At 41.1% G+C, this 104,347-nt stretch overlaps 5 protein-coding genes across 11 annotated transcripts; 1 reads left to right on the top strand and 4 right to left on the bottom strand.

Annotated features, from left to right (window-relative positions):
* Positions 1 to 255: 255 nt before the first annotated feature.
* On the bottom strand, positions 256 to 9,251 carry LOC308133096 (uncharacterized protein). Its single transcript, XM_080500374.1, has 5 exons — positions 9,018 to 9,251; positions 4,604 to 4,733; positions 3,647 to 3,843; positions 3,050 to 3,347; positions 256 to 2,903 (listed from the first exon to the last, which is right to left on the bottom strand). The coding sequence occupies exons 1-5, from the start codon at positions 9,072 to 9,074 to the stop codon at positions 2,740 to 2,742; spliced, it is 846 nt and encodes a 281-aa protein (XP_080356500.1). The 5' UTR covers positions 9,075 to 9,251; the 3' UTR covers positions 256 to 2,739.
* An 894-nt stretch (positions 9,252 to 10,145) lies between these two features.
* On the bottom strand, positions 10,146 to 20,718 carry mrs2 (magnesium transporter MRS2). Of its 3 annotated transcripts, none has more exons than XM_080500419.1 (12): positions 20,016 to 20,718; positions 19,085 to 19,149; positions 18,896 to 18,932; positions 18,706 to 18,818; positions 14,534 to 14,695; positions 14,329 to 14,459; positions 14,063 to 14,179; positions 13,062 to 13,131; positions 11,759 to 11,841; positions 11,431 to 11,548; positions 11,214 to 11,327; positions 10,146 to 11,062 (listed from the first exon to the last, which is right to left on the bottom strand). In XM_080500419.1, exons 1-12 carry the CDS (start codon positions 20,338 to 20,340, stop codon positions 11,021 to 11,023), a joined length of 1,377 nt encoding a protein of 458 aa, XP_080356545.1. In that variant the 5' UTR covers positions 20,341 to 20,718; the 3' UTR covers positions 10,146 to 11,020. The 3 variants fall into 3 exon arrangements, with proteins under 3 accessions (XP_080356545.1, XP_080356546.1, XP_080356547.1); XM_080500420.1 differs by having other exon boundaries at positions 20,127 to 20,718; XM_080500421.1 differs by having other exon boundaries at positions 19,085 to 19,133; positions 20,016 to 20,089.
* A 1,085-nt stretch (positions 20,719 to 21,803) lies between these two features.
* LOC308133579 (lipid scramblase CLPTM1L-like) lies at positions 21,804 to 29,084 on the top strand (the record flags this gene model as incomplete). Its single annotated transcript, XM_080501012.1, has 17 exons — positions 21,804 to 22,016; positions 22,556 to 22,647; positions 23,293 to 23,470; positions 23,554 to 23,681; positions 24,585 to 24,663; positions 24,774 to 24,891; positions 25,033 to 25,127; positions 25,239 to 25,323; positions 25,515 to 25,615; positions 25,687 to 25,746; positions 25,869 to 25,919; positions 26,009 to 26,091; positions 26,514 to 26,548; positions 27,113 to 27,168; positions 27,278 to 27,322; positions 27,415 to 27,548; positions 27,796 to 29,084. 17 exons carry the CDS (start codon positions 21,804 to 21,806, stop codon positions 27,860 to 27,862), a joined length of 1,620 nt encoding a protein of 539 aa, XP_080357138.1. The 3' UTR covers positions 27,863 to 29,084.
* Positions 29,085 to 30,384: 1,300 nt separating this feature from the next.
* LOC308133694 (focal adhesion kinase 1-like) lies at positions 30,385 to 94,108 on the bottom strand. Of its 5 annotated transcripts, none has more exons than XM_080501175.1 (33): positions 93,974 to 94,108; positions 82,800 to 82,826; positions 69,265 to 69,545; positions 68,991 to 69,157; positions 66,158 to 66,245; positions 65,999 to 66,078; positions 65,840 to 65,902; positions 65,692 to 65,746; positions 65,219 to 65,359; positions 64,684 to 64,761; positions 62,894 to 63,001; positions 62,267 to 62,384; positions 61,872 to 61,902; positions 61,548 to 61,618; positions 60,434 to 60,490; positions 55,961 to 56,058; positions 55,209 to 55,293; positions 54,987 to 55,087; positions 54,530 to 54,645; positions 54,190 to 54,290; positions 53,949 to 54,038; positions 53,149 to 53,353; positions 47,668 to 47,779; positions 41,384 to 41,461; positions 40,956 to 41,144; positions 40,302 to 40,427; positions 37,053 to 37,115; positions 35,571 to 35,610; positions 34,947 to 35,050; positions 33,290 to 33,445; positions 32,889 to 32,969; positions 32,668 to 32,753; positions 30,385 to 32,532 (listed from the first exon to the last, which is right to left on the bottom strand). In XM_080501175.1, the coding sequence occupies exons 3-33, from the start codon at positions 69,499 to 69,501 to the stop codon at positions 32,406 to 32,408; spliced, it is 3,252 nt and encodes a 1,083-aa protein (XP_080357301.1). In that variant the 5' UTR covers positions 69,502 to 69,545; positions 82,800 to 82,826; positions 93,974 to 94,108; the 3' UTR covers positions 30,385 to 32,405. The 5 variants fall into 5 exon arrangements, 4 of the variants coding, with proteins under 4 accessions (XP_080357301.1, XP_080357302.1, XP_080357304.1 ...); XM_080501176.1 differs by having other exon boundaries at positions 33,296 to 33,445; XR_013936742.1 differs by lacking the exons at positions 30,385 to 32,532; positions 32,668 to 32,753; positions 32,889 to 32,969; ... (1 more) ...; positions 34,947 to 35,050; positions 35,571 to 35,610 and having other exon boundaries at positions 37,101 to 37,115; positions 37,692 to 40,427.
* Positions 94,109 to 98,011: 3,903 nt separating this feature from the next.
* LOC308133088 (protein NDRG1-like) lies at positions 98,012 to 101,203 on the bottom strand (the record flags this gene model as incomplete). The annotated part of the gene is made up of 12 exons (XM_080500365.1): positions 98,012 to 98,238; positions 98,501 to 98,552; positions 98,643 to 98,678; positions 99,102 to 99,201; positions 99,352 to 99,518; positions 99,624 to 99,680; positions 99,873 to 99,959; positions 100,197 to 100,257; positions 100,371 to 100,433; positions 100,574 to 100,694; positions 100,948 to 101,053; positions 101,153 to 101,203. The coding sequence occupies 12 exons, from the start codon at positions 101,201 to 101,203 to the stop codon at positions 98,012 to 98,014; spliced, it is 1,128 nt and encodes a 375-aa protein (XP_080356491.1).
* Between the last annotated feature and the right edge of the window lie 3,144 nt (positions 101,204 to 104,347).

Here is a 104,347-nt window from a genome sequence, read left to right as displayed (position 1 = left end):
GACACTTCAGTTTCTTTGTAATATTTCAACTGAACCATTAGCATACAAGTATAACGTATGTGCAAGAATAAAATGTCTCAATAAGAGTTTAAAGACAAGTAAGGAGATCAAAGTGACTGAACATTAGCAAACATGCTGACAACCAGCCATTTGTCTTGTTGGTATGTGTGAATGTTGGCAACAAAGGAAAGTATGCATTTACATGAGGACTGATCCCAAAGCAAACAAAAGAAGGAAGAAAAAGAAACAGCCAGCTTGAGGATTGCATTAAAGCCACGTCCTTTTATTCAGTAGTGAACCTCATGAGAAACATTTCAGCAACAGATCTGTGGTGACTGCCTCCATCTGCGATATCGCCTTCCGATTGGTTGATGGCTGGATCCTGTTAGTGGGTAGTTCTTGTTAGGCTTGAGTTCAATTCAGTCACCTTAAATGAAAATGAAGCTGCATAATACGTTTGAGAAAATGATCATCGAAAGCAGTTTGTAAAGCCAGATGATTAAAAATCAATGGAACACTTGCAGTTAGACCTGGAGCAGACCTCACCTTGTATTTTTGTTGGAAGGATGGCATTAGGACATATAAACCTGGATTATAGTACAAGTATAAATTACTACATAAAGATTATAGTGTAATGAACATACTGTATAAACTGTAAGAGCCCAGAACATAAAGGTTCATGTTATCAGCCCTACTACCAACACGCCGCCTTATCATAATGGCTCTGCTTTACGTCAAAAAATATGTTTTTCCTCAACAGAAGCACAAAGAAATCGTGCTGAAAACTTGCAGCTAAAGCATGGCAACCCTCTTACTAAAACAGCACCAACAGATTAATGTACAGTGTAGTAGTAAGGCACTGAGGAGCATTCAAATATGTCAAAAAGCTCATAAACCAGTTTGTGACCTACTATTCCTGTTTAATCTCCAGTTAGATGCAGTTTGTATCCAGACAATGCAAAACTGCATCATTAGAGTAATTTCTGTCGTGGCAAACGCTGAGATAACCGACTTCTTCCTCACCAGGGGACGCAGCCATAACTAGTTTGGCAACATGAAGTGGCAATGACTTTAGACTCAATGCTTAAAAAAAAAAAAAGTCATCACAATCCTATGAAAAATAATGCATATACAAAATCAAAACATATTTTGTGTAGCATTCTCTAAAAGATAGAAATTAAATGATTGAAAATCAAATGCATTTAGGGGAGAATTACTGAATAAATCATCGACTACTTGAATAACCACATAGTCCTCACGTGGGTGTTTATCAACCACTGAACTTTTCTGTAGACGCAAGAAAAATATCCAAAAGTGTTTCATAAAACAATATTGCTGGTAAAATGTGAGTGGCTGGTTGCAAATTCTAATTATTTGAACTAAAACGTATATTCAACAGACTGTTTGTGCCGCCTCTCGTATCTCTGGCGTCACTCCCAAAATAAAAAGTCCACGTCCCTTTGGTTTAGTGGCACAAGGTGACAACAATCAGTATCTCATTCATCTAAAACATAAAGTGTTGGACTGTTTTTCCAAACCTGCAGCCCTGCTTTGCGACCAGACTGATGAATGTTGTCACTGTCCCTTTAACTACAAATCCACCGTTGCAGCTGTGTGTAGTGGACAGTAAAGAGAGGAATGCACTTTGGCCATCGTCTGAAAACGTTGGTCACTTCTACAGCTCCTGAATTATAGTCTTTAGCTTTGGCTCTAGCTGTCCCACTTGTCTGCAACACGCATTCCTGGAATTAAATAAAATTCAAAAAAAATTAAAAAGGCCTGATAGATCATTGATGTTTGAAAGAAGCACAGTTGAAGGAGCTTTACCGAGGCTACCATTGCATAAATACAATGAAAAAACAAATCTATTTTAAAAATGGCTTATAGAAATATAAACTCTTAACATTAATTAAAAAAAAAAAAAAAACACATTGAAAAAGCTAAAAAAAATAATTTTACCAAAAGACAAATAATGCACGTTTATATTTGGTCAGTTCTATAAGAATCAAAGATCTGAGAAAAACATTTGTACCTGCAGAGTAACAACATATTTTCATACCAATACTGGGCAGCATTGAAAAGGCATATTCACTCACGAAACAAAAATATTCATTTCTGCAAAGGAAGCGTACAGAAAATTGAAATGTAACAGTTTTTAAACAAGCAGAACAAATATGACCTCGGAAAAGAAAAAGGGTCTCAATGGTTAAAGCCCTCCCTCTCTGACATCTCCCCCGATACAATAAGTGGGATAGTTCAGCCGACAATCCATTCAAAAATAATAATTAATCTCTGTGGTATAGAACAAGAGTAGCCCCGATTGGGCAAGCTTAGATAGCTGGGTCTGAAGGCACAGAGGTATCACCAATTGTTAAGCTGGTAACTAATCCAACATTAGAACAGCTGCCGTACCAAAGGGAAAAAAAAAAAAAAAAAACATGTATGTATAATCCAACTTCTTCTCTAACTCGCAATAATGGGGAAGAATTGATAGTCTTATGTTGTTCCCTTATGGCCCCCTTCTTCACAAATGCTGGAAATTATGCATGAAAAGATGGCAAGGAAATGATGAGGTGGGGGGAAAGAAAAAAACAAAACAAACAAAAAAAAAACAGCCCAAACAGCACAGGTGTTTGGACTTCAAACTTTCAGAAGAGGAATCAATTTTCAGCTGATCCTTTGTCAGTCCTGATGGACAGGAGAGAGATTCCACTTTGGCTCGTTCCTATTTTGGCCTGTTCAGGCATAGAACTCCTTGGTGGGCGCTTTCTGGTAGGCCGTCGAGGAAAGCTTGTTGTCTCCCAGGTCGTAGCTGCCCTCGTCCTTCTTCTTCATGCGGTAGGCGAGGAGGAGGAGGAGGAACACGGCGCAGAGGAAGCCCACCACGCCGCATGCGATCACAGCTGGACACAACGCAAAGGGAGAAGAAAGCACTCAGTTAAAAGGAGGCTTTCTTCACAACATTCACACGTACGCGTGTGTTTGTGTGTGCGTAAGCTTCATTAGCATGAAAACTCAGTAGAATCATTTGATACGAGTCGGTCCTTACCTGCCAGCACCTCTGTCCTCTCCCACAAGTTCTCGGAGGTCACTTGCTCGGGAGAATTTGGGTTGAGCAGTCGGCCACCTCTTCCAGCTTTGGTGTCGATTTCGTTATCCACCATTTTGATCAGGACATCTTCCTTGGTCGTGGCCACGTTAAACCGCTCCAGGCTGTTGTCCAGGTCGGGTTCTTCAGTCACACTGATGTCCACGCTGATTTCACCCCCGGTTGTTTTCTTGGGCGCCATGGTGGTGGAGGATTTGCGTGGTGGCAATGAATCGGCTGTTGGGTCGACATTTGGCACCTGGAAGAGTATTGACGGAGGAAATTTATTCTGCAGCTCAAATGACTTCCTGAGATGTAACGTGATCAGGAATAGGAAATACTTGCTATGAAAATACTAAATTTTCATAGGAAAATAGTGGGGAGGGGAATTGTTGAAGCTCCTTATTAAAATAGCTTGGTTGTTTCAAATATACCACTTCATGCGTTTCATGAAATGTACACTTTTTAATGAGTACTCAAAACACCACTGCTTGTGTCTCCTTGGACCCGAATCAATTGGATTTGCGAGTGTCGGTGACAGAAAGGGGATTATTTTACCTGCTTCTCCCCATCGCCGTTCCTGTCAGCAGATGTGGCCTCATCGCCCTTCACTGTGACCGAGGCCTCCTGGCCGGTGGCTGCTGTGGTCGGTGGGTTCTGAGCAGAACCTGCTGTTGGCTGTGGCTGAAGTGGTGAAGTGTTGGAGATGTTGAGGAACTTCCTGAGCAACTCCTCCTTATCTGGAATGTTGAAACCTGAGATGGAGGAAGCAATCACAGAATAGCACTTCAGAGCAATTTTCTTTTCAGCATAGGGCAATAACTGAATATGCGAGGACTACAAGGCTTATTTCTTTTTACGCTGCCACTATATTTTGGCTACTTCAACACAAACTATGTAGTTTATTTGGATAAACCAAAGGATAAAGCGTTAATTGAGTCGACTGAATTGTTTAAAATGGATAGGTTTATACAACAAAGCCGGGCAACTCTTCTCAGGCCATAAAAAAAACCCGTCATTCTTTGAAGACGTTTGGTTTTTATGAGACACAATGACGCGATGTTAAATTTAGACATTCATTAACCCCGCTGCTACAAATACAGGAACAATACAATCTGGAAGCTTAATGCAGACTGGAATTTACCAAACCACATCTTAGCCGTGTGTTGGGATGGTGCTGAACTTCAGCACGTTACTCAGTGTGGGCACACAGGTGACTCATTCCTCGTGAAGCCCGGTATCACTTAACATCTGCACCGGGCCAATAAAACATCACCTGGCTACCACGAGGACCTATCACCTCAGGACAAACATCTGAATCTTGGGAGTGCTTCTGTGCCTCCGGGATCGACTGCTCATACGTCTACATGCGTGACTGCATCCTGATGTCTAGTGTCTGATACTGGTGGTGACTATTTTCGCTGTGTAGGTTTCTATTTGATCAGAGAAATGAAGTAAACCTGTGAAGAAGTTTTGGGTAGAAATGTGTATTCGTAGAGGCAACCATCTCTTTACCATAGTCTCCTGATCCAGAGCCTGATCCATCGTCTTCACCGTCTTCGTCATCTATAGGAAGGCCCCCAGATGTGTGGCCTTCTATATACAGGTCGTCTGCTGTTGAGACAGACGTCTGTGAGGAGACGAGCTGCAGGGGGAAAAAAGAAAAGGCTTGATTGCTATGGGAAGCCGAGGAGAAATGCTCACAGGGACAAAAAAAAAGGAGCCGGGGGGGGAGGACACATAGATTCACACTTGCAAAAATTCCTTTCACTAATTGAAAACATGTGAATGTCTCCACAGAAACGGAGTAAGACAATACCTCTCGCAAGCACTGATGTATGCAGGCCAAGTATGCCTGAGTGCGTCTGCGAGCATGACCGCAGTGTGTACAGTAGATGGAAGCTGCTTTCTTGCTCATTTCATGTGCTGTGGCAGTAATTTGTGATCGCTCACAGAGGGAGATGGACGAGATCTAAGACTGTCTGAAAGGAGGTGGAGGAGGAGCAACTAGAAGATAGCAGCATCAAAGACAATAGATACAACAGACAAGTGGACACACACATAGAAAGAGACGGTTTTGTAAGACTGAATGCAGCTTGGGAAGAAGAAGAAAAAAGAAAAGAAAAAAAAAAAACTCCCTTCAAACACCAAACCCACACAAAGGAGTGCAACGCCGACCACAGACTCTTTACCCAAGGCCTCATCACACAAAAGGCAATTTAACAAATGACCCAAAATAGAAAACACACAGATCAAAGAGGGAAAAACCGATAATGACTCGGAGGCTCTGGAAAAAGAGGAAGAAAAAGGCTCAAACATGTGTCGCCGTTAAAGATAGACGCACACATACACACAGACGTGGATGAATATGGCCCATTGAGAACTGAAGTATGTCTGGTATGTATACTATGCTTCCACTAACACAGGTGCTGAAAGGGGGAGAAAGGAGGGACACGAGAGAAAAGAAAAAGACGGGGATAGTTTTTATGCTCTTCATACAACAGGTGGTGGAGACAAATTAGATGTGTGACGAAGAAGGTGCGTTGTGTTGGTTTTAAGCAAAGCCTTCGGTATTGAAATATCAAAGCAATAGCTCGAAGATGTAAAGTTTTGTTCAGCATTATATCATAAGCAAAAAATGAAGATCACGACAACTAACATTTCAAAGCTGATGGGAGTGTTTTTATAAACGACACTGATATAAACAGGAGCTGCGTTCCCAGGATGACTTATGTCAATACTCGCCACCGCAATATTCAAAACCGCTGTGGGTGAAGTATCACAGTGATGTGGTGTAACAGACAGAGGGAAACAATCCCATGTATCGTTTACATGTGTGCTGATTGGATTATAAACAGAGTCACACCACCTCTTCTGACCTGATCGGGATTTCACAAAGAGCAAACCTATGTGACTGCATCTGTATTTATTTTTCACACAAAAAACACTGAGACATTCTACCTTCTTCCATTCTGAAGTGAGAATGAAATAGTAAAGTTCTAAAAAGCAACAACAACAAGAATAAAAACAGCCCTAGTGTGACAATTCTAACGTCTTCACACTGAGTGAAAACAGGCCGATTGGAAAAATGATTAAACACAAGCTTTTATAAGACAGCAGAGTCTCATAAGAAGACCCAATAAGAGAGCACACAAGACATTGTTGGCGTCTTCAGACAAGGATTACAAAAGCAGATGCGCTGCCTGTCAAAACAAAGACACACACGCACACACACACACACAACGTGAGTGACCGTCAAGTGACTCTTATGTCTTTAAATTTAGAATTGGAGCAGATGACCACTCAGATTTTTGCTTTGTTGTGTCGGAGGACCGACAGGTCTGACGTCTCACGGGTGACATGTCGTCAGGTGTGGGAGAGCAGTTTCCAACAGTTAAAGAAAGCAGTTGAGGCGGGGTGGACTCTCGTGACCGTATTTCAGTCCATAATGTCATCGCTAGAACGTTTGAAGCCTCATTCCTCAGAGCTAAATCAACACAACTCTCACTTTCCTGGTACCCCTCTCTTGGGAAAGAGATGTTTTGTTGATGCGTTACTGGAAGACGTGACTCAGAGGTTACACACATCTGGAGGACATACCATACGTACACATGTATAACGATCAGGTGTGCTTTTCTCATAGTGAAAGCGTTTTAATGGACACAGATGTATCGCGGCGGTATGGAGATAAACGCTGGAGATGGGGTGCGAGTCTGTGTAGCGTTAAAATCTGCCAGTCAACGAATCCATACGTGTCGTTTCAACGAGGCCGACACCGATGCGTTTCGACTACAAGCTGGAAGTCCACAAGGGAACAGTCAGTTCTGTTTGGGGGGGTTTGTTGTGTAACAACCAAAAGCACACAGCAGTCTTGTCATCGTCAGCTCCAGCTCAGCGCTGCGTTGCACAGGGTACATGTTTGATCAAGGCTCCCTGTCATAAAATGCTTCACCCCCCCCTCAACAGCAAAGCATATGTTTGGCTGTTTGAACGCTGCTGTACTTTAGAAAAGTGAAACTATATGACACTCTGGGTCGGGATGGGGTTCAGTAAGACTGGATGTCTAGAAACATATGGTACAAACTAGTAGAAAGTGACACAATCGGTACTTTTTTTCTCAGATGTGGATGATGTAAGGACGTGATTAAGTGCGGTCGCAGTAACTTGAAACTTCTGGTCCCAAACTAGAAAACAAATCCATCCTATTCAGCGAACGACAGTGTGTTTTGGTACTCGTGTAGATTTCAAAGGAAAGACTAATATACCTCGCTGACTTTTGAGTTTGTAGACTCTTAAGTAAATAAATGTGAGGAACCCTTGCCGGCTGGCATTTAATACTGTGCTCAGCATATTTTCCAGAATAATACTTACTTACAAACTCTCAGCAAGAAAGTACCATTATATCAGGGTTTTTTTTTTACGATATTGTTAAGTCTTGTTTTCATTCGGTCTCCATGTAGATGGAGTAACGTCACTCAGACGCAACAACAAAGTCATTAATAATAGTACTGCGAGGAGTTGTCACCCTCTTCCTCCTACGACTGAATGGAAAACTGTGTGTATCCCACGTAGATGCATGCCTGCCTGGACAAGCCCGATGGGACTCAATGTGAGTCATCCATCCAGAAAATGACAACTACCGGCTCACAAACTGTCACGGGGCAGAGAGCCTGTTTCGACATTTCGTCTCCCAGAGGTGAGCAACATCACTGACTGACTAACCAGTAATTCATCAGGTACATTCGGGGAAAGACGGTTGGAATAAAAGTAGCACGCCCAGCAATTAGGACAATAATCTGTGTATCAGTGGCACTAAAGTAATGATGAATTGAAGCATACAGAAACACAATGACACAAGCAGAACCGTTTTTGTTTTTTTTAATGAGGGATCACACCTGATTAGATGTCGCCTTGGTTAAACATTAAATTACAAATGCTATTTATTTTGGCCATATCCATCCAGTGTTGTGGTTCAACTCTGCCTCACACAATATACAAAGCATAAATCTCAAACATTTTTGGAGAGGTGCTGAGATTCCCTGACTTTCATTTGGGATGTTTTTTTTTTTTTTACAGTCAATAAATCATGCAACCAGATTTTTTTTTCTCTCCTTCAAGCATGTGACAAAGAACAGAGCCTGTCATTTCCAGGTGTTTTCCAGCCCTACAATAAACACACACATTGAAAGAAGAAGGGGGGAGACAACGACCAAAATGATCTGGTTTTGTTTAAGAGGCAGACTTGTCAGGTCTCGCTGGAAGATTTCAGGTTTCCAAACCCTTTCTCTATTTAATGACAAGTTGATAGTTTGTGATGTTCCGTTTGTTTAGACAAACATTGGCATCTTGTGTGTGTGGATCGGACGTTCAACCCACGTTTTGTTTTTTTTTGTTTGTTTTCTTTAAGTTTAACAGCTGTGAACTAGTGGTTGGGCAGGCTTTGGCCCTGTGTGAACTTGACTCCAACTGGGAGCCTCCTAAACTTGGCTTGAATGCAGTTCCGTGTTAGATATCACTTTAATTCCACACGAGCGGCTTTATCCCCTATGTAAATAAATAACTGCTTCACAGAAGATACACTTTCTTTATGCTGAAAACAAAGAGCTTTTTCATGTTAATCACCTTCATCTCAGGTCCAATTCCCTCAAAAAAAAAAAAAAGAGAGAGATAGAGGTACATCAATTATAATGACTACTTTACTTGTGTAAGCCACTATAGAATTAATTAGACGGTATTGTTTTATTGAACCGTCAACTGAAACAAATGAAACGTTTCAGAGGTCAGGCTCCTCCACACGTCTCAATAACGGTTCTAACGCGAGGAAAAAGAGACACAAGAGTCCACGATGTCGACTAAAGTTGTAAATTAGCACAACGAACTGGTTAAAATGCGACACAAACGTGTCAATGAAAGATTTAAAGCCACTTACTTTTTCAGTGAGAAGCCCAGTCGACAGCACGACGAGAAACAACCACAGATTCGTCATCTTAACTTCCAGGGAGAGACAAATAATCTATTTATATATATATATTTCTAATATGCTCGGAAAAACAGGCGTTTCACTGAGTTCTCAAAGTGTACCAGCTGAAGGTATTTTCTCCGGTGTGGCCTGGCTCGGTGTGGGCCGCTCTCTTTGTTAAATCTCAGGTCCTTCTCGCTCGCCGCCAGGTCTCGCAGTGCGGAGGAGCCGGAGTGAAAAGTTGTTTGGACTCTGCGTGCAGCGTGGCTCCGCGGTGACGTCAGCACGGCGTGACGTCCAAGCGCACGGAGGTGGTCAACTCCGTGGGCCGTTTCTCCTCACGTAAGAGGATAAGCGGTACATATATGGACTAAAACAAAACACCACGGAGGGATTTACCTGATGATTGCAAATATTGATGTCTTTTTTTTTTTTTTTTGTGGTGACTATTATAAAAGTTCCAACTGGAAAAAGAGACAACTGCAGATGTTTTCAGAGGGTCAAGAAGACCATTGTTCATCCTGAACAGATTTACCTTCTCTACACTATGAACTGGGTTGAAAAAAAAACCCCATATACTTTAATGCCTGGGATGGGAATTTGTGTCAAAAAATAAATACCGAAAACACTTAAAATCCAATGAAATTCCTGTAATATTTTATTAGTCCGTCAATCAGTTATGCAGATGTCTCCCTCTAGTGTCAAACAGCAGTCATGACACCACAGCGAAGAGCTGTCGTGATTAATCCATGTACTTTGCAATTACGTCAAACCAACTTAAAAGGCCACAGCTACTATTTTCATATATGTACTCATCTAGGAGAACACATTTTCATATTTGTCAGGTCCTTATCAAAAGTATTTATAAGTTCTATATCTGAAACTTTTGAACACCCCCACACACACACAAACATATTTTTCCTATATTAGAATGTTGCACTGTAACTTTAGTAATAATTGACTGCAACTGGTGCCAGACATGAAACGAACCAACATGACAGCACATTTACATTTAATTGAGGTTTTTATTGTCAAGTAACAGGAAATGAGTTTTATGAGCCTGAAATACAATAAGGAAAATATAAAACCATGTACATTAAGGCAGTGGATTGTTGCATCTTATTTTGCTTGTGACCTTTCAAAACGAAGCTCACCATGTATTGGATGCACCTTATTTGAATTGTCCAGCTCATCTGATGAGGCCAAATCCCATAGTAAAATTAAACAAACAGAAACAGCTAAATATTATTAGAAAAATAGTCTTTTGGCAAAGACTTGGAAAAAAAACCATAAATACTGTTTGCATTAGGCTGAGTAAGAAGAAAAGCCTCTTATTGTCTGCTTCAATTTGCAATTCAGTTTTGAAGTTATACTGCAAGCACTGTGTGCAGATGTTGAATATCTGCAGATTTAGTACCAGTAAGTTTCATTGGTACTGCTCAAAAATGCTTCCTGTCATCTTTTAATTGCGTTGACAACTGCAATAGATGTTACTGTCTAACATTTCAATTTTACAAGACCTCATAGACTACCTGATGTTACAGTGCTGAAAGCTTTCCCTTACATTTGCATATTTCTGGTTTAGCAAAAGAGGAATTGCTACACACGTACTGAACATCAGTAAAGAGAAAATCAGTTTTCATAAACTTTAACATTAATAAGCTTCACATTAATTTAAATAATAGCATTTTATCTTTCAAACCTTCTTCAGCCAAAGTACAACCACATGCAGGGTGTGCTATATAATTGGGACTGTTTTCATTCCAGTGCCTCTGCCATAAACCAGCGACGACGGATTCCCTCTCATCCGATCCACATAGGGGAGGATGTGATGCGATGAGATAAGAAGACATCTAATCGAGGCGTGTTTAAAAAATAAAATTCCAAGCCTTCACAGTGAGTTCAATAGGAGCAGCCCGCTCAGACAATGGTCTTCAACGGTCTGTGGCAGTTTCACAAAGCGGAGGTAGTCTTCATCGGGTTCCTTTCATATTCCTCTTCCAGACTGGAGGGATCTGTAATGTAGACAGAAGAAATGATCTGTAAGCCCTTTGAAACTTTTCAAATGACCAAATCAAATGCTATCCATTCATCAGCAGTAGTGTAAAAGGAACAAGTTAAAAAAATAAAAATAAAAAAATAGATGTGGGTGTGTGTTTGTCTTACAAGCGGGGGTACTGAAGGCTCAAGATGACGTCCTAGGAAGGACAACAAGCGCCTCCATATGAGCCCGCTGCCCAAGAACATGAAACCCGTGACCAGCCAGAAAGCCCGGGGATCCTGGTGATACAGGTGGAAGTTACAATCAGTCAAACGTTATACTGTACATGTCAAAAAAAAAAAAATGAAGATTTGATGACGATCAAACAACAAGTTGTCTCACATCCTCAAAAGCTGTTGTCAAATTCATTCCAAAAGCCACTCCGATGAGGCCGAATAAGGAAAGGGAGAAGGTTCCCATGGTCAGCTGCAGGTTCAGTCGCATCATCACGTTACGATGGCTACGACAAAGCAGATGTTGGACAAGTCGTCATTATTCAATTATAATAGTTTAATGTTTTATGAGAATCAAAGAAAAAAAGCCAGATGCATTCTTGAAGAATAAGATGATGCATACTGAAAGCAATCCTACAGAAACATGAACTGCTTTTATTGAGTGTACAAGATAAAAGGTGCATAAAATAAAATAAAGCAAAAAACTATGTACAAACCTGTCCAGGTTGATAAAGATGACATTCTCGGAGTCATCTATCAGTTCTTTCAGTTCTCGGGCCTTGTTTCCCATCTCCTCAGCCTGCAACCCCAGAAATTCAGTCGCCAACATCAACACAGTTTAACACATGGACCGCAGACGGCGCTCAAAGCAGTTCAGTGTTCATAAACAGGGCAGCAGGAATGTAAAGAGTCTCGTACTGTCATAGAGAAGCAACAACGTCTGGGTTCAGTTCTGGGTGGGGGCATTTCGGTTTGCCTTCATGAGGTTTTTCTGGCTAAATTTCCTCTCACAAGCCGCAGACTGTTTGGTTAATCGGGGAACCAAAATGATCCATAGGTGTGTGAGTGCATGTGTGATGGCTTTTCCCTCTAGTTGGGCTCTGCGACAGCCTGGGAGCTGGTCCCAGACCTTCCCTGTGTTTTTATGCAGTGTCAGCTGGAACTAGTCACAACTTCCTGTTTAAATGTAGGAGATGAAGGAAAGACGTTAAATAAACACACCCGGAGTGGAGGGTCATCGTCACCACAACTGAATCACATACACAAAGGTCCCAGCTGCAACTGAGCTTTAGTGAGGACAGTCTTTGTCCACAAATGTACCAATATATCAATTTATTTTTATTTCTCATACCATTGTCTCTCTTTAACTTTATTTTATTTTATTTTTTTAATATTACCTTTTGAATAACCTTTAGTTCAGTGTTTGACATCACTGTTAGTATATACAATTAGTCCTATTTTATGTCAAGCACTATTAAAGTGTTGTATACAGTTGCAAAACAAAGTATGTGAACCCTTTAGGATTACTTGGACTTCTGCATATATTGGTCATGAAATGTGTTTTGATCTTCATCCAAGTTACAATAGACAAAATCTGCTTGAACGAATACAGCATCAAATATTCGCAGTGCAGCACGGATATAGTGTCTGGTGTGAATTGCTCTCTTGAGGTCGCGCCACAATCGAGTTAAGGGTCAAGACTCTGACTGAGCCAGTCTCGAAAGCACATTTTCTTCTGCTGAAGCCATTCTTCTGTTGTTGAGTTACTTCTACGCTTGGGGTCGTTTAACCAGACTGTGTATTTCTATTGTTGTGACTTAGACGTAGAGCAGAACACATTTTGTGACCAATTTATGAAGAAATGTAAGTGATCCCAAATTCTCTTGCAACTGTAAATTAAGATTATCATTACCAGTATTACTGTGCATGCATCTTTTCCCCCATGAGCTTCATGCAATAGTTTCAGTTGTCACTGCTTTCATTTAATATGAAAAACTAGAAATTAGTAGTAAAAACTACCTGCATATAGTAATTCTCCAATAGCAGTTCCATCTCCTCAGCCTGGTCAATTCCCAAACTGCTCTCCTCACTGGGAAAGGAAAAGCACGGTCATTAAAAATGAATCAAAATACAAACAACATTTTAAGTCACTAACACTAACATTATAATGACAATAATACATTTTATTTGTATAGCGCTTAAGAAACTCAAGACACTTTACATTGTAAAATCAACGAGCATAAAAAGGAGATACATCATAAAAACAGTCCTATTAACTGCAAAATTATAAAAGAAGTAGATCTGTGCTCAGTAATAAAAGCAGTTCTGAACAGGTGAGTTTTGATGAGGGATTTGAAGGTGCTCAGTCATGAATGTGTGGGGGCAGATATGGAGAAGGTTCCATCACCCCAGGTCCAGAAGTAATATTATGGTTTATTATTTCTTTTAAATTATTAAATTAATGGGGAGAATTATGTGAAGCCGCCAGGCAGTGAATGTCAAAATGAGAACAATCTGAAAATACTGCAGTTGGCATCCATGAAGTTGCATTACCACCTTCTGCTGGTTCTAGCTAGTCTATACTATTCCCAGCGCTCTTATTGTTGTGAACCGCTCCTCTACAATTATATAACAACAATAGAAGTCACAAAACTGCATAAAAAAAAATATTGTTTGATACCAGGAATAAAAGAAACAAAAAAGCCCCGACTTCATCCAAAGTCCAGTGAAGGTATGTATGAGTCTAAATATGAACATTAATATTTACAGATATGTTTGTGTCTTAAAAAAGAGAAAGAAAATCATTTTAAAGGCTGAGGTTGTGTCTTAGAGATAAATGATTAAGTAAATTACTCCAGTAACCCTGAACACTTAAAATTGAAAACACACTGACTTCATGAGGTTGAGCAAAGTCAGGTTGTTTGTTATCTCATTCTGCAAACACACACTTTACAACACACTGTAAAGGACAGCTGCTATATGTGCGTGTGTGTGTGTATGCATGCGTGTAAAGAACCTACAAAACCCGTGGGTCTGTCCACTTTGTGAGACAAAGCTCTTCAATGATCTCATCTTCATCCAAAATCTTCAACAAAGAGTCCTTAAACACTTTGACGTCAGTTTCCAACTCTGATAAACTGTAAGAGACACGAAAAAGAAGAACACACCAAATTATGGGGTTAAACAAGACAAAATTAAGGCACTGTCTGCAATCCTATGCTTGATTGTGTTCAACCTCATTTGATTTGCGTATCGACAGACTGCATCACATCACAGTGTGCTCTACCTCTTGCTGTTCTGCAGCAGTATATGCAGTTTACTTCTGTCAGCGGAAAGGATTTTGGGATCCACGAGGGACTCCAGAGTGTCCAATATTACTGGCTCAGCGTCATTCAGCCGGACTTGTAGAGTGTTGACCTGTTGGCAATAGAAGCACGGTTCACGATGTGCTGAAACGGAGGCGACCGCGTTTTCTCTCGGTGTTGCCTCACCTTGTGCTGCAGGATGGCCTCCAGTGCTCGGAACTCAAATGGCAGAGAGTTGGACTGCGATGCCAGCTGAGGAGCGAGCTCCAGCACCAACCAGCGCTCTAATCCCAGACCCCTGAAGTCCAGCACCATGAGGGACTGAGGGGTCAAGATGGCTTTTAAAGACTGGAGAGGAATAAAAGGACAACACAGGGTCAAGAGGGGACACGACAAGAAAAACGCTCAAACATGTACTCTGATCCCAAAATGTGTAAATATTTGCAGTGAGTGACACTGATCAATGAACGTTGCTTAATTTCATCCAAATGCACACTTGTCCTTGTTTTTTATAGCAGTTAACGCCAATCAGGTATTAGCGGTCAGATTGCTGATTTGTAGCTGACGGAGCGCTTTCGGATCATCATTGTGCAAAACGGCACTTGAACGAAACAGCTACAGCAAAGACAGTTTTCAGTATTTCGGGTAAGGCGTCAGACTGCAGGATGGCTGTGAATCTGCATCTCTCCCTGCTGCTGCTGCTGCTGCTGCTCCACCTGGGGGTGGCTCAGGAACATCGATGTCAGCAGGCCTACTTCAGCTGTGACAAGTGCATCGAGAGTGGCCCCGAGTGCGCTTGGTGCAACTCCCCGAATGCGAAAGTTCGCTGTCACACACTGGAGGAGCTGCAGAAAGCTGGCTGCACCGACGTGTATAACCCTCAGCCGTCTATAGAGATTCTCAGGAATGAGTCCAGGTAAGCGTCATGGTTTCAGGAGAGGACGGCCTCACAGGTTTGTCTTAAATCTAAATATATAGAATTTCATACATTTGACATAGAACCACAAGTGTGGATTTTGTGTTGCATCGCTTGCAACTAAATCAGTTTCCACACATTAATGAATCCATGACGAGGCTATGCTGCATTCAAAGTCTAGTGTCACACTTCAGTAATGTTTTAAAACTTCTGACTGAAACTGTGACTGCATCCTGTGAAAGTCCTTCACATTTTATCAATAAACTTCCTTCAAATAATCTCAAATGGATCCAGGACCAGGAGAGAAAAATCCAAAGTTGTGTGGCAGGAATGAATCCTCAAATCCAAAAAGATCATTTACACGGCCACGCAGTCCAAACAGCTGAAGCCGAATAATTTTGCTTCAGCACCAGAAAAACTGAGGACAAGCTGATGTTTCACATTGGTAAACTGTTATATTGTTAAATATTTAATTTAATTACTTCTTCAAAGTAACATGCCCAATGCATAAAAATATAAGTGTACGATTGACTAAATATATTTTCACAAAGCCTAAATTATTGATATTAAAATAATTGAAGGAGTTTCAACAATACACTGTTTTATTCCAATAACAATGAAGATAATTAATCAAAATGCATCCAAACCCCAATCCTCTATTTGCAGCTTATAATTGCAGCAAACGAAAGAAGTGACTTTTATATAGAAAATCTGCAGAAAGAGCTGAAATAATATCTACTGCAGTGTTTCTGTTCAGAATAACTTTGGACAGAAGTCTTCAAAGTCTCACCATCACTTCAATTTGCTAATGCTACGTCTCATCGTTTTATCTTCACCACACTTAGTTAAACTGTGCAATCCCCAATGAATGAAGTGAAAAACAGAAGTTTATCATAAGTTTTACGCAACCTGCAAACCAAGCTGGGCCTGATGTTTGACACCCTCAATCTAACTGAATGGCAACTGATCTGTTGGACACATATTCCTTTGGTTTTATTGTAGGAAACAGGCTGACGATCCAGTGACACACTGTGGCTTGAGTATAAACCTTCCGCCTGGTTCCTTCATTACGTTTCCAGACCAGTACAGGACAAAATTGCATTCCTGCAGCCCCAAGAGGTCTCCATCCATCTGAGGCCCGGGAGGAACCAGACCATTCAGCTGAATGTCTTCATGCCAGCAGGCGACCGACCCACATATGTGACTTTCAAATACTACAACATCCCACCAGGACTGAACTTGGCACTCAACAGAAACCTAGTAGAAAACTCCGGGCTCATAGAGGTACAAAAACATGTCTGACATGGTGTTCAGAACACCAGAATGAAGCAGAGATCATCTTTCTCATTTCTGATCGGAACGCTGGTATTAGCATAGTTTGTCTTTTGCTGTAGGTTTCAGTAGACGCTGTCCAGTGTCCCAGCAGGAACCAAAACATGACTGGACCCTGGTTTGTCTATGTTGAATCCACAAACCACCAACACCTTCTAACTCCACCAAGAGTGAAGATAGAAATACACCTGGAGTGTAAGCCCACAATGCCAGGAGAGGAAAGAATTGCCTTCAGTGTGATGCCAGTTGGGTAGAAATAAGATAAAAATGTGCTTCCACAGGTCATTGTGGCTGCTCACTGAACCGTGAGGACAAAAGTGCAGCCTGCAGCAGCAGAGGGGCTCTTGTATGTGGCCACTGTGAGTGCGACCGGCCCTACGCTGGAGAAAGCTGCCAGACGGAGGAACGTCGGGAAGATCCCCCCGTTGTTCGAGGCGACGACTCCTGTCGGCCAAACCCGGACGCGCCGCCGTGCAGTGGCAGGGGGACGTGTGTGCAGGGCGTCTGTGCATGCGTCAGACGAATACACCCACATCACATCAGCGGGCAATACTGCGAGTGCAACAACTTCGATTGTCCGTACTACTACAAGAAGTAAGATGCTCCCTTTTAATTGTACTTGATGCTGGAAAAACACCTGAAATACCGATACGTTTTACAATCCCAACAGAATATGTGGAGGCAAAGGGAGGTGCGAGTGCGGCCGGTGCATCTGTGATGCGGGCTGGACCGACGAAGACTGCCTTTGCTCCACAGATATCACTCCCTGTTTGGCGAGAAACAACCAGGTGTGTAACGGCAAAGGCACCTGTTTGTGTGGCGTCTGTGTTTGTAACGACTCAAATTACTTTGGTCCCACCTGCGAAACTTGCCCGAGGTGTCCAAACATCTGTGTGGAGTACAGCGCGTGTGTGGAGTGTCGTGCATATGGGACGGGAGAGATGGCCAGCAGGTGAGATATTTGTTTCGTTACACGTGCTTTGTAGTGCTCAAAAAGTGCTGCAGACCAGACTTTAATTGTCATATTGGTTCTACAACACAAAGAGAAATGGCAGTCCCTATGAGGACTAGGGAATAGAGAAATAGAGCTTGTTTAAGCTCGGGGTTAGGGTCAGCAGGAAGAGAATGAAAATCAATGTATTGTCCTGATAAAGTGTGTGTGTGTGTGTATATATATATATATATATATATATATATATATATATATATATATGACTCAGTGTATTCATCTAAATTAAATAACATAGTACTGAGTGAAAGAATCGAAAAACAAAAGGCAAATTCAGATTTGAAGTTGTGTTATGTTGAATTTTGTCAGGAAAAACCCGTGAAGAACAAAAATAAATAAATCCTAACCCATGGTAAACAATTCTCTTTATAACACATTGTGGTATCACTTTCTCTAAAGACTAATGTCACAATGTCACATGACTATTGTTGATTTATTTTCTCTCTTTACAAGTTAAACTTTCACCTGCCATCCTCAGCCTGTCTGTGCTTTTGCCTTCCTCTGCAGGTGTGACAAAGAGTGTAGCTACTTCTCCATGACGATGGTGGACACCAAAGATCACCTGCCCAATACGGCTGACGCCACCACATTCTGCAAGCTCCGCATGTCGGACGATTGCTTCTTCTACTTCAGCATCCGATGGACGAGGTTCGAGAAGAGCGTCACTGCGGTCCGGGCTAGAGAATGCCCCACTCCGTGGACCATTTTTTAACACTGGTTCACATCTCAGCCGCGGCCTTTCTGTGTAGAATCTGCATGTTCTCCCCGTGTGTGTCTGTTTCATCCGAGAACTCCAATTTGATCCCGCAAAAAGATGCGCCCTGAGCAAGAAACTTCACCCCTCACCAGCTCCCCCTGAGCACTGCGCCATGTGGCAGCCTACCAATGGGTCAATTCGGGAAAGAAATTTCCCCAAGAGGATTAATAAAGAATTCTTCTTCAAACTGGAGAGATCTTTTTCTGAGTTTCTACACAACTGTTGACTCGGAATAATCCCGAAATAGGAATTAATGTGATTTCATGAATAAATCCACTTGCAAGCACGTTTAAAATGAAATAAAAAGTGAGCGCTGCTCCTGTGAGAGAGGCCGGGGGACGTACCGCCATTCGTATGATGATGCAGTTGTTCCTGGCGGTGAGGCTGTTACTGTGCTGGAAGCGAAGGTCTCTGGCCTGAAGACTGAGCTCCTGACAAAGCTCTGTCTTCTTCTTTTCTATTTCACAAAAGAAACACATTTAGAAAAGAAAAAAAAAAGGAAACGTGTACCACATTTATTTTAATAACACTAACCAAATGTTGTCACGTTGCCGTCTTGGTCGAACTTCATCTGGGAAATGAATACAACATGAAAATGTTCAGTTCCACTGACAAAAAGCAGCTGCGTTAACAAACAATTAGCTAAATATTCAGTGACTGGCAGTGAACTGAAGATTAAGGTTAAACCCATCTCTTGAACATTCAATAAGTAGCGTGTCTTACCACCACGAAAGCTGGAGGCACACTGGAAAGAGACGTGTCTGTCACTCTTCTGCGAACAAAGGACACTGTTCAAAGACAGGATAGAGTGTAAATGCACATGTAGCCGGATTTCAATGACTTGAGTCTTGAGTAAAGCTTCTGTAGTCACTTTACGTCTTTTTTTTTTTTTTTTAAACAAGTGTGCGGTCATTTTTGTCATCATTTTGTTAAATTCCAAAAAGGAGACATGGAAATGTGAAGCGATTCCATTGTAAATATTAGGATACTGGTTTATTTTTGTTTTGTCCTCCTGCTCATATCTGTAGCTATTTTCAGACACTTTATGCACAATTTGAGTCTCTCGTGGGTATCTAGTATCATTTTATTTTCTCCGTCGATCGTTTGTGTCTCTTTGTTATGTTGCTTGTCCCATAAATTGTTGTCCGTGAGCTCATTTTAACTTTCTTTTGTCATAATTCATAACTTTTTGTACTTGTTTGTGTCTTTGTGATTATTTATCATTGGTATAATTTGTATTGGATCAAAGTCGATTGCATTGAAATCCACTTGTTTTTGTTTCTTTGAGCTCTGTGGAATCACTTTCTTATTCAGTGGTTATTCAAGACTTTTATACAATATGCAACAGATTGAACAATGTGTACACATCCCCTAAAAATAGTACTTAAACATGCCTTAGTTGTTTGAACTCTTTGCATGAGACCTAAATTTCAATTCCAATCTTTATTACAAAGCTTTTAAAAACCTAATCAGGCTGATGCTAGTCTTTACTGATGAATGCATGACATGAACCAACATGTTTGGACGTTAGAGAGCTGCAACTAATCTCTGGATGGAGCAGACCAGGGGAAGGTGGAATCAATAGATGTAGAGTCTGACCTCTGCAGTGTGTGTGATGTTAGTTGTGTGTGTGATCTCTGTCTCTTAGTCTTACCAGGCCATGCAGATCCTCCCTGCAGCAGATTCCTCCGAGATCTGCTTCTTAAACAGTCTGAAACAACATCACTATGGCTCCTGCTCAATAGTCCCACTTTAACATTCCCACCTGGGCACTTTGGGGTGCAGAGGGTCGCAGGTGTGCCCCAACGTACAAGGGTTCGAGTCCCGCCAAGTCTGAAGGGAACAGGACGAACAGAACCGACAAGGCGCTTTGGGAAGGAGTCTCTTAGGAAGGGCGCCCTGGTGCAGTTCACGACGCCGGTCAGCAGCAGCCTGATGTCCGCCGCAGCACCGCCCAGAGGCTTCACACACGCTGCCATGACGGTGCGGAGCAGAGAACAGGTCAGCAAACATACAGCGGCAGGAGATGGAGAGGAGGCGCAGCCTCCATGACCGAAGAGAGTTCAGTGTACAAACTCCAACACTTCCCATGATATTCCTCTCTGGCAGCCTCAGAGTTGTCGTGTTTGTCCGTGAGCCCCGCAGACACATCAAGAAGTCACCTTGCTTTGGATAAATAAAACAATGTGCGTCTTGCAGGTGCTGCTTCAGTTTCTCCAAGTTTCCTCCAAGTTACAGAGCACCTCCGCGACGCTAACAGTGTCAGCTCACACAACGTGTTGCTCTAATTGTTAATATTAACAACGACACCACCAGTAAGATCCGGTTACCTGGGACTGACCACACACAGCCCTGTATTAACCCCTATGAACTCTGTCACAACCCCCAGGAACTCTGTAATAGCCCCCCCGGAACACCGGGGTTAGCAGCTAGCAGGCAGACGCAGGAGGACGGAGGCAAGAGCACCGTGCTGGACCACAATGCACCGCGGCCCGCCAGAGACTCAAAGCTCAAGATGATTCAGTCCAACTGCAGATTTGACCTATAATTGTATACTTCCAAAGCAGAGACAATCTACAAACAGGCCAAATTTAACATTAATTAACCACACCAAATAAAGAAAGAAGAAAATATAATGTAAATGGATATTTAAAATACATAGCAATTTCATCATATGAATTAATTAGTCCAAAGTTCGAGCAAATACTCGAAACTCACGAAGTGAGCAATAATTCATTGATTCGACTGACAAAATTATTTCTGCATCTGATTTTTCAAAGGTGCATTCACAATCTAAAGTGTGTTCAATTGACAATTTCTATTGATTGAAAGATGACAGAAAGAAAGATAACCAAAGCTGTGAATAAAAACAAAACAAAGGTTGAGTTATTGAATTGAGAAAACCTATTATTCATACCCCCTTGTAATAAAAAAACACTTTTTAAAATAATCATTTTTATGAAAGAAAGACATCCATTATTATTATTATTATTATTATTATTAATATTTTTGTTGCATTATTAATTATTGTTATTATTAATAATAATAGTAATAATAATAATAATAATAATAATAATAATAATAATAATAATAATAATAATAATAATAATAATAATAATAATTTTAATTTTAATTTTAATTTTAATTTTAATTTTAATTATTAATATTATTCCTCTCAATTATTTCTCTCAAGATGATTCCGGGTTCGTCTGGTTCCGGTCGTCGCTACGTCACGCTGACACGTGAGTGGGAGCAGAGCGGAGGAGGTCGACTCGCTCAGCGTCAGCATCCTCTGGAAGACCACCGGAAGGATGCTGTCTCTGGGAGGAAGCGTGTGGGTTTGATGGGGCATCGGATTAAACAAAGCTCTGATCTGAAACTGCACCACGATCATATATTTGTTTATAATCCCGGTTTCGTTGACAATTAGCGGACCGCTGCCATGTTCCCGTCGTGTTACTCCAAGCCGGCGGACAGCGACGGGAGCGGCGGCGGGAGGAGGAGCTCGCTGGCCAAGCTGCTGCTCGGAGTGTTCGTGGTGTACATGCTGCACACCGCCTGGCTGCTGTACGGCTTCCTCAACACCAGAGCCTGCGATGGAGGCAAAGGAGAGCCGTGCATCACCTCCTACCTGACGGCCAGACCCAGACTGCAGGTCCGTGCAGGCCCGGCTCCTTGACCAGACCCAGAGCCTGGAGGGACTGAGGGTTCTGACGAAACATCTGTCTGAGACTGCAGTCTGTTCACTCACTTCACACATATGTGGTTGGATGTTAATAAGATGGGACCATTAAATACAGACTGATTGATACACCAATTTAAAGTAATCTGCATTAATAAGTATGTTGTCAGTGCAGTCAACTCAACGATGCTCTCGCAAGAAAATAAGCATATTGAGTTTTACACATTAATAACATTATTTTTTTATTTTTTTACTTTTTAACAGTTGAATCATATTTTAAATATGGAAAACAGCTGGAGGTGGTGTAACTGTTCTTATTCCAGGCTTAGAGGCCTTTTGCAGTTTGCACATTCTCCCTGAGCATTGCTTTTTGCCAGTAGGTGTGAACATGAGTGTGCGTGTGTGTGTGTGTGCGCGCGCACGCCAGTGTTTTTGTCTCTTTGTTTGCTCTATGACCTCTGAGTATTAAATACTGACGCAGGATGACTTCCCATCTCTCTTCTTTCATTCAGATGAGCGTCTTTACTTGTCTTGTGCCAGACAACAGCCCACTCAACCTCGAGGTGAAAATCGACCCCTTTGACCCTCACTCTACATTTAAGAGGTTTGTTTAGACCTTCGCTTCATCTGTGATCTATATGTCAGCCAGCTACGGTTTCAACTACATTTTATTACCACAATTGTTTCTGAACAGTGGTAGCAGCAAAATGGCGGATATTTTATGAAAATAATGTCATCATTGACTCCCTTACATAATAATAATGAAATGATAAGGTCCTTTTTTTAAGCCCCAATTCATTAAGTTAGTTAATACAACACAAAAGTAAAAGTACAGCTTATCAGTTACTTTTTAACTGCATTCGATAACACTGTCAGTGCTAGACACTTTACTCATTTTACCTTAATGAGATATCTATAACAAAGTAAAAAACATTTTGTCAACAAATATAGATATAAAGAAAGATTTTTTTTTTTAGTTTGAAAGAATAAATCAGTGACACACACATGCAGATTGAAACTTGGAATTTTGATCGAAGTTGTACAAATACTCTGCAGTAACCTGAAGTTTTAAACATGTGGAAGTGACGTAAGTTGGAACAAAGTTTGAGTAAAATATGATGTTAAAATAGCTAACAGTCTTGTAATTCTTCACCTCCAGCCCAGTTTAAGCATTATGTGAGTGTTTATTCCATTAACAGCTGTGTCTCTCCGTTGTATTTTGAACCTGGAGTGTTTTCTCTGGCTGCAGGCAGGTGAACGTGTCCCTGCCGGGGGAGACCCGGGCGAACGGCTCGCTGTTCGCCGTCGTTTATGTCCACAAAGCCGGCGTTTCTCCGCTGGAGGACAGCAGAGAGGTCCACTATGCGGCTCAGCTCACCACCTACATCCCCGCTCCACCGTCGGAGGGGCAGAAGGACACACACAAGGTGCTGGGGTCGCTCGCTCGCTCGTCTGCACGGGGCTGCACAGACTTCACCCACGTTAAATTGTGTTTGTGTGACTCCTCCAGGGACCCGGTCCACGATCTGAGCAGCCGGTGTCCCACTGGAGACCTCACCTGTCAATCACCATGATGTCGGAGGACTTCACCTTCAGCAAGGCGGGGCTTCCCAGTGACGTGCGCCGCTACATGAGAGTGTAAGTCACATTGCGCTGTGGAGGTCAGAGCCAGGTGAGCGGATGCTGACTCAGGATTTATCACTGCTGCACCTCAGGTCTGAACTCTGCTGCCAGACGAAGAGAAACCCACTCACTTCATGGAAGAATAAGACGAAAGCATTTCAGGCTTCCCATTTATTATTGATTTTCTTAAGTTATTCAAGAATGATTGGTTTGAAGTGTTAATAATGTCTTCATTTAGTGCTTGTTAAAGCGCCTTTTTAAAAACATATAATTATCATTGTATATGTGGTAAAGCTGGCTATCAAAGGCTCAAATCCCTCAGTCCAACCGTTAACACATACGTAAGGAACATGACTGAGCTGGATACAAAGGACCCAAACACATGACTCAGGAAGAAGACGAAGGTTCATTCAGTTTATTTGTATTCAAGCAGGCAGTGGTGGCAGCATGTAAGATTACTCAACGTGAAAACGGATACCCTGAAGGTCAATATTAGACTCGGGTCAAAATCCGACAGGCTCTGAAAGGAGGCTTTAATACAAATTAGGAATGTTACCAGATGAGAGACTCGACGCAGAGAGTCGAGATGGCGAGACTGAGGACGACACATTTAAACCCACAGAGAGGGAGTGGACAATTAACGAGAAACAACTGAGTACAGAGCAGGACATGAATACTGAGTCAGTACTAACACTGAAGTACTAACGCTGAAAACTAAACATCAGGGACTCCTGTCTGTTTTAAACTTCGTGACACTATGTCGGATTTGTTTCTTTGTTCTAATTTCTCCACAAACTGATCGGCCTTGTCTGATGAGGATTATTTTTTTTTTTCTTTGATGCTCCACTCGTTTCTTCAAAATGCAAAACGATATCTTTTCTCTGTCCGCGGTTTGAGGGTGTTGGCTTGTCGTTGCAGCTCTCACGAAGGCAGACAGACGATCTACCTCCCACTGCTTCTGGTTAACGAGCTCAACTTCCGAGTCAGAGACCTCATGGTGGGACACTTTACCCTCACAAAGTATAACACACTCTCTTGCTTTTTTTAATCCGGCACATGAATCGAGGTATGTGTGTGTGTGTGTGTGTGTGTATATGTGTGTGACAGGAGATTAGCAGCAGCACTGCTCAGCTCCCTCTCACTGTGTCCTACGAGGGAATCTCCCTGAGAGGATTCCGGTTTTGGGTCCATCTGCAGGACATGGTTTACTCCCTGCGACAGTTTGGTGAGCCAACAAGACGGCACACGAGTTGTAATCTGAGATTGGGTGTCGGATTGTGCTCGAGGAGTCATCTGTTGTTGTTTTATCGACCTGGATGAAACCTAAAAGCCTCCATTTTGAGCTGAGTCTTCCTTGTGTTGCCAGGCTTCACCGAGAAGAACATTGATGAGATTAAAGAAACTCTGGTGGGATCCAACCTCTACCTTTTAGTGCTGACAGCCATTATCACAGCCATACAAGTGAGAGTATACACTTCAAAAAGCGTCCCATCTTCCTATTGACACGATCATGTATTGTAGGAGAAATTCTCAATTATTTATTTATTTGTTTTGCTTTTTTTTTTTTTGTAGCTCATCTGTGAATTTCTGGCTCTGAAAAATGACATCAGCTCTTGGAGGAAAAAGAAAAGCATGGTTGGAATGTCCAGAAAGTCAGGTAATCGTCAACAAGAGAGCAAAGCCACCGCACATGTGTTCCACTTACGGGGGTCGCTCGTTTCACTTCCCGTCAATGACATTGTATTTAATGGTTGCATTGGCTGTAAACAATCCACTGCTGTGAGACAGCGTCTGGAAGAAAAAAAAATGCTGGGACAGTTTGAGCCGTCTGCGTCTCTCTATTTCCAGTTCTGTGGCGAAGTTTCAGCACTTTACTGATCTTCGTCCACCTGTTGGAGGAGACCAGTCTGCTGGTGCTGCTGCCCGTGGGGCTGGGAGCGTGTGTGGAGGTACTGCGCATGACTTCATGGGAATACTTGTCAGGACGTGCAGGTTTGCCTCACTGGTCTGGTTTGTGCAGGTGTGGAAGGTGTTCAAAGTCTTTAAGATCCAGCTGCACTGCAAAAGCAGCAGGTTTCATGTGAGCATCAATGGATTCACACAATCTAATTTCCCAAACCTGCGCATGCATCAAAGCTCTCACTTACAAAAAAGTTGGTTTTAAACCCGATCCGGATTCTGTCTGTGTCTCCTGCCGCTCAGGTGAATAAGCTGGATGAAGAAGAGAGGAAGACCGTGGAGTACGATGTCCAGGTAGCGCCGTCTCCTCCGTTACAGCTCCGCTTATTAAACTCTTTGTTTAATTTAATTTGAATCTCTCGTCTGTGATTTTTCCACCCCAGGCGTCCAGATACTTGTCCTACTTGGTCTATCCTCTGTGCATCAGCGGGGCCGTCTTCTCGCTGGCCTATTTACGTCAGAAGAGGTGACCTGATCGGCGCTCGGCTTTCTGTCACGTCGCACTGTTGAAATGTCGTCGCCAAATACTTTTAACACTCAAACTCTGAGTCTGATCAGCCATGACATTATGACGACTGGTTGTCAGCCATGCAAACAAATAACAACAAACATTGTGATGTTTCGCCATGACTACAAGTCCCTCTTCGCCTTTTATCAGATCTCTATATCTACCCATTCTGTTTACTTGCTACTTTTGTACATCCAACCAACAGATGCCAAAGAGAAAATCCATGTCATTCATTTGACCTCTCAGTGGTCTTAATGTTATGGCTGTTTTTTAATTTTTCACTGGAGCAAATACTCAACTTGTACAATATTATTGCTTCAATACGAAATGTTCTATATTGATCTATATAAATTATATCATTGTTATATTTATGTCAACAGTTACTATTCCTGGTTGATCAACACGCTTGTGACTGGTGAGTTTTGTTTTTTGACATTAATCCAAATCTCATGAGTTAAAAGAAACTCAAACACAATCTAGTTAAAGTTAGATTTTTGGGTTTTTTGCAAATAGTTGTCATGTGATAAAATACAATGTACATATATTATCCACATATAGAAGGTGCAGTAAGACTTGAAAACGCAATAATGCTGTACAAAGTAATATAACTACAGTTCCAAAAGAGGGATGCAAAATTTTTTTTTAAATTCAAACAGTTCACGTGTCGACTTTAGACCAACTTTGAAAACAATAAAGTCCATCTATGAGAAAACTACATCAAGACCTTTGAAAACAGCAGGATATGAAGGGATGGTGACAGTAAAGTATTGTGTGCAGCACAAGAACACCTGGAATAACTTCACCCTATCATGTCGTCTGCAATGAGGAGTGTTGCAGAGATTTATTTCTGATAGATCATCTCAAAATCCTGCTCACTTATTCTTGTCGTTCAGCACCTCCGTGATTTCTTGTCAGGTCCATCAAAGTGTTTTAACGCCCAGTGTGCTGTACTAACATTCCTCTTCCCTGATCTGCTCAGGGGTTTATGCCTTCGGCTTCCTGTCTATGGCCCCTCAGCTCTACATCAACTATAAGGTCGGCCCCGTCACAGATTTATTATGGAACAGACGCTCTGATTGTTTCCCAGAGTGCAGTTGAGTAACTTAAAAAAAAAATATATATATATTTTCTGTTTGTGGATCAGTTAAAGTCCGTGAGTCACCTGCAGGGGACAGTTTTGATGTACAGAGTGAGTATTCCTGCTTGAGGTGCTTCTGTTTCCAGAGTCGTTTCAGCATTCGCACAGCTATCGTGGCTCAGTCCTCTCTTCTCCTCCTGCAGGGAGTGAACACGCTCATCTCAGATCTCTGCTCCTGTGCGTCCTTCTTCTCCTCTTCGGCGGCCTTCTCCTCCTCTCACCAGCTTTCCTGCTTTCGAGACGAGCTCCTCTTCCTCCTCTACCTTTACCACCGAAGGTGAGACGGCATTCACTGAAACGCGCAGGTCCATTCAATTAGATACAACACCCAAACAAAACTAAGCATTCACACGTTATCAGTGATCAGCCACGACATTAGGACCACAAAGAACACCTCGTCGCCTTTTTATCATCACTTTACATCTTTGGCTGCGGGCTCACATTTTCTCCCTGAGAAGCAATGAAACCATTGTAAGCTTGGAGATGAAAGTGATCATGGATCGCCCATCTCATTACTTCACCAGGTCCTTTGCCACCAAACCCAGGAGAAGAGAATCCGGCAGCCACACCAAGAAAGTGAAAACTCAATGACAGGAAGATGAGCTGATCCCTTTAGAAACACATGCACAAAAACACCGGAGCAGACGGGGACTGACCAGGCTGGAGTGTGTGAGGCAGACGCATGCAGGGCTCGTGTGTTTCAGACGGTTTGGCTTCGAGCAAACTTCCCCTTTACTGCTGCTGCGAGCGAAGTCCCTCATCTACGGGCACGTCTGCCGCGCATTTCACTTTGCGTTACCCATCAAAACCAATATCATCTCACTACTTCTGTCACTGAATGATGCTTCATACCTTAAAAATGATCCTACACAGTATATTCTCGACCTGTGGACTTCAAAGTGTGCGTCAGACCTCTCCTAGAGGAAAATCTGGGGGGCAAGGGAGGGATGCCTTTTCCTTTTATATTTGAGAAATCATGATGAAAATGAAACATTCAGGGTAAAAAATACAACATTTTATTAAAAGAATAGGTTGAAGTGTAATAGAGACATTGAAGTACTAGACTTTTTAATTGCCTGTCACTCTCAACAGTTGAGAAATATTCTGAAATCAGGCCTTCAACAAAAAAAATACTACTTTGTGTGAGTCAAAGAAGCACTTTGAATCTCCCTGATAAGCTCTTGTGTTTTTATACTTAAGCTCTGGAAGGTTTTTAATGAGCAGCACCATTTGATCAGATTTGAATCACGTCGTTTCTCTTTTTGTTTATATGACGTCCTCAAATGCCAAACAGCGACTTTTCTCTCTCAACTCGATTTTTAAAATGTGATCCTGGTAAATGAACCAGGAGGAAATGAATGATCTGCACCGTGTTTGTACAGACGGCGGCTTCAAGCCTTCTAAACTCTGCGACAGGAAGCACTGATTCCAATTTTCTATTCTCGATGAAAACAACAGAACAACTTGTGTGACATTTGTAATGCTTGATGTGTTTGTCCTGAAGTTGCACCGATGTCAAGGTGCTGATGTTGTGTGACCTGTGCGGCGCTGTGAGTGGATTACAGGATGTCACAGTGTGCGCTCACTACGTGCTGGGTGGATTTATTGTTTATCTTGTATTTATAAAATCAAATAAAGTCTTCCTTACTATATATTGCAAGTTACTTTTCACTGTCGGTATCCTTAAAACAAATAGAAATAATCCATTTTATGGTAAGGCTTCATTAGCAATAGAGTTATAGCTATCAAAGATTAAACATGCAGCTGCTTAAATGAAAAAAATAATACAAGTTTGCTTTCTCAACGTGATTGTTTCCGCTACATTTATTGTATTTTCTTTTTTTGTTTGTTTTTTGTATGATTTTTGCAATGCTGTTTGCTTGTTGATTTTTTGTAATAAAATGGAACAAATAAAAATGTGCCTGTCTTTATGTTTAACTTGTTATTTTTATTTTATGATGCGTTTCACAGTTTATCACTCTGTATTTATCAAAGTTGAGATCGTGATGTGATTGCAGTGATAGATTGAGGTTTAAGAACACAACAATAATTTCTAAATGGAAAAACATCACTCTATAATTACATAAGCCTGGCATGTTTTGACACCTCTGTCTGTGGGAGTAACTTTTCTATTTTTTTTTCTATTTTACATCTTTCATTTTCCCATCTGAAATCAGAAAAACCTAAAGACAAAGGTTCATCCCATCCTGATTAGGATTATCCTGACCTTCAGCATGCAGGAGTGTAGCCCAGTGTTATGTATCTCATTTTCTTAAAAAAAAAATATGATTCCCAATTATGTTTAAATGAAATCCTGTCTACAACAGTGTTTCTTACTAAACTAAAGCCTCGGTGGTTCATTCTCTGCACAGCCTTGTGCAATAAGGTCACTACTACATTACTTAATGCACTGCTGCCATCTGCTGCTCTGCAGAGCTGCAACCGGAAATCAGTTATTGGCTTCAAAAGTCCCTGCAAGCTTCAATCACCTCATTTAGACCATGTGCATGTAATTAAAATGGTGGCTGTAAGAGAGAGGACTTGTGTTGTGAAAGTGACAGATAATGAAAACAACCCTAAATACATATAAATGTTGCCTTAGATTAGCTAGTAGCAGCTTCGCAGTATGGATACAGAAGCCCCTACTAATCATTAAAAAGAGTAAAAACAATATATGCATTCAGGTCACTAATAATAACACCAAAAACCTTGCTTAATTTTTTTTTTCCTGAAAAAAAGAAAAAAAAATCACTTGAGAGGTCTGAAAAACGAAGTTGCTGATTTGAAAATCCTGCCGTTCAGTTTTTGGGGTCTGTGTTGTGACATGATAAATGATAAATCTATCTTTCTAAAACTAAGGGAAACAAGCTTTGCAGCATTTTTTAGATTTATGCAAGGAAATAATCTATCTAACACAAATCACCCTAACAGTTTGTATTTCTATTCTGGAAGAAGAATGCGCATTTCTTCAGATATTTACATATATTTAACAAGCAAGAAGCAAGTCCCTCGAGCACCTTAATGTGTCATTTCATAACAACCTGCCAAGGCTGCCAAAGTGATGTTTCGCAATACAGTTTAACCATAAGAAAGTAGAGACACCGATTTCTGTTTTGTCATTTTATTTCATTGTGTATTTTTTCCTCCTATTTGACAAGTAGGCTGATTGAGCCCAGAAGACAAAATAAAAACCAGTGTTTACTAGTACGAGTTCTGTACAATTCACCAGTGGTACACACCAGTATAGCTTACAATATACCAACATGAGCAGATTTACACAACAACAAAGAGATAAAATAGATTGTTTTGTTTTTTTGAGGGCTTTTTTAAAATTAATTATTTTTTTTACATTTTAACCCCAATAACACCCAGATGTTTGATAGTTTCATTGCTGGCTAAACATGGAAATCACATCCAGATAAAATAGGATTAAAAAAAGTTTTTTGTGTCTGTGTGTGTTTTTTTTTGTTAGTTTTTTTTTTTATTTGGTGCTGTGCAAATATGCTTTTCTCCATACCAGTATATCATGCTATACCAGTAACACGTCATATTGTCATACTCCACGTGGGGTCAATATTAACAAAGACACATGTGATCTGATGTATTTTCAGTTCAGTGTTTGACGTCTGCAACACGAGACAAGATTCCCAGTCATGTGGCTCGGCGCGTCACCAGCGTGTGTTTTCCTGTGGAAGCCTGTTCAGGGGGAGTTTCTCATTCAAAGTGTTACACCTGACGGGGAAAAACTGGGACTCGGCACAAACATCTCCCATGGAAATACACGATTTGTTGGCGATTAGACACTTAAAGGCATTACACCAGGCTTATCTATACATTTGAATGTTTACAGGGTTTAAAAACAAAAGGTGGGGGTAGTGAAATCGTCCCCATATAAATAGCTCAGTGACCAGTCTGAGACACAAAAACCTTTGCTTTTTCTTTTTTTTTATAACTCTTGAGAAATCCTGTCACAGAAACCCCAGAATCCATTGAGATTTTTTTTATTTGTCAGTTTTGAACATCAGTCTTTGTTGGGATTGAATATCAACTCGTGTTTACAGAGGAAGAAACGAGTAACTGCTTAAAACAACACAAAAAACATGGAGCCAGCCGACTATAAAGGGTAAAAAAAAAAATTAAAAAAAAGAGCGCGAGAGAGCGGACCAAATTGAGTTGGAGTGGGGAGTTTCCTGCCTGCGGTGTTTACCCAGACGGGGTTGGATTCTTCACATTTGGAGTCTTTTAAAAACCTGCTCGGAGAGGAGCTGAGGAAGACTGTGTGGGGGAGGGGGGGGAGGGGGGGGGGGTGAAGGAGGAGGACAGGGTGTTCCTTCTTCAGGCAGTAGGAGCAATGCGGGACTGTCCCCCAAGTTTGAACCCGCCTTTTCCCGTCCCTCCCTCTGTCTCCTCCTCTGCAATTTGAGTCTATAAATAAAAGCTGGTGAGACGGAGGGAACGCGGGAACGGATGGAGGAGAGAAAAAAGTCGGAGACACGGAGGCTGAGAGTTGTGTTGCTGGAGCGACCGGCGGAAAAGCGAACAGAAGACGTGTGGTTTGATGTGCTTGTCGTGAAGAAGCTCTAACGGAGCAAACGGTTCACAGCGAGGAGTCCCAACCGACGTACGAGTTGTGGCCGCCGGCTGACGTCGTGAGCCCGTCCCCCTTCATGAAGTTAACATGCAGATATGTTGCAGATCGATGGCAGCCCGATCAGATGGTGACGTGTGAAACTAATGCACCGGACACCGCATCTTCCTGTTTATTCCCGTTTCAAGCTCTCCGCTCTGCCGCCCTCCTCTCGTCCTTGAATTCCAGTCCAAAGAGAGCCAAGCTGCCAAGTCCCTGATTCAAGGAAGTGTTTTTGCTCTGTTGTTGTAAATATGAAAGTCACAGTGGTGGAGATTTGAAATCCCAGGTGAACTTGAATACCCTAGCTGGAGTCTTTCACAGACTGTGATCACAGCATCAGAGCCACTGGGTCTCTGCAGCGATGGGAACCTGATGCCTCCTTCAACTCGCGCGCGCCAGGACCGACGTTACAGATCCACACAAGTCTTTAGTGTCCTGCTGAAAAACAGAAGCGGTGAGGACGCCCGTCGCTCCTGGTGATCAGCTCGGGGGCCCGACGTGGGGCTAGTGTGGACGGGAGTGAGCCATCATCTTGAGCCGGGACTGGTCGATGACGTCCAGGAGATTTTTGGCGTCAACGGCGAGAGCGTGAGCTGCTGTCAGCATCTGCTTCTTGTAGTCCTGCTGGAGGCTAAGAAACAAGAGAGAGGGGGATTACTTTTATTAAAGGATGATAAGACAACAATCATGCAATGTAAACAACAACAAAAAAGAAGAAATGATGTATTTAGACTTTGAAAAGTCTGCAATAAATTCTCCTACTGACCTGGTCATCACATATTGTTGGGCTAACTTCATCTTTCCAATCAGCTCCGCCAAATCAGAGTTCAACAGCTTCTGTGCCATCTCGATCTGAGTGACGCATGAAATACAAACATGCCATCAGCCACGTCGTCTCAAATTCTTCAACAACTCCTATTAATATATACAAACGTGGAATATTTCGTGCGGCGAGTGTGTGAGAGCACGGTCAGAGTGCGTTCCCACCTCTCTGTGTGTACTGGCAGGAAGTTGAGGTAGAGTCTCGTCCACTGTGGCCAATAACGTCCTTAATGCCAGACCGACATCCTGAAAACACACACAGTGTTTCTCCATTAGAATCAGTCCTGGTAAGTTTAAAGTTGACATCTGCAGCCGGGTTAGAGGAGGAATCTCTGATTATTCATCAGGAAATGTTGCCAACAATCTGCCCTTTAAAGAGCTAAGCGACGTCGTTGAATTACAAATGTGTCTCAGTGGTTGGAGAGATCGAAGCTGAAGCCGTCTTGACCTTTTAAGTGTATCGAGACGCACAAACTGAGACTCAGTCATCCCCTCCCCCCGAAGACCAGCGATGAATTTAAAGGAGAATGAAGAGTGAGACGGACTCGGAGGCGACCCCTCGTTACCTTCACCATGGGAACGTATTCCTCGGGAGGAGCGGGTTGAATCTTGCTTGACATCTCGATCACAGCTTTGACCAATCCCGTCACGTTCTCGTACACTTTGTCGTTGGAGCGGTCCAGGTTGGCGGTGGGGGGCGGGCTTATCTCCTGGGGCTGTAGCTGCACAATGATGGGGGAGAAGACGGAATGAGAGGAGAGAAACATGGAAGCGACGAGCACGCCATTTGTGAAGCAGAAAACCAGCTGAGACGATGCAGACAATCAGCTGTCAAATGGCATGGATCTTTGATTACAGATAAACATGTGATCAAAAACTTAAGTCACGAATTAATATCATTTTAAGTGACACGACGGTATAAAAAGATTACAAAGTTTGGGAGGAAAGTGATGAAACGAAGCCACTGCAGATCACTGCAAACTTACAAAAAAAACCAAACAAAGTCATCGGAGACAATGAGTTGATTATCCATTAACGGGATGAAAGACTGAGAGAACGACATAAAAGACGCAGCTATTACAAGTAACTCCCTAAAATGACCACTAGATGGAAGCATTGCATAACCACAAGCGGCTGAAACGTCACGACAGAGAAAACCAACAGTGTTTTGTTTTGGTTTGTTCCCTGATCCTCACTGTCGTCTCTGATTGGCATCCGGCCTTCAGCCTCAACCAGTCAACCACAGCTGGCAAACTGCTGACAAACCACCAGTTTCTCTTAATAGACCCTCGCCTACTAAAAGCCAGTCCTGAAGGTGAATGGATGAAACTCATGTATTGATATCAAATCTGTTTGTCATTATTTACGAGTAGTTTCATCCAAATTTTAACTTCGAAAGTATTTGTAAGGGCTGGCTACAAAAGAGATCTTTATTTAAAAGAAAGAAGTAAGAGCTCGTGGACGAAATGATACTAAGGAGGGGCCAAACAAGACCTTTGTATCGATGAATTTAGTGTAGGTTTACTGGATTTATATCAAATGATCAAATAACGCTCTAATGTTAGTTATACCCATTACAGATAAAGACTTACCAGCATTTTCATATTTAAATAATCTAACAAGCACAAAAGGTTTTACAAATGGTATAGCCTATTGATTTTACCAATAACATATTTTTATGGAAAAAAAAATTTTTTAATACTGGCATCCAACCAATAATTTGGTGTAAGATAAAGTGCGGAGTGAGCAGTAATCGAAAGGAGCTCATCTTCCCACATTTTGTAAACGACTGGCCTCAACTGACCAACACTAATCAGATGTGGGTGTTATTGTGAAGAAAACCTTGGATATGTACGTCAGGGTGAAGTGTGGGGATGAGATCAATGTGCTTGAATGTTGGCGTTACGGAGGTCGATTGAGAAATCAGAGAGCGGCTGGAGGAGAAATGAGTGAACGAGGAGACGAGACGCACAGTAAACACACACGGACAGTGTGCTGCTTACCCGCCAGGGCTAGGGGTCAACAGTAAGGCAGAGAGCAGGAGGAGGAGGGGGAGGGTGCAGCCAAAGAAAAGATAAAAAAAAAGGCAATATTAATACTCTAAGCTTTAAAAAAAAAAAAAAACATGCAATGTGTATTAATTGGTAAGATGTGTTCTTGAACGTGTGCGCCGCAGTTTGACGTGTCATCGAGGACGAGTGTTTTGGGTGTACGCGGGTGTACCTTGACTCCGTCATTGTAACTGTCACCGGTATTTAAGCAGGCCAGGCTGCCCACCTGGCTCTGGGCCCCAGGTCGAGGGGGCTTCTTTGGGGGCGCGGCATGTTCTGTAGGAAACGGCAAATAAAAAGGCAAATGAAAAACCGGTATGAGACTGCATTCCTTTTTCCTCCTGTTCTGGTTCATCCTCGGAAACAAACGTCTGTCACAAATGTAAAAAGGCATGAAATCACAGAGCAAGAATCGATGACGAGGGCAACATTGCTTACAAACAAAATACAACTACTACAAGTAAGAATTGTAAACATCTATGCAAAATTAACCGGCAGTTAAACTATTCTGAGCATTCTTCAATTCCCTCTCACTTGCTGCTTTCATGCTGCTCAACAACACTGAGGTTGACATGATATCCGAGTCCGTGTCATATTGTGGCAAAAGATACTGACACTTGATCTGCTGTGCAAAAACACAGAAGGACTAGTTACAGAGTTTGTATTGTAAGATGGAGTAACAGAGGGTCTGAGTTTGAAGGATGTGTTTTGGTTAGATTAGAGGAGAAAGGCGAGAGAAAGACACGAAAGTAGTTAAGTGGATGTAATTAGGGTGGGTTACAAGCTTGTGCATTACCTGGTTTGCCAACGGGCTGGTATATGTGCTGGTTTCCTGTCTGCACAAGCAAAACAAAACAAAAAAACAAACAGAAACAAAGATAACGTTGGGTTAGCAAGTCCACGGACTTAATCAGAAGCTGAGCAGGAAATTAGAAGTTGACAGGCAGAAACCGGCAGCGGTCTGTGAAAAATGCGGAGAATTCAGTTTTGACGTTCCTGTCACACGACGACGGGCCTTGATTTATATGCAGCGAGTTCAACGTGTCTGTGTTCAACGGTGTGTTGTTGAGCATTGCGTCGGGAAAAAATTATTCTGTCCGACTACACAAAATGTTTGTTTTTTTTAAATAAAAGGCAACCGTTTCTCAAATGAAACAAATTCCAGCCGGCTGAACGTCTGAAGGCAATGCCACAAACTCTCTCCCATTGTTGGATTATTATTCATGCAAGTTTTTCTTCTTAGTGTGAGAAAACAGCACAAAGGACTTTCAACAGCATCGGAGTGTTGTGGTCTGGCAACCACCAACACCCTAAAATACTACACTACAGCAATTTACACACACACACACACACACACACACACACACACACACACACACACACACACACACACACACACACACACACACACAAACGAGGGAGATTTTTCCCACCACAAACCACAACCATTCAATGGGAGGAGGAAGAGGACAAGCAGAGAGATGAATTACAGAGACGGAAATATCTGGCCTATGGCAACTTCAGGCTGCAGCAACAACTTCTGCTGGCATCGCGGGGAATAACCGACGGCAACGTACTACTGGGTGTTCGGCTCTGAAGAAGTCTGCAGGGAGGTTACAGATGTAGAAACTGTAGCAGGATTTGGGAGAAGGATTGGTCAAAAGAAGTGATCAGGTTTTTCATGTTTAAGCCGCTTAAATGTCAGAAGTCAAATTTATTGTGGTTAATATTTGGCTGAAAAATGGCTAAAAATGTGCCGATAATTTATGTATAGTTTAAAGTTTCGACTCTAAATAGCAAATCTCTGAACATCTCCATCCATCGTTCACAGACGACCACCATGCTGAAGAACTGAGCAACAAATAAGCGACTTCTTCTTCTTCTATTAATATCTGCTGATGCTGTGTGAATCTATTGACCTCCACATTGTTGACCCTTTCCACTCCCTCCGGGTCACTTCCTGTCCCGGGATCAATTCCCGCAGCTCGTAATCAAAACAAACGCATCCATTAACCAATCGCAGCGAGTTTGCTCGCAACACTGACTTCCGTCAACGCTCATCCTTATCAAACCTCCGTTAAAAACACAAACAGTTCAGAAACATAACTTTCCTAGCGGGAGGGGGGGTGGGGGTGTTATGATTTTGACAGCGCAAATGAGTGAGAGGAGATGTAACATGAAGGCCACTATGTTGTGACCACACACCACCAACGAAAAAAATGGATGTAGAGAGAAATCTATAGAATAAAAAAACAAAAAAAAGGGTAAATGAACCTACCGGTGGTTGGAGTCCACCTTCTTCTCTGTCCAGACTCCCTCTGGAGCTCCTTGTGTCTGGTTTCTAAAGATACGTGAATGAACACAAACATGAGACGTCCACATCTCAAATGTGTCGAAGTTTAGTATTGCTCATATTTCAGATTGTGAGCGATTATAGAATCATAGCACTGACTCCAAAAAATAAATTCCACTTTTTTTTTTTTTTTTTTTAAAGAACATTAACTGCATGTTACTGCTCTTCAAAACCTACAAAATTTCAATCTGATCATACTGATGCTTACATAGTGCAGGCTCGGCCATTTAACAGAGCAAACTTACTGGTTTCTCAAAGATCTTAACTTTCTTTTTTTTCCGGACTGACTCTCATAATGCAAAATACAATGAAGTGTTGAAATGTCTGACTGGATGAGGGGATGAGTGAGTGAACTGCAGCAAAAACAACAGATCAATCCAAACAGGAACATACTGTACACCGCTTGCAGGATCCCAAAGGTCAGGACCTCAGGGATTCCACTCCCAAGTGTTTTTTTGTTTAAACTTTAGAAAAAATCCTCAAATTGCAGACAAAAAAAACCAAAAACAACAAATGAACGCATCGTTCCTCCACCTCCACTCTCACACACTCATCCTTGCATACCAGTTTTCCCAGACAGGACTTGAAGACCAGCATTGCCAGTGAGCTCATCAAAGTTTCCTGATGAATGGTTTGAGTTGTTGTGTCTCTCTGGTTATCTCCGGATCTAACAGTATCTCTCACTGTGCCTCCGCCTGACCGCTGGCTGTCTGCACGCCTGCTGTATCCTCGCCTGTGCTGCTGCTTCCATCAAAAGAATTCCCATTCAACTGCAGCTTCCTGCCTCCAGTGCACTTATATCTGACTCTGACGCACGGGGAGGGGAAAGGAGGAGGAGGGAAATGGGATGGAGCACGGGATGGGTGTCTTCTCTTTTCTCAAACCCTTCTGCCTTTCTCCTCCCTTTCTCTCGTCCGTCCCTGAAGTGATGGTGTTGTAAAAATCAGCCAGCCTACGGTACACACCTTCACAGGAATACGCATGCACACACACATACACCAAAAAAAAAAACAAACAACTACTTTAGCACCTCCTCAGCTTTCAGTAATCATGTGTGTTGTCAGTTTGTGGGTCAAAGACAGACTGTTGAGTGGGCTGTCACATTTTCTAAGCATATCATTAGCCTGGAATTCACGCAGGCCACACCTGCCTACAAACTCTCTCCTTCATAAACACACGCACACACACTTTCCTCGTATTAAAGATGAAAGATTGGTTTCTCCAATACATTTTCCTTAGTCAATGTGTTTCAAGTTAAACTATCATTGATATATGTGCATTTAAATCAGGGGTTAAGCCTCCCCCTTAACAGACCTTAAACTATACTGTGCCTCCCCCATGACTGTAAAGACCCCCAGGCAAATAAAAAGTGAACTGCAGCAGCACACTTTGAAAAGCACTGATGTAAAATCAATATTATGCAGACTATAGAATACTTTGAAGATGATTCCCAGAAAGCAACAACGATAAGAGGCGAATTGAGGGAGTCAGCAGGTTTATTATTTAGAAAAAAGATTGTTCTAAAAGTATCCTGAACATAATAATGATAATAATTTGATGGAGGTTGCTTTATTCGGTTTTCCCATAATAGGTTATGAGATTGTGAGCATAAACATAAAGAGGCTAATGTCACCATCAGCATTTGTAGTGTTATTTAGCCACCTGTTGCCAAGCAAAAAAGTGTGACTCTGACATTTTCAGGGCATTTATCTTCTGTATTATTCAAAGGGTAAAGCCGTCAGTGCAAACAGATACGAGGTGCTTCATCTGTAGTTACAGCTGAATGCTCGCTTGGGAAATTAGTTCAGGAGGAATCTGAAATAAATTAAAGCATCTAAGTCATTAGTTCACAAGATAAAGCTTGGGAGGGCTTTTACATCCCTTTAACGTTCCTCAAAATGAATGCTGCTGAGAAACAAATATCACACTCTATACTGGCATTGCTTTTTCACATCAGTCCAACAAAAGCCAGCTCATGCTGCCCTCTTGTGTTCCAGATGACATGTAGAAGGTTTAGATTAGCAGAGTAAAATGTAACACAACCGTGTCGGTGTTTAGCTGCACCATGCTGGGTCTTAACTTTGTCCAAATGTGGATATAGTTTATATCTGCAGCTCGCTTAAAAAAACAAAAAACAAAAAATGGAATAACAGAACAACACCTCAGCACTGACTGGAATAGCAGAACGATTCACAACTTGAACAAGAAGATTAAAAAAAAAAGTGGTTACTGACTGAGTTCTCATGCTCTTTTCTAGTAATCTGCAGCTGGATAGAAGCTCAAATTCTTTTAAGGTCTATCATCTGACTACAAACAATATGGCAGCATGGCTCAAAGAGACTTAGTGAAAAAATACAGCTGAAGAGTTAAAGTTAACACCTTAATCAACATGAGCGAAGCAGTTCATGCTGTGATTCATGTATGCATCACTATTTAGGAATGTAAGAAAATCCAAAACAAACAAAAACATTTCAGCTCATTTTCCAACATCACTTTCCGACCTCATGAATCACTTTTTTTTTTACACTTGCCTATAAACATGTAATTGCACTGTGTGGTGCTGGTTGCAGCGCTTTTGTGAATACTAGTGTTTTCCCACTCTGCAGCATCTTTCTCAGCGCTGTGCTGGTGAAGACCACTTGTGTGGATGTGTTTTTATACACGGCCATGTGTTACACTCTCACCGTAACAGTACAAATAAGAGATCCTCTCAATCTTTAAACACAAAGTGGTCCTTCCTTCTAATAAAGTCATTTCACCAGTGTGTTCGTCTGGAGTCTGCGAACAAAACACTCAAATATGAAAGTATATGACGACATGCAATCTGGAACTGAAAAAAATAACTAACAAGAAAGCAAAACATAAATACTTCACAGAGAGGACTGAGGTCATGTACCATGCACAACAGCACAGGAAAATAAATAACACGCAAAAAACAATAATACATCAAAGCTGCACTGGTATATTTTTCCATCTTTATGATGCAGATTGTTTTTAAAAGTGGCAAAAATACAATCATTGCTTGTGTGTTTGGAACGATGTGGGCGAGTTGGATTTGCCTTCAGCTGTGTAATTCTGCCTCAGATACCGAGGGGATATCAACAGCCTGCAGAGTATCAAACTAAATCCACGGTCAAATGTACTTTTGTATCATGTGTGTGCCGAGTGTGTTACCAGCAGCCTTTCCTCCTGTTCCAGCCACCTCTGATCCTCCTCCATCTGCTGCTGCTGTATCATCAGCTGTTCCTCCATTAACAGGCACTGCTGGCCTACACACTGCTGCATGTCTACTGCCCTGTCCTACACACAGACAACACACACATACACGTACGCAACGTGCAACAAAAGACAAGCAGAGCACAACAGACATGCACACCAAAACACAGGTACACCCACGTGAAGAGAGACATGCACATACATCCACGCACAGATGAGACACGGAGACAGACAGACACGAACACCAGACTGATGAGAGGCTACACCGGCAGAATGGAGGCACACAGGCTGAAAACAATACAAGTCAATGGGCTGATGCAGATGGCATAAATCATGTGAGATAAAAACTATAATATAGTAAAAAAAACAAAAAAACATTTTCTTTAATTGCAGTATTTGTTCAATCTAGTAATGCTTGCCAGATCAACATTTATTTCCTCTGTTACTGATCTGTTTGTCTGGAGGAATTATGCAGATGTGAGAACATTTATGACAATGATAAGGGCAATTAATCCCAAAGCAGACTGACTAATCCAAGTGTTTTTGGCGCATATGAATGAGTGTGTGCATGTGCATGTGTGTGTATGTTTAAAAAGAAACCTGGCGTCATACCTCCATCACGGAGCCCCACAATGCCATGTCCTGTCCGTGTGGCTGCGGAAGGTGCTGTGCGTGCGAGTGCGTGTGGACGTGGTGGCGCGGGTGTGTGTGCGCGTGGTGCGTGTCCAACATCGCAGCCTGCGGAGGGTACAGGGCACTGGGCACAGAGGGGAGGGTGTGTGGTCCTGGATACCCCGCCATCTGATAGCAGAGAGACAAAAGAGACACGAGAGAGAAAAACGGAGAACTTTATATTAAATGCACACGCTTCCAAAAATGTGAATTAAAAAGTTAATTGTAAGGATATGCTGCAAATCATAACTTAAAATATCATATACATCACATAATAAAATTTTTACCTCGGTAAAGCAAGAAAGAAAATACCACTTGCTAAGAATAATTTAAATATTTGAATTTGAGTAAACTATCTTCTACAGTACCTGGTAGTGTCCGGGATGCTGGGGGCTGGGGTAGAAACCTTCACTTGAGCGAGGACTCGGGTAGCCTGGTCTGCTTGGCTGGACGTAGCAAGAAAACAAGAAAAAAAGGAAGGAAAAGATAAAAAAAAAAAAAGAAGATGGAAAGAAAAGACAAAAGAAAGAAGAGGGGGAAAACAAGAAAACAGTCATCATGTTGGTTGGACTTGTTCCTGAATTGAAAGGTAAGTCACGGGGACGCCGGCTCATTCAGACATTCGACACACAAACCCCCAGGAGCTGTTTGTGTGGCCGGGTTAGCCGTCAGTCAAAACAGGGAACACCCACTGGGCTGCAAGTCCAGCAAGCTGTTAGTTGAAAGTGGCAGAACGTACTGCTCCTAAGTTACAAACAACAACATCCAAAGATTAAAGACTAGACTCGTGGACTATTGATTCACGAGTTCGACATGATGCAGGTGTCTAAACGTGGCATGTTCACCAAAGACCTCCGTTTCGAGCGGGCTGTTATGATGCAATAATGGCAGCACTGCTGCGTGAATGAAGGGAAAGAAAAAGAAACAATATGCTTGTTTCTCCTGAAAAGCATTCATGCGGCACAAATTAGGATTTTCTCTTTTGTTTCAGATAAAAATCTGACAGTCGTTGAACTAAACACAGAAGTGTTTGGTGAACCCACTGTGTTGTTTCTTCTGCTGGCTGGTTGGAAGCTGAAAGTTTCCCCTCTGAGAGAATTCTCTCAAAAACTTTGTATCTCCTCTAACACAGAGCTCATTTCCAGCACGACAGTGTTGCAACCTCTACCTTCCATAGTCTCTCATAGTAGCTTTCTCTGGACCACACCTCCGACAGCGAGACAGACACATGGGGAGCGAACGGCAAAGAAAGGAAGGGAGGGATGGAAGAAGACAGGGGAGGGAAAGAAAAAAAAAAAGAACAAAGAGAAGCAGACAAGACAAAGACACTGAAGACGAGACAAACGCTGGCTTCAAAGACAAACAAGACAGTTCTGCATGTTTGTGCACATGCTCATGTACATTGAAGGACACGGCACGCTGCGAAAAGAAAGTTTAAATCCGCACTAAGCAGATTTACTTCTTGAGAGAGGTTTCCCTGGGAATTCCCCAGTTGAAGAGCGGAGAGGGAAACACAGGGACAACAGACAGGGCTGTCACACCAGGATCACACACACAGACACTACCTAAAAACGCTTGACTGAATACTTCATTACAAGAATGCATGCCATATAATATATAGAGGCGCCATCCCTAAATAAATCCTTGTCTGGATAAAACAGGATTTGATGGATAAATGGATGCATTGACGCTGGAACCTGGAAGAACTCGTCTATTTCATGTCATCAAAGTACTATGTTTCAGTGCCAGGAGCCCGAGGCTCTGCTGCATTACAGAAGCGGTTCAGATCTCCATATACACCAACACATCCAACTGACTGACTGAAAGGATTTTGACTTATGTCCAACCATATTTTTTTTTATAACTACTTTAGTGAAGAATGTGGGGGGGGGAAACATAAAAATGCAATTGGATATGTATGTGAAATGAAGTGTGACTAAAAAATGATGTCCAAAAACAAATAAGGAGCAGACCACCAGCGAGCATTAGTCTGGTGAAAAATGATGTATTAAACTAATTGAATGAGTTTAACAACTTGATTTTTAAATGTCATATTTAATGTTTGCAACCATGCATTTATTTTAATCACTGTGTTGGCTAGCGCGGGCTAATGATCACTACCCCATAAAAAAAAACAACCGTTAGAAATAAAAGTGGAGACCAAGGATACATTTCACCTCAATTGTCATTACCAGCGGAATCATAGAATCACTGACAATAAATCCTCTCCCTCACTTTTGTCTTTCAAGGCTGATTAAAAGTGATTTGTGAACCTGGCTGATGCAGCATGGAAGCACAACCTTATCAAAACCATGTGATGTAATGCTTTTTTATTACAAGATATAATGAGTTTAAACTGAGATGGATGAATGGGTAGGCTCACGAAGACCTAGTCATTAATATGGCCCCTCAGAAAATAAAGTATGCAGCCCTGCTACGGAGGAACATATTTCTGAGGGAGCTTGAGGTGAATGGCGCTACTGTATTCAAAACTAAATTGAGCACATGCACAGTTGCGTTTGGGATGAAGTTTGGAATGAAGTTGTACAAATTAAGAATAAATACAGTGAACTAAACTTCAAAGCAGCACATTGGACACACAGCAAGTGGGCTTCTGTTATGTTTCTATCACTGAGAGACACGCGGCCCTGTTATGAGCATGTAAACTCCTGGCGTGACTTCATAAGAAACATGAAGGAATGCTGAGCGGCGCAGTGTAATTAACTTTTTTTTTTTTTTAACCTCATGGACGACTCTGGGGCACTGCTCAACAACTCCCACACAGACACATCTACCAACACTATGAGCCGCAGTGCAGCTCAAACACACGGGACTGTCTCATGGATACTTATAAAACAACTGACAACCAAACAGGAGACTTAAGTGGAGGCAAAGTATTGTATACTCAGACGGTTTCTCTTTTCGTCATTCATTTCTCAACACTGGAATAACATTGTTCCCCTTTTAACCTTGTCAACTGGTGCATTATTAAGGATTAAAATGCTTTCCTGCGATGAAACTGTTGGTTTTGCATGTCTTGAAGCTTCGGTGTGACGAGACTGACTCTCCACCTCAAAAAGAGGTGCTTAGAAAAGCTATTCTGAAAAATGTATTGTGTTTAAAACAGTGTGAGTATAAACAGGTTTTGGTATTTTAGTTGTTCGCTTATTCCAATATTGCATGTGATCACATATTTGATCAGTCCTAAAGCGCTATTTTTCAGTGACATTGTTTATTTTATAAGCTGAAGCTTTCACCTTATGGACAAGATGAGGACAGAAAGGGAATAAAGTTCTGATAGTAAGAGTAAGCAGAAATCTTAATTTTAGTTTATGTCCACAAAGCATAAATTAGCTTTTTTCTCTCTCTCTCTTTTTAAAGAATATTTTGCCCTGGTCTCAAGTTAAAACTCTTTTTACTATAAGTTTCCTCAGGATACCTGGATTAATTAAAATTTTATGGCTGTAGAATTGACACAAAATGTGTGATGCTGTGTTACCACTTGTCTGTGATTGGTCATAAGGTGGAAGTCCACTATGATAAGTCGTCTCTAACTGTAAAGCTACAATTATTTGCTTTCTGGTCATTTTTGAATTTTAAAGATAGCATAAACAGCCGTATTCAAGACAAATCCAGTCCAGATTAGTTGGTTAAATTCCTGCGTTTTTCTATTACATTCTATGACTATCTACTTTTTTAAGCCAAGTGCTGTTCAGAAGTTTGACAAGGGTTAGAGGAGTCAGACTGTGGCCTTGGCGGATTGAGGGATAATCGCAGGCATCCTGTAGAGGCTAGAAATAGGGTGCAAATGATCCAAGGACATGCCAGAACGACGTCCGACACACATTCAATCACAGAGGTCAAATCAACAGTATATCCTGTTTATGAAAAGCATGCTACCAGGATCAGTCTAAATCATGCTGACTGAACAGTTAGTAGATTTGCCAAGAAAAATAAAATTACAGTAGATTATGTTAAAGATGGAAACCATTAAAATAATATGTTAAAAAATGTTGCAACTCCTATTGAGGTGGATTTTTCTGCTGGGAGAATGAACTATACATTTCCATTAAAATAATAGTGAAACTCAATGAATGAAAACAATGAACTTACTGCGATTTCTTTCTTTTGTTGTGTGATTAGTTGAACAAAACATATCTTGCAGGTTTGCTAAATTGGGAATGGGGTAGGAATGGGGTAAGTAGAAGAAATGTCCAATAACTGCTTATGAAACAGAAATCAAAAGGAAAATCAAAACTGAAACAAATGAAAAGCGTCTATTTCAAAAGAAATCTCCTTATGTTTTTCTCTTTTGCTTTTTTAAAATTGTATTCCTTTTTAAGTGTTGAAGTCCTAATTAGCAGCATATTCATATATACTTGTAATGTGAATAATATATTTCTAACTCGACACTATGTTTCTGTTTCAGGAAGAATAAAAAAGATTTGTTATTATGAAACTCCTTGGAGTTATTTATCAAAGCTTTAACAAACAGGGGTGTTGCAACATTTTTTTTTTTTTTTTTTTTTTTTTTTAATTGTACAGGCACATTTGATATTATTAGGAAAGATTTTTTTGCACACCACCTGCCTTCATGTATCTGGATCTTTCAGAGCAGGGGACGGAACAAGGTGGGTGGGAAGTAGCCGGGAGGCTGAGCATTCGTCTGAGCGGCTGAGGGTTAGTGGGAGATAGACTACAGGCGGAGGGCAGTGGGGGGACTCTCTCTGTGTGTGGGAGAGTGAGCGAGGCAGACGGGACCAGTGGCGGCCTCCCACACGGCTGCACGGCAGGGTGATGCGTCTGGGGATCAGAGTCAGGCTGGAGTGGCGAACTGGGATTAGTCTGACGGTCGGAGCCAGAGCCGGACGACAGCAGGGCTTTAGGCTTTGACTTGGGTTGGGTGTTTTTGAGGGCGAGGGGGCAAATGTTTGACATGTTGCAGGGCAGCGAGTTAAGGTTAGGACTAGACTGGGAAAGAAGCGGAGAAAAACTCCTGGGATGGGAGTGAGAACTGTTCAGCAGGGAAGAACAGAGCATGTGGTTGTTGGCGGGGGGATTTGTTTCGTGGGAGCAGCTGCCGTTGGACAGGCTGTCTGAATCTGCGTAAGGTAGAGAATGAATGTTAGTTTGAGGCTGGAGTGACATGGAGGGATACAGCTTGGATCCCTGGTGCAGCTTAGCCGTATGCAGAGGCAACGAGCTGCTGCAGTAAGCTGTCGTTTGAGAAGAAGAGAAGTGATGGGGAAATTTCAGAGAGGATGAGTGGAGTGGAAGAGTGGAGGTGCAGGGAGATAAGGGGGGAGGAGGGTTTCCAATGCAGAAGGAAAGCTGTGAGGCAAAACGTTGGTTTTGATGGCAGTGATGATGAGGAGAGGGAGCAGAAAGGCAGTCCGGACTGAAGGCGGGCTGCAGGGAGGGGCGACGGCTGGGCTGCAAACAGAAAGACAAAAGTGGAGGAGGGACACCAGGAAATAAAAAAAAAAAAAGAAGTCATAGGAGGTAAAGACATGAAGAAGACAAACAGAAGAGACGCGGGATGAGCCAAAACACAGACAGAAATATCCAACGCTGGAACCAAAGCATTGTGGAGAATGACCCTGGAGACCAGATTTAACCCACTATTGAAATAAAATGCTGCTTCCAGGAATCTCTCCATCTTACAAACAGGACATATGGCTTCAGTTGTAGCCAAATGAAGCAGTTAACAGATGTCAACAGCAGGGGGAACAGGGGCAGTAAGTGAGGGTGAAGCAGCCAGCAGCTGGGGCAACAAGCTGTGAGGTGGGGTTCTAGTGCAAACGGGGGAAGGGTTTAAGGAAGTGCCGAAGGAAAGATTTAGAAAGAATTGTCATTAAAAAAAAAAAGCAGAGGAAGTGCACCTCGTTTACTCATTTGAAGAGATATTATATAATTCTCACTGTTTTAGCCATCTTTGAACACTTTTCTCAAACTGTTCAGTGAGTGGAGACTATGGCGGTCACTATGGTGACATTAATGGGGGAACAAGCTTGCATAATGGCCAACTAGCAGCTTTGTGGATGGGAAACGATTACTTGCAGGTATGAAATTTGACAAAATTATACAGTGATTAGAGCAGGAACGTAATGAAATGTAAAAAAAACCAAACAAACGAAAAACAAAAACAAAAACTGAACTTAGGTTCTAAGTTATTATTTCTAATCTGTACAAATTGAATATTAATGTAGATGTGATGTCAAAAATCCTATTCGTGGCCCCCTAAAATCACTTTTTTAATGAGCAGAGAGCTCAACTTTCCCCCTCCAGAGCATGAATTTAATCACAGCCTGCTACTTATAACGTCTGCACATGCACTACTCAATGTTGTGAAGCTCAAACCTCAACTTTAGAAAGATACCTATTCCTGAAAGTCCATCTGGAGGACTTAGACCTTTTCGTACGTTTGTCTTGGTTTCACCTATTATCTCACAAAGCATGTCACTGGGGTGCTCTGCAGACAGCCGGGAGCCTCACACAGTGGTGGAAATTTAGGAAAAAACTTTACCGCTGATACCGAGGCATCTTATTCAAAGAGGATGAGACTTGCAATGTGTTTTACTGCAAACAACACAAACACAACAGGCTCTGATCCCACACAGACGAGGGCACAGGTGGCGCAGCGATGTCTTACTTTTGGCGGCGCTTCATCTGACCCTCCAGAGTCCCAGGAAACAGTGACCTGTCTCCTCATCTCCATCCTGTTCCTCTCCTTCTGCTGGAGTTTCTCCTCCTCTAATATAGTGCTGCAAACAAAAACAATGAAAAACATTATCGCAAGGCAACACGGTGACTGTGTGACGGGGAGTGAATGTGTGACAACCTCCAGGACAAATACACAAATCAGTGTGTGGTGGTAAACACAGAGCATTCCATTTTATTACACAAAGGTCTGTTTTAAAGCACTCGCAGCTCTGTTGTCGAGTATGAAATAAAACATGCCTGAAATGAAACAACCAAACGAGACTATTGTCTCTATGAAATGTTGTAAAGAGCCAATGTACATGACAACTACTTACGAGACATAACCATGCAAACTTGCTTGTATTTTCACATTTTTGCACCATGTTTTTTTTTTTTACGAGATTTAATCTTGAGAGCTGCACAATAAAAGTGTCAAACGTTGCCACGAAAAAATACGTTTAGCATTTAATGTGCTAAATTTCCCTCGCTAAAGTGCAAATATCTTCTTTATGGGCAAACTGCCACGTTAAGTGGTTTTCTACCCCCTGCTGCAAATAATAAAACTCACTGACAACCTTATTAACAGGCACACATTGTTCTCTGTGTCAGAGTTTCATTACAGTGGGTCGGGCAAACACTAAAACTCCTGCATGCAGAATAATGCTCACATGCCGCACTGGCGAGAAAGCACACGAAATACAACCGTTAGGAGGAAATCCAGTTCAGTTTTGTTATTAAGTCTACCGATTATCACCCAAATAACTCAAAGTAACAATCAGTAAGTTAGACACATCAGTAAAACACAACTGTTTCAGCCTGAGGTGCTGTACAACAAAACTCAACATCTCTACTTTGGCAGGAGTCTTGCGACGTCTCCTGTAGTGGTGTGATGGAACTTGACCCCATGTTTACATCTTATTCCTCGAGTGAGATTCAGGAATGACTATAAGTGAAGCCATGAATCTCTTAAGTAACAAGCTAAAGAACCAAGAGCCTACGAAGCATCCCACAACCCAAAAACCCGCATTGCCCACATTTGATAAAATTGCTGACCTGTTCTTTGTGAAAACGGCTCCAAAACCAAACCGGACCCTGACATTCCCAAAGAAGCAGCTGCCTCTGGTGGCCCCACGAAACAGGACTGTTGAATAATCCTGCTGCGCACATGCACACACCACACACACACTGTCGCCACAGTCACACACCCTTTCTGCTCGCCTCTGCACAACACGGGTGACAGCTATTTCGAGTAACATCATTACCCTGCTGTTCCGTTGTCTCCTGCAGAGTGTTTGTGTGTCCTTGCACCTGTCCGAGTCACTCTGCTGTCAGGTCTGCTTTTCCATCACCACACACGCTCACCTCTGCAACCATATCTTGCTGCCCACTTCTTTTTCATGCTCTCTTTTTCAGCTTCAAGACACGACGTTGATCTGTTATTTGAATTCTTAATGTTTCTTCTTTTGCTATTTTTTTTTTTTTTTATAAATTTGAATTTCCTTTGGGATCAATACTTGATTTATCTATGCCTCCACATTTTTCATTACATTTATGTGACCTGTGTGAAAATGCATCCCACATTTATCCAGACATTCTTGTCAGTTTTTATCAAGCATGTCGGTTCATGATGAATCCCGATCAGTTATTGTCAGTCTTTTCATTTTGCGTCACAGAGTAACAGTAAATTGCATCATGTATGAATGTGTGTGACGAAGATACCGTCAGCACCTGGCAACACGGCCCGTCTCATCTTCCCACCTACACCATGCTTCCACCTGGAATAACAACACCTCCACAGTTTATTTACTCAGGCCTGGCCCGCTGCACAGTCGCAGGCATTTCTGCTTTACTCTCACGCCGCTCTCCCATGACAACTGCTGGTGTGACCACGAGTGATGGAGACTAATGCCTACGCTGTCGACCCTCACCCAATTTTATACTGCAGAAACATAAAGCAAAAAAAAAAAAAAAAATCTTTCAAATACAAAAACAAGATCTGTCTGACAGATTTGGTCATATCCATTGTTGCGTGTGGGTTTTAATAGTGCTGCTCATGCTTGAGTATGTTCAGCAACTCTCAAAAACAGACCATGTTTCTGTTTCAACGTAAACTAAATTTGAATAAACATCTGCAAATTAAAAATGTTGAGTATTTAGAACTCAAAAACAAATGTAAGGTAAATGTGATAAATCCTAATGATAATTTTGCAGGATGCTGCAGGCTGACTCACATAAGGCATTTCACTATAACTTTTTCAATCTTATCCACCAATGGTTCATCTTTTTGACTGTGTTTTTCTAGATTATAAAGATTTCGATATCAGATGTTTCTAAAAGTCCAAATACCCAAATACCAATTCAACTTAAGAGCGTCAAAGAAAAAACAACGTTGGAAGCACACAAAGGCTGACTATTCCAAAAGCTCACAGACATCAGATAAACATCATCACCACACTGTAGCGGATGATATACTAAAAGAAATATATATTTTCTGATGAGAAACAGAGCTCATACTTTACCTTAACAAAAGACCAATCCAATATCACCAGAGTAAATCCACTGAGGCAACTACAGGAGAATAACGAACCCACCAGATCGATGATGGGCTGGTAGAACTGACTCGCTAATGAAGGTCGAGATGAACGACCACGAACGCTCCGAACAATATTAAACAGATGAAGCCAATGTCTCCAGGCACGATTACATACATATGTTCAGTTTTAGCTCAAGCCACAGTACAGTACTGTACTGTACTTGACTGTTGGGATAATATGACGAGGATCAGGAGCCTTAGTGGTTTAGCTTTGACCATGAGGAGTACGGTGCTGTGAAACTTTTTCCCTGCCTTCTTCCATTCTCTCTTTTGTCCTCCCTCTCCCTCTCTCTCTCTCTCTCTCTCTCTCTCTCCCCTTCGTTCTCCCTCCCTCTCTCTGTGAAGCCGTAGCTCCTGGCAGCAGCCCATTGTGTAAACACACACACATTCATGTTGGTCCACCGTCTAGGAAAACTGTAGTAGTAGCTGAGAGTTGCATATTTGGCTCGAGAGACCTATAATTGATATTATGATACAAAAGCCTGCCAGACCAAAAGTAAAGCTAATCGTATAGCCTTATATGGTCGTGATATCTCCTATTAATAGCCTGTGACTGCAGTAAACATGGTCAATATTGACTTGGTATCCAAGACACAGTTTTGAGGCACTTTGAGAGTTTGTTAACTCGCCAACCTCATTCAAAGATAAAATGATAAACACGAATAAATGTTCCACCCCAGCACCCAAATACACACACAAACTTTTCAGCTCATTGAAACATACGACTGCGCACACTACGTCTGTAATGTGTCAAACTAAGTGGGACCTCCACGATGTGAGAGCTCTCAGTTTCACAAAGAAAATATGAAAGACGGCAGGCGAGGGTGAAATATGGGTCTGGAAAAGGAGGGAGAGAGAATGTACAGTACAGAAGAGAATCAGCAGGAGAAACAGAAAGAGCTGACACTGAGGGAACCAGAGGTGGAATTTCAGGTGTGAGTCATGCTGGTTTTAAGCAAACCCGTAAAACCACAGGAGTTGGATATGCACTCTTATTTTCCTGTTTCTGTATAAGAGAGAATGGATAAGGCCGAGAGAATGTGCGCATTGGAGGAAACAGTGATGGCATCTTGCTGCATTACTTGGTAGTTTTACTGAGAAGAGTTTTGTGAGAAGAGTTTAAATAGAAGATGTTTTATGGTGTCAAAGCAATTTAGTAGGCAATCCCAAAAAAGGAATTACATGAAGAAGTAAACCAAACACATTCATATCAAGTTTCTGTCTCATCTAACATTGAGCACAGACTGTATTTAAAGTATTGTGCAAATATCATCCCAGTGTGTTTGCATACTGGTAGTCAGACACCAGAAACCACAAGTTTTTTAGTTTTTTTTTCTCATTTCCCATCAGAGGCAAAACTGAAACACCACTTCCAATAAGCTTCAGGCCCATTCATGTCCGAATGATTATGATTTCTTCAGAATAGTAGCTGGAAAAAGCTCTTCCCTTACTGGACCCCATTTTCCCATCATTGTTCACCAAACAAGAAAAGAAAGAAAGTCAATAGAAGTTGATGTAAATTACATATTGGTAAATCCTATTTCTTTTTCCATTTTCTTCTCCTTTTTAACTGTACCAGCAATTTGTGCCGATAACAGAGTAGCTGTGTCCTAACATGATGCATGATTTCACTCCAGACAGTTGAGCAACAGGTCAAATGACGTCAGGCTTCCACACGCTGTATTACAACAGCTGCTTTGAAACTGTTGGTGTGTGCCAAGGAAAAATTAAGATCGGAGTATGGTGATGTCTCTTTAGTAGCATCCTATCATTACTATTAATTACAAACATAGCACCAGCTGACACAAACTGTGAAGCATGTCAGATTTATACAATTCTATTTTTGATTAAAGCTGAGAATGAGGCTGCCACAATGGCCCTGAAAGCAGATCTTTTTTTGGGGGTAGAATGATGCATTCAGTTCTCTGTTAACAAACTATTCACAAGAGTCTGTTATAAGTATATCAATAGACAGATGAATATGTTCAATCTTTCCTAATATACGTGACAAATGACTGTGGGGTTTACTCAGCAGGAGTGATGGTATCTGACTGTGTCTGATCTGATCACAACACGCCCTGGAGGGTGTGTCCTGAGAGATAAAGTCTCTTTCCAGGCAAAGCCAGTGGTGGTGATGTATCATTGTGGAAGAAAGGCAAGGCATGAGAGAGGCTTGTCCGTATAATCTACCTCTGTCATCGTCACACCTCTGTTACCATGGTAACCATAAAGCCAGCTGCTCAAAACAGGTGAGTAACTACAATCAATCACCTGTTTTGGAGGGCTGCTGTTTAATTAAAGTTAAATTAGTAAAGTCTGAAAACTACAATATATATCTCAAGAGGGAAGGAATGGTGGAGGGAAAAAAATGAAGCACAATGGACGGCGGTTGTTTTAAATGTAGAAATTGAAAAGTGGTGGGTTTCAGACTCTAGTTAATTCTGTCACTAATGAAGCTATCCTGTCTATCATCCTGGTTATTTGAGTTTTTCGCATGTCTCATCTACAGTCTTGGACTGATTATATTTTACTAAGCAAACCAAAATAGCACAGTTAAAAAATATTTGCATGGTCTCCAGGATCAACTCAGTGTGACATTAGTGTGATTAAGGCAGAGAGAGAGTGACACCTGCTGTTAAGAAGGTGCAACAGAAAGCCTGTTCAGAAAAGTTTTTTTTCTGTAGTTGCACAACAGAATGAAAAAAACAACAACAAACAAACAAAAAAACCTGACTCCCTTACCTGAAAAGTTCCCATTGACATTGTTTTTCAAAACTCCCAAAAGACACAGACAAAGACACACACAGACACACACTGAAATCACAGTAACTCAAGTACCTCAGTTGTGTTTTCAGTTCATTGAAGCGCGGCCTCTTGCTGGGATCATACGACCAACACTTGGTCATCAAGCTATAGAGAGTGGGAGGGCACTGTGGGGGCATAGCCAGCCGCTCGCCATTCTCTATCCTGCCAATGACGTCGTTGTTCTTGACACCCTGGAAAGGCTTGATGCCGTACATCAAAATCTCCCACATGCAGACGCCTGGAGAGGGGAAAAGTTGGAACCGAGAGGAAAAACACATAATACATAAATAAGAGCAAAGGTTTCCAAGTGCAAGAGCATTGGCTCCACTGACAAAGCTTAAACCAGATTACATGCACCCCAACCCAATTCTCACTTTGCACATGTTTTCTAGTTGTAATTTTTGTATTAATGCCTGACCTCAGGATGTGTTTTACATGATTCTATTACTAAAAGCTGCTAAGATCCATGGGAATTAGAAAGCAAAACTGGCCATTTGAGCAAAGTATCTGGCAAGTCCTTTCATATAGTATGTGGTTGTTACAAATATGGATTTGCCCTAAAGCTTATTCCTATAATTTGTTTCCAAAACACAAAATCAGTTCAAAAATGAATGTTGACTTTCCACTTATTCCAGTTTAATCATGATTTCTTCTCAAAAATGAAATGACAGGTCTTCAAGGAAAAATACAACCCTAATCCATTGAGTTTTCCAGCCAAGTTACCCAATCTGAAAATCTCTATTGCCCCCCATAGGAGGCTCATCCCACCCACTGTAAAACAACAAATTGGGACAAGACCAGGGAAGAAAACAACTACACGGCATTAAACTTACCAAACATCCAGACGTCACTGGCTGTGGTAAATCGTCTGAAGTTGATGGATTCTGGAGCCATCCATTTAATAGGCAATTTACCTTTGGAGGCTGTGAAACAGAAAAGAAAAGACCTCTGTTACACTTCACTGATCACTTGTGCTCGTACCTTTCCCATGAATAATAATTAAGCTTCCCCCCATGCGACCCAACAAAGGAAATCATACAAAAGCGGTGGCGCGTGTGCTTAATATTTAGTTACCTTTATAATAAGAGCTATCCTCCATGTATCGTGACAAGCCGAAATCACCCAGCTTCACACAGTCAACTGTCGACACCAGCACATTTCGTGCTGCAATGTCCCTGAAGAGAAGAAACGAGTGTCAATCAATGCATCATTTTAAGTAAAATGAAAGTTATTTGTAAAAATCAGTTTCATGAGGTTTGCCAGTCAACAATATTATTTTATTGAACTGCACAAAGTTATATAAAATGTCTGCCAAGCTATGGCTCTCTGGTTTTGTTTTTGCATAAAAGACTTAAAATCCTCCATTAATTACAACTTGACTCAACCGACCCGTGAGCTTTAGGCTTCTTCTTACCTGTGTACAAAGCGTTTGCTCTCCAGATATGCCAATGCTGTACTGAGCTGGTGAGAGTACAGGATGAGAGCAGCCAGGTCTAAACTGTATTTCCTCACCTGGAGAAATGACCGCAACTATAGAAAGAAGAAAACAAAAGCAATGAGGAAAGGGAGTGTGCAACATGTTTTGCAGAGAAAAACAGAAGGCAGGGGGAGAAGGAAAAATAATAATGGTAAAAACAAAACATACAGACTAAAGGTAGTAAAAGATACGTTAAATTAGGGTGAGAGAATGAAATACATTGATGAAATATGGAGACACATTATAATTCCAAATATTGTGTCTGAACAGTAGTAGATTATTACTTAAAATCATTTATATCATCAATATAGTTTGGGATAAATATTAAAAGTCATCTTTGAACTTCTGACAGTGTGACAAATTATATTTATTCAGATTCTTGTTTGTGACGCACCTCTCCAAGTGTGCAGAGCTCCATGATGATCCACACTGGATTCTCAGTGATGACTCCCATCAGCTTCACGATGTGAGCATGGTCAAACTGACGCATGGTCACTGCAGAGGAAATGCAAGGAGTCAAAACAATACAGATGATCTCCTAAACTGAACGTGATGCTATGTGATGGTCAGTGTCAGGTCACTGTGCGACAACCGTGCACATGGCAAAGAAACTCACAGGCTTCTTGGAGAAATTTTTCCCGGACGCTGTCCGACGTGGAGTTCTTACACGTCTTGACTGCCACAGACAGGGCTGGATTCTCCTGCAAGAAATAAATGGACACAAGCAAAAGACAACCTTTAAAATGCTATTACATGTGAGTATAACAAAGCACAGTGGATTGAAAACCCTGCAAATCTCCTTAACCAGTTTGGCTAAACTCTTCATGCAGATTAAAGTGAAAAAAACAAAAAAACATAACACAAATCACTTTGTTAAATACAGTGAGGGAGCCAAGTTCCTGCAACCGTATCAAATGAAAACACTTTGCTTAGGATTAAAATGATCCTTCAAATCTTTTAGGACAAATTTAAATGATTAAGCCTTTTCTGCCAAATGAGTCAAATCATGAATAAAAACTGTGAATACGCAACAAACTGTGAGAATTATGATTCAGTAAAATTTACATCATGAAATGTGTTAGCATATCAAGGTGGCAAGCTCATCCCAGAATTTATTTTCCACTGGTACAAAAGTAATGTGGAAAAATTAGTATGTGGATGTCTAATGTGCACCATTACTGTGACTGGAATATAGACTATTTCCTTGTCGGGTCTAGTCAATCTTCAAAGGGACTTTAGAGGGAGGGGGTGAGAACGAACAAAGAGAAATACTGCATTCACCACACGGGCTGAATAAAAATGATAGTTGCACAATTCAGTGCATGTGTACGTTTAGCTTGCCAAAAAAAAAGGAAAAAGGGTGCGTACCGGGCTGATGTAGACTCCTTGGTGTACGTCTCCAAACTGACCCTCACCTATGCAGCGTCCCAACTCAATGCGATCCCGCTGAATCTCATAGTCTCGTGCTAGATGCAATGAAGACAAAAAAAAAAAAAAAAAAAGACTTTCAGATTATACACACATATATATCATTGCCCAGACACAACCGTACAATAAGCCAAGCTTGTCAGAGCATTTCACAGTGTGCATGTGTGTATTTCCTCCTTTAAATGCGGACAATGTTAAAAGCTGAATCTTTAGATCGAGTCCTTTCAAAATAATTCCTTAAATTCATACGGGAGATACCATTAATTTAGACTGCAGCACACACTGTAAACAAACAGAAAACTGATGTCTGACCTTCTCCGACAAGCTTGGGTTGAGAACAGTCAACATTGCTCAGTGTCAACCACATGCAACAACAGCATGAGCAAACCACAGCCACACATGCCATGTAACACAGACAAACAACAGCCAATAACAGTCAGTGTTTCCACTGGACATGAATTTAGATGTTGGGTAGAATGAATAATTATGAATAAAATCAGGTGGATTGAAAATTAGTACAACGCCAGATACTAAAATTGCATGTCTGTTACAATGGTCAGGGAATATTCTTGTCTGATTTGTTGGATTTTTAAAATTTTTTGTTTGGCAGGAAAGGTTTTTATATCTTCATCAAGTCGAGATCCAATGATGTTTGAAACAGAGGCTGTTAAAAGCTGGTGGTTTGCTCTGCCTGACAGGCATGAAACTAGCTGCACTTAAATGGTCCCCTTTAAGTCAATCTGATTGAATTCCTCCTAAGTTCAGATTGTGTCGTTTAAATGAGCACTGAATAAAGACTCAGACTTGACAAGCAGATTTATGGGAACCCCGAGGAGCATCGGAGATTCAGTCTGTGACTAAATCCCACACTGCTTTGCACTGTGACGTTGGCCGTTTGTGGCATGATCCCCACATTCAGCTTTACACTGAAGCTCACCAGCATTAAAGATGGATTTTTTTTTGACACCAGCCTTGGTTAACTTCTCATGAGCTTGGGTTAAACAAGTCGTCAAAACACGGTGCATGAAGCATCACGTGACGACATTGCATAACATACACGTGCGAAAAGCTCAGACAGTGGAAAGCAATCTGATGTCGTCTTTAAATGGACTGTTGGAGCATAAACGGGGATAAACTGCCTCCTCCACGCTGCTCGGGGCAAATCTAATTAAGTAGAAGTGTTTACATGAGGTGACTACAGTCAAACTTATGTTCCATGAAACCACTGCTACAGTTGACCTGACTTTGTTCATGTGATGAGCACATCGAAAATCATGATTGCATGATTATCGCTTTACAGACGTTTCGCATTTCTTCTGATAAGTGCCGCAGTTCAATTGTGACACTAATGTGCGGCATTCACAGACAAGCGTGGGGGCCACTAAAAGCCTGACACAGTCGAAAGGATGCAGCGTCCAGCCACAGACGCTTGGCCATAATTATTGCCCGGGTAATGTGCAAATGCTGCCCAGGTTGCTCGAGCGTCAAAAAAATATAAAGCTCAATACATGACTAGGGATGATGCAGCACTTCAATGCAACTATTAAACCTTCCCTCCTGCGCTTCCTTCTTTGTAAAGTATACATGAACTTACATGGTTAACCCTTTAGAGGGTGTTCATTGGAGAATATGGAAATGGGAGAATTTCAACACTCAGGCAGTTTAATAATATTTGAAGACCAGATTGGTTTTGACATTTGGAACTTTTCACAGCCAGTCTGAGGAGGAAGCAACTAAACAGTAAGCATTTAAATAAAGTAAATCTGTCAGAAAGTGTAAAACTATTAAAAATGTCAAAACTATTTTACAATTCATCTCTAAATAGGCTAACATTCTCAGCAGATGCCTTTGTCTTTTTCTAATCAGCACATAAAAATTAATTTTAAATAAATAAAAAAAAATTGTTCTTTAATTGTCATGACTTCACAAGAGTTTTTTTTTTAAAGAAACAAAAAGAAGCTGGAACCTGGATGTGATCATGTATGGTTACTTATTCCCCAAAAAAACCTTGAATCATGTTTTGTGTAGGTTTTTACATCTAGAGACTAATTAGATTATTTTAGATATTATTTAATTATTTTTGTTGACAAAGTTACTGAAGACCACTTGTTTTGTTCTCCCCCTTAAATATGTAAAACACACACTAAAGCTTCAACCAGATTGAAAAAAAAAAAGAAGAATGAGAGAGACAGAAATAGAGAGAGAGAGCACACGAAACATCCACAGAAGGGAGGGATCAAATCAACATGGTATAGATACAGAAATATTATTGGACTTTTCTTTGTTTTATGGTTGCAAGCAAACTCAAAAAGGTCACGACAACCATCAAACCAAAGTGTCATCACAATAAAACCAGAGGTATGGTATGTTCCAATCTTTACCTTGATCTAGTCCATAGTATTCTGGGGAAACGGATTCATGATGGAAGACAGAAATAACTAACTGTGAGTACAGAGAGCCACAAATTGTTACTGCAATTAATAGTGTCAGTGTCACTTTGGCAGTAGCAGTGTGAGTGACGGTGACAGTGATGCTGATGAGTGAGTCGTACTGGATGTTCATAACTACCTGGAAACTTTTGAGCTACATGATTAGGGGAAAGCAAAGACGGAGGGGGGGGGGAGGGATAAAGGCAAAAACACTTCATGACTTTCCAGTTCAGACAGATTTTTTAAAAGGTGTGTGTTACACAGCAAAAAGTGGACCACTTCAGAAACCAACAGGACAAACTGTTAGCCAATTAGCAAAACTTCGCTTTTCAGTGGATGGTTGTTGGATTTCTTATATTGAACATTGAGGTTATTACATTTTTATGGTTTCTACTACTTTACAGTGGAATTTCTTTTATTGCAGCCCTTTGTGCTTGCTGTGTGTGTTTCAAATAGATGAAGCTAAGAGTTGTGGTTTAAGAATGACAACGAGGCAAAGCCATGTGGAGATCTGTTTGCATGAAAGTGGCGCTTATTTGGCAACATTTGTGACAGCTTGAATGGGCTCATTTGCTGAAATACACTCCACTAACTTCCACTTCTGATCCTATGGTGTCGCCCATATCCACTGGCTGTCAATGTTGACTTGTTAGCGTCACCACTTAGCAATGCAGTGATCGTAGTAATGAATAACAGCCCTGAACTTGACGATCAGGCAATAATCAACTGCAGCAACAAAGCAGGCCCCTAATCGTATTTAATCTCCTTTCAAGATCATGCCTCGCCAGGAAATAAAATGTAAACACTGGACACTGTGAGAAAATGGATCAGAAGAATAAATCATTTTCATTCTAATCACAAGTGGCAGGAAAGTAAGTGTTTGCATTTTTGTACTGCACTTGTTGACAGTGTACTTGAGTTATTATTTCTCTGGTGACTTTTTGCAATTACGGCCTACATTTAAAGAAACATATCTGTACGCTCTCTTTGTAACGGTGTCAAAACTGGCTTATTGCTTGTTTGAACATCTTTAAAGACAATTCAGTTAGAATGAAAGTATCAAAGCAGCTCAAGGTAATAATAATTCACACTGAAGCTGCAAGAGTTGACAAATTCAGTAATTGTTTAATTGCAAGACTTATTACTTATGTTTTTTTTTTAAAGTCATTGTGTATCAATAAAGTTAAAAATTATGTTTTATTTTTTACCTGTACTTTTGAACTTTTACTGAAACGGTTTGATCGATGCTTTTGCATTTATCAGTCTGTTTTAAATAATTATTATTATTAAGAATCTGTATGTCTACTAAAGTAAAGAATTTTAATACTTCTGCCACCTCTGATTATAATGAATATTATATTTTAGATAATCTGTTTAAAAAAAAAATAAATAAAGCGAGAAAGCTGGATTTTTTCCCCCCCCATTTGAAAAATCTTGTAGCCACTTATGAAGACAAATAAAGAGCGCGACTGTCAGAATATAAACAGTGTGTGGTTTAAGTGACTTCCCCTTCTAAGTTAGGTAACGCATGTGACCATTCATGCAGAGATCAGTCATCCTTGAGTGAACTCGTATGAAAAGTCTGACAAGAGGCTACTTTACATGAATATTATAAATTCTTTTAACTGGGTTATCAAGTTATTGAATGATTATTTTGAATCGATGAAATATTTCTAACCGTCAAAATGGGAACACAGTGAAGTTACACTGTAAGATTCTCCTTTCTTTCTAACCCAGTTTACTGAAACCACACTACATGATTACCAACAGACAAACAGTTGTGGCTCCTAAAGACCTTTAATCCTCCATCCATCACCAACTGAATCCCCCTCCCACACTCGGATAAACCCCTGTGTGCACAAGCGGCGCTCTCTCTAAGTCTGATGAGGTCCACTGATCAGACTCACACAGGCACCTGCCACTTCGTTTCCCTCACTCGTGACATCGTCTGCCGAAACAACCACCTCAATATATGTACACTTACTTGAAGGCATGGTGTAGGTGTCCTCCTCATCTATGATCTCAGCGTAGTCGTCAGTTTCTGCAGAGCAAAGCCGGGAGGAGACAATGAGACTAGCAATAAGTCTCTCTCAGTGGTACAAAAGCAAACATGACAAACAAGAAATAAGCTGACAAGGTCCCATTTTGAGCAAAAGATGCATCGTCACAGCATAATGCTTCAGCTCACGCCAGATCACCAGATACAATCATCTGCCACTCTCACACCTCCCAAATTACACAACTCAAAAAGTGCCTTACACACTCCATCACACACAGAGAGAGTCAGCTGACCAGTGACAAACACACACCATCCTCAGAAGTTAGTACCTTTCCAAAATGCCGTCACCATACCTGACTTCACACACACACACACACACACACACACACATGCGCGATTATTGCAATGCTCATGCACCACGGACAAGCTGTACGCGGGGAATGAGAGCGACCCGCATAACAGAGAGATAGAGAAGAGGAAAGGGGAGGGATGGAAACGTTCCGTCTTTCCAGAAAAACAAAGTGAAGAAAAACAGGTTGAGTCATGGATAACACCAAAACAGCTGCAGGATGACACGCAGAGGCTGAGGGAGATCCAACACACACATGCTGACTGTAGGCATTGCAATAGTTTGTTATGTTACTAAGTTAAAACAAGTTTAGTGGAAAAAAGACAGTTTACCATCGCCACTAACGTGACCTGCAGGCGCCACATGCAGCATGAAACAGAGGGGGAAAGAAGAGCAACGTTAGGTGGACTGTTAATGAGATGAGAGGAAAATGAGGTTCACGACAGTTCAGGCATTTTTCATTTCATGCGAACGCGAATCAGCCGGAGGTCAGTAGACAGTTGGAGCTCAGACAGACTGACAGTGACTAAAGCTCTCCACGAGGACATCTGGCCAGACAAGGACTCTTCACTGCACACACAGATGAGGCTTTATAGGGGAAGCGGGGCACGGACACATATCTATGAAGCCTTTATCCGACACTTAGCAGTCACTGTCATCCATGACATTCAGAGCAGAGGACGGAGAAGCACACTGACAGAGGAGAAACAGACCGAAGGGCCAAAGAGAGAACAGGACAGGAATTTATACCTGAGACACAAACGGCCCGGGTTCGTACACCGTCCATCCGTTTCTCCATCCGCTTCTCATGGTTTGAAACTCTAAGCCACAGAGGAGACAATCACTCTTTTAGAGGGTCTGTGCAGTTCATGTTATAATCAAAGTAAGAGACTGGTTGTTGTTCTTGAAGGCAACAGGTAGAGGCAAAAACAACCATCCAACTGTCGAGCTTAGGCAATTAGTATCACAAATGTTACGCATCTAATCATCACTTACAATCAGTTGATGAGTCAAGTACCTAGCATTTTTACAAGATCCACACAAGACAGGCATAAATGGAAATCATCATCTTACTTTGGTATAGATGGTAGAGCTCGGTCTCCCTCTGCGGATCACAACGAACACATGAATCAGACAGAGCGGAAGCTGAGGTTATTGTACAATGATAATATCAGTGTTGCTTTGCAGCCTTGGCTATTTTTAGCAAACCCAACCAAAACACAAGCCTGTTATTCAAAGTGACAAGCAACAATCTCACCAGCCACGATTGGACATGGGAGATGACTGACAGCGAGTGGAGTCAAGGTTATTTATAGCGTGAGGTAATTTCTTTTCTTTGTTTGAACGTGCTGTTACTACTTCAATCAACACCAGCAACGATCACAATTATCACCCACCGATATAACACATCAAAGTAGACATAAAAGAAGAACATGAATAACAACGTCCGGAGGAGTTGTGTGTCCTACCTTTATGGACTCGGACGATGAAGGAGCGGGAAGATAAAGAGACGAGTCGACAGTAACCGTCAATCAGGTCGGCCATGTTTTCTGCTGTGGTCAGCGATGCCGTGGTGACAGTGAGGGGCTACACACACACACGCGCGCACACACGCACATGCACAGAAGAGTGTAATTGTGGCACAGAGAGCTGCTTCACAGTGACACAATGGGAGCTTTATTAGCAACAACGTCTACTACCAGTGCACGTACCACTCCCTCTCTCCCTCTGACACTCAAGTGCAGACGCCAAAAGCCAACTTGCCACTTTTCAACAACTTTACAATGCGCTTAACAATTTAAAGGAAGTGATGTCAAATGACTCTGAGTCAATAGAAACATAAAAAAAAAAAAGTACTATATATACACATTGATTTTTTTTTTGTGCATTTCACCAGACTGGTGTCCACACCCATCAGGCTCTTCGTGGTTATTTATGTTTATAGTCATAATGAAAACAATATTCTTGATTCTGACATGCAATTAATCATGTTTCACTAAAAAAAGTATCTGAAAATGCACAAGTGGGTCAGTGTGTGTGTGTGTGTGTGTGTGTGTGTGTGTGTGTGTGTGTGTGTGTGTGTGTGTGTGTGTTACCTCTGGAGCTCCAGCCACATTCAGCTGTAGCATGCCTTTCCTGTCCTTCTCCTCCAAAGCAGAGTACTGGATGGACTGAACCTGATTAAAGTTTGCCAAGTGTGTCGGCTGCATGGATACAAACAAAGGCAAGAACATGTTAAATCAAGATGTGAAGTATACAGTGGCCTCTAAAATGGTGGTATATCAGGTTCACGTTTTATCTGTCATTAATACATTTAAAGCAACATTCAGTTGTGGTTTTTTTTCTACTGACACTCTGCTCAGAAGACGCGAGTGCATTTGAAACTAGTTCAAGCAATTCAGCTGCATTGCAGCCATTCCTTCCATTGTTATGAATATAGCTGTGTCTCAGGTTTACAGCAGAACTGGAACACTGCTTACTGAGCAGCATTCTGACAGTGGTACTAGATCCCAGTGAAGCTGCAACAAGCTTTAATGATACTCTATTTTCAGTGTGAAATACACCAAACGTGTACAAATAATGTACAAAGCATATAATAATAATAATAATAATAATAATAATAATAATAATAATAATAAAGACAGATTAGCAACTTAATCAGAAATATACAATTCATGAGAAAGTTAACAAGAAGAAAAACAAACAAAAATACCCCAACACGAAATCAGCAAAAGTCCTATCAAGTGAAAGTCATTTAGCTGTCATCTAAGAAGTTGAATGTCTTTTACCAGTTTTTCGAGAAGGGAAACCAGGACAGAGATAAGGATGCACAGCACCATGTGGATAAGAGAGGAATTCAAGTGCCACGTTCAGAGTCTCTGTCATTAACATACGGCTGAGAGTAAGGAGACCAGCAGAAGAAGGGATTATATCAATATGTCTGAGATGCACAGCTGGAGCACTCAAGGTCATGAAATGTGGAGTTGGACACCTGCAGCAAAAGACGCTTGTCAAGAACAAGTAGCACATTACTGTTCTGCATGAAGCTGTACATTTTGGGGGGGAAAAGAAAGTGACACTGCAGCAGGATAACCAGCTCAAGCACAAAACCCCAAATCAGAACTTTAACACCACGAAAACCACAAAAATACCCATCAAGTATTTTCTTCAAAACAAGGCAGAAGATGATTACTTATGACTGAAGACTAAGAAAGACGACATTTTCTATTTGATAACACTTCTGATCAAGGCACCTTGAATTAATTTAGGATGGAGTCAATTGAAGCACTGCAGTTTAAGCCCGTTGTCTATGTCTTGACTTATCTCCACAGCAGCTGCTCAATACTCCGTACCTCCTAATCATGTTGAGATTCATGATGACACTTTGTTTTTTCTCCTGCTCCTTTCAATGGTTTAGAGGCAGAAACTTTTGCCATAACTGGCAGTAAATCTCTCAAGATAAGCTGACAATTATGAAATAATATGACCAACCAGTAGAGGGCAGTATAACTAATTATTACTACGACTGGCATCCAGTTGGAAGTATGTTGTATACTGTACAGTAGATCTGAAAACCTTTTTCAGATTACACAAAATATAACAATTAAGTGGAGCAATTTGTAGAAAATAGAGGTGGATTGCTCATAAGTTTGCATGATGTTGTAAGTTCAACAAAAGTGGAAATTTAATCAGCTACTCAAGCAAGAGAAGATTTTTTTTTAATTATTTAATGTTTCATACAGCACTAATGAGAAGCAGCCATTACAAATACCTCTACTGGGGTGGCATGAGTCAGTCTCGTTAGTGAGGAATCACTTAGCTCCCTTCAAAGCAAAAAGATTGAAAGGCTTTTCTTTTGAAGGATGACTTGTGTGCGTATACTGACCGTTGAGCCCTTATCTGTGAGGTAGCTGATTCCCTCCTCTGGTCCGATAGCCAGCTCTACCGATATTACCCAACTAGACTAGAGGGAGAAAGACAAATAAACAGCAGGGAAAAATGTAATGAAATAAGTCATATTCTATCCAATCATCGGCTCTGTTTGCGTAATACAATACTAATGGGAACGTTACACAGAAATAAAATGAAATAATTTTAACGTTCTCATCTGTTCTCATCATTTTTGACATTAAATGCCCTCTGGGAGACAGTAATGTTCTGCGTGCTGTGCAAATGACTGTAATAATAACTCCAGCAGAGAACAGTATATTAGGGAAATATATGGACACTGTGAAGGGCTGTGCAGATCAATAAATGCAATTGTTCGCCATTTACGAGGACACGCCATGTTTTCTACCCTGCACATCCTGAACAGGCTCTCACCTCCCATGCACATGACTTCAGGTGATGACAATGCATGAAATAATTTAATCATTGACCTTCACGTGCAACACTTAGCTCTATGAAATGAGTCATCTTACCCCTAAAGCACATTTGAAGCACTCCTTGTCGAAGCGGTAGATGGGAGACAGTATCTCAAAGAACTTGTGGATGCTCTGCTCGTCATTGAGGTTAGCAAACTGCTTAAAGGTCTGCTGGATTTGCTTACGAAGAGCCTTTGCCTGGCAGACAGAGAGAAGGGAGAGGAGGGATTTTCAGGAGATAAGTCTTTCAGGGGGAAAATTGGTTCAGTGCCAAACACCCCCCCACCCCCCACCCCCAACAACACACAGGCAACTGAGCGTGCTGAGTGACAACAGGAGGTTTAACTTAATTCCAATCAGATAATCAGACATTTAGCCAGACATCCAGTCAGTCATCGCATCAGGCGAAGACACACTCTGAAGTAACCCAGCCAGCCCACAGAGCCGGAGCTAAATCATAGCTTGTTTTTCAGGGAGTGAACATAAAAAGCACGACTTGGGCTTTTATGTTGCCAGATGTTTAACCTCACCTTAAGGGAATCCAACAGGCTTTTGGGAAAGAACCTTCTCAAACCAACATCTTTCCTAAAAAAAGAATAACAACATCATGTATGGTATTTTAAAACGGTTTCCAAAAAATTGGTTCAAATAGATTAAATGCAATAGTAGCAATCTTACTCGAGAAGTTCATAGTTGGATTTCTTATCTAGGGCATTACCAGGCATTTCTCTAAAGAACCTCCTACACAAAAGAGAAGAGACATATTTTACGCACAAAATTCAAATGAAGTGCATGATAATAGTGCATATGTAGTTAATGTGTGCATATGCTTCTCACCTTATTTCTAAACAACCCAGCTTCAATGCAACATCTTGGTCCACCTGGTCTGCAATGTGATGCATGTAGTCACTCTTCACCTGGAGAAACACAGTTGCAAGATACATTAATTAAATAGATTTCTTGTTCATTTAGAAGAAGCATGTGCTGTGTCTTTACCTGGTGATAGAGGTAGTTGAGGGAAGGTTTGTCTTCAGAGAAATGACTGAGATAACCTTTGGGAAGGTACCGCATCCGCAACTCATACCTGCGAACGACACGGACAAAGTGAACCAAATAACCACACAGCACACAGCTATACACAGATACACACAGAAAATTCAAAGAAAACATTTGGGCTAAATGTAAAAGTACAATCCTAAAATGCCTAAAGATTTATTTTCTAGTTCTAACTTTATTGGCCTTGTATGAAATCCGTTCTATTCCTTTACTTTTATGTTGGCAAAAGCCTGTCACTTCTCAGGCTGTGAGAATCATGCAGCCCTCAGAGTGCATGTTTTCAATGACTCACCCACACAGTATAGATTTGATGCTAATGCAATTTCTGTTGGGGAAAAAAAGGAGCTCGCTCTTGCTGCAACCACTTGCTACAATCGGCCGTTCAGTTCTATGTGCCAGGTTTGTGATTGGTCAGCTGATCTCACCAATACCAAATCACAGAGCCTAAGACACGAACCTGTCATTCCACAATGAGAACAACATGCATTATATCTTGCGAAAATTTAAAGAAACTATTATTCTAGACATATTATGTAAATATATTTATTGATTTAAAAAAAAAAAGAAAGAACATTTCCTCATCGTGTCATTGATAAAGCATAAACATCCATAGCAGCAGAGCATCTACACGGTAGTCTATTACAAGTCATGGTGAATGGTGACACAGCATGTACCATACAAAAAAAATTGTTCGCTGAGAAATCTCTCTACCTTCACACTGTTAAAATAATGTGCTGGAGACAGAGCAGCACTGATGGATTTGTCTAAATTCTGTGTTGCGCTCTTCCCTTGCTCTGTCGCGACAAGCGGATGGCTGTTTGCCGGGGCAGGGATTTGAAAGATGTAGCCCTTTCAACTCAGTATATTATGTCTGGTGGCACAGCGGGGCGCAATTTCACATTTTGCTGACCGTGAACCAACCTGGAGTGATAAAGTTAAAAAACCATAAAGCATAATGAGACTCCTGCCGTTACACTTGCCAGTAGCTGTGTCACAGATGTGCCCAGATGGACCATCACTGTTTATAGTGACGTATCATTTAATGTGTGACATACTGTGGTGACTACAGCAGAGAGAAATGGGTCAGGAGAGTAGCGAGCTGCAGGCGGCTGTGACGTTAAAGGCCTGCAGTTAGATAACAATGGAAATCGGGGCTGAAGACAAAATGAATAAAACATCCTCATTCTATAATGAATGAAGTGAAAAGGAAAGATAGAAAATAGAAAAATGCGCTGTGTTTGAGAGAACGTGAGAGAGAAGAGCAATGTTGATGGAGAGGAGGATCAAAGTGAAATAGAGTGACTGAGAACACATGAGAAAGAATGGGAGGAGGCACGGCGAGGGAGCGGGGAAGAAGTGAGACGGAGTCAGTCCATCCCCTGGGCTGCTGCTGCCGTTCTAACAATAGCTTGGCAGTGGCAGAAACTCCTGCGGGTTTGTAGCTCTGCTGCCCTCCGAGGCAGAGCCTCAGCAACTGGCGGAGCTCCTGTGTTGCATGTTCGCCACGCGAACAACTCGCCGCTGTCGAATTCATTTCAATTTTAAATGACTCTGGGTGTAACCCATCAAATGCAAAACAAAAGATTGAATTGCGAGGAGAGCCGTTAACAATATCACCGGAGGATGGCTGAGCGCCCGCTCGGGCTGAATGTACAACGGACACATAGCTGCACGCTGGTGAAACGAGCCAGTCGGCGAGTGCGAGGGCCGCAATAAAGTCAACTTCACCAACTGAATTTGAATAAGAGTCGAAGTGAATCTATTTGTTGATTTTCACTATTAACACCCTCTGAGTATGTTTATTCAAACTATTGAATATTTTTGAGTGCATATGTTCTTCCAGCTTGTAAGGTCACCTTGATAAAAAAGGTTGTTTGCAGTTATTCATCATAATAATCAGCCTCCTGCACTGCTCTGCAGCTATATAGAAAAGAAGGGTAAGAGTTTATATTCTGATATGCAGACAACATAAACGACAGAATGAGATATTTGTCTCTGTTATACACGTTTCATACATTATTGAGCATGACGATGTGTGTTGCATTACAAGCTGAAAGCTGAAATAAATAGTACATTGGTAAGAAAAGCTAAGGCAAGACTTTATTTGTACTACATGGGGGAATTTAGTGATCACAAAATCTCCAGTATATACGAAGATATGGAAACAAAAATAGTAAACAATAACAAATCTAAAAATATTAACTACAAAATGCAGACTTTGTGAAGGTAAACTGTATATATTAGCAGCATTCACAATGGATTTAAAAGGGGTCGTGTCTGAATAGGTCGGACCGGCAGTGTTAAACAGTTTTACTGCAGCGGGAATGATTGACCTGTGGTATCACGCCTTCCTGGATGGACGCTGCAGGAGTCAACCACTGAAGGAGCTGGTTAGAGAAGAAAGCGGTCTCCCGTGGTGGATCTCAGCTATGATAAGACCCTCCTCTCACCACCTCCTCAATGGTCACTCCACAGTAGTAATCCTGTTCATGGTCTGGTGCTGCTTACTCCTTGACAAATCTGTTACTACCTCAGATGAGCAAGAGGCCAAATAAACTGCCATTCTTCAGAATGAACAGTGCAGTCATATGCTAGCTCAGTGGACTGAGCCACAGTCGACCACATGAGCACTGACAATCAATCAGCGATTATAAGATCTATACTTCTACACCGATATAAAATATACAAAAGGTGAAACAAATGGAGTGAAAGAGAGCAGAAATGAAGACAGGAAAAAGACATGAGGCTAAGTAATTAAAAGATGGAGTTTTACCTCCACTCCTCCTGGGGGTGCTGCTTTTCATATCTCTCTCTTACATGGGACACTCCTAAATCAGGGTGCAACCAGTGGAGAGAGTCGGAGTGCAAATGGGTCAGACGGAGGCCCAAAGAGGACACGCAGCGCAATTTGTGGATCTCAGCTATTTTCTGGATTACACCCTATAGGAACAAAAAAGAAATGGGAAAAGTGAGAATAATATCATCAGAGCGCACATATACGCACGCACGTGTGTGGGTTTGTGTGCGTGTGTGTGTGTGTGTCTCACCCTGACATCCGTAGCGTCTCCATGTCTGATATTGCTCGCCCAGGTACAAGGTTCACTGTTGGTCTCAAAGTAGTGGAAGATCTTGAGCACTCGGTCCATGGAGCCTGGTGGCCGTTCCAGACCTCCAGCGGACCCGCTGGTACCGGGACCGCCCGGCATTCCAGAGCGGGACTTCACCCCACAACCACCCGCCGCCGAGTGGTTGAGGTTCGGTTCCAGGTAGGAAGACGATGCCATGCCCGACTCTGACGTTCCTGCTGGGGCTAACTGGCCGTCATATTCTACAAACATAATGAGGAAAAACAGTAATTAGGTAAATCCTTAAATTTGCAATCTACTTGTGCACTTTCCAAAGACCCAAAACATTATCATGCATTAAACAACAAGCTCAAACTGAGATTTCTGAGATCTGCGCCAAAGGTTCGTGTAGTTTTGACGTAATCCTTAAAAGCCCATCAAATGAAATCCTGATCCAGAATCAGGATCCGGAACACCTCCAAAATTTTATGGACTCGTCCATGGCCTAATATTTATCTGTGATGAAAATGTCAACAAAATACATGCAGTAGTTTTGACATATTCTTGCTGACAGACAAACAAACAGAGATATTTTATTAGAATTTTATTCTGTCCTTGGTGGACATAAAAACGGTTACTTGTGTCATTTTTTTCAATAAACCCCAGATTTTTTTGTTTTAATCCCCCCCCATTATCACTTAAACATAACCACAAACAAGTTACTGTATATTATTTATCAGATAATAGAAAATTCATAGCACCAAAACCTGCTAACAACCAAAATATAAACCTCAAACTGCATTGAGCTAACAAATGCCAACAATGACAGAAAAATAGAAGTACAGACATACTGATTTATACAGGTGAAGAAAAAAGCGATGCAAAGAAAGAAACATTTCAGTTTGGCCAAAAGCAAATGTTGATTTAACAAATACATTTCTCTGCACATCGAATCGCTTGGCATTCCACACATATAAACGGACTACACATGTAATTTTAAAATTCATTTTACTTTGTTGCATTTTGTTCACATGTGCCGTAAATGTAAACAGTTTTCTTGTGATGAAGCTTATGTGTGAGCATCCATGATGAGAAGAGGTTTAGTCGTCACTCAGTCAGGCTCAAACAAGTCAATATAAACTATGGGGGGAAAAACAAAATGAACATAAGGTCTTTGTAGAATGGACTTATGGACCTCCTGTTCAATATATGCCATTGGTTAGAATAAATAACAAGGGAATACTAAAGATACATCAGACAGCTAATTGATAAATCAACCAGTCTGACAGTTTTGTCAAACATACAAACAGGGCAAAACAGAAACAGATTGTGAGTGAAAGAATCATTCATTCAGTCAAACCTACAAAACCTGGATATAAGAAACACTTCAACCTCTCTGGATGACACCTCCTAACCAGCCCGGGCTGCACAACTCCAATCTGATGCTACGGGAAATCTGGTGTGACCGTGTAACAAGATACAGATGCCTTTTTTCTGTCATTACCATTGCTCATAGCTCCACCTAATTTTCTACAAAAATCAATCCAGACACCAAAGCTTCAGACTTTCCAACAAACCTAAAGATGTAGCGTGCAACACATTTTTTTGCTCCATAGAGGAAAATCCCCAGCCCAGAGCATCTAGGAAAAAACAGCAGATTGAATATTAAAAAGAACAGCTGCAGGAGCTCCAAACAATTAGAAGGTTAAAAAAAAGTTTCCAGAAATCTGACAAGGATTTAAAAGAGCTGGACTGAATAGAAAGCACTGCTGACCTCTCATTTGTACAGCCTGCCGTCACTCAGTTAGCTGGGATTGGCTTCAGAGCCTGTGAGCCCAAGTGAGATAAAGCACTACAGGATATGAATGGATAGATTTAGATGGACTGAGCCCTATAAGTATTCAAGACTTCAATTAAATGTACAAAAATGACATCAAATGTTGTAACTTGTACCGTACCGAGTAGAACTCATTAAAAACATTTTGCTGCAGATATACGATGATAATGAACGTGGATGTATAGCAGATGCCACGACTTTTCTGACTTCCACTTTTTTTTGCAATATATGTCGAGAAATACAAGCTGAAAGGGAAACCGAATTTTAGCCACATCCATAATGATGAGGAGGGGAGCCTAAATATTCATGTTCCCCTTCTCAAGTGATAGAAACCTCTGGAAGCAGGAGTGCATCTGTATTCACATCGACTGTATGACTAATGTATGAGGCAACAACAACAACGCTGCAGAGCTCAATGAATGCAAAGGAGTGAACTCTACACTTTCCCCCATCTCTGACTTCCTTTCACCTGTTTAATGTTTTCAGGAAGCCGACTTCTTCCCCTCTTCCTATTGGAGGCTCATCTTCTCTCACACTTGCACGCACACCCGGCGCTTCCTGTGTCATACTGTCATTTCCTGGACATGCCGGCAGGCTCTGTTGAGTCATCATTGCTGGAGGGACAAATTTCAGCTGAGTGTGAAGTCTGGTCATCAAGTGGTGACAAGAGAGACGCTCACAAATGAAAATCTGATGGACTCATTTTATGGTTGATTTCCAATACGAGGGATGTGACTGTCAAGAAAACCTTTTTTTTTTTTATAAACACCTGCAGTCTCAGCATCACAGTCTAATCTATGGGATTTGTGCCGTCCTGGATGAGCTTTAAGATTGATTACAGGTTTTAACAACAAAATGTGCAGACACCAAATGTGAGTGACAAGTTATGTGCAAAGTCCCTGCATTGGTTGTTGGGTCTTCGGTCCATGCAGTCTATAGGAAACATGAAAACCACAGCTGTTCACATCATGTCAGTACAATCAGCATTTTTCTGCTGTGTTATGGAGTCAAGGCTGCATTACTTCCTACTGAGAAAAAAAAACACAACAAGAAATAGACAGAAATACGCTGACAGATCAAGGGAAATTTGATGCAGCACTTTTCAACAGTTTGACCTCCAGTTCCCTCTCAAAGACACAGAAATACACGCTGGTGTGTGCGTGTTCGGGCATGATGTATGTGATGAGTCAGCACTCAAGTATAAAAACACGTGGAAACTGCGGCCATCATGAAGCTAGGAAGTGATATAGTTACTATTTGGAGAAGCCTTGCTTAATGAACAAACAACATGGCCACCTCCAAGAATGGGGGCTTTACTGCTGCTGTCAAGGGGACAAAGAAAGAGAAAAACAACCTTGTCATAACATATATCAACCCAGAGACCATTTATTTTCACAGTACAATAGGGTACATTTGCTGTACAGCTATTACTTTGTTTTGTGCCGTCAAGACATAATCCTTCTTACTGCCGCTATAAAGCTTTTATATTCAGTGTGTTTCTATGTTGAGTGACATTAGAGCCACTTCTAGGAATGAAACCTCCCACTTTCCTGGAAGAAGCGCATAGTTTGACAGCATCCAGTTGGTATTTTTCCCAGTGGCAAGTTGGACCTTTTCCACCTCCCAGTTTGTCATGAATACACGAAGTGTTACACTGTCGGGGAAGAGGTTTCTTTCAGTTGAAGAAAAAAGCAGCTTCACAGAGCAGGTATAACATATGTTGGAAGTGTGAACGGCCCTCACCTTGGTCAAGAACTTTGAGGCAAGAATATTAAAATAACACATTCAAGCAGCTGTCGTGAGTTTTCTTCATAGGGTGGCATGCTTCAATTTGGTTAGAGTGCTTAATTATCTGAAGACCAAACCTATGCTACTACAAGAGAAGCCAGTTGAGGTGCTTTAGGGATGGGATTAGTTAGAAGTCTACCAGGCATGTCCAAAAAAAAAAACCCTGCAGAGACTATATCGTTTGGTTTATCTGGGTTTCCAGTTCAGAGGAGCTGGATGAAGTTTCTTTGCCCTCCAACACCAGAATCTGGACTAATTGGGAAAAAAATATGGATGAATATGCGGACTAGTTACATTTACACTTATACAAAGACAGCACACTAGTTTTAATTATTGTAGTTGTCATGTTAACTGATGAACACGCAATTTTTTTTTTGCCAATATTGGCCTTTCTGCGAGTGTCGATTTATTGCTATTTGAATCAATTAATCTTTTGTAGCTGGTAGAGAAGCCTATATGCATCTCAAATTGCTGCAATGTTTGTTGAGCCAAGAGCTGCCGTTTGTTTTCTGTCTTTGGAAAATTATTGTTAAAATCATTCTTTTTGTGTTTTTTGGTCACTTGTCACTGGGTAGACACTAAACAATAACAACCAAAAGAAATATTCTGTGGAAATATTTAGGCGTTTTAGGGAAATACACCCAATATCTCAGTGACCAAGTGCCATAAACATTAAAAGAGGAAAACGTTATAGAAATTGTTCGAGATTTGGTAGTTAAGCTTTAATCTTTTTGAGTTTCTGAAAGCAAACTGTAATTGCGAATGCTTTTTTTTTTTTTTTTTTTTTAAACTTGTGGAGATATTAATATTAAAGTCACACATTACTTGTAATGCATATAGGTCATTGTATAAAGGTCACACACTTAAAAGACCCTACAGGCTTTAATACAAAAGATTAGTGTGGCACAGATTAAAAAGGCCCCGGGTACAACATTAGTATCATCATCCAAAGAAATGTATACGACTGTGGAATTGTTAGATGGCTTGGGACATTCTCCATATATACTGTCTTTAACAATAATATAATATTACGGTATATAACAACACCAAATGTATTTTAGTAACTATTTACTATCAAAAGAGACCAATGACTTAATGAATACATTATAGGGAAAATGTAATACATTGACACTCATATATTTGACTGTATTAGCAACATTTTTGCAGTTTTGCACATTGTTAATCCTTCCATTATCATTCAGCTGAACCTCTGAAATGTTAAGGCTCTTAAAATATGACTGAATGTAGACTTATGGTAAAACTTCAAATGTCCAGGATTTCTGAACTCTGTCTTGTAGGCTACATTTAGAGAAAGATTATCGCTCTGCTGATTTTGCTCCTGCAAAACTTGAGCTTCATGTGCTAATTAGGGGTTATGTTTTTTTTTTTTTTAATATGACACCTATAAGCATTGCCTGTAGAATATTCATGATTATCCCTCCATTTCACTCTGCGCACAAAGCTGACTGATTACAGCAGATCTCCCTGCACTCTGACGTGCCACCAGTCAAGCTACTCACAAGGTAAGGTCACCGTTACCATGGCATCTGCCAGCTGATGTCTTATCCTATCATTTGTATTATTTTAGTTGCCTGGGCATGTGCTGCCTTTAGATACAGCATCAAATAAACTGTTGAGCTTGAAAAGATTATATAGCGAGAGAATAGATTAACTATATATAGTGTAACTGAAAAATAGACCACAGTTAGATTTATCTACCAAAATGCAAAACGTTTGTATTTGATCATTCAAAATTTTTGATAATCAACGACTGCTGTTTGTTGTAGTAACTGACTTCTGAACATGAGGTAACCCACTGCCCAGAATACAGACAGAGCTACGATGCAGTTGCTTGGCACATCCTCAGTTGTATTAGCAACACCAGCTACAGCTTTCATGCCCGGTCTCAGAGGGACGTGTTAAAAAATGTATTGGGGGCATTATTTTGACTGCGACTCATTTTTTAAATAGAAGCAACCGCATCAGATGAGCTATGGAGGCACAAACCCCAGCCAGCCATCTGGTGCTTTTCACCCTGTCAGTCAGTAATCAGATTAGATATTAAGCAGTAGAGTGTTATAACACACCGCCGCATGCACGGGAAACACAACAGTGGCTCAGCACTGCATACATTTAACCATAATGTGAATGCTACATACGGATTTACTAAATCCTATTAGAAAAAGAGGCGTGCGTACATTTCAGTGCATGCACACAGCCACTTTATGCTTTAAATCCTGTTGCATGACAAAACTATGCACTAATGGTATGCTTGCCTGTTTTTCGAGCGAGTATATCGAAACTGTCGGTTTTGAAACATCTACTAAATGACAGAGCTATACATTATCAGGTAGCTGAAAAATGACTTAAATACCTGATATAGGAGGAATAGATTGCAGCCAGTAAACGCCAATAAAGGAATTTCATTGTACATAAATTACCGTTTCAACATAGCGACACAGGAGAAATTAAAACATTGCTCATTTGCACCAGTTTCTACTCGGCGCAAGTGCACTAAATTCCCACATGTAAGCACTTGCATACATTTCAAGGACAGGAATCGACTCAACTGGGCCATGCAGGCAGCTCGGAGAGCAGGTTGCTGCCAGACCCACCTCCCCCTCTCTCTGTGGGACTCCACTCACTGACATTCAGCCTGTTAAACTGCAGAGGACCGGAGCCGAGCACCATCCTGTCGTGGCAGCCGCAGCCGGATGGGTTAGCTGCTTGTCTAACTAGTATCTGGGTTAGTAGGGTTTGCTCAATCCCGTGGGAGCAGAGGCCAATTATTGTCACCATCTCCACCTCTGCTGACAAGTCCTCACATTCATCCCTCACCTGAGTCCTTTCTTTCTAATGGCTTGCATCTTTTACTCTCTTTCATTGCGCATATACTAAATCTCCCTCATCTTTTATTTGTACCTCTGTTCATGTCTCCCTCTAAAACTCCTCCTCCTGCTGCCATTCTCTGGTGCTTAAAGGCCTTTTACTTCCCGGCTTCTCGTCTCCATTTGATCCCGCCGTCCTATTGAACCATTTCTCTTCTTTCCTCCCTCTCATCTTTCTCTCATCTTCAGACAATTTCCTCTGCTGCTCATATTTCTCTCACCCCCCCCCCCTGTTTGCTGCCAAGCAAGCACATTATCCATACCAAAGGACGGAGAAGAAAATGTAACGTCGAAACATTAATTACATGTCTCTCCGCTCAGAGTGCAATGCTGAGTGAAACAAAAGAGCCAACAGATCAGCACTAAGAGGGTGTCTGTAGTCCTCCTCGAACAATTATCACCGCCACAAATCTGTTTACACAATCACACTATGGGGAACTTAGTGTCCAGGTCTCACATAAAGTCATTCGTTACAATTTCATCTTGAGGGTATCTCTCCAGCTTTAAATCTGGCAACTTGGACAAAGACTCAAAGCAAATGGGATGTAAATAGAGAAAACATTGATGATGTGATTGCTGTGGTTTCCGGACTTTTATATCATCACAATTGATTATGTTGGTCTTCAACAGCGCTGTAAACCAGGATGACACCCACAGTTTTGATGACAAGTCATTGTACAAGGAGATGCTATGACAATCAAAATAAACCCTCATTTCCAGCAATTAAAAGCCAGTATTGCATCACCAATCTCATTATCTACTGCTAAATATGATTCATTTCTCTGCAAGGTCTTAGTCATTATAGTGTTAGTGTAAAACAAAGTATATCTTGTTGCCATCTAATTGACCAAAAATGAAGCAGAAATGATCAAAACAAATTATAATTCAACACCAATTTGATTTGGTACATCTGTATGGGAAAAACCTTGTGCCAGCAGGAAGTGAATTTTAATTCTGAATATGAATCTGTACAGTAACCTGTGCCAATTACTGTCATACAGTTAAAAAAAAAAAACAACTGAGTAATAATTCTGCTTTTATAAACCTTTATTGGTTGATGTTTTCTATATTAACTATGTGGCAACTTTTGTAGTCAGTAATGATGTTGAAATAGACAACAAAATATAGTGAGGCCTTTCTAATATTATGGCCACTCCATTTAACTTACACAACATGCAGATTATAAGATGAACCTCTCAAAATAATCCAGTCGAGCTCAACGACATGCAGACTACCACCTAAAGGATGAACATATGGTTAAATTGAAATTTCTGTGGTAACGTGAAGTTGATCGTTTACGGCAGAGCTGATAGTCTGGCTCATGTTAGATCAGGTGTGTAGCTGATGAAATGGCAATGAGGGAATCTCGAACCTGGAGATGGAAGTGAACCTAATACCTCCTCCATTTGCATGTGGCATCATATTGCATTACTTTACAGATGCTATTTTGAGTACATACTTGGTAAAGGGTGCTGTGCGTAGATGCAGGCCCCTTTGCTCCAGCACAGTGGGATGCAGCCGCTGTTCTCCATTTGTTCTGCAGGTGGAACGGTTCCAGGTCGGGCCACAGAGTCCAGACAAAACTGCTGGCCCCGACAAACAGCATAGAGCCAAGGGTCGAGGACAAGTCCTTAATCTGGCTTCTTACAAGCACAAAATCATCGCTGTGGGATGACTCTGGTCGAGGTCAACTCAATGAAAGAGATCAGGTGAAGCTAAGTAATTTCAAAATGTGTTTTCGAAAAGAAAAAAGAAAAAAAGAAACAAGAATTGGTGTCGCAATAACAGGGCTCTCACTGATCCTGGGTGGATCGATCGTTTAAAAAAAGAAAAGTTAATGCAGGTCACAATTGCTTCCCAAAAAGCAGCGGGAAACTCAATAAGAGGAAGTACAGGATGTCAAACAGCCCTTGTAGTCAGCAAGCTTAGAAAACACAAGTCCATAACTGTCTATTCTGTAGCAGACTCAATATCAAACACCGGCTCAAAGCACGTCCGGCTAAAAGACAAGCTCCAGATCTTTTCACTTGTAAATAAGACTGACACAAACTCTGCCTTTCGCTGTGGCTGAAAATGTGTCCTGAAAATCAGGACTTTATGCAAAATTATTGAATAACCAACCAAAGTAAATAAACCAAAGTCACTGAAACGTGTACATCCAGTATCAGGTGAACAATTCACTGTCTGATCACAAGACTAAAATGGACCTGGCTATAATTTGCTGCATCACATTGATTCACGACTTGAGGAAGCAACCTGGTGACGGAATTTAGTCCATCCAAGCCAACCAGCTAAACACCTTTTCCATCGTGCATTGTGATGTGCAATGATCCTCTATCCGGAAGGTCTTTTGCCCAATCACCTCAGGGAGTTTCAGCTAACTCCGAGAGTTTGCTCAGTGACACTTCAGCCGTGTGGATGTTTCCAAAACTGACACTCGAACTCAGCTCCTGTGGTGAACAGATGATTTCTGTGCCCATTCGCTCATCCTGCAGACCAATATATCCTAATAATCCTAATAAATATCAGATTTTATAGATCAGTACACAGTTACTGATCCAGTATATCAATCCCTGAAGTGAAATTCACATGAGGTCTCTGCTCCGCAGCCATAAATAAGGGTTTAGTGTGTTGAATTTCCAGGTTAGAAAAACGCAGTCCTTACTGGGTAAGCGGGAATCCACACAATTACATCAAAGACGATCCATTGACAAAAAGTAGTCATTTAGTTCTGTAAACCCTCAATGGTGTCCAAAGCGGATGAGAAAACAGCGTCACAAAGCTGAGAAGAGACAAAATGGGCATCAGTGGGAAAAGAAATTACAAAAATGTAGGGCAGAGAGGGGCGTAGAAAAATGGAGCATAGTGAGGGAGAGGAAGATGAGAGTGACCGCTGCAGGAGGGAAGAAGAAGGGAAAAGATGGGGAAAGAAAGATAAGAAGAGACGAGAGGAGGTCAAGATGAAAGGAAGAGTTGCCAAAGAATAAAATCATCAGAAGATGTAGACAGAAAATGTGGATTACAAAGGGAAAGAAGGAGAAATGAAGCCCGCAGGATGAAGGATGAAAGCAGAGAAACCCCTGGGAGAAGCGGAGCCTCACGTCCTCCGAGCTTTACCTACAATGCACCGAGCCTGCGGGACTTAACCAGGTCAAATCAGGTGTCTGATGTTACGCAGGGTCAGAAAGTGGACGAGACCCGAATGGAGATGTTTAGCGGCCCAAAAAAATGTATCAAAAAAAAAAAAAAAAAAACGGGAAGAAAAAAAGCAACGTTGCATATGCACGCAGGTCGAGGAAAAGAAAAGTTACATCTCAGGAGTGGGTTCGATGCAGTAAATCCGTTTCCAGATCAGTCAGCTGTGTGTCGTTTAGTCTGGCTTCTGAAGTCTTTCGTCTGTAGCAGCGAGATCACAACAACGTTCCCGGCCGCTCTTTTCCTTCCTCACACACAGACACATACACGTACGTGCACGCGCGCGCACACACACAATGCCGCAGCCAAACACAAACACACTGTTTATCCAGCGAAATCCTTGAGCAGTCCAAATGAGTGTACCAAAGAGACAAGAGAGAGCATGTGTGTGTGAGAGAGACAGAGAGCACCAGTAGACGAATGAGTGTGCATGTGTGAGAGCAGGTAGGTAGTTGAAGGAGACAGAGGGAGATAGGAAATGTAAAATAAAGTAAAAGAACGTATCAGACAAAAAAAACTAAGTGTGTGTGAGCCAAGTGATTCTCTTCTGCTGTGTTTCTGCAATAAGCTGCTGTGACCACGCTGCGAAAAAAAAAAAAAAAAAAAAAAGCCGATCTCTAACGGGCAGGAGTGCGAGGGAGGGAGAGGTGTGTGTGTGTGTGTGTGTGTGTGTGTGTGTGTGTGTGTGTGTGTGTGTGTGTGTGTGTGTGTGTGTGTGTGTGTGTGTGTGTGTGTGTGTGTGTGTGTGTGTGTGTGTGTGTGTGTGTGTGTGTGTGTGCGTGTAGGTCAAAGAAGGACAGAAAGATGAGGAGAAAGAAATAGACGGAGACAGAAATATTGTAACGGAGACCTGGTGTGGTGGAAGGTACACAAACTGATTGGACGATGCACTAAAAGGATTAAACTCTTAATCAAGAAATCAACTTGAATACACAAACGGAGAAATCGCAACAAAAACCACCACGCAGGCTTTTATCGGGATCAGCGTTCAGCCACTGAAAACATACATTCCAGCCTGTGACCTCTCGCAAACACTTGTTTCTTTCTCCATTTCTTTTCGTTATCCCCCCCCCTCTTTTTCTCCACCTGTCTCCGCTGCCGGCAGCGGGTCTCTGCTGCCCTCTGTCCTCGCTCCATTCTCTTTTCTCCTCTACAAACATATTCCACCTGCTCCTGCAGCACTTCAGCCCCTTTGCTGGCAGTGAAGCACTCTTGACATTCATTCCCTCTGATTTGACGGAGCACAGGATGACAGTGAATACTTTTCTGCAAAGCTTTCCCCGGCAAAACACCGACGGCAATCACACTGGGGAGATTGTAGAGAGTCAGTTCAATACTTGTCAATTGCACCTTACAGAAGAAACTTGTCCAAAGTGATGCTGAAAGCATTTACTGGATATTTTGTAAATGTAAAAACAAGGTGGTGGTTTCTTGATTCTATACTGATGCATTGCCAAATCGACGTGGAAGATACTGATGATCGTACAAAAACACATCGTGGTCTGTTCTGTTTAAAAAAAAGAGTTGCACAAGTAGACAAAATCCCTTGATTACTATCAATAGAAATAGTAAGAGTGATATATTTTGCTCTTTTTCTATTAACATTTCAGCCAGTGGCTTGCTTGAGTGCAGACTAGACTTCTCCGTGTAAAGCATCTACTGATAGTGTGCATGTGAGGTGTTTGGGTAACACACTTTGATTGTGGCGTCTACAGATGTTACAAGGACATGTGAAACTTTGCAAAAACATTTCTTGTTTTAACATTCCTGTGTGGACCATTTTCCTTCTGTAACGGTGCATTCATACCTGTTGCATTTCTTCTAATTCATACAAGCCCTGGTGTCATAAGTGCATATTCAGCAATGAGGTTGTGGAAATAAAATGTGTGCTCCCTTCAGAGTTTACGTCAAACATGTTGATCAAGTCAGATTAAAAAGCAGATCTCAGTCCAATTCTAACAAACTGCGGTGTGGTTCAACTGTGTATGAATTTACAACTGATCTAATATGTCTAAGCCCCTATATCACTGGGCTGTAACAGCTCGTCACTAGTTGACCAATTAAAGAATGAAGGAAACTACAGATGAGATTAGTAAATATGTTTACTTCGAATCCCACTGAATTGGTGATTTTGCATATGTAGAACAAACACAATAATAGAACACAAACTCCGAAAAGACGAAAACAATCCAGCTGGTGTTTGCATGAACGCTGCGTGAAAGTCAGTCATTTGCATTGACCAGATACAACTTCAAGTAAATGTCACTTGCTGTTGTATTACAACAGACAATACAACTTTAATGTGACAGTCACAAACATAAAAGACTATCAAGACTTCATATCAGTAAAGAAATATAGGATCTGTCAACTGTCCAATCATCAGTTTTCATCCGAGGTTAAGAAAACTGGACCCAATGAAAGAAGTGCAGGAACTACTTGGATTAAGACCACACATACATGTCGGAGCCTCAATTCTTTATTTCTTGCATTTTCGTATTTGTTGATAAAGCAATGAAAAGGACTCGAACATCTACAACAACTATTAGGCTATTTTGCAGAAAAATGTTTGACGTATTTTGAAAACTCCTTCTCAATTCCCGTTGGCAATTTGTCTCACCCCAAAGAATGAGTGGTTGATGGATCAAACATAGGATATTACAAGTGTCAGAACTTTCTTTGTCGTTTGTAATTTATGGGAGGAATGCTTTGTTTTGAGTTATTTATTTATTTATTTTAACAGTTATACAATTAATAGTGTCTTGGTTAGTAAAAACATTCCAAAATCCACTGTATATCCCTTATTGTTCGTGACATTATGGCAGTAAGTGTTAAAATTGAGCGTAAGGCTTACTGCACTGGCTTTTTCTTTAATATTTCTTTAAACACCATCTGAAATGCATCAAAATCCCCAAAACATAATAATAATGACAGGTGAGTCACTTGTAAACAAACCAAAGATTTCCAACTCCAGCACACATGTTTGAACTGTATTAGCCATTTATGAGTGAATGGTTAATTGGCCACCCAAGCATTATAATCATGTGTATTGTTCGTTTAAGCAAACATAAAACAACAACAATTAAACATAATTTCATGAGAAACCAAACATCACAACAGGTACAAGCGAAGCTCAGAGACGGAGATTAGAGTCACAGAGAGGAATTAATGCGTGCCTTTATGATTATTAGAGTGTGGCCACTAAAACTCTGAGCTGAGATGAGCCGCTCTTTACCCTAGCGCTCGTTCTACTGTCATTTTCTATAAATGTTTGGGAGTCCCTCTTATTCTATACTTGACTTATAAATCCTAACTTCAACTCCACAATCAACCCCCCCTCTGCAGGACTGGCAAAGTTAAGTTTAAGAGATGTAAATCGTGATTTCATCCCTGAGAGGGATGACAACTCCTTAGCGCCAAATATATGACATCCCGCTCGAAGACATACTGTAGGATCAACAGTTACCTAGCAACAGCCAAGGAAAAAAGAAGAAGGGACAGGAGATAGGAGCTTTAGCTATACCTCTAAAATCATTCCGCTCCACCTCGGTCCACTTCACCACACAGCAATAGAAACCTTCTATAGGCCATGATGAAGACCAGAAACATGCTAAAAACTGTGATGAAATAATTTTATCAAAGGTGATATTACTTTTGATCTTCCTTCTTTGTAATATAATACAGATTGTATTAAAAAATATATATTTTTTGAATTAGTACTCCATCATAATTCCCACAATACACTGCCAGTTTGTCACAACACTGTTTGCCTGAAAGTAGGACAAGAATATCCTAGTAAAAGTTGTACTCACCAGCGTAGTGTGATATTCTAGAAATATCTGGAAGAGAAACAGGTAAGGGGAGGGGGGGGGGGGGTTGGAAGAAGAAAAAAAGAAGATATTTTAATACATTTCTGAATTCTCATAAGAGTTCAGTAAATTACACAGACAACATGGCACAGACTGATTGCCCCTGTGACGGCTTCAAGTCCAGATGTGAAATAATGCAATGCTCCATGATCCAACCTACCCAGAGAATGGAACATATTTTAAACTTACTCGGCCATACGCGATAAGGAGGTCAAGCTGATTAAGTACTCTCTCCGCACACAACCGAAAAGAAATTCCCGGTTGGAATCTGAGCTTGATTTCATGTCTGTGTGGCCGTTCGCGTGTGCATGCCTAAGTTTTCTCGTGCTACTCCAGTTTCCTCCCAGAGTCCGAAGACACGCATGTGGGAGTTAATTAGTGACACGAGATTCCCTGTCGGTGTGAATGCGAGTGTGAAACTGTCGACTTCTCAGTGCTCAAGTGGTGAGCGGTCCAGCTAAGATCAGCTCCAGCCCCCCCAACAACCCCAGTTTAGAAAAATATAAATGAATTGATTAAGCTACATAATTCAATAGCCTATTCCAGGGCTGTTAAACTGAAAGCACTTGGGCCAAGACCAGCTGCCCAGAGCATTTAATCTGACCTTTAGGATGATATTACAGTGTAAAATGCATAATACAGCAATTAAAACTTATTTTAACTCACTTGTCCATTGGGGGCAGGGACAGAACTCATCATTAAGTCAAAACTAATAATAAATGGTAGCTACTTTATTGCTAACATTGCTAGTATGAGAGCCACACTGTGAAGGTGCATACATAAAAACAGACGGAATTTGTAGGGCTGTAGAAGGTTTTGGGGATTGTTGTTTTTTGGGTTTTTTTTTGCTTTGCATTGAAAACCAATTTTAAAAACTAACAATTTTCGTGATTTTTACACAATTGTTTTGCTGTTCATGTCCCACGAGGATAAAACTGCCCTGTGTGGGACCCCTGAACTAAAATGAGTATGACACTTCTGGTCTATTCTTACACATCTACAACACAAGGATGGATGAAAACCCAAGATAATTAATAAAAGGTCAAAGTAAACAAGGAAATGATCACATGACGTGAAACAACAGTAAGCAGCCTTAAGACAGTGGGACAGAGGGAAGAAAATGACTGAGAATAACATCCTCTTTCGCCAATATTTGTGTTTTTCCTTTTTTTTGCAGGCACCTAAATAACGACTTAAAAAGTCCACTGTCCTCTGCAGCGGCTCCAATCCCTTGTTCGTAGGCAGACACGAGTCAATCTCCAAGCACGCGAAGCTCATCGGCAGGTTTACATGTTTGTGAGTCCTGACCAGCCAGTGACCGCGCAGCAGCTTCAATGAATCAGGAGGATTTGATATTATGCGCTGCGTTCCAGACAGCTGGAACGATTCGAGAATCATGACTTGGCAGAATCTGTCTGCTCCTCCGTGCCGCGATGACTTTACCCAGCCTGCTTTCGCCGCGGCTCTCAAAATCTGTCTCATGACCCCAGTCGCCTTCTGCCCGCCGCTTTTTCACCGTGTCTTTTTTTTGCTCACGCCGCGACACATTCTCGGTGTGGAAATGCCGCTGAAATGAGCAACGTGATGAAATCTCAAACACTCGCAGGCTTAAGCTGACATCCGTTACTAAGCAACAGCCACAAAGCAGGACTGTGGCGACAACGCCAAAGCTTTGTCTTAATCTCGGGAAACAGAAACTGTGTCCTGATTTGATACCAACCCATTCCTATTGTACATTATGTGGTTTATAGCAATATGCAACGCATTCTGTTACTACAGACACAAAATTAAGAAATGCAAGTTTGTTTTTTTTCCAATGACATGTTTGCAATAATTATGCTGCATATCAAATTTCTCATTACAATATCAGAATTATTGTTACGTGCTGTGATATACATTGTGTGCTCAAGTATGACAAGCAGCAACAGGGTTTTATACTCAATCCATAACAGAAACACACTTAATTCTAATTCTGAAGACCAACCAGAAGTTTTTCTGACATACAAAACCCTGACATACATTCATAACAGTTACACATACTTAGAACTCTATTTTATAACATGTTTTTGTTAAAATTGTGTGTAATCTGGTATTTACATCGGTTTTACCATCACTTTCCCATTTTGAAATTTTTTTTTTGTGTCTTCTTGAACGTAGTTTCAATCAATTTTCAGTAAATTCTATGATTAACATTACAATATTTTGGAATGATCATTCATTCCTGTCTTTATTAGTGTTTGTTGCCATACAATTCAATATTGAGTGATATATATATATAAATTGAGATATTTCTTTTTCGTATCGTCAAGAGTACCATCATTGCAGAAATACTCTAAAACCAGTGTACCTGGACTGGACTTGTATTTTCTGGGGTCTGGGGTCTGGGACTGCAGACTTCTAAAAAAATATTTTAAAAACTTCTGATTGCATCATGAATGTAATGTTTTTTTTGTTTGTTAGTATCCTGTATGAAGACACAGACTTCATCATCCATATGGGAAATCTTGATGTGAACTCTGTGCAGCCACAACTGGATGAATTCAAACATCAAACCGAGGGATATAAAACTACCAAGCAATGCAAATAAATACACTAATAAATGAATACACAGCCTAAAAGACAACTGATAAAACACTGAGATTTCAGGAAGCGAGAAGAATCACTCAGAATTTTCATTACACGTAGTGTACACATTGACACTGGTAAAACAGACACTATATGTTTTGTAGACGATTGTTTGTTTTTTTTCTTGCAGCCTGAACCAGATCTGCTCTTATCTATTATTTAGCATTCATCCTTGTATCTTTAAGAAGTTAGATTTGATTGACTATCTTTGTGTTAATAATCAATAACTGAAGCACGGAGCTGTTGGGGCCTGCAGAGGTGATTAACTTTGAACATTTTGCTCTTTTTTTTAAGTCAGAGTCAAACATTTCTCTTGGTTTGATGCATCACTGCTCAGTGTGTGTTCTGCCAATTCACATAATTTCCTCTAATCACATAATCCAATTTGTTCCTGGCAGAGTTGCTTCCAAAACGTTGGCCACAAGTAGCATGCTAATAACAAAAGCGACACAACACCAAGCCTGGCATTACTCCCCCCCCCCCCCCCCCCCCCCTCTCTTTCACACATGCCCTCATTCATAGTCTAATAGTTGCGAGTGATAAATGCAACATTAGGGCACTCAGCAATTTTGATCCAGGACTGGCAGCACATACAGAAAAGAAAGCCAGGGGATTAAGTATGTATTGAAGGGTTTCTTAGTATTACAAAGACAATAAAGTGCAGTCGTAGTGCCACTGTAAGAGACAAGGGCCCACAAATCTGCCCTGTACCCATCCTGCAAGTATCGGCGTGCACTAATCTTCAAAAGAAAATACGACTTGAGCATCACACAAACTAATATTGTGCAATAATTCCCATTTCGAAAAATTTTATTCACCTTTTCAATCACACTTTTTTTTTGTGTGAGTTTTTAATGCAGTGTGTGTATTGTCGGTTAAATATCTCATTCTATACCCTTATTTGTAGCAATTTACTCAACTTGTCCCATCTTTTTAGTCCAGTTAATTTAAATGATTTATGAACAGTCATGTGGCCTATTTATGTTATAACCCAACCTTGGGATTATTTTTTTCTCAACATAATCAAATGACTTTATGGATTCATTTTATTTTGTGAAAGTTGCTATGGGAATAAACATTGAGCAATATTTTGTATTCATTTGTTTCATACAGAAATCCTGATTTTAACAGATCAATCAGGTAAAATTGAAGTTTTGTGCTAGACAGATTCAGCTTTATTCAAATGGATTCACTTTTCAAAGCAAATTTGAAAATCATCCATCCTCATCTTTAACAGCAGTGTTTATATTTCTTTGTTGAATTAAAGTGTGGTGGCATGAAGATATGTTGTAGTGAGTATATCAAGTGATGCGATTGTTTTAGGTCACATGGAAGGGAAAGAAGATAAAATAAACAATACTGTATAATATATAATGGTAGATAGATAGATAGATAGATAGATAGATAGATAGATAGATAGATAGATAGATAGATAGATAGATAGATAGATAGATAGATAGATAGATAGATAGATAGATAGATAGATAGATAGATAGATAGATAGATAGATAGATAGATAGATAGATAGAAATTACATCTTTTAGGGATAATAGATTCACACTATTTATATTTAGACATTGTATTTGAGGTGCTATTGCCTAAATTAAATATTTGTGAGTAGACATGGTGTGTGGGTGTCATACGACTCTTTTAGCAGACAATCCAGCACAAAGTGTAAAACCTACCAAAAAGACAAAAACAAAATAAACAGAAAAGATGAACAGTTTCTAATTCATTCTTCATGGGTCGCTCTGTTATAGTAAGCAAAGCTGACATGAAACAACACTGAGACTCGAGCTCAGAGATCAGCGATGCTGCAGGGAAAACTACAGTACCATATAGAAAGCGAAGTAGCAACCCACTGCAGAAAACTTTTATATCTTTGAGCAATTTTGCAACATAAAGCCCAAAGTAAAGTCATTTGTTCTATATTTGCATGCAACAAAATCCAAATCTCAAGTACAAACATGTTATTTGACAAGTTTATTGTATTTTGCCCCAGATGGCCTCAATATTTTTCTTTTATTATCAAATGTTACTATTTGAATAATATACCCGTGCTTCTTTACACTGAATAAAGAGAATGTGGTACAACAACATGTGGTTGCATTGTTATCCAACGTTTTTTACGCTGTCACTGGACTGGCTTGGCCCATACAAGATCAAATGAGGTATGCAACACCTGGACTACAATTTCACATTCTTGCTCTTGCTGCTACAAATATTTTGAATGCCGAGTTGAATTATTTATTGTCAGTAATGCCTTTTCACGCATTATCACCCACACGTTGTGGTGGTAAAGTGCTAAATGGAACTTTCTGTGTAGAGTCAGTATGTTATGGTTTATGGTGTACATCCAGTATATGTGTGTATATTTGGTCTTATTAGCCATGCAAGAGGCCTGTGATTAATTCAGATGGTATCCTGCCATCCAAAGTGTGAATGTGCATGTGTCTAGTTATTGACGTGTCCTCAGTCCAGCATCTTGCGACCCTTAGTTGGATAAATCAATATAGTAGATGAATGGATGGATTATTACAATTCTTTAAAAGAAGTTTTAAAAGCCCTGATCCAGCCATCCCTCACACTGTCACCGTTCTTTGTTGAACGAGTTTTCACCTTTCAAATCTGCAAATAATGGCGCAAAACCTTTGATCAAAAATAGCTCTCAAACATCTGCCACTAGAGCTGCCTGAGATATTTTCACTTACATGAACACTCTTCAGATCGTCTCCCTCCTACTCTTTCACTCCCCCCCCCCCCCTTCTCATGTTCTCAGACTCTTTCTTCCTCTCTCCCACTCAAGAATAAGAAAACGACTGCCTCTGGCTGCAAACCACAGAGGCCACGCCGGTTAACACCAGGCTAAGGGCATTGCACAACTCTGTTTTCATCGGGAAACCAACAACAGCCCTTTTGCAGCTCCTCTCCACTGATCATGCTGTCAGGATGGAGTACGGCAGAACGGAGGGGCGCACAAACCAACGCAACATCAGAGCAGCACAAAGCCGCCACAGAAGCAGCTTCAGTCTTAATGAGGTGGCTGTCAGTGTAAGTAGCTGCTATAAAAATGTTATTGTAGCATTGGGACTACTGCAGGGGGAAGGAAGTAAGACAGAGGACACTCTCATTCACACCCGCACCTTTTTTTCCCCCCACATCTGTGTCCTTGCATGCCGTGACTTCAATAAAACAGTTCCTTGCCGTCTGATGAAGCACCTGTGTGATAGAGGCCAAGCACCGCCATTCAATTCCCTGTATGGATTTCTACAAGGTACGACTCCAATCGGACGAGATGCTGCTCGATACATCCCAGTGCACAAACAACGATTCAGAGGGTTCAGCGGCGCGCAGAACAAATGCTGCGTAAAGTTTCTCACGTCGCTCACATCTGTTCCATGACAGCTCATTATGGCTGTTGTCGAGCGATTCCCCTTCATCAACAACTGCAAGCGTACCACACATAACTTGACTGTGTCGAAGGATGATATTTACCTGGAACGTTGTGATGTTGTGCGGCAATAATTAAAGTAACTACATGACACTTTGTTAGAAATGCAGCCACAACTGGCAACCCGAGAAAGCCTTACTAGTTTTGTTTGCGGTCTGATGCAAATCACAAGAGAAGATTAACAAAAAACTAGTAAGTGGTCGAGCATATCTACTTTCATTGACTCAATAAGCTCAAATACTCTAAACTTTTCCTGTTGAGTCATTTTCTTCATTACCTTGTTTATGTACATAAGCTGAAGCTCTTTATTTGTACATTTGAATAAATGATTTATGCACTTGATTCCTTTCAGAGTCCCATTATCTCCTTCATCAGCAGAGGGATTGTTTTTGACTTCATAATAAAATCAGTTCACAACTTCCACTCACGGAGCCTCTTATTGGTCTCATTCAATTCAATGATTTCCAGTTATTTTCCTTGTCGTTACACCAACAAGGCTTTATATACGGGGCGTTTTATGGCTTTTCCTCAGTGTGCAGTGCACTGCACCAAAGTTAATGATCAGACATTTATAAATACATTAATTCGAAATGCTGAGTCTCTGGGGTCTCACACAATCTTCACATCCCCCAGTACTTGCAGGAACTGAAAATCAAATGGGACTTTGCCATTATGCAAGTTACTCACAAAGCCCTTTTATTTTTTTCTATAAATACAATTGCATTATTTTACCTGTTAAAAACAACCGATGATAAAAACTGAAAATTTACAGTAAAATTTCCTTTCAGAGTCCTTCAGATTACACTTCATTTCACACCAGTTTCGTTATGCAACCTATTAAGTTTAGTGCTGTTTGTGTTTAGTCAAACAATCAATAAACCACATACATTACTCATCAACTACAAGAAGAAGAAACTAATATATTTGTTGTGTCTACACATCAGTGCACGAGATTTGTTCTATGCATTTAACTCGTCTCGACTCCAGCAAGACTATTCACTATTCAACGGGTTGGGGGCCTTGCTTCAGGGTCCACAGTGACAGTGATAAGGGTCTCGACACCTTCAACTTCCCCACTGACAACTCTTGCCAATCCAGCGTTTCAAACAAGCGCCCTCCAATTTACAAGCCTACTTTACAAACCTCTTTACCACGTCTGCTCAGTGAGCTGCCAGTTAATCCATTTGTTTAAGGAAAAAGTACCAAATAGTAAAAACAACAGTCTATTTCTGTTTTGGGTTTGACTCACAAAGTTCCAGCCCAATGTGTTGAATGTCAACATAAATGTCTCCCAGCATGCACGCTTCATATGGATTCTGAAATAGGCATTGCAATGATGCAATGATGTGTATTAGCAAGTCTAATTCATAAAATACGTCACTGCGAAGAGCGTGGTTTCCCAGATTGAGGACCTCTTTTCTCTCCTTAACATGAAGCTTAATATAAGCAGACACATTCACACCCATGAACAAGCTGCTCTAAATTGTAAAAAAAAAAAAAAAAGTGCCTTCATATGATTTTATTTGATATGATATCTAGATTTGACAACCGTTACTGGGATCTTGGACCCTAGTCTGATATTTATAGTAATGTTTGTTGTCATTGTACCGTCACAGCAGCCGTGCCTTGCATGGAGCAACTTAAGCAAAAACAATGAGCTCTAGATGCAAAGAAAAGGCAGAATGATGATGGTACTACACATTCACTGATATTTTACTACACATTCAAACACAATGCTGCAATATTGTCCCAAAATACAACCACAATTAAACATAGCACTTTTCCGCAACTGACTGGGGACATAACAGCTATAACCAGCTCATGGTTCAGGATTTTCTTTCAGCTATTAGTCAGAGTTTTGAAGAATATGACACCAGCCATCAGGTATCTTCGCTTTAGTTATTAGTGCAACAGCAGAAAACATGGCCCCGGGCACAGGATGGGTGTTGGGAGGTGGAATGGTGCTGGAATTCAACACAGCACAACATAGTAACCACATTTCAGGCAAGAATGGAGACGGAAAAACTCAAACGGTGTAGAAATGTACATACTTTATAGATTAAGTATGCAGAATTAAATACTACTAGCACTGCTGCTGCAGACACAAACAGACATTGCATTTGTTTACATGTGTCAAAGAAAAAGCCGTATTCAGCTGGGGAGAGTTACAGAGAACTGTACAATGTTTTCATTGGATCTGCTTTCTTCACCAACATCAAATGCTGAGTGCTTGTTGTTCTTTTGACTTGTTCCCAATACTCTGATGGCCACCTACATGTAACATCGTGAATAAGCAGAGGGACACTTCATAGCTGTGGGCTGTTGTTTGGATACATTTGAACAAAACCAGATATATGTGCTGTTTGACTGCTTGTTCCACATGTATGAGTGAACACAACAGTTCAACGGAGCCGTGAGGGACCTGACTCCGGGCCAGTTCACATGTGGTGAACAAGCACCGTGTCGATGTGGTCCATGTAAACACGTAGACCTGCGATGCCTGTGTGAGTGCTTACTCAATGTGGGACACACGCCTTACAGACGAACGTGCCGGTTGTACGAAAACGCACAACAGAAGCAGGTTCAATGTTATTAAGTTGAAACTCATCTCGCTTCCAATCGAAATGAATCCCATGAACAGACAGCTTGCTTAATAGCCATTAATTTTTGAATTGCCGAGCTGTGTCACAGTCTGTTAAGTGTGACAGCAAGAGTCGTGATAATGGTGACAGTAAAAATGTCAATGACAGCTGCTGAAACAATAGAATTTGGAGTGGCAGCACTGTTTATTCTTTTGTATTCCATCTATACATGTGTAAGGGTTATAAATTACTTGTGAGAAAATGTAAGTAAATTCTCTGTAAACACAAGGCGACACAGTCACGCTGCGGTTTTGTGGGAGCAAGCCTGCTTTGTACACTCCGAAAACATCCAGGGCAACAGATACAAAACAAGCACATTTGTGCCACTTAGTTCATCCGTCTAATCTGTTGTGAAATAAAGCAACTGTGCGAGTTTATCAAAGGAAATCCGAACACGCTGCCTCCGTATCGGACCCTTGTTCGTCTTTGTTTGTGCTTCGCTCTCTCTTTTCCGCTCTACCTGTCTGTGAGGTTTTCACATGCAACTGCATGCACGGCGGTGAGCAGCGCAAATTCCTTTCCAGCCCTTCAGCCTGCCAGACCCTCGCTCTCTGTGACTGCTTAGCACGGAGCGCCGGTACGCCGGTCCAGTCAAAGCCAAGCAGCCTCATCAAGCCATCAGTATGACTGCACACGTACGTACCTCCATTGGTGCAGCCCAGGAAGTCCCAGAACTGCATGCTGTTACACAGAGGACCGAACCCCTGATAGATCACTAACACACTGCGCCTGTGTGTGTGTGTGTGTGTGTATGTGTAACTCTGCTGTCTACTTCCTAGTTGGACTGTATGCTGTCATTTATAGGAGAGGGGAAACACCCTCCTTCCGATTTGTTTCCGACTGACACACCTGGGGGCCGAGTTTCATTTCCAAACAGTTGCCTCCTAAGCTGAGATTCTTTCCATCTTCCCGCTTATCACCTTTTCTTCCCATCTTGTCAACCGCTACATGTCTCATTCTCGCTCTCTTTTATCTTCATCTCAAGAAAGATCAATCCAATATCCTTGGTGCTGCTCCACTCATCCCACCTTCCTTGTGTTAGAAGAAAATAGCAAGAGAGGTGGCAAAAAGAGCAGATGGAAAATTTGAAAACGCAAATATTTTGTCATCTGCCAACATTCATACCATAAAATGAACCACATTACCTGGAGAACCTACAATATTTCTCTAAAAATGGATTCAATTGAACTATTCACAGAAAGCAGGGCTGAAATGCCAGAGATTAAAAAAAAATTCTCTGTAAAGTTCTATATAGCTGTGTGACAACCTTACTAAAATAACAGGAAACGTAATAGATGGCTGTCCTGACTGGACTCAATGTGGGATCTGGCAAACATTAACTTGTGTTTCAATGACGCAATCGACACAGTGAGGAGTTTCGGGTTCATATACGAGAAGGAACATTATTTTATAAAATGACTTTAAGTGAAATTTTACTATATTTCCTACTCCCAAAACAATATGGGCATGTCCCTTTCTCAGAAAACACCATGCGTATATTGTTTATCACTCGGAAAATACCATTTAGGACAGGGTAAATAGCAGAAAAGTGATGTCAAGTCTGCTCAACGTTATTCGATATAGCACACTGTACTACTATGTCAAAAAATCTGTACAGCTGCTCCAGGACATGTACAGGGATGTGATTGTGGGCAGTGACACACAAGTAGAGGAAACAAGATGGGAATGAAGAGGAAAGCAACATATCTCCAGGAGATATGACAGGCAGCTGGAGACGAAAAGCAAAAACACACAAATCCCATGCAGAGAGCTGTGGTTTACCAACTTTAATCCTGTCAATTTCAACACTGCACCTACATTTCTGTTCAATGCCAAATGTTATGAGCGGTGGTGCTGACACCCTGCGGGCCTTGTTCAAATATTAAATCACCTCAATCGGCTTACGACGGCAATAAAGTGTGCAGTGTTGTGGTTGACAAGGCAGCGAGCCACCCCGAACACTTGAGACGCGGCAGGTTAAGTGACGAACAGTCCCCCTTTTGTCTCCAAACGGCGAGTCTCAGTCGGGGCAAGTCAACAAAACCCAGATGTTGGAGGCTCCGCATGACAGAAACCCTCCGCGGCTTCGGACCTTTGCACCTACCGGAGGGGAGCGGGGAGGGAGAGGGCTGCTCCTCGACCACTGCACCACTGTCTGTCTGCGAGGAATACAAATGACTCCGCCGCTGCCTGAACGGACACTATTTCAGGTCAATTAGTCCGCGGTGCTGTCCCTGGATCACCAGCTCCACACAGACAACACACCCACGCGTATCGCATTGTGAAGCCCCATTGTCTGTGCGTGTGTGTGTGTGTTACCCCCCCTTTAATGCTAAGCTAGCTCAGCTAACGGAGGGCTATTCCCACTCATTCCGCCCCCGGCAGGGATCGATACTCACCCGCTTCAGCCCCGGAGCCTGGCCGCACCTACTCCCCGTCACCGGCCACCTTCTCCAGCAGGCAGGTGTCCGTTTTATTGAGGTGTGTAGCAGCGGGAGTTGAGGACCGGCTCGGCGGCTGCCGCTGCTGCTGCTCCCTCTCCCCGGTCTGTGTTTGTCCACAACAGCGCCGTGCCCGGCTGTCGGTGTCCACCGACGTTAGCTGTTAGCTCCGCTGCTCTCTCCCAACATGGCTGCAGCTCTCCGGGCTGGCTCACTGACAGCAGGACAGTGGGAGGGAGGAGAGGGGAGGAGAGGACAGGAGAGGGGTCCTTCGCGTCTGCTGCTACAGCAGCAAGGGTCCCGAATTCTGTGTTAAAGCCCACCTTCACTGGGATACACCCATCCCCCCCTTCCACCGGTTTAAGGATGCATACAGGAGGGTGTGGACACGTTTCACTGTTAACATATTGATGACATGAATATTGAATAATGATAAGGAATAATGCACCTTTCCCCCCAATCAGAATTATTCATTCTTATAAGGACCATATTGTTTATACTGACAAGCTTCTTTAAAAAAAAAAAAAATTTAATCTTTGAAGTAATACGTGGCATACATACATAGATGTCATTAAAAATTAAAGAAACATTGATTCAAGCACTGCATTAAAAACTCTGAGCATAATCATGGACTGTTGTGTTGTTGCCTCATAAAATAAATGACCTCCGTTTGATTTAAGGGATTCGTTTGCAGAGTTTGCATGTTCTCCCCATGCACATGTGGGCTTTTCTTTGGCTAATTCACATTAACAGTATTCCAGAGTAATATCAGGCTTTGTGCTTTGGAGCGTTTTTCCATGCGGAGTTTGCATGTAATCCATATGCACTTTCCATTATTACTCTATTTTCCTCCAACAGTCCAAAATCAGACTGCATATTCGTTCGTTCATTTCTTACTGCACTGTGAATTGACTTGTGTTTGAATGGTGTTCTATAAATATATTTGCCTTGCCATATTCAGAAGGGATAGTCTCCAGCACCCCACAACTCTGAGTCGGATATAGTGTTGTCGAAGATTGATGGATGGACCGAAAGATTGCAAATGTGATTGCATAACATAACAGAACAAAGCACTTATGGAGGAGTTGTCAAATATGAATGAAGCCAAAGCCCATACACAGTATACTCAAGTATTTCTGCACTGGAGGAGTGAACCAGACCTGCATTGTTTCAGTATGTGGGAGAGAAACTGTTGTAATAATGTCTGTTTCCTTCTTTAGTTTACAAATCAACTATAAAGGGAGTGTTGGCGATTAGAGCAACATCACGACAGGTAAGGCTCTCCACTTCATCAATAAACCTTGCAGTGGCAGGGCAGCCATCAAATCCACCTGGCGAAGACGAATCGCTGTCTGTCAACGTGGATAGATTATAAAACAACACCTCCCCAGGCACCGACATGAAGCACCCACTCGTGAGAGTGAGGACCAAGACAGCAGCGTGAAGACTGCACATGTCCACAAACAATGCAGGTACGATTTGTAATTGTTTTGTGTCTCCTCTTGTGTTGTTCTTGCATGCCTTTCAGGTGTAATGGGTTGTTTTAAACTCCAGGTTTTTCTCATTTTGTTAGTTTGATGTCATATTTGTTATTTGGGGTCTTTTTTTTAAATGTTTTTTTTTGTAATTTTAATTTTTTATCACCAATCCCTCTCACGCATTTTGACTATTTATGTGTCCTATTCAGTTGTTTAACTCTTTCTGGTTGTCCAGTAATCTGTCCCAGTCTGGGAGTATAGGTCGAATTTCTGCTAGGATTGTCTGTTTTCATACTAAAGAACGACACACAAAGGCAGAGTGAAATTAAAGGATACATGTAAGAGCCCACAGCCGTTCGTTAGCTGCCTCGTGTAGAAATGAAATCTTTGGAGATTTCTGTCATGCATTATTCATCATAACATTGTAATGTTAGCCAAACAAAAGAGGCTTTGACGTGCGAACGCACGCACGCACACATGCACACACGCACACGCAAATATAATCATTGCGACTTTGATGTTGACTGCCATTATTCCTTCTTGAGTCTGTGTATCTCCGCTGTTTTGCCGTCAAAGTCCAAAACAATCCATCTACTGATGGGCCTACGCGCACACACCCACCTACACATCCACTAACATTCGTGCATTCAGCTGATATACAGACATACAAACACAAATGCATACAGACACACAGTGGGATTGAGGATTATTTTTTTATTGCCATAGACCACCAAGGGTCTGCCGTCTTTATGGCCAAAAAGAGCCATTTATGTGATTTTTCACCAAATGAAATTTACCTGGAGCTGCAAAACACCTTTAAAATGAGGCTAACACAGCTCTTAAAGGTTCATATATTATACAGTATTTTTTAAACATGTACAAACACGTTATCTCATGTTGCATTCATAGAGTTACAGTTACAATTTACGATGGTAAATATTTCTTTAGCTACTTTTAGCTGTTTCAGCCTTCTGTTCCAGCGTGTACTTGAATAAACTTGAATAGAATAGAATAGAAGTACTTGATTTCTAGAGTCAAATTCGTTAGACTATTGTTCCACACAGGATAAATGGAAAGTTCAATATCAAATAAGACCTCATGAAAACGAGAGAAGCAATATTAGATATTGATATGTACAAAGCTTAACCGGTGACGCTTAATGTAAGCACGGAAAGGATGAAAGTAACCAACACAGCAAACTGTAATTACAGGGAGAACCTAGAGTCTTATGGCCACAGGAAGGAAAGATATTTAGACCATTGGTTAACTATTTTATCTCTTTTGTAAGCAGTTTAGCTTATTTTTCTAGTTGTTTTAGCACACTCTCCCACACACACTCTTTAGTTATTCTGTATTATTTGTATATAATCGGTATAAAACAATTATGTAAATTAAACATGTTTATGACTGGTAACCACCCAAACAAAGACATGCATGACTTCTATATGCTTATTTCTGTCAGAGAACATGTGCAGCGGTATAAAGAGAAAGCAGGATTATGAAAAAAAAATCATTCAAAGCCCTTCAACCCAGTACTCTGGTACAAACAATGACATTAAAAAAGAACCATAAGAACCATAAGAGTGCGGGTGAAGCACTAGTGATATTAAAAAAACCAAGCATATGGTGGGTGAACCCGTGGTGACCTGAACAAGAGACCAGAGGATGTGGCAGGGTTCCATCTAGTGGTTGAATTGAGGTACTACAATCTATCCATGACAAGACTTGCACACGCTCGTCAAATGAAAACATCAAAAATAATGCAAACCTTGAACACTGTTGTCGTTTTTCTTTTTTTTTTAATATTGATCTTTCGATATATATTTTTTTACATTCAAGTGTTTGCCCTTTGCATTTCTATCAGGTTGTGCTCTCTGCCACAGTGTTACATTGTCTCCTTTTATAGGTGCTTACATGGAATTGCTGATGAGTGGTAACAATTTAATTGAATGCTGCGTTAATCTACCGTAAATTTACCTAGGGAAAAAGATCTAATTGAATTGAATAAAAACACTGTTCATAACACATTCTTGTATTAAATAATACACAGCTGTCGTAGTTGTATATATTCAGAACACAATCCTACAGTTATGAACAATATACCAGGTACTAATGCATTTAAAAAAAAAAAAATCTGCTTATACTCCCTAAACATGAATCAGAGTTTTACATCAGTACATCATCGTAAAAATCTGAGAAATAATTCAGCTTTTGTTGTTTATTTAAGTACTAAACTACCTGATATACTGTCTATGAGTTAAATAAAGAAGCCTGCAGAAAGAATAGGTTTACAGGGTGAAGGAGAAAGAAGGAAAGAGAAATGAGAAAAGAGGAATAAGTAGAAGAGGGAGGAAAGCCATGAAGTAATGGGGACCTTCAGGTACAGACAGTGCAAACGAAAGGGCATGACTGAATAAATACAAAAGGGAGGAGCAAAGAAAGAAATCAGGATACAGTTGAGTAAATATAATGAGGTATACTGTGAATTAAGTGCATGGGAATCAGAGCCATGTGAGTCCTAGCATGCCACCTCGGTGGACTTTGACATGTTCTGGTTCACGTTAGAAATACTATCCATGGAGATGTCGGTGTGTGAGCGTCCACGCTTCTCCTCAGTGCCATGGGAGTGTGTTCTGCCACGCTGCAGCTCGTTGGTGTGCGCACGGCTCCGCGAGCCTTCACAGGACATGAGGCTGGAGCTGGAGGCCGTCCGCGAGCGAAGTCTGGTCATACTGGCACTGGACACTGGAGGGGAGAAACACAATTTGATCATTTTGATTTCACCGCCAGCAGATTATTGGTATTAATTATTGTTTCGTGTTTCATATCACACATAAAATTTACTATATGAAGTGTCTGATTTGAACTATAGGGTTCTTTAACAGTTGTTATAGAAAAGAAGCGGAAGAAAGATGTGAGTACTTATTATAGTATTTAAAAGAAAACATTTCTAGGATTATTTTAATGATGTTGGTAGATTAATAGCAAACAATTTGTTTTTACTTACAGTATCCCATACCCTGGATGAAATATTTGAGGGCCTCAGTCAGTTTTGCTGGCTGTAGAGAGAAAGAGGATCCCATTGACATCCAGTTAAAAACAGACACTTAACAGTATTTTCAAAGTACCCCGAAAATGTGCCAGCGCACCTGATCCACTTGGGGAAGTCCTCCACAGTCTGCCATCTGGAAAAAAGACAAAAGAGAGATTTAGACACTTGCAAAGTGAATCTGTTTTACTTTAGGATACACATGGGATATGCCTCTGGTAAGTGTCTATAGTCTGAAATTGTTGAAATAATTTGGTTTGGCACGACAGCCTTTCGAAAAACATTTTTCTTAATACTTTTACACTGATTCTTTTTAATTGTAATTTATTCTTGTCATGATTTCTATTTAAATATCCGAATGCATCCCCCAGACCCCCACATTTGTTCTAGTGCAACACCGTTCCTGAATCAAATATCAGTTATTAACATTCAATATTAATATGTTTTTGCCCTCACAGTTTAGCAAAATACATGGATATTGCCTGGATACACATTTGCATACCCTTTTATAATTCTCTTTGTGAATTACTGCTTAATCCTCAGTCTGTCATGTAGATACCTTGAGCAGTGTGGTCTTGGTAGGGTTGAGTTTGGAGTTGCAGTCAACCACAACCTCCACTGCGGGAGAATTATCGCCTGCGACCAGCAAAGTGGAGCACCTACAAACCAGCAGAGTGGGCAGTAAGTTATAAGTCGGGTTAAGAGGATTTCAGAATCTGCGGCCGAGTTCCTTCTGAAATACAAAAGTGAACTTTTTGCACGACGAGCATTTCACTACAGTGTAGAAATTCCATTTTGTTTTGACTCACTTGAGAGTCCTGACATTGATGTTTCCTCCAGGAATGGGCCTTTCCACCTCCAAAGCTGTGCGCTGTTTGTAGGAGCGGAAGAACTGACTCACATTAGACTGGTTCATTGTTGTTGTGATGTGGTGACGGTAGGTGGCTATCAGGTCATGGTTTGTCTGGATCTCTTCCTATAGATCAATACACAAAAAAGAGACAATTTACATTATTCACCTGATATGTGACCTTGCTGACATTTTGTAGAAACAAATATTGACATATAATGTATGACTTACCTTCCCAAACAAATGCGTGATAATGGTGTCTGGCAGAGTATGAGTCCATTCAGTGATCTATAAACACACATTGTGACCAGGTTAGGATTCAAATTAGTCTTTAGGTGACTTGTGGTAATACTAATGGAGAGGTGTTATAAAAATACTGTTATCAGAAACATTCAGTAATAAGTCAAAACTCTCAGAACAGGAAAGTGCTTATATTATATTATATTATATTATATTATATTATATTATATTATTGCCTACCTTGTTTGCAACAGAATCCATCAATCCATCTGCATTTGGGTTGATGTTAATGAGAACAAGTCCATCCACCAAGTCAGGGTGATTCAGCTAAGCACACAAAGCATCAGAAAATGGTACATTAATTCATTTACATATTTGTAGCCTTGTCCAATAAACCAAATATCAGTATAAGTCAATAAATATCTCCTTTCCCATCCACACTGTACATCTATAATGAATTTAAGAGCTGCACGAAAAGTTATTGGTACTTGTGTTGTACTCAAAAATGTAAACCAGATGTCAGCACTGTTATATTTATAAATGGAGAGAGAAAAAGTTACTCACTGCAAATCTAGCCAGGATGTAAGCTCCAGCTCCGACTCCCAGGCCAATCACACTCTTCAGTCTGCAAAGCCCACAGTCAAAAGGTTAACAGGTGAATGTGACTGAGAATCCAACCAGAAGTGTTTGGTGTCAGATTAACTGTGAGGAACCTGAAGAGCCTCATATTTCTCTCACCCAAAATGTTTGAGGACACTTGGCAGCGCTTCAGACAGCTGGTCCATGGTGGGATATGAATACCTGAAGAGTCCAAAATCAAGTTTACATTCAGCAAGTTTCACATTTTTATTCCATATTTTTGGAGAATCAAAGTAAATATTTATATAATTACAACATGAAACTTTTGTTGGAAATGATGGTAATCGGGATTGTTTACTGACTCATTCGGCAGCGTTTTGGCTCCCTCGTGTTGTCCTGGAGCCTCAACATGACAAACCGGTAAATGTCTGATGATTTCATGCATGTCCTCATGCTTGAACAGTGGCTCGAAACAGGACTTATCTACAGAAAAAACACAAACGAATAACAAACACCATAATTACAAACACAAAGTGGACTTTACTGTATTTAGTGAAACTAAGAAGTATTATTTCCACAATCCCCCAAAAATTATCAATAGAAATAAAGTTTGTTTGAATCAATCGGATGCTTTTAAAATATTATACATATCATATTGGATCATTTTTGCATTCAATATATCTGCAGCATCTGAATGTTTACAAATGGTTGCAAGGGGAAAAGAGTTGTGACTCACGGTTTAGTCCAACATCATGAAAGGTGAGTATGGCAGGCCGGTTTGCCCTCAGAGTCCCTGTCATAATGCAATGGACATTCCCATACTGGGTCTCCACATGTTCCTCCTAAAACAAAGCAAAAACACACAGGTTGAATCACAGATCTCCAGCTGCATGGCTGCAGCAGTCGATATTTTCTTGGAAGTCAGGCTCTCTGGTACTCACAGTGATTTGGGGCTCAAAGACGGAGTCACTCTCGCTGTCCTCCAGGACCATGGCTGCTGATGCGGACGCAATCGTAACAGATAAATTCAGCGATGTGCAGAAGATGCAGAGATCGTAGATCCCTTAGTTCAGCTTTGAACTTTAACTGGATAACTAACTTTAGACTTCTGAACGCAATCAACAATTAAGTCGAAGTTAGTATTTCTGCACCGTCCTGCAGTCAGAAGAGGAGCTCTGCGGTATGTGGTGGACTCTTTGTTTGAGCTGGTTTTTATATCCTCCAACACTGATCTTTTCTCTAAGCCGTAACTCCAACTTGGCCCACACGTGGTCAGGTTTTAATCTGACCTCAGGCTGTTGTAGTCCCACAGAGACATCACAGGCTTTGAACGAGGAATTAACCAGGCCATCAACACTGCAGGAAGAACGCCTCACTGTTGAATGTTCATCTCAACTCTGTCAAAGTACTTCAGTGAAATAGTTTGATACAGAAGGAATACAAGCAATCTTAGAATGTTCTTCAAATATTATATGAGTTATGTGTTTGTAATAATTCTTTGGAGTTAATTAAACTTCATTGTTGTTTACTTATTCCTGACCTCTACTGAAAGTCACTTAAGCCGGGTATGTGATACACATGATAGGTATGGATTTGAAATCACAACTGAAGCTTGTTATGTTTTACTGTGCGGCTTTAACACAATCACAACACCTGCAGCCAAGTCGGGAGCAGGTCAGCCGTTTAAGCTTGATGAGCCATCTGTTCCTCACTGAAGAGCAGTCTGATACCTGAAGCTTGACCTTCCTCTTCATGGAGGATGGTGACATGATTTGCCTGGTGGTGTTAAACTTTGCATGTCATGTCAAGTCATGTCAATGTGACACAGCTCTGCAGCTAAAATGAGGTCACGATGCCAATAACTGCAACAGACAACTTCACAAAAACACCATGTAAACATCCACCGGCGACATAATCCACGATAACCTTGTTACAACCGATACTTTTTCAGTTGCTGCACTGGCTCAGCTGGAATGAACACGCTTTATCTTCAGTTTAATTCCCTTTTACAGGATAAGGTATCACGTTCATGCAAGATTAAAAAAAAAAAAAAATCAGGATTGATTGATGACTACATTTGAAACTCTGTGAAAACCCTTGCATTTTTATTGTCCATTTTTATGAGCAATTGTTTGTTTTCTATATATGTTATTTTTAAATACCATACCTCACCGTAGTGTACCATACCATACCATACCATACCAGTGCTTTCATAAATCCATGGTGGAAACAAAGTACTGTACATGAGGTGTATGGTTGAACACATGGCATGAGATATTAAACAGAATAATAAAATACAACTCTAGAAAATACAACTAAAACAAGACTGAAACTACTTAAATAAACCCCACAAAAAACAAATAAAATCTGATCATCCAATGAGCTGGGCTCCTGTATTGACTCATACAGGAGCCCATGGAACCAAACACTATCACTTCAATTTTTTAAAGTTAAAATAAAAAAAAAGAATGAGGGCCATCCAGGTTTTAATAAATCATTTTCACATTCAAGTAGTGGTGTTACTCAGTAGGCATCCATCTGTTTCAGAGAAACATAACATTGGCTTTCTACAGTATAACAATGAAAGGAAACAGTGCTTTCTTAGAATGGAGCCCAGTAGAAGTATATGAAGGGAGAAAAGCAGGGGCCCTCAGATTGAGCCTCGTGGAACTCAACATATCCAAATTGTTTATGGTCATGGTTCGTTCTGACAGATATTGCTGTCCAAGGCAGAACCACAAATGTTGACGAGAAGCTATAAACAACATTTTGTCTTGGCACTTTGTGGTGATCATTCATGTTCACAAATGTGGGGCGATACCAAAATGTCAATAGGTAAAAGTTAAAGCATTGGACTGTCCCAAGTCCATTTGATCATTTCCACAATGTCTGTATTATGATGACAATAAGTCAAAGGTTTCTCAATTAGCTGCAGAAAAAGTGTGTGTGTGTGTGAGTGTGTGTGTGTGCGTGTGCGTGTGCGTGTGTGTGTGTGTGTGTGTGTGTGTGTGTGTGTGTGTGTGTGTGTGTGTGTGTGTGTGTGTGTGTGTGTGTGTGTGTGTGTGTGTGTGTGTGTGTGTGTGTGTGTGTGTGTGTGTGTGTGTTTTGCTTTCTTCTGAGTCATGTAGCCTGGAGAAAACAGACTTTACAGCTGACCTTCATGCAAAGAGACACCACATTGAGCAACCGGTGTACAGAAACCTACTTCTATGATTTAAAACCTTGTGACAAGGCAGCCAGACAGTGGTAACTGGACTCCATAGCAGACAGCAACAGCTGACTGAGCGGAAACACGGCAGACTGCATGATGACCACATTCTTTAAGACATAATGCCACCGGTGCCTTGGCCATATACATGGAACTGGCCGAGAACTGAGTGTGCAGCAGGTTTAATCCATTTAGCAGTGGCTAAGGAGCAGAGGGCGGCAGATGGCTCTTACTTTGTCTCAGGTCAGCCTGACGCTGTAATAACATCATACAAACCCTGACTAAAGTCTAACCCGTTAGCCTATTTCACTACTGACCCATGGCCCATTTAACAAAAGAATATTATTTGATCAAGACAATTGTATTCATCAATTGTTTGCGTGCATATACTAAGAAATTTGAAAAAAGTAACCTGATTGTAGGTATTATTAAAAAAAAAAAAAAGGTTAAACTGAATAAACACAACCCTGTTTGTCTGATATGACAACAGGTCAATGAAAATGTTCAGCTCTTAACGTTTTACTCAGAGTTAAGTTGGCAGTTCTTACTTCGTGACAGATGACGCACACACGCACACACACACACACACACACACACACACACACACACACACACACACACACACACACACACACACACACGCACAAAGTGTAAATCCCCCTTCGAAGTTATTCTTCAGTTGTTAGTTTAAGGTCCACCCAAATTAACATAATTTTTACAACGTGAACAACGTTCTAACAGAACAAAGCTTAACTTTGGTAACAGGTATAAATGCAGAACACCATCATCAATTTTAAAAGGGATATGTATGTGGGTCACTGTGGATCACTGTGGGTCACTGTGGGTCCTAAAAACATCCTTGACCCACATCAGCTCATGGAGTGCTTTATTGTGGCTGTAGTAACCTTCACATCATACAAATATAGGA

Source organism: Blennius ocellaris, assembly GCF_963422515.1.
Source record: "Blennius ocellaris genome assembly, chromosome: 8".
NCBI lineage: Eukaryota > Metazoa > Chordata > Actinopteri > Blenniiformes > Blenniidae > Blennius > Blennius ocellaris.
The sequence above is the reverse complement of the archived record's forward strand: the minus strand, read 5'-3'. Positions and strand labels throughout refer to the sequence as shown.

Bases quoted from the DNA above. Each gene is read 5' to 3' on its own strand.
- LOC308133096 (XM_080500374.1), bottom strand. From the start codon at position 9,074: ATGACGAATCTGTGGTTGTTTCTCGTCGTGCTGTCGACTGGGCTTCTC. The intron at 3,844-4,603 runs GTAAAGAGATGG...CCTCCATCTCAG, and splicing joins CTCTGGATCAGGAGACTATG to GTTTCAACATTCCAGATAAG. The intron at 3,348-3,646 runs GTAAAATAATCC...ATACTCTTCCAG, and splicing joins ACGGCGATGGGGAGAAGCAG to GTGCCAAATGTCGACCCAAC.
- mrs2 (XM_080500419.1), bottom strand. From the start codon at position 20,340: ATGGCAGCGTGTGTGAAGCCTCTGGGCGGTGCTGCGGCGGACATCAGG. The intron at 18,933-19,084 runs GTAAGACACGCT...TTCATTTCCCAG, and splicing joins TGCCTCCAGCTTTCGTGGTG to ATGAAGTTCGACCAAGACGG. The intron at 11,842-13,061 runs GTAGTTTTTACT...CTGGGGTTGCAG, and splicing joins TGGAGAATTACTATATGCAG to GCTGAGGAGATGGGAAACAA.
- LOC308133694 (XM_080501175.1), bottom strand. From the start codon at position 69,501: ATGGCATCGTCTTCCTACCTGGAACCGAACCTCAACCACTCGGCGGCG. The intron at 54,039-54,189 runs GTAACTAAATAT...TCTGTTTCACAG, and splicing joins GGATAGCTCTTATTATAAAG to CCTCCAAAGGTAAATTGCCT. The intron at 37,116-40,301 runs GTAACACACTCG...ACGTATCTTTAG, and splicing joins AACAGGAGGAAAGGCTGCTG to AAACCAGACACAAGGAGCTC.